This window comes from Lonchura striata, chromosome 2 (assembly GCF_050655825.1).
Source record: "Lonchura striata isolate lonStrDom1 chromosome 2, ASM5065582v1, whole genome shotgun sequence".
NCBI lineage: Eukaryota > Metazoa > Chordata > Aves > Passeriformes > Estrildidae > Lonchura > Lonchura striata.
In genome coordinates, this window is record NC_140704.1 from 6,195,002 (window position 1) to 6,317,053 (window position 122,052).

The 122,052-nt window shown below is 41.3% G+C and overlaps 1 protein-coding gene and 2 long non-coding RNA genes across 6 annotated transcripts; 1 reads left to right on the top strand and 2 right to left on the bottom strand.

Annotated features, from left to right (window-relative positions):
- Positions 1 to 7,529: 7,529 nt before the first annotated feature.
- On the bottom strand, positions 7,530 to 11,020 carry LOC146768102 (uncharacterized). The gene is made up of 2 exons (XR_014950483.1): positions 10,882 to 11,020; positions 7,530 to 10,253 (listed from the first exon to the last, which is right to left on the bottom strand). It is a non-coding gene; the product is annotated as an uncharacterized LOC146768102 (long non-coding RNA).
- A 16,696-nt stretch (positions 11,021 to 27,716) lies between these two features.
- LOC146768103 (uncharacterized) lies at positions 27,717 to 46,834 on the top strand. The gene is made up of 3 exons (XR_014953202.1): positions 27,717 to 30,031; positions 30,574 to 30,699; positions 45,580 to 46,834. It is a non-coding gene; the product is annotated as an uncharacterized LOC146768103 (long non-coding RNA).
- On the bottom strand, positions 35,310 to 117,533 carry XYLB (xylulokinase). Of its 4 annotated transcripts, none has more exons than XM_021555296.4 (19): positions 117,462 to 117,533; positions 114,803 to 114,885; positions 113,938 to 114,007; positions 112,057 to 112,137; positions 110,740 to 110,826; positions 109,486 to 109,614; positions 108,162 to 108,227; positions 105,243 to 105,315; positions 99,868 to 99,986; positions 98,650 to 98,731; positions 97,683 to 97,723; positions 97,161 to 97,276; positions 95,101 to 95,216; positions 92,747 to 92,820; positions 91,321 to 91,417; positions 49,498 to 49,556; positions 45,600 to 45,687; positions 43,340 to 43,434; positions 35,310 to 35,594 (listed from the first exon to the last, which is right to left on the bottom strand). In XM_021555296.4, the coding sequence occupies exons 1-19, from the start codon at positions 117,504 to 117,506 to the stop codon at positions 35,511 to 35,513; spliced, it is 1,605 nt and encodes a 534-aa protein (XP_021410971.2). In that variant the 5' UTR covers positions 117,507 to 117,533; the 3' UTR covers positions 35,310 to 35,510. The 4 variants fall into 4 exon arrangements, with proteins under 4 accessions (XP_021410971.2, XP_021410974.2, XP_021410973.2 ...); XM_021555299.3 differs by having other exon boundaries at positions 116,447 to 117,533; XM_021555298.4 differs by lacking the exon at positions 43,340 to 43,434.
- Between the last annotated feature and the right edge of the window lie 4,519 nt (positions 117,534 to 122,052).

Consider the following 122,052-nt stretch of genomic DNA (forward strand, 5'->3'; position numbering starts at 1 on the left):
GCCTTCTTTCTCCACTAACTGTCACTGCAAACAAAGGAATTAGCAGAAGGTCTTTAGGGAGCATTGAGATAATTTGGCTGGCTGAAGAAAAGAGAAAGAAAAGAGAAAGAAAAGCAAAACGAAATTACTGAGAAATTTACTTGCACTGACCTCTCCATAAATATTTAGATATAATCATCATTACCTTGGAGTAAATTAAGTTATAAACAGTCTCCACAATTGCACATGATGAATGCGTATCGGCATCAGAGAGCACTTTATTGCAAGTTAATGTGGAAACAGAACACCTCAATCAATCAGGATGCAGAAGAGCTGTCTGATCATATCAGCCCATCTCAACCTATTCATACAGGACACCGTACACTCGCTCACCCACACACGTCCACCCCCCGTTCTTATTATATTAACAAATACATATGGAGCCCCAGAAGATGGTAAGATGTATGTGTGTGGAGCTGGCTGGAATAACGAGGGATGCTCAGTACGTGCCCTCAGTCGTGGTGGTATTATTTATATCACAGTAACATCCACGGTGACTGAGGATACGGCCCCCCTGTGCTGAGCTCTGTGTACAAACACAGCCAAAAGCCATCTGGGTAGGATTCATCTGACTAGACACAGATATCCTCAACAGGGATGTTGAGCTAATCACCGTCAGCTCCTTTCACAGCCAGCCGGGGGAAATCGGCACTTCCCGAGCACAACTTTCCAGACCTATTTTAGACATCCAGTTTAAGAAGAGATGAATCATGCCCTGGACTCCTTCAGCTGCCTTGGCTCCATCCCTGCAGAGCCTTTGGGAGCCCCGGGTGGCTGCTGCTGAAGTCAGCACCGACACTGCGGATGCCAGTTTGATGAGACGAGTCCCATCCGCTCCGACCGAGACTTGAGGGTTTAGGAAAAGCAGACAAACACGTGGCAGGCGAAACGGAATCGCATCTGAGCTACATTTTTGGATGTGAAACCATGTAGCCTCCCAGGGCTGATGACTTCTCTGGCTTTAGAGATGGGCTGCTGAAGAGCAGAGCAGAAGGGGGAACGTGTTGCAGAGGCCTGTGCTGCTCACACCTCGCCTGCCCCTTCACTTCCAGTGTGAGAGCTGAGATTCAACAGTCCCTGAGCTTTGCCTTCCCTTCAAGCCACAGAGGCTCATTTCCCTGGCCCTGTCTGACCCCTTCTCTCCAGCTCCTGCACACACCAAGCTGGGGCAGTTGTGAGTGCAGAGAACATTATCCAGTGAGCACTGCCAAACAAGGACAGGCTTTAGGAATTGGCTTCTTCATGTCACCTTCCTGTCACACGTTCTATTGCCACCTCCCAGCACTCCAAAACCCAGATGTGCCACACACACAAGACTAACAAGGGGTTTTCATCCTGCAAAGAAGAAAGGGAGTTGGTCTAATGAGACAACTGATGATGAAAGCGTTTTTCAAGAGAGGAGAATGATTAGAGATTATTAAGGCTCACAGTTTCAGCTGGGTCTTTCAAGAGGACAAAGATTTTAACTGGAGGGTACATGTGCCTAAACCTCTTGAGAAAGTCACTGAAATAGGTCCTAACACTGTAAAGTGGTGGATTCAGGTCAATTCAAGATATCAGTGCATCATTCTGTGCCAGTGGACTTAGGAAAAACTGGCTTCATTCAGTTTTCACTTTAGGGTTTTCCCTTATGAGGAAAACTTTCATATGCATTTTCCAACATGAGATGGTATGTTCACAGTTCATGTCCAGTAACAGTGATGTCCAGTTCACAGTGATGCTCAGCTTTTATCTGCCTTTACAAAACATCAACAACAATAGACAGCTCAACAGGTAAAAAGTGCCAGACAGAGAAAATAATTAAAATGCAAACCAAGTGGGCTGAGAAGATCCTTCTCGTAGGAAGGTATTTATAGCAAGAGGTGAAAGTGAGACAACATAGCAGTGACTGTCTCTACATTGTTACAAGGTGAAATAAAAATAAATAAAAATATTTCTCTTCTTACCCTCCTTGTTTATAGCCTAAATAGAGTAAAGTAAATGTTGGTCTGTAGCTGCCTTGTTCCCCACGCTGTGTGACCTTTTAAGAAGAGGTACCACAGATGCCTTTGCTGCTTTTGCACTAGCCCTGCCAGCTCCTTCTTGGGACAAGACCCCTTGTTCTGTCAGTGCCTTCCCTCAGCGCTGCAGCACTGACCCTTAATCCGATAATTAGCTGGCCCAGTAAATTATTGCAATTAAGGCCAGTTCCCAGCTGCAGCCGAGGACAGCCTCCCGGCAGGGCTCCCAGCACAGCCCAGCAGAGAGGCCAAGCCCATTTTGCCAAACAGCATCTCATCCCTACTGAGACTTAGTCTGAAGGGAGAGAAGGAAATTGCTAAATCTTTCAGCACAAGGCCAAGATTTCTATAGATACCAAAATCTATTGACAGGCTGAGATCAAGGGCTTTTTAATTGGGTGAAGAACGTTAACTAGTAAATTTACTGACTTCTAAACACAGCAAGACCGAGGGCTTTAGATTGCCATTGTGCAAGGACAAAGCAGCTTTTAAGGTCTAGAGAGCTTTTTCCCTTTTTTTGCCTTACCCTCAACACCAAAAACTATCTCAGTAATTGTGGAGATACATGGATGGTGCAGTGGCAATCAGACACTTCTCTTTAGCTGAGGGAAGCATTCAAAGGAGTCATCAGGGATGATTATCTCTGAAAGGTGAAGAGGTCTGAAAAAATTACGAGTTGTTGCTAGAAAACAGAAAGATCAAAGTTAAAAGCATTTGGATGGATAAAGCGGTTGCAAAGATTATTACTTCTTAATATATAAATTACTCAAATCATTTCCATTTATCTGCCTTCATGACCATATGAAAGAGGAGACCAAAGGCTTAGGTCCCAAGACGTTAAATTCTAAAAAATCCACCCATGTTTTAAGTTGTAATACATGAAGCATTTTTCCTGGAAAAACTGTCTGCAGACCAGCAGCAAAGGCTTTAAAACATGTTTGTTGTGGAATCAGAAAGAGATCAAACTGCAGCAGCTCAGCAGAGAAGGATTGCTGGAAAAGCAGAAACTAAAAATGTAATAACAGGAAGATGAAGACAAGAGGAAACAGCTCACCAAAGGGAATGGCCTTGCCAGGGAAAGGCAGCAGAGTTTATGGCCCTGCTCTTTATTAGCTGAGGAAGTCAACGCGTGCTTCTGGAGGAGGAAAAAAAAAATAGGAAAGGAAATAAAAAGGAGTTTAAGATTATTTTGATGGCTTGAAGCCAGATTCATAGCAGACCTGAGCTGTGTCTGGGGATCTCTACTCTCCATCTAACATTCCCTGATGTTTTCCCATCAAATGATGGCTTGGAGGCTGGCGAGCACCATGTTTATGGTGTACCACTCTGCATCCTTTGCTGTGCACCTGCCATCCTGCCAGCCCACAAGGTCTATCCAGCAGCACTCACCAAATGTCCAAACCATCCTTCACTTTCACAGTTCCTAAACCCCTTTCCAGAGATGTGGGCAGGCCTTTCCCCAGCTGGTCACTGACACACCACGGCCACATTTGCCTACCCAGAGACAACACTTTGGCCAAACTGTGGTGTCTTTGTGGAGCACGGACAGTGCACCTTAGAAGCCAGCTGCAATTTTTGACCAGAAGTGCAAAACATGAGAAGGCTGGGAGTGCAAGGAGCCCAGGGAGGGAGAACAGGGGCTTTAGCCACAATGACACACATGCACACCACCCAGAGAGCTCTGTTCCTGGGAACAACAAGATGATATTTTGAAAGGTTTTAGAACACAGGAAAAGCTACAAATTATCCACTATCAATAGGCAGCTTTTGGACAAGTGCAGCAGCATCCTGCTTACCCAGTTTTCCCACATCTGATCAGGACAAGCCAGAATATCTTGACATGAAACTTGTGTGGGGATGTAGATAGGTGGGGGTTATGTTTCTAACTGTGTTAGGCTCTAACAGGATGGCAGCTTGAAAATCTTTAATGGCCTCAGACGGGGAGAAAAACTTTGCATTTCACTTTGTAGAGCAGTCACAGAGCAGGGAACTTAGAAAGATCTGCACGTTTGCACATTTTTGCCTGGCTACAACACATTATGCCCCTGGCCCCTGCAAGGTCAGCCTTTACAGAGAGCAGTGAACAAGGTGACAGTCCCACAGTGCTGCCTGTCCTACATGTAGTGCTTACAGCCATCCTTTTTTGCCTTGGCAAAGTAAAGCCCAAGGTGAGTCAAGATATCTCCTAAGTTAGGGACAATTTTCAGCCTCTTATTGGCAGGGTGGCACATCACTAAGACACACAGGCATTTTTTTTATTTAAATCTTTCTTAATGGGGTTTATTGTGCTGTCCAGAAGGACAGACCCTGGTGCAGCAAAAGGTTCTGCTGGCCTGTTTAGCATAACCTGGAGTTTAAATAGAGAGACAGCATTTCCTGCGTCAGCTCACTGCTTCAAATCTCACCTGAATTCTGCATCATGTATGAGACATCTGCGCTGCACGCTGCTGGAACAAATCTGTCAGCAGAACAAACGTGCAGGGACAGGTCTATCCCTGTTCCAACAGCAACAGTGTTAAGCCAAGGGACCCTTTTTGACCTGCCAGAGTCAAATGGGACTCAGAACAAGTGGGTCCCTATATGCATCTTGGAAGACAAATGAATGACTGAAATAGCATTGGAGGAAGCAGGAGTGCCTGTTCAGTGTGCTGAGATACACTGGCTTGGCCGTGGCAGTCACACTGCATTTGGATTCAAATTACCACCAATCAGTTATGCCCTATACAAATCCATCCCTTAGTTAAAAAAAAGAAAAAAAACCAGCAAAAACAAACCTTCTTAAAACCTATCTTGTGTTATGCCTTCAGGGCAAATTTGCTTTTATGAGCATGAATAATTCATGCATGTTCATTTATTATTAATTAATATTCCATGAACATGCATGGTTTATTCACCCAAACAAAGCGCTGTGCCCCAACACTCTCCCTGCAGCCTGGAATTAGCTATGCACCACAGCCCAGCTGACCAAGGCCTTCAAACAGTACCATTTATCACCTCTTTCTCCCTAGAATCCACCAAGAATATTTTGATCCTTCTTGTTAGTCACTTATTTTCTCCTTATCCAGGGCTGGAATAGGACAATTCAACTCTCCTGAGCTTAAATACTGGGAGAAATTGAAAACGCAAGCAAGAGAGAGGCAAGAAGAGGAGTTTGATTTTTGGGTGTGCTGTGCCAGACTGTAGCCATTTCCATTTTGGAGAAGCAATGCCATACTTGCCAGGTCATCACAGGGTCACTGGTCAGCTGGACTGTTTGGGGGGAATTATTCCTCATTCTGTGCTGTGTCACCAACAGCCACAGCAGCATTTCCCACATGGAATTGTCTTCTGTCAGAGATACCTCATTGCTGATATGGCAGAAATGCCATAAGCCATATGCCCATGCCAACCACATTTTCCTGCTGTGCTGAGAGCACACAGGGATCCCCAGCAAAGCCAAGAAACTAATGAAAGTCTCTTCCATTTCAATATAGATCCTCATGTGCATTGACTCTGGCATCAGTCTGCACCATGGAGGGGCAGCTGGATTTTTCTTCTCAGCATCCATCCTCTGAAGAGCCCAGAGTTACTGGATTTTCTCCCAGTGCTGGATCTGCACCCCAACACATGAGCAAGGCCTGCAGAGCCAGCACAAATCACAATCCATTGCTGTCCAGAGGAGCCCCAGCTGAGCCCCTTCAAGCCTGGTCAGACCTGACACTCACAGCTCTCTGCAACCATCACCATCTACAGACTAGCAATCCACATTTTTATGGGACAGGCAGAGCAGGATTACTAATTGCCTCATAAAAAATATCACCTGCAGATATCACCCACCATCATTGTCTCCACACCAGATCCAGGAGGACTTCAGGTGCAAGCAGACAATTGGGTCAAATCACACCTTGATCTTTCTTTCCCTCCCAGACAGTGCTCACAAGACACCCCATCAAGGGACGTTTAGCTCTTGAATCTTCACCTGATAAGAGCAGCCCTGTCACAAAACACTCCTGGAAGCTCTGTTCATGTTCCAGGTCTCAGAACCATCCCTACACCTGCATCCTCTGCGTTATAGCCATAAGAGTACAGGACCAGGAGCTGGATTTCCTTTATTTGGGCTAAACCATTGCAATTTCTTTATATGGTCCTATGTGAGTCTCTTCAAATCAAGAGTTAGCTGAAGCAAACAGGAGAGACACGATTTCAGCACTTATTAAAAGCAGAAGTGCAGCACAAAAAGAGGGAGAGGAGAAAGCTTTGCTTACAGGAGATGCTCACATGGTACTCAGCACCGTGGGGTACCAACCAGAAAAATTGACAGTCCCTTGGTATTTCTGGAGTGGCACATGGGAGAAGAGAGGAATTAAAAAAAACCAACCTAATCAGTTGTAAATAGTGCTGAGTCCAAACCACATGTCCAAAGCCAGATAAAGCCATTTTTGAGAGCCTGGAGCTGGGAATGGAGAACAGGCATGAAGCACCCCATTTCTCTTACTTCTCTGTAATGATTGGAAGGAAAGAACTGGGTCCAAATTCTCCTCCAATTGTGGTCATGTTTTAGACCTGGACATGAAGTGCTTGACTGTAGTGAATACCCCGGGCACTCTCCTATTGCCTCAGATTGTTTTACCAATATAGATAAGTTCAGAAACACTCTGACAGTTACAGACAATTTAACACGCAGGGGCTGCTCGGGGAAAACTTAAAACTGTCATAATTCATCCTCCCCTTCCCCCGGTCCAGAAATGAAAGATTAAACCTAGGAAGATTTATTAAACTGACATTTTAATAGAATTTTTAGACTTTCCTTGTTAATAGTTTAAATATAATTGAATTCCATGAAAGGGAGGAATACAGGATGGAGCCAGTGTCCCCCAACAATAAGAATGTTTTAAACACTGGGGCATATCACTAATGCATAATTTAGTCCTATTTGCATGGCCCTTAGAACTGGGAGTAGCGAAAACACAAATCTAATTAACAGAGTGAAAGAAATGCCTCCACCAGCAAACTTCATCACAAGCTCCACTACCACACACCCACCCTCTGCAAGTTACAAACATGAAACAGATGGCAAGGAGGAGGAAAAAAAATAAAAGACATCACACATCAGCTCTTGGAGAGGAAGAGGGGAGAAAAAAAGAGAGAAAGCAGAAGGAATAGGATGGATAACCATGCTACTTGACGATGCAGCAATTAACTTGCTGAGGGTGGAATAATTCTTGAATTCTTGCAGTGTCTCTTGGTTGAAGCACTCTCCCAACTTAGCTAAGTAGATGTACTGAGTGCAGTGGAGAGTAAACCAGTTTCCATAAATCCCAGCAGGAGTCTGTTTCACTTTATAAGGTTCATGTGAAAAATTGAAAATTCACGTTTTTCCTAATGCATCCGTAATCAGCAGGCTGAGCCCCCGTGGGTCCCCAGAGGGAACTGATCACAGCACAAAGTTGGGTTTCACAGTCATGCTGAGATTCTCCACTGCATTTTCAAAGGTTAGACATTAATTCCTGATCAATACAAGGAACAGCAGGCTGCCCCCTACCCCCACTCCCAGAATTGTCTTACATTATTACTGAGCCTTGGCTTTGTCCTGGAATTACTTAAAATCACAACTCAGAGCTGTAAGACACAGTCCCCCCAGATCCAGAGCAGAGGGGGGTGAGAAAGACCTTCCCCAGCACCTTCTTCCCCTATGCAGAGACAAATCCACCCTGTCCTAGGTCTGACAGCTGAAGGTAAACAAGAATCATCGTGCTTAGCACAACACATTCAAAAATAAACACCAGAATCTGAAGTTTCTCCAGGTCTAATTGAACTCTGTAGAAACAGGTCATTCCAAATTAATCTTCATGATAAAGTCTCCCTCCTTTAGCAATGTGTCACACTTATTTTTGCTGGGTTTCTCTGTGCCATCACCATTACAGATTTCACTGACATCAAGACATCTCCCTTTAGAGCTGAAAACAAACTCTGTGTCCCAAGCATCAAGTTTTCCAACAGAGTTAAAAATAAGGAAAAAAAAAAAAAGTAAAATCCAGGCTACTCAACAGCTTTTGGTCATCAAAAATATTCTGGTCTCCTCCAGAAATGCATGTTGATCTGCTATTTGCTCTCCATTCAGGTAATAGGTGGTGGCTGCTGGTTTTGGTGCTGCAGTTTGACATGGACTAGGTCAGGGGCAGGATGCAAGCTGGTCCATCAATGAGATCTAGAATCAGTTTTTGATTACTGGTCATGCTGGTTCTTACCCTGTTTCTCTTTCCCTCTTGGTAACACTCCTGCAGATTTGAAGGCTTCAGCTGCTAACTGTAAGAGGTTCTTGGACTTCAGGCAGCATTTTGGGGAGGTTTTGGATACCTTCACAGTTAGGTTCATTATCATGCGCTCATGGTCTCATATTTTTACTGCCTCTCTGCAGGGCTCATTTATTCCAGTGAAATCAAACACAAGAATTCCCCCAAGGCATCCTTGTCAGATATGAAGTGACTGGGCTGCACGACACACTCTTTCCAGGTACTGCAGCAGGTACAGGGAAGCTTACAATGGTTTTTGGTGTCGTATCCATTCATTATTAAAGGGGAAATTGATTAATATCCACTTTTGCTGAGTTAGACTCTCCTGATGGCTAATGAGCGTGAATAAAATGTTATGCAAATTAGTGGCTGAGAAGGGAATTCAGAACTGAACTTGAATATGAAATAGGTCATTAGTACAACACATCTTTAACATCTGTTGATTGTTTCTAATGTTACATTTGTGGCAAAACTGTCCATGTTGAGATTTAGTGAGAACTTAATATGACTCCATGCGTGTACCCTCTGAACTCTGTGCCACACATGATGTTGGGAAGCAGGAGTGATTCTGGGCAAACAAACAGGTCCTCATTCCTGAAAAAAAAAACAGTTTGTGGCCCAGATTGCTATCTGATCACCTGCTTGAGACACCTCTGTATTATGTGTGCCTAGGTGGCTGTGCAGAGTGTCTCATAAAATATGAATATTTCTTCCAGATAGGATGGTGCTTAATGTGCATTTACTGTATGAACACTTATAGGTTTCTATTATTATTTATAAGTCTACAGTGTGAGAAGCTTTTCTCTAATGCTCAAGAAGTGGCAGTTTCCCTCTTGCCAAGGACAGGCAGAGAAGAGGACACATCAAGAGAAAGGCAAACAGCAAACACCACGTATAGACAAGGAAAACCAGATTTTCTCTAAGCTATACAGGCTGTCTAGGTGTTTAAAAGGAATTAAAATTGGAATGGATTTGAGTTTTGTGGGCTTGGTAGTGTAAGGTACAGTTTGTGTCTTGTCCTTTTGGTACAATCCAGTTTTTCTGGGCTCCTGCACGTGGGCTTGTTTAGGGCTTGGGGGGTTTTTTCCCAGGTTGAAGGAGGAGTGATGAAAGTCCTCAAGTAAAACAGGAAAAACCGATAATCTTCGAAGATAAGCTGCCCCAAAGGGTCTCAAACACATCACAGGAGAGGAGTGGCAAGTTAATGTTGGTGTGTCAGCGGTCTTTAAAAATGAAAAACTAATAATGTGACCAAAAAAATTACCAAAAAAAAAAAAAGTGTCAAAATAAAGGAATGTTTCTTTGTGGGAAGCAGGCATTGGGATCCACAGATGTACTCATGTCCCTCATCTCCCTTGGGACAGGATAAAGATGTCCCAGGAGGGCTCAGTCTCATAGGAAACAGTCATTACAGGGTATTTTTAAATCTGGTTCTGCAAAGAAACCTTCCAGTCTTGTGACATTCAAGGGGGAGATAGACGGGCGGACAAAAAAGAAAATTCCTTTCCTACCTTCCTCCTGCTCAGTAGTTCATGAGCTATCCATATAAAGTGGGAAAGGTGCAAGAGGAGAAAAGCAACATGTGCATTAAGCAATAAACTGTGAGCAAGGCAAGAAGTGCAGGGTGCAGCAGAGTTTCAAGCCGTGGTATTGTTGTGAGCTTCAGTTTCTCGTCTCTGGGGTGACCACCAAACTTATCCCATCTTCAGGTACTCCAGATAAGGATATTCCTCTCTAACCAGAAATTCTGCCCTTCCAACATAAACTTCCAGCTTCCATGACCTACTTTTGACAATCCTGTCAGAAGTTTCTACACAAAGTCTGCATAGGACAGCAACAGGCACCCCCATTCAAAGGAGGTCCATCCTCAGGAGAGGAAGTGGTAAAAAAGGTGGTTTGTTTTCCCATTATTGCTTTAGATCCAGCACTTCATTTGCAGCCCCTGTTTATAAAAGAAAAAAACAAAGGCTTGTAGCAACAGATGATCAAAGCTGACACAAGTGGCCCACCCAAACCATTGTCTGGAATTTTAATCAGCAGTAGGAGAGCAAAATGCAAAGGTTACTTCTAGACGAGATGCATAACCAAGGAGAACACAGTCAGAGAAACTGTCCAAGCACAGAACAGACCATGCTGCTTCAGAGACAAGGCATGGAGTAGCAGGGAGACAGGGGTACTGTCTAAAATTTCAGTGAGCAGAAAGGATATAGCACAACACTTTCTGCTGAAGGGCTCTGCCCACCCCAGCCATTCTCTGGGTAGTGTCTGCACTTGCTTTTTAGGTATAAAAAGTCACTCAGTGCCTGATGTAGGAGCTTTGAAACAAGAGACTGGTGTCTCAGGACATGCCAAAGCCTGCTGTCTCACAAGACAGGGACCACAAAGCATGTCCTTTATCAGAGCAAGCCAAGGCAAAAAAGGAGCAATGCAAGTACACAGGGCTTGGAGTTCTCCAAGCAGAGGACTCAGGGTGTAGAGATCCTCATCAATGCCAGGGTGGTGATTTCAGACTTGCTCCAGATCAGAGCCACCTCTATAAACAAGGGGCAAGGAAAGACAGCAGGAGTTACCTGATCCAGTGTGCACTGCAACCTTCTGAACTGGAACTCAGAGCTGGTGTAAGGAAAGACAAACCACAGTGGGGTAAAGAAACCTGGAAGCCATGCAGCTTAACCTCAGCTCAGGGACTGGAGGTGCTTCAACATCAGGACATCAGATTTACTGAATGAGGACCCCCAGCCCTTTTCCAGACCCCTGCATCCCCCATTCATTGCCTGCTCATAAGTGCTAAAACTCACCCAAACATCTTCACCTCCCTTCTGCAAACCACACTGGTGGGCTGCTACATTTATTATCCCATCACAATTAACCACTTCTGATTAGTTCAACTAATTACTGGGTGCTAGCAATTACTCACTGACAGGCTCCTCAGAGCCTTTAACAGCTGTTCCCACAAGAGCAAACAGGTGAAGGCCAAAAGCAAAAAGCAAAACAACTAAACAAGGGGGAAATGAGGGAAAGAATTAAGAAATCCCTGGGCAGACCCAGGTCCTTTGAGATCCAGAGCAGCAAACAGCCCAGCTAATTAACATGCCTGTTGCATTGCCAGCATGCACTGAAATTTTCCCTCCAGCCCTTTTTCTTGCAGAAGCTCATGATTTGGGATTTGTCCACAATACAAGCTCTAGACAGGATATGTTTGCACATTGTCGTTTCAACACTGCAATGTCTATCAAAAACGCTAAATCATGTCTGGGTAATTTTGTTCAGAGGGTGAATTTTGGATCCTAAGCCACCAAATGGAGGCATTTTCATCACTGCTGACTGGAGACCTCTGACAACAGGAGGATTAGGGGAGAATGGAAAATATGACAAAAGGGTAGCCTTAACTGATTTGGAGCACACTTCTTTTATGGATGATAGAGGAAAAAATCCTTAGAAGGTTGCTTTACATGTTGCAATAGCAACTGTATGTTTTCTGTTTCAGACCCTGACAACAGAACTTAACAGAAAATAAGTTGTTAATGACACTCACAGAAACAATCTTTATATGTATCAAATTCTACAGTATGCAGGAAAAAAAAAAACAACATAGCTTTTTATCTGATGCTTAGAGAATGCTCTTGCTCCTATTGTCATTGAATTTTATGGGGTTTCCATAAACAGGAGAGCATCCAAATAGTGTCTTTTTTTCCAGGTGCTGCATGCTTCACCCCCATGGCTGCAGCAGCTGGAAGGTGTCTGCTTCCAGACATCCAAACTCTTTTGAATTTAACAATACTGACCTAACCAGCTTTAAGGGAGGATTTCAATGAGTCCAAAAAGCACTTGTGTTGACTTCCAGGTGGCTTTTTAACCAGAAGCCGGTCGGCCACAGACAACATGACCACAGATCCTGAAGTATCTCAGCATCTCAGAGACAGTCTCCAAGCACAGCTGAGACCTTATCAGGAGTCTGTAATCCTGGGGAAGCTGCTGGAGAGCAGACATTAAGCAGCCTGACAACAATAAGCCTGATTCAGTGGCTTATCCCTCCCTTGCTCAAAACATGATTTTCCAAAATGATGAATTATTGTTTTCCAAGTAATGGTTTTGCACTGGAAATGCTCACTATTTCCCAAATTGCCCTTTCAGTCTGGAATGACTGCAGTGAACACAGGGGAATGAATCCAACACTTTGAGCCTTGCTGTGCCACAAGTGATGATGGGGGGACTGGGCATGCTTGTGTGGAGACTGGTGGAAAACGATTCCCACGGTGGAAAAGTTTCCTGAGCACAACACCTTGTCCCTGGGGTGTTTGGTATCTGGGTGGGGTGGGGTGAATCTCCCTCAAAGCCCACAGATCCAGACAGGATCACCTGGACACCACAGATGGAAGGAACACCCATGCCACATGTGCATGAAATTATTACCCTAGTGCATTCCCTGCTTGAGCAGGAAAGGACAATGAGCATGGTCAGGAGACCTCTCCCACCCTGACAGACAGCATCATGCAGGTCCTTTCCCCTCCCAAAGAAAAACAGGGCAGGGAAGAGGGAGAGGGCACAGCTAAAGTTAAATTGTGCCATAAAACTTTTTTCTACAAAAAAGCAACTAACATCTGACTCTGCTATAGAACTCGAACAATGCTAAAAGCTGCAAAACGCTGTCTGAAAAGGCAATAAAAAAACAATGGTCACACAAAGAGCCCTCCCGAGGCAGGAAGGGCCCCCAGCCAGCCTCTGCCCAGTGTGGGGTGCTGTCATGCTCATGCTGAAAAGGTGCAGGGAAGGTGTTTTGTTGCAAAATGAAATCTTTCTGAACGAAGTGAGCACTGCAGAAAGGCAAGGCATGCCATGGCATCCCCTTGTACAGGAATTACAAGAGCCCTTTGCTCAGAAACCCACCCCAGGTTCTGCTTTCTGCCCTAAAGGTGCTCTCTGCTCTCAGCTCAGCCTGGGATTCCCTCCTGTTGTGCTGCTGTGGAGGTGGGAAGCTCATGAACATGTGTGCAGCCACCTCCTGAGCTCAGCCAAGCTCCTGGACCTCTGGTTCTGCTGCATTTCTGCAGCTACATTCAAGATATGCAACTTCCATTCTTCTATGGTTCTGGATGAGTTTTCCAGACCTCAGGAGATAATCCTGTGAACTGCATAGCAAAAGAGTAACTTTTAACTTATGCTTTTGCTAATACATTCACTGCTGTAAATCAGCTGAAGTTCAAGCAGCCATGAATATCTGTAAGGTTAGATTTGATACTTCTAGTCAGCAATAATTTTTCCTACAGACACACATGCACATAACACTGGTTTGTTTGGGTTTTTTTTCTTTAGAAGTCCTCATACATTTTCTTCACCTTTTTGTTCTTTTCTGCTTGCTTTCTATGATTGGAGCAGACAGAACATCTCACACAAAGCCTTTTGGAGATTTCAGGAGACATGGAGCTCCTGGAGCAGCTCCAGTAGAGAGCCACTAATTTTGTCAAGGGTCTGGAGAACCTCTCTTATGATTAAATGCTGAGGGAGCTGTTCAGTCTCAAGAAGAGGTGACTGAAAGGGCACCTCATAAATGTGTACAAATATCTAAAGGATGGGTGCCAAGAAGACAGACCAGGTTTGTCTTGGTGGTGCCAGCAATAGAAAAAGAGCCAACAGGCAGAAACTGATACTGAGAAAGCTCCACCTGAAGATGAGGAAGAATTTCTTTACTATGCAGTGACCAAGCACTGGAACAGATTAACCAGAGAGTGTGGAGGTTTCCTCACTGGGAGTATTCCAGAACCATCTGGACACAATCCTATGCCCTGTGCTTTGGGATGACCCTGCTTGAGCTGGGACATTGTACCAGGTGACCACCGTGGTCCTTCCAACCTGACCTTCTGTGTTCTTGCCCACTCTCCAAAGTACAAGAGGACCAAACCTCTTGTACTTCAGAGACACCAAAAGTCCCAGGCTCAAAGAGAATTGACAATTGGACTTGATGATCCTGAGGATCTTTTCCAACCTTAATGATTCTGATTGTATGAGCAGGGCTGGCATCCAGGAGTAGCAGGCCATGACCTGGAAAAGCTGGGTGCAGGAATATCCAGAGAGTCTGCTGTCAGAAAATCAACATCAGGAAGGAGCCTCTAGGAAGGGGAAATGTCAGACCAGCTTGTCAGTCAGTAGGGAATGGCTGACAAAGACAAGGATCCTGCCATGTCTTACAGGGGCTTTATTTTTTACCTGCAAGAAGAAATTCTGGCTCTCCTACACTCACAAGAAGGCACCTACAAAGCATCTTCCACACTCTACCAGGCAGCAAACCAGTGGTCAGGTGTAACCAGCCTTGCAAGAGCCACCAAAAACAACCTCCAGCCATTGTGGGCAGGTCAAGCAGTGCAGGACAGGGCCCGTGTTTGGGGCTGTGAGCCTGCAGAGGTGGGACTTTGTTTGGAAGGGATGTGCCCAAAGGAAGCCCCACTGCTCCTCTGCACCAGCCCTGAGGAGCAGGTGGCCATGGCATGAACATCCATGCTGGTCTGGGATGTTTAATATCAAATCAAGAGGGAATTCAGGTGGGTCTGTGACTGCTTTACACTAATTCTGGATGGTATGGAAATGTAATCCGCTGGTTTTGCCTTTATGAGCAATACTTGGCTTGTTCTGTTCCCGAGCTTGTTTCCTGTGCAGTGTATTTCTTGTGCTGATAAATATTTATGCTCCGTGATTTTGATTTATACAAGGGGTTTAAATATTGTAAAGCTGGATATAACCAGCATAAAACAACATAAAACAAAGCACCAGTACCTAGAATGGGGTGGACTAAAAAGGGATGGCTCCTGCAGCAACCAAATTTTACCCCAGAAATGACCTCTTCCCCTCCCAGGAGCAGCACAAATTGGCAGCATCCCCCTCTTTGCTTTACAATTGAGATTCCCAACCTGTGTGTATCAAACAGGAGAGCTGTTTGCAGTATTGCCAAGGTTACTAGAGTGAAAACATTGCAAATGGCATTTGCATGATTGTACTTTCAAATCCTAACTTGTAGCAACAGTGCATTTTAAATGAAGGGGATTTATAACTCAAACCAGAACACTAATCATATTCTGGAGTAATAGGATTTATTTGTTGGTTGTTTGGTGGTTGTGGGGTTTTTTTAAGCTCAGAGACAACAAGCTATATGTTCAGGAAAAGGGGGCTGGCTGGGTTTAAACCCTACTCCAACCACATTTTGAAAGGATTAGGAAAGAAACACGAATGTGCTCCATTTGCAATATGTGGTTCAGAGCCTATGTAATCTTTAATGCTTCCCTGCTATGAGAACATCCTAAATTGCTAAACAAGTTCAGACAATTACCATTTTAAATGTGAAACTCAGATCAGCACAAAAAAAAAGAAGGAGTCATCTGAGGATCTAGAATGGATGTTTAACAGCACCCAGATGTTCCCCAGCTATGAAATTCCTTACCCAAAGCACACTGGGCACATTCTGAAGCAATGCTCAGTCCTCCACCAAGGCTAGGATTTACAGCCCAATATCAAGACAAGCTAAAGCTGGAGGCAGCTGTCATGTTCCCCACAACACTGCATTTCTGGGACAGGCTGGAGCACCTGACTTAAAATCATGCAATATTTATGGGATAAAGCTCATTTAGGCTGTAATTTAGGAGGTGCACTAAATCTCATGGCCCATATCCTTACATGGAATAAGTGGATTAAGTCAATGCACACCACCCAAAGAGCTTGATTTTAATCTCCATGCCCTGCACACACCAGACTTACGGGAACAAAGGTGCTCCAAGAGGGTTTGGTGATTACCAGAAATAGCTCCAGAAAATTCCCTGGATTTTTGTCAAAAAGAAACTTTTCCAGACATTTCTGAAATATCTCTGTAAAACACATATTAAGGCCACCTTACAGGCTTATTTTAATATAAAAATTTTTAGTGGTGGGCTGTTAAGCTGTCCTGTCAGACATAGAAAACCAGGAGTGCTTTGTGGTCTGTTTCTGCAGCCATCTGAAGAGATAATAAACCTCATCTGGCCACTGAGAACTTCATATAACATGTCACTTAAATTGCATGATCATAGACTTGCTGGCAATTGATTTTAGACTAGTCAAAGAGTGTCAATTTAGGCAGCTAAAACCACCACCTAAAATCTCCAGTTGTGCTTGGAAATTCTGGCCTTCAGTATATTCAGGCACACACTGATTTTATACAGTGTGTGTATATATATATATACATGTATAATTTCACACACACACATACGTACATCTATAAATGAAAAAATTAATCTGAAATATGTCACCCCACAATCTGTCAAATAAAGCTGATATAATAAATATGTCACTTTATTTAACAACTGGTGCTGAAGAGAACTAGGCAGAATGAAAGAAATGAAGACAGGGCTTAGTAAAAACACTGAGAAAGGCAGAAATTAAAGCAATCAATCACATTCTCGTGGAATGTCTACACCACTCGAAATAATATTTTATTGTCTGCTATTGATTGGATGCCACTGAACAAAATTACAAACAATGAATCTGGTGTTATAAACAAGAATCACAATAAGAATAACTTATTTCAAAGCTTTGGCCATACACTTTGTAGACTGCAGGGTACTGGGCATCTGCTTCCTATACCACCACAACCTAAGAGACATCCCTGCTCACTCACAATGGGGAGGCCAGGCTGCAAGGGTGCTGAAATAAGGGAATACTCCTATTTTGCCCTCCTTTGCATTTTAAGCATGAATGTTTAAGGCTTGCAAAATTTGGTAGGATTAGAGGACCCCATTAATCAAGACATCATAGCAGTGACACTGTTTTTTTCAAACATTGAGGTCTCAGTTTAGGAAGGAGAATACCTTGAATTTTATTCTGATGCAATCATAAGAAAAATTAAAGAAATCATGCTGAATCAGAGACTAAAGTTGTGGTACTCAGCAGCCAGTCCCAGGCATCATTTTGGAAAATGAAAGAAAATTTCAATGGGCCCTCCACCAGCCAGCAACCCCAAGTCTCTTGGCAGGTTCTTTGCCCCTGCTCCAGTGGGATGCTGCCACTCTGATCCATGCAGGGACAAGGGACATGGGTCAGGACACAAGCTGAGCCTGATGGAGAGAGCACAGGCCATGGTGCATCCTCTTGCTGCTCACCAAGCCACAAGGTACTCATCAAACACCTTCACTGACAGCACCAGGACAACCTGGGGAGAAAGGTGTTTATGTCTGAAAGATTCACCTCCAGAGAGGATGAGCTGACACAGCAGTGAGAAGTAGGACCCACAGCTGCTTCAAAAACCCCTCTGAGCCAGGCTTGTTGTAAGGAACAATGAATATATGGCTGGGGTTTTTTAAGCAGCTGGGGGAAAATCCTTTCTCACCTCTCTGAAGCTCAGAGGATGATAAAACAGCATTACTAAAACCTCTAGGAACATCAAATGAGATGTTTAGGTAAGCCAGTCATTCCTGATACTATCCACACTCTAAAATAAAAGTGGGCAAATATAAAAGCAAAATGCTGGATGAAGGAGCAAGCAGAGAGGATGGAATAAAAAACACATCTCCCCTTCCTGCATTGTTCTGTGATGCCACTTGGTTTGTCAACATTAGCCATTTACAGACACATGCAAATGGCATGAAAACACTGGGCCAAATCCATCCCCAGTGAAATTCATTGAGTTCCAGCAGATCTATACTGGATTCTAATTAGGCTTATTATGTATAACCAAACATAATTCTAATTGGCAGCTTTGATTACACCCCACATCATTTCTGCTCTAATTTACCCACATGGGGCAAGAAAAAGGTAACAGACAGGTCTGGCTCCAATGGTGACAGCAACAGGAGGAAGAGGGAAAGCCATGCCTTGAACTGTGCACAATGGCTAGGAATGGAGCTGGAGGTATTCCCACTAAAGAAACATTTATCCTGCTGCTATGCAGGAATCAGGCTGTGTGTAATTTACCTTTATGCAGCTTTACCTACCCAATAGTTTGCCACTCACCCCTGCAATACCCAACCTCTATTACTAGAGATTTTATAGAGTGGAAGTCCTTACAGCCATTTGGGGAGTAAAAATTCTGCTTGGAATGTGAGGAAGAGTGTTTGTGCATGGGTGAGACTGCAGTTCAAGGGATTTGAAGTTAATTATTTCCTTCCATCTGCCTCATATACTTCCCCTTCTTTTATAAATTTTACAAGTGTCAAATTCGGAAACAATCTCAAGCCTACAGGGAATAGCAATTCCAACTCCACTTTTCTGGGAAGGAGATGGGTTTCCAATTAATGTGGATGAGAGTTGTGTACACTCAACACCCCCATCAACCAGTTTGGAAGGAAAAGCTGCTGTCGTCATGAATTATAGTCACTTCAGAAAGCTTGGCCTAGATCCCCACCAGGGTGAGGTTGTCCTTGCAGGGATGGGACTGCTCAATAGTCCATAGACAGATCCATGGGTCTTGGTTAATTGATCCTGTGGATGCTTTGGGCCCAGAAAGATGATGGCTCAAGGTTGCACAAAAGCTATGGAGGTAAAGGCACAAGTGGTTGAAAGACAAGATCCAAAATTATTAGTGATGGCTCACTCCCAAACCTCCAGAAGTTTGCCCCAGATTTGGGTCTGGTGAGCGTCTTGATTGATGCCTTTGATGAAGGGTGAAGAACTTGCTTGTAAAATGCCTGGTTGGATCAAGTCCTAAAAGGCTGCAAATGTTGAAAAGGACAGGAGCAGAATTCAGACAGGCCTCAGCCTGAAATGCATCTGAAACCAGCAAGAAGGAAATCAGAGGAATGAGTCCAACCTCCTGCCCTCAGGAGGGACATCCCCAGAGCACAGGAACAAGAGGTGCTTGTTTATGGTCTGGGGGACAGGGGAAAGGGCCACAAAGAGGCAGGAATGACAGCAGCTTCCCATCAGAGCTATGATCTACTGACTGCAGGGGATCCACAGGGAAGTACATGAGCCTGCCATGGCATAATGGGGGATAATCCCCAGCTGCCCTGTTGTGAATCACTATCCAAGACCAGGGCAGCCTCTGGGCCCCCTGGTGAAGACCAGGGATGCTTCCTGCTATCAGCTCAATCCCCTCCCCACAATCAGACCAATTTGCTCTTTGGCCGCTGCTGAGTTTCAAGATGCAGCTCTGGCTCTGTGACCAAGCGAGGCTGTACAGAGGAGGACACCACATGTCCACACAGTTTTCGGGGTGGCAAACAGTGCTCTGCACCTGTCTAGCAGCAGTGCTGTGTGCACACAATGAGCATTTAAGGGGTGGAAGGAGCCTTCAAGGTGCACAAAGCCAAATGTGTCCACACGAGAGTGAGGGAAGGCAGCAGGTGGAGGAAAGCCATCTGGCACCCTCTAGTGTGATGCTCTGAGAAAAGCTCCCAGCGCTGCTCCTCAGCAGCCTCTTTCCTCACCCCACACCGACCACCCGTGCCCGCAGGCTCTGTCTCATCACCCCCCTTTAATTACCATCCACTGTAGCAAGACAAAACTCATTAGTGCGAGCGGCACCTCCCCGTGATGAGCCTGTGGTGTCCCAAGGCATCCAGCGCGTGTGAGCCCGATCAGAAGGAGATGCACAGCCCAAAGAGGCTTTAGAGGAGATTTTCACAGCTCTGGGCACCAGGTGTAGCTGAGGGTGAAGAAGTGCCAATGCCAGGGCATCAGGGCCACCATCACTCACAGCACCACATGTGCAGGGCTGGGCATGAAAACAGATGTGTCCCAGGGCACATGCTGGGAAATCAGATACGTTGCTGTTGGACAGCATTAAGCTGGGAGAGAGCAGATTCAGCTGACTGTGTGACATCTGGGGTGGGACATTTGTATTAAGAGAGTCTAAATTACAAAAACAAAACTGCCAAGGACGGGCCAGGGTGTCCCAGTCCAGCCTGTACCCAGCAGTGTAGGCACAGCTACAGCCACCCAATCACATTTCACTTTTTATGATTTGGCTCTCAAGTCGCTGGAAGGAAAAACAGCTTTCTTCCGTTCCTAATCACCTTCACTGTCCTCCAGTGAATTTTTGGGTAATGTATGCTGTGTCATCGGAGCAGCACTGCTCCATGAATGGCAAACAGGCACCCTTGTATTTCTCAGGATGATGATTCCCAACCAAGGAACCAACACAGAGCACAGGCAAGAGGAGATCAAACAGCCCACCCCAGAGTGCACTGTCCCCTCCCGGGCACTGAGACCACCTCCACAAACACTTCTGAACAAAATGTCCTTCTCTCCCAGGGCTTTGAAAGCAAAAGGGTTTTGGGGTGAGGCCACATGACAATGGGACACTGGTTGGTGGCCTGACCTTCAGCACCTGTGATGGTATGGATGGGATGTAGGTCCTAGGAGCAACTGCAGCCGTCAGAGACAGGGCAGGGCCAGGTCCCAAAAGGCCATAGGAGTGGTACAGCAATGACATTATTGTAAATGTCCCTGTTGACCTTGAAGACCTGGAATCTAACCAACCTTTGTGCCAGTGAAGGTCACCCCTGCCTGACACATCGCTACGGGCATTTTGGGGTGTTGGAGGTTTCTATGGTCTTCATAGAGTTTTGTGTTTGGTTGAGGGCCAGCTTGTCACCTCAAAACAGCCCTGTGTCCTCATCCCTCATGGAATCATTTGGGTTGGAAAGTACCTCTAAGATCATCAAGCCTAAACCTCAACCCAGCACCACCAGTTCCACCACTAAACCATGTCTCTTAGTGCCACATCTACACATCTGTTAAACCCCTCCCAGGATGGTGACTCTACCACTGCCCTGGGCAGCCTTTTCCAATCCTTGACAGCCTTTTCAGGGAAGAAATTTTTACCAATATTCAATTAAAACCTTTCCTAGCAGAAATTCAGGACATTTCCTCTGGTCCCCTCAAAGACACCAACTGTCACCTCTCTACAAGCTCATGCTCTTCCTTGTCCTGTTAGTCCAACACCAAAGGACTCTACTTGGGTAGGGGAAAACCAGGGCCATGTGTCTCCTGCATCACCTCTTGCATCCTCACCGCCCTCCTCCGTGTCCTGTGCTCCTCTGAAGCAGGAGGATATTTCCCATGAAAACCAGCTGCCAGTAATGCAAGCCCTGGATCTGGCTCAGCGCTGGGTAAAGCTGGATCCAATATTACAAAACCCATCTCACAAGCGAGTTCATCTCCTATAAATAAACACAAAACCTGGAACATTTGCCTGGCCCCTGAAACAAAAGTAATTTTGCTACACAGCTTAAATTTTTATTGCTAGTTAGTGTAGGAGATGCAGAAACACAAAAACACAGCCTGAGCCAGGATCTGTGCAAGCTCTCACAGGCAGATCAGCCACTGTATCCCCTTAATAACCTTTAAAAAGGCTCTTGCCTGTCATGCTAAATTGCACTGCCATTTTATGATGTGGACACATGTTCACAGAACCCACCCATGGGACAGACTGATCTCAACTGATCAACATATTTTAAAAGGAGTGATTTTCCCCCTCCACCTCTTAGAGACATAAGATTTCTTCTTAAAATCAACGATAATTTTCAAACCAGAGACTCACCAGAAATGAGGATACTGAATTCAGCAAGCTAAAGGTATCAGAGGTGACTCAGGCCATGTTCAAGGCTTTTTGGGAGGCAGGGCAGGAGGATAAATATGAAAACAACTCCCTTATGTCAGCCCTTCCACTTGCAAACCACAGCTCCCTTGACATGTGTGATGCTTGAATCTTTCTGGGAACCCACAGAAAGAGAATCTTGACATAGAAACCTGACAGAAGCACTGCTTCAGAGGACATCACTTTGAAAACAGGTCTTGGTGACTCTCTATCTTGCCTGCCACAGGAAGAACCTAAAGAAGAGTAGCAAACAGGCAACTCAGTGTGTAAAATTGGATTGCATTTTCTTGTGTCCAAACCTGATACTTGATCTATGTTAGTGCAATGTCACAGTGATCCACACCCACAGCTGTTCAGTGCTGCTGCAATAGGAGAACTAATACAGTGATACCCAAATCAAATGGGGCATCTTTCATCTTCCCTCTGCCCTCCCCAGAAGTCTTGAATAAGAGCCATTAAAGGAAAACTGGAGGGTAAGCCATTGCTCAAGGTCAGTCAATGCATCTCCCTTGTGGAAATTGTTTCTGGCAAGCGTTTGGCCACAGGACCTCAGGAAGGCAACAAGGAAGGAGAGGAGAGGAGAGGAGAGGAGAGGAGAGGAGAGGAGAGGAGAGGAGAGGAGAGGAGAGGAGAGGAGAGGAGAGGAGAGGAGAGGAGAGGAGAGGAGAGGAGAGGAGAGGAGAGGAGAGGAGAGGAGAGGAGAGGAGAGGAGAGGAGAGGAGAGGAGAGGAGAGGAGAGGAGAGGAGAGGAGAGGAGAGGAGAGGAGAGGAGAGGAGAGGAGAGGAGAGGAGAGGAGAGGAGAGGAGAGGAGAGGAGAGGAGAGGAGAGGAGAGGAGAGGAGAGGAGAGGAGAGGAGAGGAGAGGAGAGGAGAGGAGAGGAGAGGAGAGGAGAGGAGAGGAGAGGAGAGGAGAGGAGAGGAGAGGAGAGGAGAGGAGAGGAGAGGAGAGGAGAGGAGAGGAGAGGAGAGGAGAGGAGAGCTTCTCACAGGACATTCCCTCCTCTGCTTTGTTGCTCTCCTCCAGACACATTCAAAGACCTTCATACCCTTCTTAAATTGCAGGGCCCAGAACTGCGTACAGTGCTCCAGATGAGGCCACACCAACACTGAGTAGAGCAGGACCATCACCTCTTCTGACCAGCTGGTCCTGATGTGTTTGAGGCACCACAGAATGGATTTCATCTTTTTGGCTGCCCAGGCTCACTGCTGACTCGTAGTCCACTCCCAAGCAGCATTTCACCATCCCCACATCTCAGCTGGGAAAAGAGAGGAGTGCTCAAGCAATGGCACTTAGCTGTGTTTGTCCCATTAGGGAAAAAAATTTAAACACACATTATTTATTGGTTTCAATAACTAAAACAGAGATAGCTTTTTTTTTTCCTCCTTTTCCCTATTATCTTATTCTTCTTGCTTTTTCTTTAGCCATTATTTAGTTCAACTCAAAGTTACTGTTAAGTGTACTCCCATCAATGCTGGTCAACAAAGCATTTAAGCACATGCTTAACTCAAAGCAGATAATTAAGGGACATTCAGCAAAACTTACCCGTTTACCTCACTTTTTTTTCTCTGAAAGGGGCCTTCCATCATTTTAAAAGCTGTATTTCTTTTCAGCATAAAGCACCACAGCCACAAAAATCAATCTACTCTGCTCCATCAGTGTGCATCTGTCACTCAGCTCCCAGCACAGGGAAAAGCAGAGACACACACAGAAAACACTCACCCAGTCCCTTTCCTTTAAGAACAGCCAAGAGTTAAAAGATGCATAATTTAGCAGAACAGTTTTATTTGTGAATCAGGTTGTTTTAAATGTCAGCTGAGGTTACATTCTTGTCTTCAGTTGCTGCTGGGTGTTGCTTTAAAGTCATTCTGAGTCAGTGCTCTCCATCTTCATCTGCTGATGGGCCCCCAGGTAGTGATGGAAACATAACTTCCCTTGACATGGATAACCTCCAATAAAGGAGCGACTTCCCTTTTGACACACTGATTAGAATGAACGAGGGGAGGCAGAAGGGAAGAGGAAGGTGACTGTAGCTCTTGAAAAGCAAAGACAATGGGCCACATCCTGCTCCCTGACTCTGTGCCATCAGATTCACTGCAAGTGATTTGCAAAACGGCAAGAAACTCATTAGGTTGCTGCTAGGACTATTGATGGAAATGCAAATCTTTACCTACAGGACCTTATTCCACAGCAAATTAACAGCAGGCTGGAGAAAACCAAAAGTCAGTAGTCTCAGGGCTGAGAATCTGTCAGAACAAGTATCTCTATTTTTCAGATAGCAGTCCAAAAAAAAAAAAAAGATAAGGTCTGACTTCCTCCAGATTTTCAATTATTTGCATCAACATTGACTTGAAAGAAATTCTTCCATGTTTCCATGAGCCTGAATAAGGTGAGGATCAGAGCCTGAGAGTTCCATAAATTGGCCTGGCACAATATGAAAGGACTGTGCTCACAGAGACACAGCCTGGCTGGCAATTTACAAGACCAAGGGAAGTCTCCTCCAGAGTCGAGTTTTGTTTTGGCTTGACACAAGATTCTACCTGAGCCATTAATTCTTTCCATTATCTTCCATGGGCTTAGGATTAGGCTCCTTATAGGGAATTCAGCTTTGGCTGCCCAACGTGGTACCTCAAGATATCATCTAGCTGAGAAACCAGGTAGAAGGTTTTCAGAAAAATCTTGCCCTGGTCTGCCAAGGGATCCTACTGGGATGGCAACTGAGCCTTTGCATGGTTCCCAGTAAGGCTACCTGCAACCAGATCACACAGCCAGAGGCTTCAGCTCTCTAAGAAAGAGCATCAACACCTCCACCCCTCCGTAGGGCCTGCACTCACTGTCACAAGCTCATTTTCCACAGAGAGCCAAACATTGTCATTTACACCAATAAAAAGCTGAATTCAGCACTCTTTCCATAAAATGGATCGTGAACCCTTAACACCACTTGCCTCTCCTTGGAATAATAAATTATGAGGACAAATGGCAGAATCATTATCAGTTTCAATATCCAGTCATAAATAGTCTTGTAAGAACACTCAAATGATGGTGTTTTATTGCATTAGATATCACTTGCCATTAATTACAGCATGAAACTTTTGTACTTTGATGAAAAGCATTTTAGCCAGCTCAGTTATAAATTTAAAACAGTCTTAAAACAAAAGTCACCCCAAGTTGTGGTGTGGAGATTTTTTTAATCTATAGATCTGAACACCAAATAGCATTTTTGTCTTGGAATGACACAAAAGACAGGTCTTATAAAAGCTATTTTATTGCCCACTCATTCAGCCTCAGTGCTTTCAGCAAACTAACAGTACCCATGACTGTGTTTTACAATAACATTGTTGGCAGCCAGATTTCACTGCTACAGATACTTCATAGTTCATTTGGTTTAGTGGGGATTTTCTTCCTAATGATCAAGTGGTGTCATGAATCAACGTGATCTAGTTTACATTTCTGCCCTGTTTCTTTTGTTTGGATCATTTCTCCCTCCTGTTGCCATAACTTACCACGCAGGACAGAATCACAGCTGGCTGTAGAGCAAGCCTGGCACCACCAGCAGCTGCTGGATCAGTCCCCATAAAATCTGGGATACACACAAAACCTCACAGAGAGAGAAAAACCTCACAACTTCAGCCTGAGAGCTAAATTTTCAAGCAATTGTGGGATCTGTCTTCAGGTTTCCATTCCAGAGGGATTCAGGCTGAAGCAATTTACATTGCTGCTCCACGGCATCGATCACAATTTGCATTCGTTTGCAAAAGGGATTAAAGGGATTATCCCAACCCCAATCTGAGCATAGCAACCTTGCAGCCACCACAGCCAAATTCCCCAGAGACCAGGATTCAGAGCCTTTGCTCAGGTGAAGAACAGTTTATGTGTTATAGCAACACCTCTGCATTCAAACAACCATTCATGAATGCACAGTCCCAAACCCAGGTGCACTGCAGTAGTTGCACTGGATCCCATACATTCATCAGTAGATATGGAGAACACACATTGTTTTCCTTTCCCAAACCTCTAGGAGGAATTATGGGTTGACCAGTATTTAAATTATTCTCATGAGACCTGGGAGACCAAGGTTTGACTCTTGTCCTATCAAAGGTTCCCGTTTTGGCCAGGAACACGGGAAAAACACCCAGTTTCTCAGAGGTATGGTGGGAATCTGCTCAAGCTTCAGAGAGCTAAACTAAAGAGTCAAAATCCTGTGACAGTCAATGGAGATCAGGTCCCTGCATTCCACAGTGACTTCTTGGCCTTCCCATGCCTAGAAATGGTCCCCAAGGAGATTTTTCTCTGTGACCTTCATGGAGAAAATGGTGAAGCTGACCAGTCTGCAGTTTCTTAGGCCCACCTTGCTTGAGGATGACCTTCAACATCAGCCTCTTCCGCAGTCTTTGGGGACCTTCCATAATCACACCCACCTTTCACAGATCATACTGACCAGTCTTGCAATGCCATCAACTATGAACACATCCCACCTGGTCCCATGCACCCATGTATGCCCCTTTTGCTTCACCAGTGCCTAAACTGATCCTCCCCTGTGACAGGTGGCACCTGCCTCTCCTAAATCCTAGGCACAAAAATGAAGAGGTTTGGTTGCAGACCTTGCCAGTAATGACAAAGGCAAAGAGCACCTCAGCTTTCCCCACGCCCTTTGTCACTAGGTTCCAACACATTCAGCAGCAAATCAATATGTTCCTATTTTTTTCCTGGTGATTTACATATAGAAATCCTTATTCCTGCCCTTCACACCCTCACCAGTTTCATTTCACTTTTGGCTTTTTGAATTTCATCCATGTTAGATCTCATATCTGAGATCTGAGGACAAGTGACATTGGCCAAGACTCATCAGCACCTGTAAAAACAGATGTCATGGTTGCAACTTGACTGTTTCTTGAAAGGGAAAGAAACATTTGCTTTTTGACACAAAAGTGAGAAATTGAAGAAAAACAGCCTAACTGCTCATTTAAGGCAGCCTGTTCTTCCCCTTCTGCTTAGCCAGTTAAAACCTCATTTGACAATCTGAGAGTTTAGCTCCCAGTGCTCTTGCTTAAAATATAACAGATGGCCTCTAATAAGTAAATTGAAAAGTGCAAATAAGGTTAAAACAATTTTTCTTTATTGAATATCATTAACTTCAAGGCTGTCCACTTTAAATTGCTAATTAAACCTCACTTCCTTTTGCAGGGTTCTAGTGAAGAAAGATTGCCGTGAGGTAAATTCCTCTTGTTTGTAGAGGACCAGCCCAACAAATTGATATCAAACTGGGCTATTACATGTCCCAATATTAAGAAGTAGAGTTGGAAGTTTTCCATTACTTGTCCCTTCCTTACTTTTTCCTTCCCACAAACCAAACACAGTCAAGAAGGAAGAGGTCAAGTGTGAAGCCCTGTTCTGTCCACACAGCAAACACTTCCTCTAAAGGTCACTATTGGTCCAAACCAGTTTTCACACAGGATTTCTAGCACCTTTTTACACCCTACAGCATGTTGTGCTGCAGGTGTGGGGCTCTGTATTCCTGGCACTACACAGAGTACAAGAGGTCACCCCCACCTCACTCCTAATTTCCAGGGCAAATTAATTTCCAATCAGTGTGTGTCACTTGCTCATGTGCCAACACTGTTCTTTGGCTTGAAGAGCTTTCTCCACCCCCAATCTGAAGGACTTTTACTGAGTAACGCAGCAAATAAGTTTTACTGAATAACCTAACTTCTTCATGCTTCTGGCAAAGCAAGTTAAACTTTCAGCCTCCTCTCCTAGGACAGCCCTTCCCTTCCCTTCCCTTCCCTTCCCTTCCCTTCCCTTCCCTTCCCTTCCCTTCCCTTCCCTTCCCTTCCCTTCCCTTCCCTTCCCCTGATCAAGGTACCAGCCCCTCCTTCACCTATTCCAGTTTTAATTCTTCTTTCTTCAGCACAAGAGAGTAAATCTGGCTGGGTCTTACCAAAGTTCTGCATGAGGCAATGCTCCATCTCAACTGGAAAGACACACAGGTGAAGTCCAGGATAACATTCACCTTCTTCATGGCCAGGTCATATTCACAGCTCTTAGTCATCATGTGAAAATAATAGCATTTTTTTACCTTTCACCTCCTTTACTCCTGCTGAAGGTTGAACTCTAGTATAAGGCAGATCCAAGAGGGACCATGACTCAGCCCCCAAAGAGAGCCTTGTGTCTAACTGATGCAAAGCAGGCAACATTTTGGACAACAGCCTGAGGATGACAGTCTATCACTGTGAGCAGGGAGCTCTGGGTTCTCCCCCTGCCTGGTGGATTTGACTCCAGGTACTAGTTTGCAGAACACCTTTGGAAGGCTGAAGAAAGCTCAGGGAGGGAGAAAATTCCATGTCTGCTGTGAACCTGATCTGCTGTAGAGGAAAAAGTCAGGATACATCAGGCCAGAAAAAAGAGAGCTTCTGAGTGCCAGGGTCTCCTCACCAAGAATCCTGAGTACAGCCGAATTCTCCCTACCCATGTAAACATGGTTCTCAGTCATCTGAGCAAGTTAATTTACTTTGTCATTTAAAGATTCAGAGTATAAATTACAAAATGCAGAACCTGATACAAATTGCCTGTCCAGTCTCAGCTCAGTGATTTCTCATCCAGACAATCTGGCTGAACATTAGCATCCTTCACTTCAAACCACTCATACCATAGATAATCCAGCACTGCCTGATAACCCAACTCAGCAAACCTGAGTTACAAAAAAGTTTCTGGGCCAAGAGGGAAGGGAAAAGAGCCTTCTAACATTTACTCTAGTCTTCATGGGAAGCCTTTTGTCCCACAGAGGCTCATCTTTCTTTCTGTGGAAGGCCATGAACAAGGAGGGTTTACAACAGGCAGGGGCAGTTGTAGCAACACTGGTTTAACCGGTCCATTAATAAATCATGCCAAAACCCCACACAACACAGACCAACACAAAAAAAATCTGTATTCACTGGACAAACAGCAAAACGAATCTGTGCTGAAAGGTTTTTGGGAGAGCCTGCCAAACACAGAATCACAGAATGATTTGGGTAAGAAGGGACCTTAAGATCATCTAGTTCCAGTCCCCATGCCATGAGCAGGGACACCTTCCACAAATGAAAAACAGCTGTGAGCCAAGAATCACTCTAAGGAAAATAAAATACTTTCACAGCAAGGCAGGGATTGAAATGCAGGTTATTTGCTTATTCATTCAGTTGAAGTCTCTGGCTAAATCACATATTGGATTAGCTGCATTCAATGTCTTCTCTTTCCTCTGCTTGGGTAGGTGTTTCTTCTAAGGGACAGCAATTGCAGGGACCCAAATAATTTAACTTGAGAAATGAAAATTGGGAAAACATATTGTTGCCTTTCAAAAACATCTTTCTTGATCAAAAGGGTGTTTCTGCTATATGCAACTGTCCTCAAGCAGAGCAGCAACCCAGCAAAGAAATTATTCCAGGAATGACAGGAGAATGTCCCATACTAACCTAACAAGCTGTGACAGCCACGTGAAGAAATGCTCCCAGGTGGTATAAGCTGTGATAGCAAAGTCGTTACACAGCATGGCTTGGATGACTTTTTAAGGAGAATTCCATCTTCCAAAACACCAGAATTTATCAGACCTGGAAGAGAGCTGAGGTTTCAGGAGGGTAGTGCATACATGTCAATCAGAGAGTAAATAGTGTCCTCAAACAGCAAGTGGAGCAGACTTTTGTTTTCCTTTGTTTTCCTGTGCAAAGTTTGTCTCAGTCTTGAGGGAGCTGTCTTTCACTGAACCAGGGTTCTGAGCTTGTAGGCATAACACAAATGCCTGGGAGAGTCCAGCCTGAAGGAAAAAACACAAGCAAGGGCATGCAAATAAAGGAAAAAAGCAAAAATGTGAGTACCAAAGCTCTCAAACTGTGTCTGCTGGATACCTCCATGAAGTCTGAGAGGAATTGGAGAGGTCAGTCTCACGGATTTGACAGTAAAGACAGGGCAGTCCTGGAACAAGAAAGCTTTCCAGCTGTAGAGTGGTAAATTGGGACAAATCCTGTCTCCAAAGCTCAGAGAAGTTTTCAATCAAGTCTTCAGGAGTTTTGGCACAAGATAAACCAGGTTTTTTTCTGTCATATTCTCCACACCACTGCCTTTCTACTCAGTAGGGAGAAACTGCTCACTCGGGAGACGAATCACCTGATCTGTTGTAGACATCTGCCACAAGGTAAGATGAACGACAGCCAGAAACTCCTCTCCCTCGTGATCCTCTCCTTTGATTGCTAAAGGAGCCCATATGACAGCAATCAGAGATGTCTACACTGGTCAGATGAATCCCACACCTCAATGACCAGACTCCTGTTTGGCTGATGAGGTGCTAAAAGTGGAATGACAACCAGATGGATGCACTACAGAGTACTCTGCCAACATATACTAAATAAAAGCATCTCAAGAATGTGTCACAAATACCTGTCATCTAAAGATATTAGAGCAAAAAACATCTCACACAATTAATAATATCCCCAGAGTAGTCAGGCTGGTGACTGAACATCATGTCTAATGGGCAAGCTCATCAGTGGATGAGGTAGCTCAGGGAAAGACTGGAGTCAGAGATTGTAGCACTGTCCATAGGCAGCGATAGCTGCTTCTTCACCCTTCCCTCAGAGTCTGTCCTTCCAGAACACTGAACCAAGTCACTGAGTTCCCACATGGGTAGAGACGTTCTCAGAAGCCTGGGATCACCACAGAAACATTGTTCTTTTTGTCAAGGCCGACTTTTAGAAGCAGCAGAGAAGAAGAACAAGAAAAGCAAAATAACTCTTGGGGCTGGAATTCAGCAAAGCGTCACATAAGAGAAGTTCTCAGCATCCCCCAGAAGTGGAAACAGCCAACAAGGTAAATCATCTACAAGAAAAGGTAATTATCTGCTGTGAAAGAGGGAAAAAAATGGTTCTAGGGGGGAAAAATAATCTAAAACTACTACATTCTAGCAATGTAAGCTGTGATGGCTGAAAGCTAAACCACTGAATGGACCAAGCAAAGAGGTTTGATCCAGACCGCAAAGTATGGAAGGTGAGAAGGGGTTACCCAAAGAATTCATTCAGACTTCTTTCACCTTGCACATCACATAGTGCTTTTGACCTGCACAAAATGCACTGAAGGTAATGAAGAGGTAAGATTCTTTGGTGCAGACATGATTTTGTACCCAATTTGCCCAGGAGTATAAAATTTCAAGCCACATGGAATTCAGGACTACAGTCACCTTCAGAGAAGCTTCTGAGGGAAATGCTCCTCACAGAACAGTGATGCCCTGGTACCAGATGAGTGAATGTTCTGCCTATTTTCCTTTGCCATTTGTTTGGCAATTTCAATTTGCATTGAAATGCAAATTTAACATGAGGGTCAAGATTTCACCAAAACCAAAATCAGAGAAGTTACATGGAAAATCCAAATTAGAAGAAAAATCCAAATTAGTCCCTTTCTCTTAAAGAGGAGATTCTAAAGTGGTCTGGCACTGATGACAACACCAAGACCAGACAGTTTAGATCTCAAAAATTTTGGTCGTTTTTTCCCCTCAGCCCCTAACCTGCATGCAGTGGTCTGGGGACAAAGGTAATAGAAATGAGGATAAAACAAAGTATTTGTTCAAAGTCCTGCTTTGGCTTTTTGTGGCTTTAGATACACATCCCTCACTGCACTGTTCTGTGATCTGTAGTGGTAGCTCGACTCCAAAGGAAAAGCAAGCTGAAAAACAAAAAGGTCCCCCTGGGATCACACACGGCAGCATTCAGCTCAATTACTTATTAAAGCACCGACACAGCATAGATTTTTTTTTTTCAGTACATCACTTATTCAATCAGAGCTCCAACTCTCAGACTAATCCCTTAAGAAAAAGCAAACATCTTGTTTCCAGCTGCATCACAGACTTTTAAGACTTCAGGCTGCAAAGAAAACTGTCTTTGGGTTGTTGTACAGCAAGAGCTTGTGGGTGAATCCAGTGAAGCTCTGATTGACTGGCAAGAGCACAGGGCCATTAGCTGGGAAAGGTGCTTGGATTTCTCCATGTAATTCCATGACCCACATCCAATCTAGAGTAGCTTTGCCTGTGTGGGACAGGAGCTGCAGACAAGACAGCAGTGAACAATCTCTTTGTGGCAGTCAAGGGTTTGCTTTTTTCTACAGGAGGTGAGATCATTTTTCCATCAAGTTATTCTAGACTGGGAATAGTTCATCAGATATTTAGACACAGAAGCTGAACTTTCATCTAGGCAAGATGGGCATGCCATGTTGCTCACCTTGAAGAACAGTAAGGTGCCCAGTGGAGGAGGAAGGGAATCAACCTCTATCAAATATTTAGAGGTAGAAGCTGTTGCCTTGCCTTTAGATTTCTCTTGGCTAAGCTGTTAAGTCATGGAATCACTGACGTTGAAAAAGAGCTCCAAGATAATTGAATTCAAGCTGATACCGTAACACCACCTCTGCTCTAGACAACCAGAGTACCATAAGGTAGAGAAGCTGGCAAAAAGCCCACATGGTTTTGGAAACCAAAGGGCACCAAATCCTTCCATCACTTTTTTAAAGGGATGTGAGAGCATGATCCTGTGTTTCCTTGGTGAGCTACTGTACTTCCCTAGAAGGACAAAAATAAAAGAGTAGTAGAAGTCTTACAGCAGAATTTCTTCAAAGGACCTTCCAAGCAGATTTATTGAGTCTTATTCTATCAGACACTAGTCAGTGAACATGTGCAACTTGGGTGAGCTAGAAAAAAAAAGAGCTTGTCTACAAATTCTTGTACTCCAGACTCTGTTCCTCAGAGGCCAGCCCTAATAAACCCAACACCACAGCAATACTATAATTCAGTGGTGGCTCACTCTTCAGAGCCCTGCATCTGAGTCTTTTCTCAGGGGCTCCTACAGCCAACACACCATGCATCAGCTGCCCTGAGGACACAGTGCTTTAGTGCTAGTGTGGGACATGTCAGAGAGCCCCAGCCCAGCAGACAAGGAAGCTTCTCCTCTCCTTATCCAGAGAAGAGCTCAGGCCCAGAAAGTAGTTAAATCATCCAGACAATATCCTACCAGCACCACATAATACTTTGCTAGGAGCCAAGATATTAAGTAGAAATGTTCTATAATGTGCTATGAGCTGGGAAATGTGGGCTTTAATCTTCCTCAGCTGAGTAAGAAACTGATCTTGAGCCTCCCATTTCACAAGCAAATAAAGCCAGAAAGCTACAGGAGACAATAATCACCTCACCCTGACAAAACTAATGCACTACTCGAGAAATTGTCACCAAAACTGCACAAAGCTGAGAGATGTAGAGAAGGCAGAGTTACTGAATGCCTTCCTTTCATCTGTCTTCACCAACAAGACCAGAGCTCAGGAATCTCTGGCCCAGGAGACCAGGGTAAACGAATGTCAAGAGGAAGACCTTCCTTTGGTCATCAAGGGTCTGGAGAATCTCATATGAGGACAGGGTGAGGAGCTGGGGCTGTTCAGCCTTGACATGGCCCAGGCTCTCCTCAGTGGCACCCGGCAATGGGACAAGAGGAATGGGCAGAAACTGATGCTCAGAAAGTTCCACCTGAACATGAGGAAGAAACTCTACTGGGCAGTGACCAAGCACTGGAACAGATCACTCAGAGAGGGTGTAGAGTCTCCCTCACTGGGGATATTCCAGAGCCTCTGGACACAATCCTGAGCTGTGTGCTCTGGGTTAACCTTCTTGGAGCAGGGAGGTGGGACCAGATGAGCCCTGTGGTCCCTTCCAACCTGACCCATTCTTTGATTGTGACCTCCCCAAACCCTTTTCCCATGTGGTTAGCTTTGACATCAAAGCAACCAGGAACCTGGCAGAACTTCAGGCTAATGATGATGGCAATGCAGCTCAAACTAGCGGGCATTGTTTAACTTGCATTAATTAATCCTTCTGCATTTCTCTATAGCCTTGCTCAATGACAAAGCAACTGCTGACAGTGGAGGCCTGCAAGAAATATTATATGTTTTAGCATTGCACCTTTGGACCCAGAATAATAAGCACATAAAAGAGATAGATGTGTATTTCTAATGCCACCTTTTAAAGCAATTGCTTAAAAGAAGCCTGCTTTAGCAACTCAGAAATGTAATTCTTGACCTTCCTGAGTAATCATGCTAATATCAGGAGAAGTTGTGATTATTCAGTCATAAAAAAAAAAAAGTACTGTTTGTACTCAAAAGTGGAGCAATTAAATATAAAAGAGAGACCAAAGGAGGATTGTGAGTATTCCCTGGCCACTCCAGAGGTGAGTCATGGCAAGGGGTTCCCACTCTCAACAGGATGTGGCAGGGACAGAGAGAGTGCTCCTATGCCTCCACAATGTGAAGAATATGAATTTGAGTCATCCAGCTCCAGCAGAGGCACAATCCAGCTCCCAGTCAATAAAGAGATCCTCTACTCTCTACAATTCCCTGGCTTATTCCCAAGACACATTACAGCTTCTACAGAATGGGAAGAAAGGCTTCAGCCACTTTCATTAAACAATCTCCTTTATTCCCAGGAGAAATTTTATCCTAAGAGAAAGATACCAGCTCCACAGAATGCAGTAAAGTGTTCCCACTTGCACAGGGATGTCATTCAAATTCTGCAACTTGCACACATCTTTGCAGAAAGATCTCCTGGCTCACATTTTCTAAGATTTTCTCAGCTAGAAGCTACTTAATCTGGACTAAAACATTTGAAGTGAAACAATAGCAACAGAGCAAGACCATCAAGCTATTCTATTCAAGATCTCCAAGAAAGAAATGGGATATTGGCATTGTAAGAAAAAAAAAATTATCTCCCTGCCCTGTCGAGAGCAGAGCATGACACAGAATTTCACAGCCATGAGGAGGAAGAAGGAGCCAAAGAGGAGGAAGAAAGAGAATAACCCCAAGCTGGTGTGCAGATGGACTAACTCTGCTTTCTGAAGCAGAAAGGAGGTGTATGAAACTTCCCATGTTTGGTCTCTTATTTTCTTTTTTACAAAACTGATGTCAAGTCAAACATTGCACAGTGGTGTCTGTATCACACAAGATCTCTGTGCTTTCCACAATCTATAAACCCCTGCCATATCATGTGTTATCACAAAACAGGCTTTCCATAGTATCATGTGACAAGAATTTCCCTTCTCAGAGGATCCCAGGGAGTCTTTAAAGACTTTAATCAGCCTCCTCCACATATTAAAGAAAGATGAGATTAAGTCGATGTGCTTATGCTTTTTGTGTAGGCAAAGATATAAACATCTCCAAGTTACAGATGAACAGAAAGATAGTCTCAAAACATTTAAGCAAGAGAAATTGAGGAATTAAGATACTTTGCTAGACAGGTATGCAGAGGTTGGCATGCCAAACACATGGAATCAAAGCTGACAGAGATGGGTAGAGTGACTCACATACACAAGGAACTTGACTTTGTCACCCAGCTCTTCTGAAACAGCAAGCACAGTCTGAAAAGTACCTAAGATAAATTGAGGCCACAACCACACAGAGCAATATGATGCTTTTTTAATCAGGTTTTCAATCACAATGTAATTTTTTCCCCACCAACACACTCAAACACAGACGTTTAAAAATTATTTGTCTACAAAGAGGAACAAAATGATTTAAACAGCTCCAGTAAATTCTGAGCAAATCTCTTCTGATCTTCTCCTTGGGAGTCCGCTCAGACAACAAATAAATTTTATTTGCTTCTATTTCACAAGACAAGAAGAGGCTGAGTTGTAGATAACCTTCTGTTCAAGCTCAGCATATCTTTTCAAAAGTGGACGATAGAGCTAAAAAGGAAAAAGAAATAAATACGTCTCATTGAAAAATTAGATTTTTAAATTACACTGCAGTTAAAAAGCATCTTCAGACATGAAAAATGCAGCATCTTCACAGGTACCTGAAGGTTTGGGCTGGTTTTTCCCTAATTTGCTCATGAAAGTGCTGCAGAGTTTTCCCTCTTTAAATGTCACAGTCCTTTTTACCATCACCTTTACAGCTTAATTTTATGACACGCACAGCTTGTTCTTATTGTGACTGGATTCTTGCTATAAGAAGTCATTACTTCCAGCAGAAGCAGCTCAGCTAAAGTCACCTCTCCCAGTGTGACATGCCCCCTCAGTAATAGCTGTGCTAATCACCCAGGCAGAACTCCTGTCCTTGCCTCCCTCCACTGCCCCAGGATGGATCACTGCCTGTCCCCTCCTCCTCTGCCTCACTAATCACCCCACTGCACCCTCCAGCTCAGTCAGGTCCTCCTTGGCCAATGTGCTGACCAGCCCTTCCAAAATGCACTTCCCACTCCCTCTCAGACTCCTGTACCTGTCTGAGCTGCTCCTCTAATACACATCTTTACAGCCACAACCTTGCCCATCCACAGTCTGCTCCATGGCCATGTTCCTTGCTCCCCAGGCCCACAGGGACAAATGCAGACCCAGCTTCTATCCACAGCAAAACCAACTATCTGAGTAGCTTGTTTGTGTTTTCCTAGCTAGAATTTTCCAGGAGTTTTTAGGTACAGTATTGTTGCAACCATAAAAAGAAGAATCAAGACTCAAATGTGTTCAAAACCCCAGGCTCAGACACATCCTGCACATTCAGATATGGGTGAGATCCATGAGATGAGAAACCCTGAATAAATCCCTGCTCTGGCTCCAACCAAAAACTGTACTTCACCTAGATCTTGGAGATGAACCTTTCTCCTTATCTCCTCCCTCTGGTGTTAATAAAATCAGTGCTGTGACAAGCCATAGCAGCACAGCTTTGCACATTTGCTGGCTCCAGCACAAAGAAGGGAATGCCAGGAGCCAGTGCAGGGTCTGCTACAGGCTTGAGCAGTCCCTAGGAGGATTCCACAAGGTCATATCCCTGCCACAGTGAATCCTAGAGGCTGCCAGTCTGGTCCACAAGCCCCCTGCACTGACTCATAATCAGGGCAGCCTCGCTCCTGGCTCCAGGTTCAGAGAGGTTATAGAGCCATAATGAATCATACCCAGCAAACTGAATTACTGCTCTCATCAGTAAGACAGATCTAGCATTTCAATGCACTATATCCTTTTCAGGAGAGCCAACAACAGTGTGTGCACATGTATGAAAAATTCAGGAGGAAAATGTTTCAGGTGTAAACTATGGGGATGTAGTAGGAGACCAGCTTCTTCTTGGGCAGATCTCTGTACAGTCCTGCAGTAGCCTCAGTGTCTGTAACAGCCACACTTTCCCAGATTAAAAGAAAAAATAGAAATCACAAAGTTTTCTCTTCTAGGAAATAAAAAATGGTGGGGTTTTGTTTTCTCTTTCAAATGATGGCAAAATACCCAGTTTTTATGTTTCCCTTCTGCTAAATAATAGTTTAAGATAAACTAGTGAAAATTGGATTTCTCCCTTCATTCCCATTTCCACCTTCCACAATAGCAGGTGGAAGTGATTTAATGGACACATTCTGCAGATGGATCTAGTTTTGACCAACTCCTTCCTTTTTGCAAACCAGATGTTATAGAAATTAAAGTTTCGTTTCTACATTTCTATAACAGATTAAGTATATGAAGGGGTAGAAGAAAAGAAGCATCCACAGCAAGTGGAAAAAGACACTGTTTGTTAGCCAAGACATCAGAAAATGGTTTTTAAAGCCAACTCACAGTGACTGAGTCTTACAGTGTCTTTCTCTGATTAAAGCAGAGTCCTACTCACTCCTGCCTCTGCAACAGACTCACTCAGTGACCCCAGGTCAGGCATTTAACACGTGTGGGCCCCAGCTCCTCTTCTCCACAGGACAGTGATACTGAGATTACTGAGATCCTGGAGGTTTATGCAGATTTATGGGGTTAGGAAATAAAATGCACCACTATTATGAAATGTCACATTACTCAGCATGGTATTTTTAAGTAACTACATGACGGCCTGGAGGGCTCAGAGAAGTATATGTATATATATATATATATATATATATATATATATATATATATATATATATATTCTTTTCATGTTTCCAAAGAACATGAAAATATTGCTCCCATTTCTGGTAAATATGCACATCAGAGTAAACAAAACATTGAGCAGGCAACCATGGATATAGTGGGAGTATCAGCATTTCAAACAAAACCAGCTCCTCTATTCACTGAAGCAACTGTAATGAAGACTGGCTATTTCTTACTTCACTATTTTGTAAATTTGGTAAGTGCTAAGTGCTTCTCAGCAAAGATTCAGCACAGCAAAGCTGCATTGGTAAGTGAGCTCAGGCACTGAGAAAGCAGGCTCCATATCACTTGCCCATCAGTATTTTTACAAAATACACACAATGCATTTACCAGAAGGCTGGGAAGTATTATTGTTAATACATCACTCTAAAGTAAAATGTGTCAAAACAAATGAACAACTACATTTACTGACACAGTTTCTTTCCCTGTTTATTGGACTTGAGCACTTTGTTTGCTAATTGAGAAAATTCAGGCATTTGCAATAAGCTTCTCAGCCATTAGTGTAAATGAATCCTGCATTATGGACCACATGAAAAAAAAAATGCAAACAAATAGTTAAGAATATTTCCTGTACTCTATTCCTATTCTTTGGGGTAAAAAGCTGCACAGCTCAGAGGGATAAGCAAAGCCTTAAATTCCTCCTCCTCAGGGAATTTGGCTGTAATACCACCAGTACATCATAGCTGATAAGTGCAGCAGTACCACAGGCTTTTCACAAGCAGTATTTTTCATGCCAGCTGAGGTTTGGGGCTGGGGCAGTGCAGCTCCCATGAAACACAGAGAAGAAAACCAAAGAGCACCAACCCAGAGCATGGCCTGGTGTGCAGCCAGGTGTGTCTGTGGAAGGTGATTCTCCACATCTGTCATGACTGAAGTGCTTCCACAGAACCTTGGGCAACTCCTCCTGTGCAATTCTGGGAGTCTCTTTCCTGAGGCAATTATATAGATGTATTTTTATAATTGAGGTCCAAAGGGAATAAAGGACTCTCAATAATGCATAAAAACCCAAGGACATAAATTCCCTCTCTGCCGTAGCCTCAAACCTAATCTATCAAACCATGATATTTAATAAAAGTAATTACATGTATCACAACACAAACCTTATTATTGACCATAATTTAATTGTCCTTGCTTAATTATGGTCCTTTCTCCAGCTTATCTTTATAGCCTACTCTACAACACTGACAGTACTCTGACTGTTTCATTTACAAACCCTAAACTTCTCTCCTGGGACAATTTGGTCACATTCTGACAGTCCCACAACTAAAGAAAATGCTAATGATTAATAATACATTATAACAGGGAATAATTTAACTTGCCCTGTCTGAAAAATGCAATTGTACAATGCTGTCTTGTTCTCCAGAACAAATCAAATGTGTCATCCTGTTACTACACCTCATCACATTACCAGCCTATGTACTCAACTGGGCTTTTACTGTTTAGATTGTCCCTGCCACCTTCTAAGAGCAAAAGCAGCTACAAATTATTACCACAAGTGAAAATCCACATGGATCCTCCTATCTCCTACAATGCTCTGTTAGCCAATCACTGGAGCAATTCAAAATTTACAAATCACAAAGATGATGCTGATGATTATCTAATTTTAATCTACCCAAGTACATTTAATCTACCCTGAATAGATTAAAATTAATCAGTCTCTCACAAACACTTGCTACTTTTGATAGATTCCTTTTTTTTTAAAGCAAAGTCCAATTACCCAGAGATTTGCTTAAGAAATCAAGGGTTGTTTTTATTTTTCAAATCATAGCAGTTCACTGTTCTTAACAGAGAAAGAATACTCATAAAGCATAAACAATAAAAGTGTTCAAAAAATACTCTCAAGGCTTCTCCAAGGAACCACACCTGAAACAGTTACATTCTTTACTTCAGATATCCATTCTGCAAGCCTATCTTAATCAGTTAAAAAAAACTATTGGCTACACAAATCACCTTAATCAAACTTCTATCAATACCTATTATATTTTTGTGGTTGTATTATTATTACCTACTTTGCACTAAATAACCAACCTAAACCAATTCTAGAAAACAACCTTCCCCTCCAAAATCTAACTCAACAAAATATAATTATTTTAAATCAATAAATAAGTCATTATAACCTTCCTGGGTAATAGGGTCATTTCTATAAATCCACCCACTTACAAGGCAATTCACCAAAGTCAAGAAAACCTGTTAGGTTTACATTTTCCCTTCCTGAATTTTTGCAAGATTAATACATCTCAGCAGAGTCAATAATGCAATCAAAAATCACACATCCAGAGGTAGTGAGCTGCTCTATGTCTTCTCCCTACAAAACCTCACAGGACAATATCACAACCAATCTTGCACTCTGTCACACAGCTTGTATAAACACAAGTGACCAGCTCCCAGACAATCATGTTCTCTCTCATGTTTTATGTTTGCTTAATTAACCAACTAGCCAACCATCCCTGTTTTAATAGATTACTAAAATAGATCTGAATTCTAATGCTAAAATAACAGATTATTTCTGTCTGTTAACATCTATTTATTTCTCAAGAATCTCCTGGTTATTTTTGTCATGCTCAGCGGTTCTGATTAATCATTTTCCTCAGGGAAGAGAAGAGGCCCCATAGAGGTGAAATGACTCTTTATTTTTTTGCTATTTTGAAATAAAAGGAAGAAGGATTCATCAGATTAACCCACAGATGACTGACTTGAGCTAGTGTGGTTGTGTGAGTGACCAAGGACTATCACCACAGTGGTTCCCACCAGAACACCTCATGACCTGTTCAGGCATTGACAGAATTAGAAACAAGCTCAGATTAATACCCCAGTCCTACAAAAATACTGGAAATCAGGTTCAGCTAAGAGACCTGGGGTCATGCCCACAGAGAGGGATTCATCCTCTTTGAAATGGTCTCTTCAAGGCACCATGGTCTGCTGCAGGACAAAGTCACATTGTTGCCAGGCAAGTTGGAACTTTTGAGACTTCAGTTTCCACTAACTACTGATTCATCGCCCACCACAAGCTCTGTGTTCCCCATCTTGTGACTTTATTCCATTTTACCTGCCCATCAGTTTAATTGAACCAGAAGAGCTGCTTTGTGTGCCCTGCCCTTGCTTTTTAAAATCACATTCATTATCACAAATGATCCCTCAGAAATCAAAGAAACGCTTTTTGCATTTTTGGTTCCTGGAAACCCCTGCTGTGGGCACAGGCCTTGGCAAGGAAGGAGAAGCTACATCAAACTGTCCCATCTGACCTCTGTCTATAGGAGGTTTTCCTCTCTCCAATGATCTAACACATTGTCTCCAACCTATACCAGGAAGAAAGGATGAAACCAGAGCAGATTGCTGTGTTATGACCTGTTTTTTCTCCACCCTGCCAAGATTTAGCTGTAGCTGTCCAAAAAATGTAAAGAAGCGGTTGGGGGAATTTCACATTGGTGAGCCAGACTCTTTCAGAAGAGCTCCTCAGCAAGACAGGACTTAACCTCGGGATGACTTTGAAGTTTATAAAAAGAACTATCATTTAAGTGAAAGGCTCTAACCTCAACAGAATGAAATTGGATGGACAGGGAGATGCAGCTCTGTATGAAACAGAATCAAACTGACTCGTTGCATTATGAATTTTTACTGCACTGTTCATGCTAGCACACTGTATTACTGACAGCCCCTCTGGCTTTCTGCAGTTTCACAGCTATGAAACTAGCCAGGGAATCCACCATCAACTGCAAAATTATAAGGCAGGAAGAAAAAAGAAATGGTGTGGAATATGTAATTGCAAGAAGCTGATTTTAATGGAATGAAGCTGGAAAGCTAAGCTAAAGAGCAGGAATGGTTATTCCTTCCCATGCTGTTTGGCCACTGCCTTTCTGTCATTCATTCCTATCTACTGGGGCAACAATGCACTACTGTACATCATTTAAAACCAATAAAAAAAGATGTGTAAGGAGAGCCAGGTCTAACCATGTGGAAAAGGGAAGTATTGAGAAGGAGATAATTAACTCTTTTAGCTTCCAGGCCATTTTATGCAGAGAGCAAAATAGAAAGAGGTGGCTGCATTCCCCAGTGATCTCTCCAGTCAGGTTTGCTTGGCCCCTGCAGGGGTACAAGGTGCTTGCAAGGCCCCTGTGAGTGACAGCTGTATTCTGTGCCCTTGAGTTTTATAGCTGAAGCAGCACCCAGGGGTCAAAAGCAGGTCTCTGAGCACTCCCCACCTCCACCCCAGCCAGGCTGGCAGCTTTTCAGCACACAGCATTTTTTGGGGGGAACAGGGCAGCCACGTGAGGTTGAATCAGACACCAGGGAGCTGCTCCTGCAGTGTGTTCCCTGCAGAGAGCTTTAGCTGCAACACACGTGGCACAGGCCACTGCTGTTAATTATTTTATCTTTTAAAATGAGGGGGAAAGGTTGGGTAAATGAGATCAGATCAATCAAGTTTAAATTATTCAATGTCTTAATATTTCTGAAGGGGACTTCTATTCGATTACTGAACTCCTCCATCTCAGTTAATAATTAAATAATACGCTGGCAGGCACAATGCAGCATGATCATTTCTATTATTACTCATCATGATATCTGGTGCTCCTCTACACATGTAGCTGGGAGTTAGTAGTTTTGGCAGATCATTAATTTCCCAGTTTAAATAAAAGCTTTAAAACCTTGTTGCCTGTAGTTAGGCCCCTTCCAAATCTCATAAATGGTGCAGTGTGTAAGGCTGTGCTGATGTAAAAAAGCTTTTGCACAGCTGAAGACCTTGGTGAGATTCACCTTTGTTATTTAAACATGTGTTCTCCAGGAATCTTGCAATATAGTATTGTTTATTTCTTACTGCACATTATATTTCAAAAGCTGTCATAAACTAAAGCCTTTGGCTGGGAGTGAGACGTGTAGGGCTGCACTGGAGAGCCTGGGACAATGATTCCTTCCTTGGTTTTACAAGGGCTGGAATCACATAGTTACCAACAATGACCATCTCTTCTGCTTTGTCTACGTGGGCCATAAAGCACAAGCCTCACTTTCAGACATGCCAAAATTCACAGGATGGGCACAGAACCAAAGACCTGTGCCCACTGAATCCTCCCAGCTGCCATGGTTTCCAGGTAGGAGCTACCAGTGATTATATACAATTGCTGACCACTCTTTACAGACAGGAAGGATTTTTGGAGACGTTTTCCAAGAAGCCAAAAGGCACAATCACCACCCTTTTTTCCATGCTGCTTGCTGCAAACAAGTCCAGATTATTTTGTCAAGATTCTCAGTTACAACCTGACTGACCTGTATCCAAATTCAATCTATTTTATAACTTCTTCTGTCCCTTAAGGAAGACATTTTGCTGTCTGATCACACCTTGTTAGGAAAATTTATTCCTCACAGACCTGGATGGTGGGATCAGATTATTGTATCATTACAACACCAAATAACCTCTCAAAATCAAATCTGTCTTTACAACAAGGAATAAGAATCATGGAAAAAAGTGTTTCCTAAATTAATCTATTTTACCAGAAGAATTAGCAAACCACTACATATTGAGGCAGACAGGAAATGAAAAGGGAAATGATATGGCCAAACTTGCTCACCTCCTCAGCCCCTGGGGTGGGTGTGACAGCCAATCTAGGCTCGGGTGCTAATTTCACAACATCAGCCAAGGACACATTCCTCTCTGCTACGAGCCCTGCAATGAGAATCACAATCCTGATCAATGCAAAAAAACACCATGAGGGATGTGCCTTGACTCCCTGGCAAATTAATACATTATATTGATCTTCCCTGGTCAGGTCAGCATTCAGGATTGAAGGATAAATGGCAGAAGATTTTACATTCCTATGAGCTAGCCTGGGAAGTGGGGACTCTGTGATTGAGTTTTTGCCAATCACTCAATTTGTACCCTGGGGAACAGGTAAGCAGCAGAAATGCTGCTCAACAATATCAGTAATTATTTATGGTTACAACAGTAAACAGCAATGAAAATACATGGAAGCTAGGAATTCAAGGACATAATGTGACTAAACATAAAAAAGAAGAGAAATGAAAACACTTTCAAGAAAATATGCTACAAATTATTAAATATATTTATATGTAAGAAAGCAGAATAATTGGGGAGTTCTGCTACCAGAGCATTTTGCTTTGTGAGCAAGTCACAGCATTTCATGAGCTCCCTGCACACCTGCTAAGAACCCCAGGCTAACTGGGAAACACCCCAGATGCACATTGTAATATTATTCAAGAGCTCTTGCTATCAGTATTTCATTTATATTAGCAAGTCCTCAGTTTTCCTCAATTCCTTTGCCTGGCCAAGAGTGAGGCAGCTGAAAGCATCAATCAAAAATGCCATTTGGGAACACACACAGCAAACCCCCTGGGGCTTGGCTGGCAGAGGACGTGAGCCCAGGAGTCCCTCCATCAGCACAGCATCCGAAATCCTCAAACACTCTGTCAGCCAAGCCTCCACATCTCATCTGCCAAACTGGCAGAGGGAATCCACCTCTCCCTCTACACACAGAATATCTGCATGATCTTTAGTGGCTCCACATTTCACGTGCATTCAAGGATAAGGAGCTTGCCTGCAGCATTAGGTGCTGGGAGGCTTCTGAAGCAGAAGGCAAAGTTTGAGTATAAAGAAAAACAGTTGGAAACTTGATCCACAAGGTGCAAAAATGGCTTCCAATATAAAGATAATCCAAGTGTTTCCACTGTCCTGCAAAAGCCTACTTGGCCTGACAGAACCCTTGTGCCTTTTCTGGAAATAAAGAGGAGAGAATGCTGGGTGCATTAAACACATCAGTTCAGGTTTTGGTTGTGCAATTTTCTCTGCTGTTTTCAAATGCAAGAGATTGTGTAGTCTTTAGATGCTATAATGTGACAGCAGAATTTGCTTCTAAAATTACAACTTGGCTGATTTCTTCTAATGGTTGGTGCTATCTTTTCAATGCTTGTTGCAATCCCATGGTGTTACATGAACTTGTAGAAAAGTTACATATGTCTTAAGGCCCAAATCCTAAAGATTCAAATTAAAAATACTGAGGCTAACTGAAGCTGACCTAAACAAGGACTTCCACACTCCTTGAATTGTCTAGTTGTAAGTTATTAAAAACCATTTTAAAATACTTGTATAAAAATTAATCGTTGGGATTCAAGTCTTAAATAGCTGATGGCCCACCCTTAACACACACCCACGTGTATTAATTATAAGTTAATAAACATGTAAATCCTGGGGCTTGGACTGTTATATTACAGTGAGTGATGTAGTACAGCAAGCAAAATGACTGGTGAACCCAAGATTCATGCTTTTACAAGAAAAAGTGCATGGAGCTCAGGACACCTTGCATATCTTTCAACCTGATATTTAAAAGTTGGAAGATAATTATAGGTTTTATATTGGCCAGCAGTATTCTAGGTCTTGTTGTCCCTGCCCTCATTGATCTTCTTTGCTGGGATCAACCTTTTGTTTGGTTTGGCCATTTCAGCAATCCAGTTTACAGCCCAGCCCACAGACTGGGGCAGCAGGCTGCACCAGCACCTTCAGCTGGCTGTATTCTTCCATGGATGCAACAACTCAGCACGTGAAGGTACTAGACCTTCCCCAGACAGCACCACCACTCCCCACACCCCATCCCTTGGCTGAGAAGCAGCCACCAGGTTTGGAATTACAATGTAAATTATATTCTCTGGCCTAATCTGAGCGTACTAAGAGCAAAAATCCCTCTTTGACCTGTGCGACCTTCCAGTCAGATGTGCACAGCTTTACTCCCCCCTCATGCCCAGTAACATTAATCCCAAGTATTAACCAAGTGAAATTAAATTCTCTGACTGCTCACAGGCATCTCCTGGCAGCCTTACCATGGATTGCTCTGTAAGCACTTCCCAGACAGGCAGAGTTGGCCGTGTCGATGGTGAACACGGGCGCGTTGAACACGTCAGACAGGACCTGGGAGGCATCAAAACATCCATGAAACACAAAGGGGAAAGAAATCCTTCATCACTGCTCAGGAAAACAAGCAGCTGTCCCAAGCCCCAACCAAGACTCAGGAACCCATGGAATGAAGCACTGCAGGCAGCAGTGAGACCTGAACTTGTCACACCACAGGATATGGATAATTCTGAGCTACAAATGTAAGTAGCCAGGAAATAAAGTCCTATTTCTCTCCAGATCTCTTGGTTACAGTTCAGAGGAGCCCTGGTTGAAGCATCATTCCTCAAAATCTGACACAATCAGCCCATGCTAAAAGCTTTTGTCAGGGCAAGGAGACCTGCTCAGGAACCCATGACTGGAGCCTGTTTGCCTCCATCATGGTAAGGCTGATTCCAGAGAAGGAAAGATAGAAGAACCAGCCATGGCTCCTCAGCTCTAAACGTGGGTAAAAATAAACCTTCAGCAGTATGAAGGCCTGCTGAGCCCTTCTTCTTCATCTCCACCATTCCCATCCTATTAGGATCAGCAGGGAGAATGACACAGGAGCTGATTACATAGTCTTTAAATTTACCAGTTTTCCTGTTTTTAAGGGAACCTTAGCTACGAAGATATATCAAGACATTTGGCTTGAGTAATACAAATAAAACTTTACAGGCAAAGAAATTACTATGGTATCCAACAGATACTTAAAGTTATTCGACCACACATCATTCTGCATTGAAATCAACACCAACAGCACCTCATATCCACTGAATACATCTGCTCTTCCCCACAGTTTAGGTTTAGAAAAACAACACAGAATGCAAAAAATTAAGACATATTTGGATAGGGGCATAGGAGGTTTAATAACTCCTTTCCAAAAACATTGTCAACAAATGCTTTCCATTTTGGTTTCATTACTTCTAGGACTGCAAGTGCCCCTCAGGCTGAGCAATGCAAGAACCAGGAAACAATTCAGATATAACCTGTGCTGGTTTTATTACTTTTGCCAAAGGGAAGAGTGTCTCACCTGACTTAAATCCATGGAATTGAGTCTAAAATAAAGCCAGAGTGTCCAGCATTCCAAACCATTTGGATTAGTGCAAGGCAACTCTGATCCTGGAATTTATAACCCTGCTGTAGTTATAATTTCTTAGTCATCTTTTATGAAGCCCCAGGGCTTCAGAAAGATGACTAAGAAATTCAATCCATATCACCTATAGAAACATACAGTACATGGAATTTCATAAAGGATTTTTCTTTCTCTGAAATTTTCTGGAGGATCCTCAAACAAAAACCTTTAAAAAATTACCAATTTTCACTATTTAAATGAAAGTGGCTGTTTGCTAACTAGAACCCAGTGGGAGCCTGAGCTTATACATTTAAAACTGTCTTCTGGTAAGATAAAAAAGTCAGGATTGGATAATTTCATTTGCAAGCAAGCATTGAGCAGCACATAAGCTTCAGTGCTAGAGAACAAATTAAAAATAAATCATGGTCATCTATTAAACAGTACTCTGGAAATTGTAAGGTCACAGAGTCCTAGTCCCACTGCCCATCCTACCAGCAAATGCTACCACTTTGTTTCAACACATTCCCCATCTACATCTTCACCTCATCTCCAGCAGGCATTTCTTAAGTTTAAATTGTACAATCTTTTGGGCAACAATATTTTTTTTTTGCATCTCTTAGGAGCCTCACACAATGCAGCTCTACTCTTTACTGATTGCTAAGAAGTGTTGTAACATTAAAAATAAATTTTAACAATTTAGCAAATAACATTTTTTACTACAATTATAAAATAAAAATTATTCAAAGTGCATATATTTGGTAAGTCATTTGGAACTGTGGTATCTCTCCCAAATAATTTAAAAAGCAACCATTAGAGGTTCTACTGCTTAAGAAAATTCACTGTGTTCCATGTGGTCATTAATCAAGCACCACATATGTTATAAAAAGCTTCCTGGAACTGTGAAGAAAGCTGCCCTACTAAATTTTTTTTAACAGATTTTCCTAAGTTGTCTCCTTTGTGGTATAAAATATAGGAGTTCCTGAACGTTGATTAATTAAATGATAGTCTTTTGTAGCCCTGGAACAAATTATCCAAAATTGACCATGATAAGGGTGGAAGCTGTTATTCTTTATGCAACTGATATGGTTTCTGAGGTTTAGATTAAATTAAAAAGAAAGATCCAATTAACCAGTGATTGAATTAAGTGAATGACACTGTATTGATCATATTATTTTAAGGCACTTGTAATGAGTTTTAAAACCAGCTGAATTGTTATACGTGAAGAGCAAGCACCCCAGCCACCACTCTCCCAGTCCCATGATTTTTCAGCTGTGTATGTTACAAATTATGCATTTTAAGAACATTTGTTTCTCTGCCATCATTGCACAGCAAGGAGACCCTCCTGGCACCCAAACTGGAAATACAGCTTTAAAAACAAACTCATCTGTGAATCCAATCTTTCCTGATGTACCCTTAGCAGAATTCCTCCTGTAAGGACCAATGTTTTAGGCAATTAACCAATCAGTTAATTTTCCAATGTCACATTCTTAGGCAAAGTAACCAAAGCAGATGAAGAGAAGTGACATCTGCAGGCAAAACATGCCAAATTTGCTGCTCCCCAATCAGCTGTACAAGCAGCAGTTACACACACACGTGGTTTAGCTGCCTTAGGAGAAAACAGCTTTTTGCTTTTTTGCTTTTCGACCTCCATTTAATCCAGCTCAGGTTTTGTGAAGCAGACAATTGACTGCAATTGTCAAAGAGAATGGTGTGCAGCTGAGGCTGGCCTTGACTTTCTGCAGCTTATGGGAAGGGATTGGAATCTCCAGAAAACATTTCTGGATGAAGTGATGAGACCTGGAAATCACCTGTGTTCACTCTGAGATAGATGAGCAATGTCATGGTTGACTCTCACCATTAAAAGGCAAATATTATGTGTAAGTTTTATACATTTACAGTTATGTTTTACCCCTCCTTGCATTGTTATCACAGGGTGACCTGGGTGGTCAGGGCATTTGGGAGGGTCAGCTTGATATTTTGGCAACAGCTGACCTGCAGTCAAGATGTAAGAAAATTATTTCCACCACTCAGCAGCGAAGAAGGATTGACAAGATTTTGGGAGGGGCTAAAGGGTTAAAAGGTGGAAGATCCATTGTGTGGACAAGCACATGGTGAGAAAAAATCCTTTGCTCCCAGCACGGTATGATTTTCTCTATTCAGTCTTCTGTTGTATTTTTTTATCAAGTTTTAATAAACCTTTTAAATTTTTGGAAGTATCATTTCGCACAGTTATCGCCAGTGATAAGACCTGGCCCAAGATTAGGACTTCTGGTGTACATGTCTACCTCCAGGTCAGTGTTGGAGCCTGTGGTTAAAGGGGAGCTTGTCAAGGCAGCCCCTGGAGCCCAGTAAGCTCCTGGGATTGCCCAGAAGGAGACATTACATTTGTTAAATTCAAGCACCATCCGCTTTCCTCTGTGCTGAAACAGACCAAAAAAAAAAAAAAAAAAAAAACCTCAGATATTACGTAAGAAGTTTCTTTATTATTTCTTTGCTGATTGATTTAAGTGATGAGACCTGGAAATCACCAGTGCTTCAGATACTCATTCATAAAACCAGTCAAATGTGAAAAAAACTCTTAAGTTCAATGTAAAATTAGAACTGGTCTTAAAGGTTTTCACACTAAACATGAAGAAAACTCCAAAGACCTGCAGCAGATTCACAATTCCATATCCACACCTTCCTGTGCAGCTGCAGTGATTTGGATTCAGTACAGCAAAATAAAAATGGAGATTTAATTGCAAGCTCAGTTCAGGACTTAATTTTCTACTTACCTGTAAGATCTTCTTATTGTGGGATGCACCACCAGTAGCCAAAATCCTTGTTCTAGGCACTGCAATGGAATAAAAAGTGCAAATCAGACTGACAGTGCATATGGTCAAGATCTGTGCTACTGAACCAAGTACATTGAGAACAAGGAGGTGGGAATAAGGGTTCTCTAATTTACCTTCTGTAAAAAAGGAGGTAGCACTAATTACCCACTTTTCCAAGGCACATTAGAGCACTTCCTTAGAAGAGGCAACATAAATATTGCAGATCAATTATTATTGTAGTGCTATCAATGTCAGGGAGATTTTCAAAGGAGATACAGAGTAAGAAAGGCAGTGTTATTATATTACAGCTCTGGTTTGAGGTCAGGTTGGTTTGGCTCATAGCTGTATATATACAAACTGACAGATAACCTTTAAAATCAGCAGTATTTTCCAAACTTATCTCCTCATGACGTTCACAGCCAGAGTTCACTGAAACCTGGGCAATCCCTATGTGCTTGAATGACAAGGAGGTGTGTCAAAAGGCAATTAGAGATGGTCTAAATCACTCCACTAAAATTAAAAAAAAAAAATCTGAATCTTCACCCAGTGCAAATCCACAGCTTTGGGGGAGTTAAAAATATATCCTGTGTTCTTTAGGCTTAAAGAAACCCATCCTTTCTTCTACATTCCTGAATGTCTGCCTCACCATTTATTTGTGTGCGTGCTCCTCAGGAGCATGGCATGCAACAAGACACACAGTTATCCATAAGCACAATGCAGCTAGGCATTGCAAACATAAATAGTCCAAACATTCTCACTGAAGTTCTTCAAAGGCTTAAAACAAAATAAATGCATAAACACTTTGATGTAATACATTTTTTAAAAAAGCTAAACACTTAATTACCTTGATTTATGACAATAATGAGTGATACCATCATGTGTACCCTCCCAAAAGGGAAATTTCACTGTGGTTATTGTTTTGTTACCTTAACTTCCTTTTTAATAAAAGCTAAAGATAATTTATTTCTCGCAAGGCAAAGTTGGGCAACTTACACTGATGCCCTAAATAACTTATTGTAATTTATCCTTTCAAGTATCTTAATGACAAAAGCCCCAAAGACAGAATCAGAAATAATCAGAAGATGCAGCTCACCACACCATTTTCAGAACCCCATCTGGGTGCTCAGGTGGAGCCCAAGACCGACACAAAGCATTGCATGGGGGACCCTATTTTACTGATAAATTTAATTTTATTTTCCTCTTTGGAGGATATTCAGTGATGCACAAATTGGGTTTTAAAAGCCATTAAGATCTCTGTCAATGTCAGTAAACAAATAAAACAAACAACAGAGTGATTCCTCAGGGAAAACGAGTTTCAATTATACCAATACAGAGTGACAGATTCCTGCCAAGATTATCACAACAACATAATAGCACAGAAACCAGCAAAAAATAACTAGTAAGCCTCTGTTCCTAGAAACCAAACCACACTCTAAATTATTTGCCTGGTAGTCACAATTCTGTCTTGCTAAACCTTGTTGAGAATATAAGTTCTTCCAGAGCTACCACATCCAAGATGAAAACACCACATTTCAGAGACAGGCAGCAGGACAGGATGAGAAACAAACACACTGGCCACACTTCCCAGCAGCTCAAACCACAGAATAAGTCAGGCTTGCTCTCCAGTGCCTCTGGAAAGGGGCAGAACTCACTGCTGGGCTCCCACCATCAGGAAAGAGCAGTGGGCATCATCCAAGTGCCAAAGCCAAACAGCAACCACCCCTGTGAGCAGCAAACACAGCTCAGCTGCTTCCTGCACTGCCATCTGCACACCAGCTCTGTCCCAGGGCTTCTGTCCACAACCCCCCAGATGTTTCCATTTGAAATCCAGGAATGGATGAGAGACTTATTCTTTGCTAGGTCACAGAATCACAGAATAATGAGGTTGGAAGAGACCTCTAAGATCATCAAGTCCAACCTATGCCCTAACACCACAACTAGACTATAGCACCAAGTGCCAAGTCCAGTCTTTTTGTAAACATATCCAGAGATGGTGATTCCACCACCTCCCTAGGAAGACAATTCCAGTATTTTATTATTCTTTCAGTGAAAATTTTTTACTAATATCCAACCTAAACCTTCCCTGATGTAGCTTGAGACTGTGACCTCCTGTTCTGCCAGTTGCTGCCCAGAACAAGAGGAGAAGGTCAGAACCTTCAGGTTTTGGCTACATTATAAATTAATGCCATCACCAAAATTCAACCCACTCCTATATCAATAAGTTATCAGAAACTTAGGGGCAAATTTACAGTGCATTTGCTACTTAATACAGACCACACCCAAGTAAGCATTTACCCCACTATCAGTTGCATTAGGTGCCTTCCAAGAGGCCAAGCCAGATATCAATCATCTAAAATTATTTAACATGCTGCTATCTGCACACCCACATTAATCCAGACTAATTCTTTTGTAGCAAAATACTAAGAATTATTTCAGAATATACCTAAACTACTAGATAAAAGAAACCAGCTTAATTTACACTGTGAAGTTTCTAACATTGGTTAGACAGCTCATGTTCTAAATTGGATCCACTCATGAGTACAAACACCCAGAGACACACAGTAAAAGCACCCAAAAACCTATGATGCAGCTACATGGAGGGAAAACCATTCATTCTCCTCCTCTTTGAGTCAAATAAGATGGCTCACTGCACTGAAACACATCCCAGCAGGTTACAGCCAAGCCAGCCTTAGCCATGACTGTGGGATGACAAACTCTGAGCAGCTCTACAGGTGGGACTGACCCATCCAAACCCCATGGAAGCAAAATCTCAGGTGAATGTGGTGCTCTGCAAGTGGCCAGAGCAGAGACAAGATCATTCCTCGTTGAGTTTCAGTCACTTCTTCCAGGCAATGATTAGATCCCTAAAGAACTACTGGAATTTGCTGAATTTTAGGCTTACTTCTTATTTCAGTCTCTCTCCACCACAGAACAAGGAAAATACATTGATCACTGATTTCAGGGATTGTCTTTTTAATGCCAATATTGTGTGCTTTTCTGAAGAGTGGACATTTGCTCTGAGATGTGTAATTGGATACATCTTATAAATAAATAAAGCAAGCCCATCATTTATGTATAAAAGGCATTAACAGAGACATCGTTCATCCATCACCAGCAGTGTTCTCAGCCAGCTGTGTTTGAATCTGTCAGGAGCTACCATCCATCCCCTACAGCACTGCACAAAGAGAACTTCACAGTGTTTCTAAAAATCCCCAACAACAACTGTAGCAAACATAATTCAAGAATTAAATTCTTTAACAGTTGAGAGAATCAGATTTAAACATCTTTTAATTAAAAACTCACTGCATAGCACCTAACCAACCAGTTTATTTCCTTCTTATTGAAAAACTAATTATTTTTTAGAGAGCTGATGCTGAATTTTAACCCTATCTAGAAAGTGCTTGCAGCTGCACATGGCACAGTGTTGTTCTGCCATATGCACATCTTCTGGAGACCTGTTCTCTTCTGTGGAACGTGGTGATTGACCTAACAATATAAAATTAAAATAATGGCTCCCACTGGACAGGAGGAGGGAGGAAGACCCAAGTAAGGAAGTTTGTTTATGTGGGAAGTCTGAGCAAAAGGCACTTTCCCACAAGGCTGAGAAGGCACCACACTCTGTGCATGTTACTATGCACACAAAAATTCTCATTGTGCCTTCCACAGAGATCCAGCAAGAACTGAGTGATGTTAAAGTTCATCCCCTGTCTCTTGCTTTCAGCCAAAATATTGCTTTTATTAAAAGGTACATAGGGAAAAGATAAAAATCTGTCACTGAGAATAGAATAGAAATTGCAATGATATGTATTCAGCATTGTCAGTGGTCCCAAAAATACTGCAGTCCTGCATCACTGTATATTTACAACCACAGAGGAGGGGCAGGCACTGATCTCTGCTCTGTGGTGACAGTGACAGGACCTGAGGGAATGGCCTGGAGTTGTGTCAGGGGAGGTTTAAGTTGGATATTAAAGAAGGTTCTTCACCCACGGGGTGGTTGGGCACTGAACAGGCTCCCCAGGGCAGTGGTCAGAGCACCAAACCTGATGGAGTTTAAGAAATGTTTGGACAATGCTCTCAGGCACAGGGTGAGACTCTTGGGGATGTCCTGTGCAGAACCAGGAGTTGGACTGTGATCCTTGTGGATCCCTTCCAACTGAGGGCATTCTGTGATGAAAGATGTAGATATTAAGAAAAATAATTATATTGGCAAAAGCACGCCGGTCAGAAGGGTGACACTAAAAATTATCACCAAAATCTTCTGCCACATTATTCATACAAGGAGACTGGAGGTGGAAATTCAGCCTCCTGTCCCACCAGGAGTGGGTGAGATCAGACTGATAACAGATCCAGATGCTGGAATTGGTGGGATGACTCCTGACCTCAGGGCTTTTGGATCTCGCTGTATTTCAGCTGGACAAGAACGGTGTGTCTGTGTCACTACAGAATTTTGCTGGTTCATGCACCTCAAAGTCCAAAACCAGAATTTGACTCTATATTTTGAGGCTGAAAACCCTTCAACTTTTTAATCGAAATTTTAAGTGCTATCCAGAATCCTGGTTTGTACCCCAAACACACTGACTTTCAAAACACTTAAAAGACAATTCCAAGAATTCATCCAAACAGCTTCATAACATCTTTCTCATCACAACTGAATCCATAAATAAAACAGAACAATAGAACATGTATTCAAAAAGCAGCTGATTATGCACATGAATCCATGCCAGTTATAAGCATGATTGCAAATAACTGCAATTTACAATTTGCAAGCAACAAGAAAAGCCCCTCCTTTATTTCTCTGATTAACTTCAAATACTATAATTTTTTTTAAAAAAGTATTTGCTAGCTTTTCATTCAAGAAAAATAAAACAAAACAAAAATATATGGGTTTTTTGTCCCATTTATCAAACAAATATTCCAAAATCATCCTCCTTGCTTATTAACGCTTCCAAAATTCATGCTAATTTTCTTTATTCCTATAAAGATGCTGAAATTTAACTCTCACTATGGTAAAAGATTTCTCTTATCTAAACCCTTTTAAATATGGCCTTTTATGTCTCTGAGACTTCTAGGACTGGATCTTAAACATCTACATGAATGAGGCAAAAGTAATGGAAAATGGAATACACCCTTTTTCTCCTTTTCCTTTTTTTTTTATTTAGACAAATAAAACTGCCCAAGTAAAAGCCATTCAAAAACCATTTCTTAGAAGTGTTTCTGGCTTTCACTTTGAAGCATCAGCAAATTTATTACTGACAAAAGAAAGCCAGGTTTGCCATAGAGGATGGTTTCTTTCTAACTGGCAAGTGAAGAAGTTTTCATATATTTTGTAACATGCTTCAATTTCACTGAGGGTGGCTCAAATGCTTGTCAGGAATTTTCCAGACATGATATTTAGTCTTATTTTTTAAATGCAGTGCCCAGGGAAGAAAAACAACTTTTACAGATAGAATTTATCATCAGCCTCTAAGGCCACTGTTGTAGAGCTACCATTAAATCAGCTGTAATTCAACAGAGGGGGAAAAAAAAAACGTGGATTTTCTCACCAGCAATGACAAATATGCCTAATATTCTCAACATTTATGCTACTTACATAGATAAAGTCTCTACAATGATGTGGGGGAGACCAGGCATGATTCTTCTTGCTCACACTGCTGCAAGGCAAGAATAACACCACTAAAATGAGCAGAGGAGCAACAACAAAGTTGAATCAGAGTAGGAACAGTTTGGTAACCAAGGCTCATGTACCAATGATAGTCACAGGCCACCTTATGTTCTCAAGAAATTGTTCTTCATGAAGATGTCAAATTTGGCTTTCCTAAGACCTTATTTCAATCAAGACAAACCTGAGGATTTCAGAACCTGAATCTTGAAGACACCAAAACATTTATTGAAAATCCTCCTAGTCTAGCTCAGCTCAGAGACTAATTTAAAATTTAATGTTGACCCAAAGCCTTCTCCTTCTTGATGGATTTCACAAAGAAATAAACAAAGAAAAACATGCACATAAATTATCTCTTAAGAGCAGTTTAAATTACTGCAGATCACCCCCAAAAAAAACCACACAGCCCAAGAGATACTACTCCAGAGGAAACAAAATCTACTCAAGGTACAATTCAACTTCATTGACTGCAGCAGAATTATACTGCAGGGAAAAATTTGGTACATGAGTGGTAAAGACTTCTTTGGGAACAAGCAGATCAATAGTCATAACATTGTTATAACATATACATTGACACGCTCGCAACAAGGTTTCTGAAATATTTGCAATTCTTGTAGAAATACTGCAGAGCTGCAATTGCTTATCAATTCACAGTGATTTTTAATTTTTTTTTTTTTTTTTTTTTTAGACACAGATCTCTATTTGGCAGAATCTTATGATGAAGCCTGGGACAAATTCCAAAGGTAAGGCATTAAAAAAAATTCCACAACTCAGCACTAGAGTTTACAGCAAAGGGGAAAAAAGAGCAGCAGAATCAGACAAAATTTGTAGATAAAGGTAGGATACTTTGGAAAAATATTTCTCTGAAGCTTTTAAGGAAAGGGATGTAAGAAATGATAGAGGGGTTGGAACTAGAAGATCTTTAAGGTCACTTCCACCCAAGTCTTTCTGTGATTCTATGAACACTTAAAATCTATTTGGACAACAATGACAAGGTATTGGGGGAAGTCCTCTCCTGAAATCATTATTACTAGAACAATTTAATGAACTTTGCTCTCTCTTGCTTGTCCAATTTCTAGGTCCTGAATCAATTAATTTAAAAAAATAAGTAACATATTTCATGAAGTAGTAAGGTAAAAAGGATTCATGTACCAATGTAACTGCTTACATCAATTTAGTTTTTTTCGTTTTTGGCCACTCAGTTTTTCCCTTTTGTTATCCAAAGTCTGGATATGATAAGAATTGTGTGTTGGGGAAAAATACTGATAACCACAAAAACTATTCAGCAGTTGTTCAAACATCTATAAAGTAGCCAAGGCTCCAGTTAAAGGCTTAACCTAACAAAGAATAACCTGCTTTGATTTACCCTGTGTTGCCAGAGTTTTTCATAAGACTTGGCAGCACCTCCACCTTCCACTTCAGAATTCCTGTCATTCAGCAAATAAACAAGAGATCTGGAGCCAATGTGACAAATTAACGATTCTCAAGAAATGTTCTGAGGCAGGTGGTACTAGTCTGTAAACAAAACCTAGAGGAGATGCAAACCAGGCATTTTAAATCTGGCCATCACATCCAGTTTTTTAATAACATACCTGCAGACAGCTCCAAAATAGTAAAAGATCAGAGTGGACTATTTGCCTAAATGAGATCACACAACTTCCACAGAGTGATCCCAGAGTCCAGATCTGTACTCACTGAACTACAGGGACCTTAAAAAGACACAGAACCTCACCTAAAAGTGACTGAAAATTTGCTGTGTCTACTGACTGTTTTCATGTTGAATACCTTTAAATAGTTGCACTCTTCCCATAATTTATGTTTTTATTCTTTAAACTTCTAGTCAATATTTGTGGCTTCAGCCTTCCAGTTAAAATGTTATTATTAAAATTAGGTTTCCCCTTCACATGTTGGCACTTTACAGACCACAATTAAATTACATCTTGTATTTTTTTTTTAGTAAGCTAAGGATATTACGTTCTGCCACTCATTAAAAGGCTTAATTTCAAGACCACAAACCACTGGTGCTTAGTGCTGCTAGTCCAATACCTTGGTCTTCACCTCTGAAACCACTATCAAAGAGAAGAGCAGAGTTGGTCAGAGCACTGAAAACGTCTGTCCCAGAAGTGTGACTGCATGTTGTCAGACTGCCTGATATTCACCAGCTTATAAAAACTCCTGATAAATCACAGAGGACCTTGCACTGGAAAACCTCCTGGGAGAAGTTTTTGGAGGGAATGTTCTGGCTCTGAATGTCTGTGGCTCCAACAGTGCCATGTGAGAGGAGTGTCCTGTGCTCCCCATCACAGTGAGCTCTGCACTGAGCTACATCCCAGTGCCTCTGGCAACCCTGACCATTCCTGCTGCTCACCTCCCAGGCTAAGGAGAGACATTCACCCAGGGACAGGCACATGCAAAATATGCTCATAAATTAGTTTTAATAAAAACTGCTGCTACCTTAGGCATTCTCCACTGATTAAAACCAACTTTTCAATACAGTCTGTAGGCAGCATTGCAGCACAGTTCAGTATCTCCTCAAAGTATTCTGACACATGAGAAACTTGTGCTTGAAACTCAGCAAAATGCACACCCACCCACGCCTATGGCAGTTCTGATGTGTGTAATGCCACATGTGGCTTTACAGATCACACTTCAGTAAATAATGCTTGTTACTGAGTTATTTTGGAAGACAAAGAACACTGTTTTTAATAAAGATTTGTCCTCATACACCAATATTCAGCCTTGAAAATCTTCTAAGGGAAATAGAAAATTACATTGGCAAATCAGCATATGACACCATCCATCGAAGGTTAAAATGAGAACAGCAAGCAAGGAGATAAATGAGCCACCCAAGGTCACCCAAAATCAGAAGAACAAGCAAGAATAGAACAAAGGCCTCCTCATTACTTAGATTACAAATGCATTCAATTCTGCATTAGTTAATCTGCAGAGTATGAACATCAGTAGCAAGACATGTCCACAGGAGAAAATATAATAATAATGAGCTGCAAGTTCAGCATTACCTAAAGCCACAGGATATAATTAAAAGGCACAGGGTGCAATGACCTGACCTTGAATGCCACTCAAGTGATGAGAAAAAAGAATGTGCTATGAAGTATTTTGATTCTAGAGAAACCCAAAGCACAACAACCCTGGGGGAAAAATCAGTTTGGGATCTAGATTTGCAAAGCAGATCTCAGATCTGCTCTGCTTCCTTCCACACCAGCCTTTGTGTCTTACCAACAACAACAACAAAAACCTCTGGAAATGCAGCAGAAAAGAGACAAGCCCAAGCAATATTTTATTTTTGCAAAGAATAAGCCTGATAAAAACCAGAAAAGGACTCCCAAAACAAGGCAATTTGGGTGCTTTCTTTAAACATTTTTTCAAAAGAATTATTACAACTCTTTTGGCATCCACAAATATTGCCTGTAGCTTTTCATCTTCTAGTCCAGGAAGGCTGGTTTGTGTTCATTCAGTGCCTGCTGAAGAATTTTTCTTCTTAATTTTTGTCTTTCATACCTCCTACTCCTCTCAATAGAAACAACCTACAGGTTGAAAAGTACTTCACAAAAATAAAATTAATTGATAGAGTGTAACCGCTCGCCAAACACAAGCTGAGGTAGCAGAAAATCTGTTTACTTTGTTTGTTCAGTTAAGTTCCATACATCAAGAAGAGAAGAAAATAAATTGAGGCAGTAACATTTTTCTCCCTAAAAACGACACCAGACCTACTCACAGAAAAAAAAAAAAATCACACTGACCTGCTCTATGTGACTGTGCTGAGTTACTTCACTCCTCTGAACTCATTCTTCCTGTACCTAAAGAACACAGCACTGGGGACCACTTGTACCAGTTGGGTCTCTGAGCAGCACTAAAGCCTTCTGTTATTAATAAATCTCCCCCTTTCCAAGTGGATTATTTATAAATGAATTCTGTGACCTCTGGCAGGCCAGAACTAAACAGAGAATACAGTTTGTTCCCATTTAACTGAAAAACAAAGGCTATGGAAAGATGAATAGAGAGAAGCAATTAATATTTCCTAATAATTGTCAGGGTGAATGGGAGAGCTGCTACGTTTCTCAGGGTTTCTGCTCAGGAAGGTTCCAGGTAACTATTCATTCACGGGACTGGGTTCATGTAAATCAGATGTTGTTGCCAAGCAACTATAGGTGCTAAGGAATGAAATACAGTCTGCAGAAACCTAATAGCCTGGAGAGAAAAAGGACTACAATCAGAGATTTATGGCATATATAAAAGGGAAAGAGTCATTCTCCCACACACAAAGAACACAGATACTTTATTATAAATGTCCTTAGCATGTTTTTCTAAGGCATAATTAAGCAATAAAATTCCCACTACACCCCAAATCAAACAGGTAAATTCTTTCTTTTTTTTAATGTTTTGCTCATTAAACTTCCTAGAAATAGATCTTGAGAAATTAGCTACCAAGACAAAAGGTAAAATTTAACCCAAAGATCTTTCTTTTGCCCAAGAAAAGTGTTAGGCATACAGATAGCACTGCAACTGCCAATCAGCTTTTCACTTTACCTTCTTATGTTTTTATACCATGCTCATTAACATTGCATCTGATCATCAGAAACTCTCTTTAAGCTTATTAAGATTTTAAAATATTTTTAGCAAGTTAATTAGAATACATTAACAGAGCTCATCTGTGTTCACCCATCATGCATATTTTATTTCATTCAGGCAAATTGCTTTTAAATGAAATATTAGATCTAGGAAGGGTACACTGTTGAGTACTGAACAATACAACCCCTCAGTACAAACATACTCCAACACACACCCTAATAGCTTCATGCCACTGAAAAGTGGGGACTTTCTGATGACAAAGGGCTATTTAAATTCCTATTCCTATTACAAACCCCTGCAGCTGTGCATCCATGGACCTGGTGCATCATCCTTGTACCTGAACCACCTTCTGCTGCCCTCACATTCCTGTACAATCAATAAAAGTTAAAGCTGAGTCCATTGCAATGGGAACCAAAGGTCCAGCTATGGAGAAGGAAAGAACATTTTCAGCCCTTCACACTGTAATTTTTACAAATTCATGTTTGATGGGTTTGTTTTTCTCCTGCTGATGGTGTCTGAGGATCTCACTTGATGTAGAGTCAGAGGCTCAAGCACAGGTTTTTGGCAGGCAGGGGTCCACATGGGCTTGGCATCACAAAGGATGAACCTGAAATACCTGAACCCTTTGCTTTAGCAATCATTGGAAATGCCTCCCTCTAATGTGCACTCAATGTCACCAAGTATAATTAAATAATCATTTCTGAGGAAAAAGGAGACAACAAAAATGCCTTGGCATGTTTTTGGCATGCAGAATTTTATTCAAGTCAGATGAAGTCCATCACTGGCCACTGAAACTTAACTACAACTCTACTAATAATAAGATGTTCCTCAAGCTCCTGATATATAGCTTCACGCAATCCAGCCAAATCAGACATCTTTGAAATTATTCCTTTGTGGCCCAAATACTTCCTATCTGAGGAAGGATGTAAAAATCACACTAATTTCACCAACAGTTCTCAAGTTAAGCAGTTACTTTTAGAGATCTGCAAAAATAAAAGGATAAACAAAGTTTGCCAACCTCATGCTTGATTCAGATTTTGCACTCTCACTGCATTTCAATTAACCTGCCACAGATTGCAGAGCTGACATATTTGATTCAGATAGTAAAGAAAACACTCTTGAAAAAACCCAGGTCTGAATCCTTTGATGAGTGATCATACAATCCATATCAAAATACACATTTAAGTCTCAGTCACCGCACATTTCATGATCTGCATCATTAACACTGTCTGGTTTGAGGGATTTTGATAATCTCTTTGACAATCCATAGCAGTTCTTTATCTCCAAGGCACTGATGCCTTTTAACCAATGATCATTATTTAGGTATGCTTTGTGCCTGTAGCCTTCCCTGAGATGCTAATCTCTGTAATTCAAGAGGCTGCTCTTTTATAAGCTGCTGCCACGTTCCCCATGTTTCCTTCCACTGACGAACCCCAAAATCAGGCATGTTTCATTTAGCATTTGGCTGAACACATCAGCCATGCTGACATGGGGATATTTTAAGCACAGCTGAGCAATTCTATGGAAAGTTCTTCCAAAGGCCAGGAGAAGAGAACTGTCTCAATGGATGGAGTCCCTTTTCTCTGGATAAATCACTATTGATTGCACTGAACCCAAACCCACCCTGCCACAATCTCTTCCTCCTATTCCTGCCTTTATTAATCAACTCACACATCAAAAGCATAAAACACACTCTGCACCTTTTTCTCAAGCTTGACCAAGCAGTTTTATGTTTTAAAGGAATTCTCAGCCTTTCACAGCTGGAGAAGAGATTTCACCTCCCTGCCATGGAGCTGGAGTCCAGCAGCTGCCTTGGCCACAGGGATCAGCTGGGATCTCTCCCCAGATCTCTCTGCATGCTGAGTAATGAGCCACACAATGCCAAAAACCTATTTGTTGGCATTTAAAAGCAAAAACCGCCTTGGTTTATTTTGTAGCATTTAAGCAGAGATATGTCCTATCCTAAGAAAAGAAAAAACGCACACAGAAATCAATATAAATTTCTAGTAGCGCCCTAATTGCAAAGAGTAGAGCTTGAATGAGCAATGAAGGCAAACCAACATTTAAATGTCATTTAGAGTTACCAAAGACACTGAAATATGTATACAATTAAGAGTATTCTCTAGATAAAGGAGGGGATATAGTAAAGTATGACTACCAGACAATAGTAAAAAAATGCAATTTAGCAAACCATGTTTTGTCATTGGCCTACCCTGGCACACACTCCGGGTTCCTACAACAGAAAAAGCGACTCATCTATCCAAGCCAGCACAATTTAAAAAAAAAAAACCTACAAAATCACTGCTAGAGCTGCATCTGGAGCACACCTATGCTCCACCTCACCTGGCTCAGGATTTTAATTTTAATGATTGGAACTCTCCACTGCTTTCAGAAACTTCTGTTAGCCCAGCCTTCCCCAGAGCAGCTCAGAGTGTGGTATCCACCCCAATCCCCACCTGCCTCTGCATCCTCCAGAGAAGTCTCAGCTATCTTCATTAAAAAGCTGAATAATTCCTCCTGTCCATTCCCTCTCTCCTCCCCTTCTCCCAAAAACACAACACAGAGGACTCATGACCAATTTTTTTCTTTGAATTTTCTTCTGCAAAGTCCAAAATCTTGCACTACCTAAAACCCAGCCTCAGCTAAGCATGAGACACCACTGAATAGCCACTATAAAATTTCATTTTTAATTTTTTTTATTATTATCATTATTGTTGTTAAAGTAAGAGGGTGCTCACATTTTCTTTTCAAATGCAAAAGGATTAGATTTTCCACTCTGAGTACATGAGATGTGGTTCACCAAAATGCAGGATACTCTGAGTCCCTTTCAACTACACCACTTCCAGCCCTCATATAAAACAGCAGTCAACAAAAATGTACAACATCTTTTCCCAGTTCCTTACAGTTAACACATTAAGTGGCAATAAAGGGTGCAATGACTTTCCAAGGGCATGTACCTGTTTAATTATTCAAAAGAAAATTGACTCAGGCACCATGGTATGAAACACTGCAATATGCAAATGAAGTAAATTATGGGGGAAAGCAACAAAAGAGGGGAAAAAAGGGATTATGGTGAGAGGAACATATGGGGGCAGATTCTGATCATCTTGTGTCTATGAGTTTCTCTGTATGCATATGTATAAGAAAGAAAGCTTGGGAAATGACAGAGAAATTATTATTTACTCATCTCAGTACTCTGACCAGGTCTTGAAACAATCTAACCATGCCTAGAATTTCCTAAGAGAGTGTTATTTTCACCTATATACATGAAGCAATTTCAGAAAAAGGAATGTTTACACCTTTCTAGACAATCAAATCTTACTGCTGGGAAAACACTTGTTTCAACACAGGCTGTAGAGAACAGAAGAAAAGATTCAGGACCTGATCCATGAGTAGGTCTCATTTATTCTAAATTAAGGGTCTGAAAAACTCACTAAAGTAATAAGACCAGGTTAACAGAAAGGTATCATAACACCAATTCTAGCTATTTGTCCATAAAATATGAATATCCCATTAAAACGGAGATCATTTGATTTTACTTTGGACCAGAGCAAATGTCTTTCCAATCAAGACATCCAGTGAATTGAATGTCTCTTGTAAGCAGGTGCTACTGTGTTATATTTTCATCCAAACTGCTGAGAATAAGCCAGAAGAAAATAACAAAGTAAATTGAACAAGAAAGTGTCTGATCTTGATGAATAATTCAATGATGCAATGCAACAAATACTGATATTTTTTTTCCTTGTAAAGGCAGTTTACAACTGTCCTTTGCTTAGAAAAATGACCTTCTGATGGTAATTATACTTTTGTCTTTAGGCACTGGATGACAGTAATGTTCATGATTCCAGTTCACAGTTCTGCTGTGGAACTCAAAGCCCTCCCTTCCTGCTGTATCATCAAATCCTTTTTTAATAACATAATCCAACTGCTGAAGAACTTCAACTATAATATCAGGCACACTGGTCACTGACCATTCTGTAACTAATCTGGTTACTTTTCTGAAGTCCTAAAAGGCAGCAGAGAGCCCCAGAGCCACAACCACAATTCCCAGAATGACCAGGTTGGAAGAGACCTTCAAGATCATTGAGTCCAACCCAGCCCCAACACCTCAACTCAACCCTGGCACCCAGTGCCACATCCAGGCTTTGTTAAACACACCCAGGGATGGGGACTCCACCACCTCCCCGGGCAGCCACTCCAGAACTTTTTCACTCTTTCCATGAAAGCTTTTTCCTTATGTCCAACCTAAACTTTCCTTGGTGGAGCTTGAGGCTGTGTGCTCTGGTTCTGTCAGTTCCTGGAGAAAGAGCCCAGCCCCAGCTGAGCACAGCCACCTTTCAGGAGCTGTGGGGAGTGCTAAGGTCACCCCTGAGTCTCCTTTTCTCCAGGCTGAGCACCCCCAGCTCCCTCAGGAGCTCCTCAAAGGATTTGTGTTCCCAGCCCCTCTCCAGCCTCGTTGCCTCCTCTAAGATGCTCTTGAGCATCTCAACATCCTTCCCAAACTGAGGGGCCAGAACTGGACACTCCCATTCCCTGAGGAACTGTTTGACTGCATGGATAAAAACAGACAGAAAAAGCCATCACTGCCACTCCACAGCCAGCACAGACAGGAGGAAGCCTGGCAGTATTAGGCTGTGACACACCAAAGTTGGACTTGTTGCAAGAAAAGGTTTTGATAGCCAGGATAGCAAGACATAGGAACACGTTAACCACCATTCCCATTCCCTGAGGAACTCCTTGACTGTGTGGATGACAATGGTGCAGACACAGAAAACCTTCCCTCTGCCACAACAGAAAAGTCACTCTGCAGCCAGGACTGCCAGAGCCACAGGTCCAGAACAACCATGGACATACAGTCTCATGAAAACAGAATTCACCAGGAAAGGGCTGAGCTGGATGCCGGTCTCTGTTCCCAGAAGTATGGATTTTTATTACCAACAATTTAAAATGGCAAGTAAGAATTCACCTGTAGCATCCAGTGATGCCTTGTGAAGGGTGACCTAGAACAGAGACTAGACAGAGCTAAAGAATAAATTTGGGATTTATTAAAAGGCCTCAATGGATCCACCTTGGGCAGCACAAGAGCCCAGCCAGGGCTGCACCCAAGATGAACCAAAATGGTCACAAAATGCTCAGCCAGTCATGAGGTCTCTCACTTTTATAAGTTCTGCTCCATTTGCATATTGGAGTTTATAGTCCCATTCCAGCTTTAGCCTAGGCAGTCCCATCCTTCTTGTTTTTCTCTCTTCAGCTGTGTGTGCTCCTGGGCCTGAGGTTTGGATCATTTGTCCTTGGTCCCCAGCTAGGGAAGGAATTGTTTTGTCTCCCTGCTCTGTGAAGAGAGCTCAACATCCCCTAATATGAAGCCTAGACTTACACACTAAAGCAGCACAGAATCTGAAAATATAAAAGCTAAAACCTGAGGCATTACCAGAATAAAGACTATGTTGGAAGATTCCCATCACTGGGGAGATGAGCTCAGCCTGGTGATAAACCAGAGAAATTTTGCCTAGGGCTGTGGCACAGCAAAGTGTACTCAGGTCTTTCTGTAAGCCATTCATGTATCAATATTAAAACAGGGACTTGTTCACTAGAAGATTGTGACTGAGAAGGGCTCATTTTACCTTTTCACATTTATTCTTCACTCACTGGGCTGTACATCTCTTCCTTGGTGCACAATCTTATGACAAAAACATACAGCAAATAATACAATCTGCAGTAGGTTATCAATACAGGCAGAAAAACAACAAAATTAAGAAAAAATTAACCCTACTAAAATCTGTCACACTTGACAAAACCCGGACTGTCTTAAACACCAGTAAGGACACAGGCACTCAGGTGCCTCTTTTCTGTCCCCTGCAATATTTCAGAATTTCTTGCTCATGAATACTCAGATTACATTGGCAAGTTGGCAGCACTTCTTAGCACCTAACGATCTAATAAAAGTGTTTTTTTTCTCTGTGCTAGACAAATCTGCCCACCTTCAACCTCTGCTACCCATAAAACAATTTATTCAAGTACCTTTACTCTGAGCACAGTTAACCTTTGCAATGTACAGAAGCTTCTGTGCCTCATAAATGAGCAAAGAGCTCCTAATGAACAAAAAATACTTTCCTGACTAAAAGTTTAATACTAATTCTGGGAATACAAAGTATAATGTTACTACCCATATATTGTACATAATACAGAATATATAGCTCATGCATCTTCTTTTAAAAGGTTTCTGTTTTCAAATTACCATTGTATAAAATTTCTATATACCACAAGGATACTTTCGGTTGCTGTGGATTTACATTGGGAAACAGAAAAAGAATGAGCATGAAAAAGAAAACTCACACTCACACTAGTTAAAAAGCCAAGGGATGAATGTCAGAGGAACACAAGATTAATTTTGTTTTCTTCGTTTCAAGGTTAAACCTCGAAGAACCTTAACATCTCACACATGGGTGTAAGATTTCAGTGCATGGTCCATGAACTCCTGGCAGCCCATAATGCAAGAGAAACACATTGGTTGCCAAGGAGACCATGCAAGAAGTCCAGTCCCACACTGAAAAATTTAGGGACCCTAGAAATTTTAAGCCTTAAAATCAATGATCAAGAGGAAAGAAAGTGGCATGTGAGTGGTTTTCATCCTCCTTTTCCCAGTTTCTTACAGGGATGAGGGATCAGTACTGGACTGGAAGGCTTGAATTCACCAGTGTCACACTTCTCTGTGAAGACATTTTACATTAAAGCAAATGCTGTCTTTAGTTCTGTATTTTAAATGAAAAACTGCACTGAATTCTACAGTAACACAACTGTTGATCACACTCTATTTTGTAACAGAAGTCCTGTCAGATATTTAGCCTTAGTTACTAAAAACTATCTTCAGGGAGTACAAACATTTCCCCTCTGGCATCCTGTCAGTCACAGCAAATCTGTAAATAAACTGTCAAACTCCATTCCAATCATTCCTGAATCTGCAAGGGAAAAAAAATAGTAAAATTGGTGCAGCTGGTTGTAGTCCCTGTAGAGAAGGGCTGATTTCACAGCTTTAATATGGTTCACTACTTCACAGCCAGTCCGATCTGATATACAGCATGCAGAAATGAGTGACACCTTTGCTAATCATTTTCTTAAACTTATCACATGTGGAGGTAATAACAGATGCAATGACTTTTCAAGGGCATGGACTGGTTAATTTTTCAACAGCAAATCGACTCAAGTTCTGCAAAATTAAAAATCCACTAAGACACACTGTCAAGCTATCTAAATTATGGAAAAATCACACAAAAAGGGAAAAACAAAGGTCTGGTCATGAGAAATACAGTGTTAGACCCTCTCCTTACACGGTCTCATGCAAAGTAGGGATATAACAGCAGCAAACAAGCCAAAAATATAAAGAGTTATTTAGTCAGTCTTCAGCAAAGACTGACTAAATAAAATGGAAAACCCTATGTACAATTACCTGGAACATATTAGCACCTTTATTCTGTAATTCATAATTTATCAAGTAATCCTGAAGGAGTTCCTCAAGATTTTTCTGCCAGATATGTTTTGTTGGACCAGAACAGCTGAGGAATTTTTCAAGGCCACATTGGAAATGTGCTACTAAGGAAAGATCATAAAGACAGTAAATAAACACTATCACCTTGTTACTTATGAACTCAGGACATAAACTCCTGATTTAGAGCAGGCATAGAACCTGAATCTGGATCTGCTTTACCCTGCAGATCTTCCTTCACTATCAAGTTAAACCAAGTCACACTGTCCCTCTGGATTGGTGAATATTTCATAAGTGGCAGAATAGCCTCCAGCTGAAGACAGACAGACTCAAAACCCAATAGCAAAGACACTGGCTTGATTTATGTTAAATTTAGGTTCAAGAATCATTTCTGTTATCACTCAAAAAAGGGATCTCAGCCTCCTAAAGGAGATGCATCCTTCACGTTTCCTCACAAAAGGCACCTAAAATGTGACTTTAACTATGAGACAGTTTGAACAGAGATCTTGAAAGCAGATAATTTCTTATGGAACAAGACCACACATGTTTGATTGCAAATTCTCCCTCAGTCTCCCTGCTCAGGAAAGCAAACTTTTCATGCTGAAATGCACCATAGGAAAGCAAAGAGCACTGAGGTCACCCTGACTGCATTAAGTTTGAAGGCAGAAAAAACTAACATCACCCCCTTAATTAGGGTTGCCATATGTTCAGATTTCTGCTTTCATGTTTCCTTTCTTAAGCTCAAATTTTGACTGGCTGGCAAGGGAGGAATACAAAATGCATCGAGGTTTACCATATGGGCCTTGGTCTCCTGTGCATCACATGTGTCAGAGATGTGACATATCAAAGACACCATGCCCACCATGCAAAGGCTACATGGCCTATCAGCTACTATTTCCTTCCACAAATTCCCAGAAGAAACCATGGGAACCCTACCAAGCATCTTCCATTTTCCTACCACATAGAAATGCAAACCATATGCTTCAAAGTTTGCAGAAGCAACAACTGCTGCTCTCCAGAACTGAGTGTCAACCTGGTTGACTCTCCTCTGCTTGTACACAAACATCTCAGCCAAGCTGCAAATAACCCTCTTTGAACCTGAAAACTTCAGTGATCCAGGCCTGGACCCTTGCACATGTTGGTGTTCAGGGTCCTTAGCAGATCTTTCATCTGAGAATTAAGCACCAAAAAAAGAAGTTGCCGGGTCTGAATCTCATTTCCCATTTAACAACTGAGGGAGTTGATAATCCCAGTCTAAAAATAGGCAATTTGTGCTCAGAACACCCTTGACAGATAGGAATTATCAGCATCCTGATTTCAAATGTGAGAAAAATAGAAGATACTCATCTAGATGAACTAGGACTGCAGGCCAAGTCTCCTGAGGGTCAAAGCAGCACTGAAATCCCCTCATGTTTTCACTGTGAGCTGCAGCCATGGCTCAGCTTGACAATCAATGAGACATAAAAATCCAGCCTCTACACTTCTTTCCATCCAAAAAAAGCAACATTATTTCAATTTCCAATAAGAAAGAAAATTGGTTTATTGGATTGTCCTTCCAGTATTCAAAAAAATATTATTTTGCATATAGAAGTTTCAGCCCTAGAGACATCCACAGTGAAATGCATCCCCCTCTGGCAGGCAGCACAAGACAGCAACTCTTGACATGAAATGAACTCTAAGATAACACCTGACAAAAAGTGGACTTTAAGTAAAAATAATGCAATTATCCCAATGGGAGTTGCTCCAGGGCACCTGTGTTAACACCCCTGCCAAAAGTATTTTGAACTCTTTAATGGTTACAGATGATAAGAAAAGTTATAATGAGAGAAAGTCTGTGAGGCAACACCTGCAAAGTGAAATATTTTTAAGCAAAATGCTTCAGATACAGAGACGGAAGTAATTAAAAACCCAAACAAAAACGTGCACCACTGTCTTTGTTTTCACCCAAGCTGAACTTCCCCTGCAATTGAATCACTGGCTCACTGGGGCAGCTGGCTGACATCCTGAGCCACGAACAGGAAAAGCTTGTCTGGGAAATCTGCACAAAACTCAGGCTTGTTTGTTTGGAAAGGAGCCACAAGTAAACAGACACACGGAGACACAGACCAAGGTCTGCAGCACAGACAGCTAGGGAATAGGACTGGGTGAAAAAGGTCCAAAATCCTCCTGCTGATTTTGCCTCAGTCAGGAATGGCAGGTCCATGAGGCCAGGAGGGAAATCCAGAGCAGAGAAAATTCTCAATGGGACAGACCAGGTTAGGGAACATTTTTATAAACAGAATGCACAGAAGTCCCTGGATGCTGAGGCAGTTGGCTTACATAATTGTGAGACCACTCTTGTATCTTTGAAAGGTCATGGCAATTCAGGGAGGCTCCTCAGGACTGGAGGAAAGCAAATGTGGCTTCTGTCTCCAATAATGGCAAAGAAGAGGACACCAGGAATTACAGGTCACTCTGCCTCACCTTGATCTTTGGGAAGATGCAGCAAAATCTCCTGGAAACCATTTCCAAACATACAAAGGATAGAAATGTGACTGGCATGAGTCAGCACATCCTTCTAAGTGAGATGACTGGTTTGATGGATGAGGGGAAAGCAGGGGATCTGTTTATCTTTTTTTTAGCAAGCCTTTTGACACTGTCTCCCACAAGATCTTCGCTGACAAGCTGATGAAGTACAGACTAGATACATGGGCAGCAAGGTGGACTGAAAATTGTCTGAACTGCTGGACTTAAAGGTTGTGAACAGTGGTACGAAGTCCAGCTGGAGGCAACTCACTCGGGGTGTATCCCAAGGGTCAGCACTGGTCTGATTCTGTTCAATATTAACAACCTAGAAGATGGGACAAAGTGAATCCTCAGCAAGTTTGCAGATGACACAAAGCTGAGGGGAGCTCTGATACACAAGAGGGCTGTGCTGCCATCAGCAGGTTGAAGGAATGGACCAGGAACCTCAACAGGAGCTTCATCCAGTTTAATAAATGGAAAAGTCCTTCAGCCAGGGAGGAAACACCCCATGCACCAACTGGCTGAAGATCAGCTGGAAAGCAGCTTAGCAGAAAAAGATCTGAGGATCCTGGAGAACAGCAAGGCAAACAAGACCCAGCTATGTGTCCTTGCAGCTCCTGGAAAGAACAACAGGATAAGGAGCTGCCCAGCACATGGGACACACATCAGCAGTACTGGGTCCAGGCTGGGCAGGAGAGTGCAAGGACATGGACACAGAGTGAGCCCAGTGGAGGAATGTGCAGATGATTCAGGGACTTGAACATCTGGCATCCGAGGAAAGGCTGAGAGAGCTGGGACTGCTCAGCCTGGAGAAGACTCACAGGGAATCTTATCAGTGAACATAAATATTTGATGAGAGACAGTAAGACAAGAGATTCTTCTCTGTACTGTCCAGTGATAGAACAAGAGGCAAAGGGCACAAAATGAAATAGAAAAAAAATCCTTTCAAACAAACTTTTTTTTTCAATTGTACAGGTGGTCAAATACTGCAGCAGGTTTCCCAGAGAGGCTCTGGAACCTCCACCCTTTGAGACTAAGGGTAGGTTTAGATTATCTATGAAGAAAAAAAATGCTTTACTGTGAGGGAGTGAAGACACCCTCTGGTTGCCCAGAAGACTTGTGAGTACCACATCCCTGGAAGTGCTCAAGGCCAGGTTGGCTGGGGTTTGGAGCAACCTGGGATAGTAGAAGGTGTCCCTGCCCATGGCAGAGAGGTGGAATGAAATTATCTTTAAGATCCCTTCCAACCCAAACCATTCTGTGATTCAAACCCAAACTGGACACAGTCCTGGGCCATCTCCTCCAACTGGCCCTGCTCTGACTAGGTAAGCTCCTAAGGTAATTTCCATCCTCTTCTACACAGCAGATTTGAATTACTCTTAGTATAACACAACACGTAACTGCAAACAGTGCAAAATATCCTAAAAGACTACTTTGCAAAATCAGTCTGGGTGGAATGTTAATGTACAAAGATACATTTTTCATCATCATATGTATCAGTCTGTACAGAAAAAAATACTAAGCTGCATGTAAGGCTCTACTTTGAAATATACAGAAACTAAATATCTGGGGAGCAAGGAGTTAGAGCAAAACAGAAATGTGATCATTTACCTCTAATTTAAAGTGCATCTTCAGTAGACTTAATGATATCAGGACAGAACAAGCTCAAGATGACAAAATTACTTAAGAAAGCACCATTATGAAGGTAATGTTTTTGACTAGTAAGTAATGACACTCTTGAGAACATCATAGCTATTTTGGAGAGTGAAAGTTTGTGAAAGTAGCCATCTCTGCTCTGCAGGAGCCTTTGACTCCAACCAAGTCACTTGATTTCAGTAAGAATTGGATGGGACCACAGCAACACAGTGCAACTTTGCAAGCTGTGATGATCTAGTCCTAAAGACTTCAACAAGAGCCAAATACTTTTAGAACTGAAGACCTTGAAGACAGCTAATTTACATTTTGAGATTGTACAATTGAGATAACTTTCTATCCCCTGTTATAAGCAGGGAACTCTTCATCATTTTCAAGGTCCTCGTGCATTTCATCAGAAAAACAAGTGGCGCATCCCAGCATGCATAATACTATGGTTTTTAAGTGAGTAAGAAGGACAGAATATGCATAAAGGACATGACTAAATTAATTTTCAGAATCTCCTGACTTCCACGTGCCTGGTATTTAACACTGTGGTAACTCCAGGGGTGGGGGAGTGGTCTGTAACTTTGTGAGGAGGAAACAAAAGGGAGCGCTTGGATGCGGCACGGAAAGAGACGGACGGACACATTTACTTGACACGCTCCCTAGAAACCCTGCAGGCTTCATCAGCTCTACTTGTAAGGCCTTTGAAGTGTGGCTGTTGCACAGCTTGTAAGTCCCTTCCTCTGGAGCTCAGGAGCTTGTGGTGTTATAAGCTACTTAAGCTCCTTAGTCCAGATCTAAGCAAACAGCTTGACGCACTTACAAGCTTCACTCCCTCTTATTCTGAAGATGTTAAGCTGCTTAGCTTACTGTCTTCAACTTTCAAATTCCTACAACCAAATCCTACCCATATACCATGAATCTGCCTTTTTTAGCCTGATTCTCCTCTCTGCTCAGGATTCTCTATGTTTTTTGCCAAGTCACTGGCAGAACAAAGTGTTCTTTTATAGCTTAGTTCTTCCAAAGTCATAGCCAATACCTGAATGCCCATTGCTTGGGTAACTACCACTCTGCATTTTCAGTATCCACAGATTACTGTATATCAACCATATTCACCTGTTCTAACAAATCTCTTTCTATTAATAAGGTCTGTCAAATATTGGTATTTTTTTTAAAACCCTCCATTCTGGTGTAACTCTCTCTTAATTTTCACTACAAACTTCTGTTTCAGTAGGAGCTGCAGAAACTCTTGGAAGAAACTCTACTTCTACATAAAAGATGTTTTCAATCCATATCAAACTGGTACCAAGCTACCAGGATTTACAATTAATAATCTTACTAGAGAATCCTTAAACTTAGAAGTAAAGTAAGGCTGGCACAAATGGACATGACACATTTTCTAGGTCTGAAATCATTAAAACTTTGTGTCTATAAATAAAAGATAGGACAGACATTAATAAATCTTAACAAGTAACCACAAAGAAGATACAATTCCATTTTAATCATAGCACGAAAATAAGCTACTGAGCCAAGTGTGGAAGTGCTGTTATATTGACACTAGAAATGTAAAAAAATAGGATAGAAAGGCTTAAAATGCCTAGTTTCCACTGAGGATATTGATAGAAGCAACACACTGGTGAAAGGCAGGCAATCATTACATGCTGTAAAATAAAAGAACAAATTATATTGCAAAGATATAGGAAAACCACAGCAGTGAGTGTTGCTATACACTAATGAAAACCTGCAGCCAGAGCAGACAAAGCAGTTATTTGTACTGACTTGTAACATAATCCATATGGTCAGAATATCACACCAATACCAGGATCATACAACAGGCTCCTTGCCCAGGATGATGGCAATCATCAAAACTCACACAAAGAGATCTCACTGACTGCCTGGACAGGCAACACAGGAACCACAGCACACTACAGTTATCCCTATATTAGGATAAACTAAGAAACTAATAAATGTTAGGCTAAACATCATGCTCACATCTGCTTTATGCCACAACTTCTCAAGAACCCTAGGGAAAAAAAAAAACCCAAGCAACTCAACTTAAGCACAAAATCCATGGGTTCAGGAGGTCAACAAGGGATGTTTAAAACAAATCATGTTACCCAAGCAAAAGTTGTGTGCAAATTGATTGCCCAATTTGTATAATGTTACCTGTGGAAAATATAAATGCTTTACACAAGCATAAATTTCCAACAGGTATTTAGATGAGGTCCTTCACCAAAGTTTCTTGTAGAAAGAAGGCTGCCACAGGACAAGAATGGAAGTGGTCTCACAAATTAATGATTGTTTTTTTAAAAGACATGACACAAAAGGTAGAAGTAAGTGATCAGTTTTCACAGCAGCTAGTGAAAAGTAACTTGGGAAAAAGCAGAGAATTAGACAACAAACCCAACACTGAAGAGACCTAAATTTGCACACCCAACAAGCTCTGAAGTATTATCTTTGAATAAAGCATGGTAAGTTTTTAAAATTTCATGCAAATACCAAATCAATACTCAAAAATGGAAAAAGCAAGTACATTAAAAACTTTTATAAAAGGAATAAAGCTAGAAACAGCAGTTTGCCACCAGTTAACTAAAAGTTGAGTCTCTGAATACTCAGTGCAGCACCACTCTTACATCTCAAAAAGAATGTAGGAGAAATGGAAACAATATAGAGAGACACAAAAAGGCTGATCAAAGGTGGGACACAGCTTCCAACCAGACTTAAGTCCTGATGACAATTATTCAGCCAAGAAAAGAATGGCTGGGGGGATACCAGGAGGCAGCCAGCAGAGCACAGGAAGTCAGAGAGGATAAATACAGAATAACTATTCTCTGTTTCTCACAGTACAAATCCTACCAAGGTGCAAATCAAGTTATCAGGTGACATGCTTAACACAAAAAAAACCAGGGACATCTCACACAAAGCACAGCTCAGGTGAAGCTCTCAATGCTGTAGGATACCATGGGTGCCAAAAACCTACATGCTTTTAAAAAGTAATTAAAGAAATCATGGGGGGAAGGTCCATCAACAAAGGTTACATAAAAAAACTGAGCTTTAGGAAGTTGTTAAGCTTCAGACCAGGAGGATGTTCAAACCTTGCATGTGTGGTAGAGACTGACCACCGTCAAAGGAAGACTTTGGCTTAGCTGTGCCTTCAGTCTGACTCAGAATAACTATTTTTGTCAGAAACAGCAGCAAAACGATTTCATCTCCAAGCACTCTTGAAAGAGCCTCTCCTTAATTATCTTTGAACAAAAGCCTGCAAATCAGGTCAAGCCAGAGGTGATCCAAAAGACTTTTCAGCTGGGAAGACACAGCTTGCACAATTTTCCTTTCCCTGTCACAAAATACATTGCAGTATTTTACATTGGATGTTTAACAAATTCACTATCAAACCAACAAATAAGGCACCTTCAAATCTTGCAAAGAAATATTTGAATCTACCAGCCCCAAAAGTCCAAGTGCAGCCATTCCCCTCCTCAATAATTTTGTTTTAAAAGCTATAAAAAGACAAAAGTCTTACAACCTTAATTATATTTATCATAATTCTGGAGATTGCAACAATCTTGACCTTTTTACCCACGTGCTAATGCAACTTCACATTAATCTTCTCTGTTTAGCAGGAGTTATCAAATGCCATATAGCATGTAAACTACATCTTGATTGCTGAGAAAACATCTCTTTGCCAAACATTATTTAGGCAGGCACTGAAGTTTCATTGACTTGACAAGTGCCTAAGCACCTTCTTGCATCAGAAATATCTGATCCTGACAGCACTGAGCCAGCTGGAGTCAAAACTCTGGACTTCAACCCCAAAACTTCAGTCCATAATAACCCACCCAAAGGGTGGCTGGTCAAGATGCTGCTTTGCCTTCTTCCACTATCATGAAGAGTAGAACACAGTGCAGATAGAAGAGAAAGCATTCTCTGCTTGTCAGAAACAATTAAACTTGTCACTGGCTTTCTGTAAAACTCAAAAGCCATCTGGGAAAAGAGCAGCATGTCTCCACATCTTGTGAGTGACAAGGTCAGAGCACCCCTCACTCCCTTGGTTGCATCTCCATCACTGACTCTGTTCATCATGCTGTAAATTAATCCATAAAAATTTGGAAGGAGTACCTACTGTAATTAGCTCTATCTGTCCAAAGAAGGCAAAATGAGGTGGGGTGGCAGCTGAGGGATCCAATTGGCTCACAGCTGCAGAGTGACAGAACTAGGTCAATACACCAACTTTATTCAGGAGGAGGACAACATAAAATTAGCCTTGTCGTGTTACATTTCCCAGACAAGGTTTCAAGACCTTCAGTTAACAAGAGCTCACTAATAAAATGTTTTATAGTTATACTCCTCCCTGTGATTTTTTTTTTTTTATATGTCCCATCAGAAACTCTCCTCTATCAGTTTATGGACATTGTTTCACCTTTTTCTGCTGTGTACTTCAGACAAGAACACATCAACAAGCTGCCATTAGCCCCCTGCTCTTCAGGCTGAGCAAGCCCAGCTCCTCCAGCCACAAGGCATTTTGGTGGCTTCCCACTGCACTTGATCCAATTTGACGATAAATTTCTTACATTAAGGGGCCCCAAACAAGGCACAGCTCTCCAGATGTCATCTGCTGGGCTGCTGAATAAAGGACAATAATTCTTCTCCCTCACAACTGCCTGGCTGTGCTTCTGTTGGTACAGCCTGCATGTTCTCAGCCTTCCTTGCTGCAAGAACACACTGCTGGCTCATTTTTAGCTAGAACTCCCACATCCTTTTCAACTGAGCTTCCCCCCAGATTCTTATCAAGGCAGGGAGTCTATGTGCCCCAGGTGCAAGACTTGACATTTTTCCTTGTTGAATTTGATGAGGCTCCCAACAGACCATTCCTCTGTTTAACATGCAACTTGCATGATTTATTCAAGTCACAAGCATGAGCTTCTCATCACCACAGCAGAGGATAAGCCTGGAGCTAGAGCTGAATGTGTAAGACAGGATTAGGTGTACACTGGATAGAGAAGTGTGTTGCACAGTTCACCTCTTTGGCCTTTTCTCATTATACCACAAGACCTCTCTCAGTGTTTGTACTCACAGTGACTGACACACTGGAGGTCTCACTGCTGAAACTTCTCTGTTCTGAGAGATTCACCTCCCTGTTTGAGGGATTTCAGCCAGGAATTGCTAAGCACACACTGGCTCACAAATGACACAACTCCGTTTTCTCAGTGGCTTTCAGGAGGAGGTGAAAATTTCAAGTTAGGAACTTAGGAAACTGCTTTAGAACATGCTTAAACCCAAGTAGCATCTTTAGTATCAACAAGTCGATGAGATGACAATGTCTTTATTTAAGTCTAGGTTCACAATAAATATTTTTTTTAATTGGACAGAATAGAGGTAAAGTCCATTTTTATAGAGATATGTACATTTCTTCTAAAGGTGCTTTCTTAAGTCACAGCTGCAATTGAAGTGTAGGGAAGCTTACACAGCTATTGACTGCACAGAACCTATTCTGCAACTAAAAAAGCAGCTGAATTTCCACCAGCAATCCTGCAGGAAGCGTGTTCCCTCTTGGTTTTGTTTGCCTTCTAGATTTTCTGTGAACTTTGAAAACATCTCAGGACTGGCTGTCTGAACTTGTAATGGCAAATGAAAGAATACAGGAGACCCATACAAGTGTGAGAGAGAAGCTGCCACTACACGGACAAGTCAAGAACTGCATTTGTTTGTATTCATGTAAACCCATGGATATTTATGGGTACCAACCAAATGTGTCTCAAGGTAAAGTAATTTCTGCTGCCAAGATCAGAATAGCAGGGATACATGTATAATTTTAAAAGCAGTTTCAGAATATTTGAAGACTGCCTTTCCACCAAAATAGACATCCCCAAATAACTTCCAGTGACTGTTTACTAAAATTATTGGTAACATTCATACACCTGGGGCATTTCCTTTGCAACATTGTCAAGACTAACACATCAGATAACTGCTGTGCTTGCAACCTAGAAGCACTTGGGCATTTCATGCATGAGCAGCACTAGGTCAGGAAGAGGTTAATGTGTGGAAACACAAAATGGATTTGGCAAGAAGGAAGAGGAAGAAACAGTGCACTTCAGCAGAAGAATGTGACATTTCAGCACATGAGGATGTGAAAACATCAGCTATTTTCTTTCTGGGCAACAAGGGATGTGCACCGCTATATGCTCCATATCTTGGCAAACTGAGCATTACAATTTCAGAGAACATGAAAGGGAACAACAGAATAATTTCTCAATACAGTGTGAGATTTGGATGAGCTGGTATCCACTAAGGATCTGGAAATGTCCTTTTTATCTCAGTCACAAAATAATATGAAACATTGCAGGGAGGAAACAGTTATTCCATTCCAGCTCTGTAGCTGAACCTAAATCAAGACCTGAAGTGTCAATTTACCCTCTAGAATCTTTTGTTGCAGTTTAATTTACTTTTCCTCCAATGTAATCCTGGTGTCACCTTACTGTTTAATATTGAAAGCTATTGACAAAGGAAATGCTGATTCATGAAAGTGAGATTTTGCTTTAATGTATTCATGTGAAAACAAATGAGCCTCTACTGCTACATGGTTCTTCCTCTTGCTCACATTTCATTTCAGCCCTGATAGAATTTCAGATGGGGTGAGTGAATCCTTCACAAATGTTGCAGTAAGTTTTTCTCAGCTGTGGGCCAACAGAGCAGAGCACTGGAACAGCTGCCCAGGGAGGTCATGGAGTCTCTCTCCCTGGAGACACTCCAAACCCACCTGGACACATTCCTGTGTCACCTGCTCCAGGTGACCCTGTCTTGGCAGGGGAGTCAGACTGGGTGATCTCCAGAGGTCCCTTCCAACCCAAACAGTTGTGCAATTTTGTGAACAAATTTTATTTCAAAGAAAAGCCTCACATCTAGTGCAATACGAATACTCCTTGTAGTATAAAAGGGCACAACCATTTACAGACTAAAGCAGAGCTGTCTCTGAACCTACAGAAGCTGTTTATCTTGCTTCTTCCTTATTCATACAGCACGTTCTGCTTCATAGATACATATTTGCTGAGGCTTAATCCTGATTAAGATTTATATTCTAATCCAGCACTACTTATCCTCACTATTCATAGCAGCTGCACTATTCATAACCCAGTGCTTTCATTGATACTGATTTGCAGGAGAAAGCAGCACAAGCTCCTGTTGTGCACCATGGTCAAACCTTAAAGGTCAACACCAACCACATTTCCTCTCTGCCAATGCTTCCAGGGTTTCTCCATAACTGATTCCCATTTAACAGTTTGCATTGAAAATAACCACTTCTTGCTCTGCCTGGGTGCTGAGATTCTCATTTTTTGCAGGTCACTGCTACCACACCATTCAATTCAATTCAAGTACAAGATGATGCCATGGAAACATGGTCCTAGAAGGCCAGAGGATCATTCTGGAAGTCTAGTTATCCTCTGACAGCAGTGTGGCAAAAAGACTCCTGAGCCTGGGAGAAGAACCTAAAAATATCTATGTGAGAGCATATTCAAAAATTTTCAAGATGAATAAGCTAAGCAATGTCAACCTCAAAACCAGAAGAGATCTCCTGGAAGACAAAGATCTTTCTCCAACCCAGAAACTCCCCTCTACACACCACCACTGTGAGGAGACACTCACTCTCCAGCTGCCACCACCCTCAGCAGCAATGCCAGCATAACATCCAGGAGGTTTTCCAGCCAGAATGGTCACATTTCTATTCCCAAGACAGATCAGGGATGACCATGGGAATCGAGTGGGATGAACATGCTACACTGAAAGATAAAAGCATTTCAGAGACTCATTCTGCAGCCACACTCCATGGATTTGTGCAATGAGGAGCATTGGAGGAAACCAAGAAAGGGAAGCATATTGCTAATTGTATGGTAGCAGTTATTGAGCATTCAAATGCACAAAACAAAGCAACATGGCAAAATATCCTTAGGGTCCTCACCATGATAGAGAAAACAGGGGATTTTAATTCTTTCCAGTAGTAAAACATTATGGTGTCTTTTAGTGACTTCACAGAACCCTTTGAATGGCTCTGGATGCAGGATGATTCAGAATTCTGAGAAATTGAAACAAGAGGAGGACAGAGACAATATGGGAAAAGGACTGAGTTTCAGTATTTGGAGTACAGTGGGCAACAATTTCTCTGGTAACTGGGAAGAAGGCTCACAAAACATCCTCAGTTCTCAATGTCTTGTCCTACTCTGCCACACGCTCCTGGTGTAGACATGAACATAACAAACAACCAAATTCCAGCACTGGAATCCCATCTCCCCAAGCCATTTAGAACTTTGAACACTCTAGCTATACCCACCACATTAGGCTAAAATACAGCAGCAACCACCTCACAAGCCTCTATCACTTCAATTCCAACAGTTATTCTGCCAGAAAAAGATTAACCATGGACTGAAAGTGAATCAGTTGTACCTGCATGGTTGTGGAGCTATTTGCACTGCTTACCTCATACACTGAGAGAAGGAAAAGATCTATGTACAGAGAAACCAGAGCAACTGCTGCAAACATCAGCTGTCATCACTGCTCTGCCAGCATCCTGCCTGCATGCATTCCCAAATGCAACAGTGCTTTCCAGAAGGTTGAAAAGCAGTCATGAGGTCTCATGGTTTTTGTCTCCACACCCTGCTGCCAATGCAGAGCAGAGGCAGTGTGGCAAGCACATTTCTCTCTCTCTCATGATTTTTCATAGCGGTGCACAGAGAGACAAAGAGAAAACAATTTCTATTTCTGCTCCTTGTTTTTCTCATGTGGAATGTGCTTGGAGAATTGTTTACCTGGGGCAATTGCTTGATTAGATTCTGGTGAGGATTGTTTGAGCCTGATGGCCAATCCAATCCACCTGTGGCTGGATTCTTGAGAGAGGGTCACAAATTGTGTTAGAGATACAGTTAGAACAAGTAGGTTTGTAGTTTTTAGTATCTTCCTTTATCTAGTATATTAATGTATTTTAGCATAATTATAATAAATAAATCATTCAGCCTTCTGAATTGACTCAGACATCCTCATCTCTTCCCATTGGATTTGCCTGCATTTACACAAAGCAGCTCCTCCACTTGGGCTGGACACGTGCCTTGACACCACCAGAATAAATTGAACTGAGCAGCACACTGAGCTGAAAGGATTTTTTTATCACTAATACTGACAAAGCTAAAGAGCACTTCTGCATGGGGGCTCAACAGGACAGGCAAGTTCTTTCACAGTGTATAATAATGATTCTTCTCTCAGCTCTGGAGAGCACCTGAGAAGCCCCAGCACCTGATGCAGAGGCACAAACCTGGCACAGCTCAGGAATGTGGGTCCCACCACACGTGCCCTGCTTGCCCAGTCATGCAGCCAGACCTGCCCCTGGCTATGCTGTCCTCTCCCCACGTGGGACTGTCACAGGGTAGCCACGGGAAGGTCTGGCAGCTGGTGTGCTCCATTTCATCTTCCTGAACAGCTTCTGAGGAAAACAGCAGCTTAAAAATGAAAAATGAGCTTTTGCACAGGCAAGTGCCTTGGCTGTGCACAAAGCAGGCAAGCCCAAAATGGCACACACACTTTCCTCTTTCCTCTCTGGATTTCTACTGATTCCTGTCAGTGTTTTATAAATACAAAAATTATTTAAGAAGTATAAACCAAAGGATAAAGGACAACTTGGATCAATCCAGTTCTGATATGTGGAGGCATGCTTCATTTATTTTGGATGTTTTAATCACAGAGAGAGATATATCATGTGAAACAAGCATTTTCCTCGCTAGCTACCAGTATTTAAAGTTAGCAAAACAGAAGCCACTGAACATTTATTCAGGTGAACTCATGTATGTAATGGAGTTGCCTTCAGCAGCTCTCCCTCGCTCCTGGGCCTCCTGTGACTGTGCTACCTACATTTATCTTCCTCTGATGATCACAGCTGGGCAGGATTTTCCAACTTTAAACCAGAAAGCCTTGAAGCCTGTATTGTACACAGTGCTAACAGCCCAAACAAAGAGGCAAGAACAGCAAGAGGTTTATTGTAATAGTGGTATTTTCCAAGCTCTTATCGAAAAAAGCATTTAATCTAATGTATTACACTTAATGAAGAGTCAGGAACTTGTACTGCAAATAACAGATCAGATATAATTGGAATTTGCTCCGCACCACTAGCCTACATATATCAATAAAAACAATAACCACATTGGATTTTGGGCTCACTTCATTTGCATTTCTTAATTTAGTGTTTAACTAATTTAACAATAGTAATGATTTAATTCAAATTACAATCTAAGGAAAATAATTTTAAAAACCCATTAAAGATTTCATTAAGTTCCATCTAAATTAATATTAGGTTTCTTCATATTTTCAGTAAATGATTTTTTTCTCTCACCACTGAAACAAACATGAAGTTTCCTTTGTGCAGTGAAGCTTTAGACAAACCTTGTTAGATTTATTGGTATTATTTCAAGCAATTAATTAATATACATTAGAGTTATTTAGAGGAAAAGCACAAAAAAAGGCAGGAAAATGGATGAAGCTGTTTTTAAAACACTGCACTCAACTTAGGTAATTGTTCTTTGAGCCTTTTATGTGAAGCTCTTAAGTGCATGCCATCCCTTAGATCACTTTTTTCATCATTTTTTGGCATTGCTCCAAAGCATCAGATGCACGTGATTATTAAAGGAGTTACTATATGCAGTTTACTTATAAACAGTTCCACGTTTTCTAATAGCTATGCCAGCAATTTCTTATTCTAATTTATCATACTTAAAAACAATGGTTTCAGATGTTCACCTACATTTCAGTGGGTACCAAGCCTTTGTGTTCACAAAATTAAGTACCCCATATGAGCTTTGTATCACTTTCTCTGCAGTAAAACTGTTCATTTTGCAGGTAACCTTAAGTCATTTAACTAGAAGTGCACTTAATTTGAAGAGATTAGTCAAGCAGCTCTTCACTTCTACATTTCTATTGCTATTATAATTAGAACTACTTCAAAATAACAAAAAGTTCATTTTTGACCAGGATAAACACAGGGAAAAAAATATCAAGAGTACCTTAAATGAAGTGAATGGATGTTTTTGAAAATAGCCTTCAAAATTCCTCAAGCTCCTTGACCAGTGACCACCTTCATTCCAATACTACTCAAAGGGCTCCTGCCACACAGGATAAAATATATAGCATTTCTGTATGTTTTAAGCTTCCCACCAAGAAAATGGCTATGTGCAGATAAATTCTGACATCTACCCTGCTCAGTAACAGATGTTGGCAAGGGAGAGGGAAGGAGCTGAGTGACCACTCCTGGAAACACAAAGAAGGCAGCCAGGGATGTGCTGAAATGGAGTCCCCAGCACGTGGATACCTCCAGGGTACAAAGCCCTCTACCAACAAAGCCCATAGTTAAAACGCAACAAAAGTGATAGTAAGCTGCTGAAAATAAGATAAGAACAACCTGAGAGAAGATGCTAAACAATGGAGTACTTTGGCAAGACAGACAAACACACTGAAACTTTGTCCAACAAACTTAGAAACTGAATGTGTTCACAAGTCAGTTCATTTGTTAGTGTTACTGCAAAAGTGGAAATAGAAAAAGTTTACATTTGAGAAAGATGCAGCTGATTTTTACAAACAGGAGCTAATTGAGCTTTCTTACACCAGAACTTCTGAAAATGTCTAACGAGTATGCGTTTCAGAAGAATCCACGGAAATAGGCACAACCAGAGGTGAAGCATGAGGTGCTAAGACACAGTTTAGGAACATTTCAGATAAATACCGACAAGTGAAATTATCTGCAGTAGAGGTATCCTCTAAAGAACTAATTCACTTTGAGACACTATGAAAAATAAAACCATTACAAACCTACCCTCTGCTCGTATGTATATTCATACTTTTTTCATTTCAAATTTCCAGCTTTCAGAGATTTCTTGGCTTTTCTTATTAATCTTCAGACATTATCAAATGGAACACAAATACTTAAAAACCAACAGAAGTGGTAGAGAAGTGGCTGTTTTTAAACTCACTTTCTACTTGTGTAGTAATTGATGTACAATGCTCAGCAGGTACTCCTGAGTTTAGTTTTACTTTGTCAGATGCTGTACAATCACTAACTGCAGTCAGAAAAAGAATTTCAGATTCAAACAAACTTGCTTTGTGTTCTTTTATCCATTCTTTGGGTTTTCCAGATAGGAAAGTTATAGCACTGACAAGCTGGAGGCCACTGCAAGACACTGTCAAGTCCAGTCTTTTGAACATCAAAGAGAAAAGTTATATCACTGTCCAGAAGCTGGGATCTTAATTCTGTGACTGCTCTAATCTCTTCCACACACCCAATTTTCTTCCTTGGGTTGGTCCTGTCACTGATCCCAAATTCCAGCCTCCAAGTGCAAAGGTAACACATTTCTGTTCTTACCTCAGAACTGGAGAAAAATACACTGCACTTGAAGGTTATTTTCCATTAACTTTCCACCTTTTATACTTGGACTAAACTGAGGTTTTACACTTGGACTAAACTGAAGTTGTGAAAGCCTTGAGGCTGAGACCTGTCATGTTACATGCCCCACACACATCTGTGCTAGTGCATAAGTTAGACACACCACATGCAGGTTAAATAACATTATAGTTTAAATAATACCCTTCATGTGTGTTCTGGAAAGCCACAGGCCAGAAATAAGAAAAATAAAAAAGTTGCCCAAATTAATTTCTCATGTTTGAAGAGAATTGAAGTTATGCAAGTAGAAAGCAAAATAACCCTTGTCCACAATTGTGTGAACTTTACTTGGCTCTTACTTAAGCAAGAAATGTGGGAGGTGGTTGGCTATTTTTTTCTTGAGATAAACTGGGTAAGCACTGAGTAGCTGTCCTCTGGAAATCAAAGTCTGGATGGAAACAAAGCTATAGATATGCAAAATTGTTTTTGAATTTTAGGCAGTAATCTCCTTTTAAGTAAGGGAAAATTACCTTGCCTAATTTCATACAGCAATCACAGCTAAAAATCACTATGTGCAGGCAAGTAGAGGAAGCAGGGAAAGAATGGCTTGTCTAGTAGGAACCTCTGCTAACACTGAAAACTTCAAGTGTGGGTCAATGCAGCTGAAAGCATTGAGACACTCAATGCTCAGGAGTGATACATAACCTGAGATGTGTAAAAGAAGCTGAATAACCTTAAACCAGGAAAAAAAAGGAAAAACAGCTGGAAAGACTAAGAAAGTCTTGGAACAGCTGATTAGAGTTCACTAACAGGACTGTCACATTTGAACAACAAAAATGAAAATACAGGAGCACCAGGAGAAAGATTTTAAAGTAATAAATATGTAGCATTTCACTAAGTGTCAACTAAGGTAAATGTAGTATTTTACAATATGAATGATTGTGAAAACAGAGCTTCATTTATAGTGATACCAGAAGCTGCTATGGGTATAAATTATTACTACACAGCAATGTTATATAGCTGTGAATCAGATTAACTTCTTTTTCTTACAGATACCCATGTGTCTGAGGTGGAATGGACAACTCTCATCTTTTAAACTCACTCTTCTGTAACATAAATGATCTCTTTAGACCAATACACCTGGTTTTAGGGGGGAAAAAAAATCCTGTTCTTAAAACTGCCAGTGCTAAAGAATTCACTACACCACTGTCAATTGCTGCAGTTTGATTTCAGTTTCTGTTAAAAATCTGCACCTTCCTTGTCATTTGAGGTTTGCCTGCTTTCAGCTTCCAGTTATTGAACCATAATGTTTCTGTCTGTAAGGCCCAAGAGTCCCATACTATCAAGTTTCCTTTCCCCAAGAAGGCAGTTATAGACTGCAGTCATGTCATTCCCTTGCTAATCTAATTGGATTTAAAACTGTAGATCAGTCTCAAAAAACAAGCAATAAAAGGAGATTTAGTAGATAACCCAAGTGATCTCCAGGCCCCCAGCTTCCAGAGATCCACAAAGCTCTAACAAACCCAGCAAACTGACAGCTTGACTATTTTTCTGAGTACTGCCTGAACAGTACAGCCACTGACAGAGCCATAAACAATCTCTCCTAACATCAGGGCACAGGAATTGAACCATTTACATACTTGGTCTTTTGCTGACCAAACATTAAAAGCAATTGTTCAAAGAATGACAACATTTCATCATTCTGTCAGAAAAGAAAGACAGATAGTACCCTTCCCAATCTTTTTATTAACTCTTCAGATTTTCTGCCTTCATTGTGTTTCCTGTATATGTATGACAACAATAAAGCAAAATAAAAGCAAGACAATAGCCACTGCATGAAAGATTCTAGAGCACGTAAGCAGCTTCCTTATAGCACATGAGGCAATTTCCTTGAGAGACATTTTATCTAACCCTTTAAAAAATTAGTTAAACTAATATTTTACTCTCCTGAGCCAAGTAATAATAAAAAGTCATTTTTTTTGTGAAATACTTGGTCAGGGAATTGGTAATGAGCTAACCAACCTTTGCAGATCACTGGCTTAAAACCAAGCCTTGCTTGATCATGCCTTGAAGGCTTAGCTACATGATAAAAGTCTGATGCTCTGTGAAAAATAAAAGTGGATAGAGTCAAGTTCTTGGCAAGCTATTTCCCATCTCACATTGGCACCCTTATCAGGCAGAAGTTTCGTCAGAAAATACAAATATCCTCTGTAGCAGAATGACTGGCTTATCTGGGAAGATCCTGCCTCTGATGAATTTCAAAGTACTTTTTGAGCCAACACTCCTCCCTCAAAAATATAGGTTTAAGATGTAATGGCAAGGCATTTCTGTTTGTACTGCATGCCAAGCAGCACACTCTGCCCCATCTCTGTTCCACATTTCAATCTGGCTGTTACTGCTATTCTCTATTGTTTCTAAAAGAAAACTTCAACCTGTCACTGTCCTTTAATAATTTTTAAAGTGTTTTCACAAGCTTGCTGAAGCAAAAGGTCCCTAACAAAGCCAGCACCCTCATGCTGCTGCTGAAACACCATCGGCACTCTCAGCAGCAAACAGCAAGAGACAAGCACGAAGCCAACACAACATTTTAGTATTGATTTCTCTAAGAAATTTAAATCCCACAGGGCATAAACATCAATTTAATCTGTATGCAACTACAAAATGGCCTCGCTCCCAGTGTTCCTTATTTCAGCCAAAACACTGCTACAACTGGAGTAAACACACACTCAGCAGTGCAGGCAAAGGCTGACAGAACGAATATCCCCACACTCCCAATAATTCACAAGAGTTTTAGAGAGCAAATCACAAAGGCCAGACAGTCAAGGACAACCACAAGAAGGAAAATCTCTCATAGCTAGACACAAAGGCATCCCTGAAGCATCCCAAGAACCTGTGGCATCCTGCCTTGCTAAGCAGGAGAGCCAATTCATCCTCCAATCCAACATTTGTTGTGGAGTAGCAGCCTCAGGTCTCACCTTTGGGTTTCTGTGTCTCCATGTGACAACAGGAACAATGAAACACAACTGGTCCATGTTGTACTGACTGATAGTTTGGAACAAGGGAAGTGGTGGAGTCACTGTCCCTGGAAGTGGACAGGCATTTCATGAGATGTCTTAGTGGGCATAGTGGCGTTAGGTCAAATGTTGGATGTGATGATCTTGGAGGTCTTTTCCAACCTCAATGATTCCTTGATTCTATTTTCTGAGCATCCCTGACTCCATCAGACTGCCTTCCCTGCAGGAAAAAAGCCACACATTACTGCTACCTCCAGCCTGCTGAGAGGAGCATCAGAAGAAAACACCACCTGAAGAAAAAGAAAATTTGTCACCTTGGAGTTTACCCTCGTATAATCTTAAACTGAGTTCTTCAGAAATGTAAATCCCACCTCTAATCCCTGAGAAATCAGGCCCAGCATGCTCTGACATTCCTCTTTTTCTTCTTAGCACCTCAGGACTGCTATTTTATTTCAAGAATGCACCCCACTGAAAGAGATCATACTTGCAGCAGTGCAAGGCCCCAGGTCTGGCAGTGTCACCCCAGCCAGCACTTAAGGACCAATACAGTCTCTAGAATTCAAGGCACCAACATTATTTGTGAGTGATAGATTTATGTATGTAAGAAAATATAAATTACACAATCACAGACACAGGGTTTTATGGACAAAGCCTGCACTCATAAAATCTGCCACCTTCTATCCACCTGCCCCTGCTGAGGACAGTTAGGTGGCACAGTCAGATTCCTAAAGGTATGAAGGTGACAGAGCAGCACATTGGGCAATTGGAGTATTTTGGACTTGCTGATAGGCACAAAAACAACACAAAGCCCTGTCTAAATTTAACAGCTTCAACACAGACCCCACCCCAGATAATCAGCCTTCATACAAGGCAGGATTTATTAATTGCTGCTGCAGTCCCACAAAAGTTTACTTTACACAACTCTAGCACACACCTGATCCAACCTGTATTGACTCAGGGTTCAGATTGCCATTGTCATGAAGGTTCCTACACTCTAAAGCAGAATGTAATTTAAATATCTATTGACTACATGGGTGATCAACACAGAGCCCTTACCTGTGGGCTATTTTCCTTCAGCATATGTAACATACATCATGGCATATTTACTTCACCTATCAGTAAGGTGGGGATGGACTTTGCTCCCAAAATTAGTCTTTTTTGGGTCTTCACCAGGACAGCTTCACTAGGTCCAAGCAAGGACCATGGCAACATTCTCCAGTCAGTATCAACTTTAGGATGAACTTTAGGATTGCTTGGTCAGGAACAGAAGCAACTCTCAAGTGATCATCAAGATTATTGAAGTATATACTGGCAGATCAGTCTGTACCACTGACAGCTTTATAGCTGCTGTGGTCACCTCTGTCACTGAGCTGTAGGCACTGGCATTTCTCCACTAAGTTACCATGGTTTTGACTTCAGAGAGTCCCCTAACCCAGCAGCAAGAACAGCTGTGAGTCCAGCCTCTGAACTGCAGTTGTGAGCTTGGCTTTCCAAGGGTGGGTGGCTGCAAGCAGTAAAAGGAAGTGAAAAAATAGGTGTTTATGATACAATCAAAATTCAGGAAAATAAAGGCAGAACAGTAAGCCCTCTCCTTATCTTCAGGAATCTCTGAATGGGAGGATGTAAACAACAGGCACAGACCAAACTTCACTTGTTTGTTTCTAGATTCAACACTCAGTCCACCCCTTAAGCACATAAGCAAAACAGGATACAGGGTGTTACTGAATGATTTCCTCTGAAACCTGATTGAGAAAGATTAGAGCAATTAGAACAGAGTGACACACACTTTGAAAGCCCTTAAAACACAATTAATATAAGGTTTAACCTTTCTCCTAAGGATCAGTTGGTGACTGTGTGCCATTTTCAGAACAAGGCTGATATGTCCCAGCCTCAGAGACAAAAATTCATGAGACAGAATCCCCTGCCCTCTACTGGCATCAAAGCCACACTGAAATCTGAGCTCACGTCACAGGCAGCACACACAGCACCTGAGAAGCTGCTTTAAGGGGTATTTTAAACTATTATTTGTCATTTATATCAGATCCATAATGTGCTGGACACATCCAACTGGAAACAAAAGCCCACATATAAAAAAACTCTTTCAGCATCGTTGCACTCCTTCCCACAGCACCAGCTAGACTGAGGACTCAAAACACTGCTCCTTGCAAGATAATATATTCATTAACTGGAAGCTAATTCTAAGGGATTATCTAATGTTTGTCATGTTCACAGTGCATAACCAAGAACTGTATATGGCAGGTTTTTATTTGTTTGTTTTTTACAAAATTCTCTCACGTACGCTGTTGCTTTTCTGATTGCAGCCATCCAAACTGCATTTGGCCCAAGAACAGAAAGGCAGGTTCATAGCTGCCAAAATCATTTTCCACCACCTTGGTGCCAGAGCTAGGGAAATTCTTAGCCAGGTTTCTGACTCATATGCACCACTGTGACAGCACCACACAAACCTCAGGGCAGCCCAGCAAGGCATTTGATGTGACTGACCATGTCATGTTTATTTTTCACACATTGATTTAATGGGTGTCATCATAGAACCTTCCAGATCTTGTGAGCACTTCTTACTGTATTCTCCCATCAGTGCAAACAACAGCAACAACAACAAAAAGCCAAGATTTATCCTGCTGTGATTATATTTCTGAATGTAAATCAGCTTGATTCCTGGAAATATCAAAGTAAATCCCCCATGTAGGCAAGGCCTAAGAGGAATTGAATAAACACAAGGGTCCCAATTGCATATTTAATCAAAAAAATAAATAAGCTTTTAAATCACATTAAAAGGAAGCAGAAAAAAAAAAAAAAAGGAAAAAAAAAAAGCAGCCTGAAAACCAGCAGCTATTAAACCAGAGAAATCCTGGCAATGCTGGAGTAATTCCCACAATACTCATCCATGCCCTGAAACACATTGTGAACACACCCTGTTTTCAGAGCTGTCACACAACAAATGCAGATGTGAGCCTGCCATCACCACACAAACAACAGAGTATGACATTCAAATAATACCACTAAGGAGAAGTGGGAGATGCACACAGCCCACATTATGTACAGCAGCTCTTTTTTGAAGCAACTCATCTGCTAAGTTACCAAATAGCTAAAAGGCCCTAGGGATGCAACAAAACAAAAGGATCTAATATTCCAAAGAATCCACAGGAATATAATACAATCACACCTGTCTCCTCTTCATTGTAGGCATCTACAGCATTTAAAAAAATACTAATGAAGAATTCTTAAAACTTATTAAGCCACATCCTAAAACTATTTGGATTTTTGGCTGTCCCACTCAGCCTAAATATATTTACAGATAATTTATCCCCATTTGTTCCTGTGTCAGGGTTGTCTGATATCTCAAATAGTTCTTCTCACACTCCGGTGCTTGTCTAACCCCTGACATTTACAGACTGCAAAAGTGTCCTCAGCCATGAGGTTCCTAGGCTATATTAGCCAAGATTTTGGTGCAGCAGAATCTAAGAATGAAGGATAAACAGGCATTTTAAACACAGTCTATTTGAAACTCCACCTATCTCCATAAATAACCTCCTCAAATAAATACAGTTTCAACTATATAAGAAAATATATAACACAGAAACCTTTACAGTGTAAATTTATGAGGTGGTGTTGACAAGCCTTATGATTTGTTCCAGTATTTCTGCATTTTCTCAGCTTTCAGCTCCTGGAGTTCTCTTAAAAATAAAAATATTCTGTCCTTCATGATTATTGATAAAAGCCTGGGGGCAGGAGTTAAGCAATGACTTGTAAAGGAGGAGGTCAGGATGTAAATAAAAATATTATGATTAAAAAAAATAAAATATTTATTAAAAGTCCTCCAGATGAGTTAATTCAGCATGTTTAAGATACCACTGGCTGATACACTGACAGAAAACATCAATAAAAATCTTACAGGCTTGCCTGTATTATTTTGTAGAATTATACACGTAGTAATGATCTGAACCCACTTCACTAGGAAAAATACTGGCTGACTTTGCTGTTCCAATGTGCTAAAAACTATTCATACCATAAATTCTAGGAAGCCAGAACTCTGGCTTTCTAAATCACAAGACAGAGTAAGGGCTTCTGCCTTATTAACAGAAAACAGAGGTAAAGAAGTGTGTGACCAGCTTATGGCAGATGCAAGAACAGAACATAGATTTCAGATTTTTGAGTTACAGTCTTGTGCTTCAGGCAGAAGTCTGGTTTTCTTTCCACTTCACAAGCTAAGGCCAAACTCTTACTGGACAATGCAGTTCAAACAATGAAACAACAAGAATACATGAAAAATAAGTCTTTTAAAGATAAACCTCCTTGGTCCTTCTAATGCTAAAATCTACAAAAACTTGCACCCAACACACCATCAATAATTTTTCCAAGAGACCAAATTCAGAATTCACACCAGTTTCTGTATCCATCAGGCAGGACAGAGATCACAGCAGTGCCATTACTGCCTTTGGCCTCCAGTGCCATCAGCTCTCATACTTACAGACTTTATATCCCAGCTTTTCAGCATGAATCCTCTTGGCCATGAACTGCCCTTCAATCAATGCTCTTATTTCTACCTCCTTTGGAAACCTTGAAACCTGTACCAAAGAGGGAATGAATTAACAACAAGCTGCAGAGTGGCTAAAAACACAAGACAGATTTATAGTTGATTATCTTTGCCTTCACCCTGAATTCTGCTCTCCTCTAGGCCCAGTTCTTCACTCATACACACAAGATGGACCTAAAGACTCATTACAGAGATAATAGCCCATACCCTCAATGCTGTTGGCAAATACATCAAACTTGAAGTTGATGCACAATGGGAAGAAGTTTGGGGCAAGCTGCAAACTTTTCCCTAAGCATTTCCCATCACCAAGAGCTGCTTAGGAATCAATATCTGAAAAATATAAAATTAAAGCTACTATATAAAATTCATATGAATTAAGCAATGTCACAGAAGTCTATTTCTGTCTGCACAAAATTTAACCCATGTAATCTTTTCATTAATTTATTTAGTTTCTATCTATAACATTTTCCTGTCCTTTCATCAAGTGAGGCAAGAGAAGAAGAATATTGAACTGCAAACAAATAGGGGGAATCCTTCACATGAAGCTGAGTTTCTCCATGAGCTGCAGTAAGTGCCTACATTTGTGAAACAGCTAGAAGTGATTAAGCATTCACTTAACAGCCAACACTTGAGAGTAGAGCTGCACTGCAAACACCAGATAGCATCAATCTCTGTTCACCTACGTGAGGTCTAATTGACTGGGAGTCATGATTGATCAAAGACATCTCCTGAGTTTCAGTAATACCCAGAAAGCCAGGCATTTAAACAAGATACATTCCTCAAAAAAAAAAAAAAAAAAAAGGAAAAATATACAAGAACTTCCCACTTCCCATAAGTTAATATCTATTTCATTCCACCTGGATTTGAGCCTGTGCTTACTTAAACACCACTATGTGGCTTGTAGGTTACTCCAAGTCATGCAGGACAGCAAAATTAGGTCTTTCAGTCCACACATATATAGACAAAATATAACAGCCCAAAGTTTCAACACACCCTTATCTATGTGTCTAAAATTAAAAAAATAAGGACTAAGTCATGTACATTTACTAAGTTCTCAGTAAGCTTAAAGTTAATCCTGTCTCAAAGATGGTGTTGGTTTCAGTAAATCCACATTTTCCCGTAAAGAAAGTATATAATAAAAAAAATACCATATAAGTCCTAGTTCAGATATTGCTCTGTAGATGCTGTCAAGCTACAGACCAAATACTTCCTTATGAAAATCATCCCAGGGACTTGCATCGATAAATAAAACTGGAAAGCAAATATTTCAGACAGAAAGAAAAAAAATATATAATGGCAAAGATTTGAAGTCTTGACAGCACTCCTTCAAAGTTTGAGACATTAATCATATTATTACTACCTTTTGGTTGTCTCTGTTGAATCTGTGAATCCCAACTGCTTCAGGAGTAATTTCCATCACATCAAAATAGAAACCTGCATCAAGGAACATTAGAGAGTGTCATGTTTGCTCCCAGGCCCAAAGTTGTAATCTTATTTTTGCACACAGCTAAAATGATAATAGATGTTTATCAGGTATTTGGACATACAAGTCACCACACAGCCTGTTTCTTTACTAATTTCAATCCATTTATCCACTTCTTAACAATATTCTGAGCCATGTGGTGAGATTCTTTGGGTTCTCCTGTGCAGAACCAGGATTTGGATTTTAATGATCCCAGTAGGTCCCTTCCAACTCAGTATATATATTCCATGATTCTCTCAGTTTACAAAATGTGGATCTTTAACATGCCAAACAATGTAAAAAACACCAAGCCTACAAGAGAGGATACATCCACCATAATACACACATTTGTAAGTAACACAGCTAATAAATGACACATACTAGAAATAGTCTGAGTATGGTCACATGCAAGGGTCAAAGAAGAAAAAAAAACACACAGAAAAAATGGCAATTTGGTAAGAAGAGTACAGGAATATTGGAACATTTCATACCCTGGATTAGATTTCATGAGCCTATTAGAGAACATCAGATATTTTAAGTCACGAAGCAGAGCTGGTCTCCGAGTAGTTTTGATGAGATCTGAGGAAATGCTGTAATGCTTTGTAGACAGCTAGACAAAGATTTCTTTGGGTTGGTCAGAAGAGATATTCAAGAAAGAGACCAGTAAAAATGAGGACAGAAAAACTGAACAGAATAGCTAAGAAACTAAGGAGAGTTTCTGAGGTTGTAACCTTGGAACAAAACTGTGCTGCCCTAGCAGACCTGTGATTACTGGCAAAATAAAACACAAAATACTGTGCTTTAGCACACATAACCTTTCTGGTTAAACATTCTGCAAAGCTGCCAGTAAACAGCTCTGTGTGCCACAGATCTGCAGGCCCTGGCAGGGGAAGCACATCCCAACATTCCAATCCTGACCTCCAAACCTCTGCAGAGACACCTCCCCACACAACAGGGAATGAGGAATAAAAGGGGGTTTTTTTAACCAGCTATGCCTTTGCTTTGCTTCCCCCAGGCACTCAAGTTATGGAGATTACTGCATTTTTTACAGATATACCCAGAGGTTATTCTAGTACATAGATTATTGAGGATTACTTCCATGAAACACCCATTTTATAGAGGAGCGAGATATTCAAGTGAATATACTATAACACAAACTTTAAAACTTTAAGGCACTGTCCTGATTTAGTAACAATATTTTCATCAACTTCCAATTTTTTTAATATTGTCTAAACTGGCTGACTTTGGGGTTTTAGAATAATTTCTTCCCATTTTCTAAAACACTAGAATTGACTTGTCTTCTAATAAAAAGAGATTCCTGGTCATTTTAATACCCCACAGAGACTGGATTTGACAGACAACATAACAGAGCTTCTAAAAATGAAAAATCTAATCTCACAGTGTCAAGAGGCTCCATCTTAAATTCACTTTGCTAAGGAGTAAAGCCTTTTATAGCTTAAATATCTACATTTTAAAACTTTGCTGCCTATAATTTTTACATTAATTTTACTTATATCAGTTCACACCTGAGATGATGCTGATGATTTCATACCCTGCTCTGTAATGGGTCCTTTTTAATCTTGATTAGACATGTGCTCACTTTTCAACAGCTTATTTCAGAGCTATATATTAGAATTGTAAAATGTTAAACTGTGGGAGAGAAAATAATGAAAAACTTCAAATCCATGAGTTTAATAGTATTTTTAAAATATTTCCATCATCAGAATTTTGTTACATTTCATTCACTAACCATAACATGGGGGAAGAAAAACAGAGATGAAGTGATTCTGTGTCACACACCAGGGAAAATGCAGGAAATCCAGGCATCCCTTGACATCATTGCTTCATACACATGCATGAATAAGATTCTAAAGTAATGACTGAGAAAGAAATAATATGGAGGTACTTAATTCACTTGGTTTGAGTCTTCAGAAAAAGAAATAAACTTTAATGAAAGCCTACTTCAGAAATTACTAGTTTCAAACACTCTACCGCTAAGATGTTACTAACACCCAATGACCAGAGGAGATCCATAAATATAATTTTCTTAGTCAGTGAATACTGAAGGAAAACACTGTGATGACACTTAGGCTGTCAACAGAGCTTTTCCAAGTACACATCAGGAATTTCTCTTGCTCTAGTTAACTTAATTCTTGACCCTTATGATGACCCAAGTAGAAAGGAGATACAACACCTACTGCAGTAGGCGTCTAAGCAAACCCTCAAAGTCCCAGCCCTGCTAAGGTTCATACCCAAATTTCCACTGTTTCCAGCAACAGTTGATGATAAGGCTTTGGAGAACTCATCCCAGGAGCCTGAAGCACAGTCATCTCTGATCCTCTCCCTCATCAGAGAGCCATTCTTAAAACTGAAACACACAAACACACCATATGCATTTTCTAAAATGTTTAATTCTAGATTTTTTAAGCATTTTGTTCCTTTATATTGTTACTTAGTTTATCAGCTGAATTAAAGCTGGGCAAGTTAAAAGATGTAAACACTTCATTATGGAAAGAGATAGAGAAGGAAGAGCAAGACAAGAGAAAGCAAGTTTTACAGGAGGTGCTGGGGAGCACAGTGCAGAGTACACATTTCTCCAGTCAGTCAGGTTAGATCCATGGCAGGCCATGCCAAACCCAGGTTAGCTCTGCACAGCTGGGACATCTCCTCAGAGAAGTGCCCTGCCACCACTCACTGTGAGAGGACTCTGCAAGGAGCAGCAGGAGTGTCCCCACGTTGCATTTATGGCTTCAGGAGCATGGTACCTGTATGGAACCAGCCTGGGTCCAACAAGAATTATGATGAGGTCTAGCTCTGTGCCAGGATCTGGCAAAGGAAAGCACCACAGCCAGTTAAGAAGTCATGCAGTAAAATATGCACCTCTTCATTTTTTATGGCCTTTGCACGCTTCATGCTGTCACCTTCTCTGTGAATATCACACTCCTGCAAAATACTGCAGCACTGGCCTTGCATCCAGGGGAAAGCAGTTTGAACTCTCCAGCACAGTTATCAAAGCAGCTCAGCAGAAGAGGCACAGAAATATCAAAAATGAGGGCAAGGAATCACTGAACTTGCTCAGTAGCACCAGCTGAAGCTATTTGAGTTTTCTATACAAATACCCTGTCTGGTAGCTCAGGCATTCATTTTTTACTGAGAGTCTCCTGTTAACTCTAATATTCTAGAAATAAAGAGGCCTTGGTGCCAAAGGGGCAGGGTCAGCTCAGAAATTACAACACAGAAGGAGCAGGAAGGATTAACTCAGCACTGCCAAGGCCACCACCAAACTGCATGTTAAGCTGCAGTGAAAGAACAGCAGTGTAACATCTATTCAGAAAAATGCCTCAGTGTCTGCTTTCCTATTATGAACAGGTTGTTTATATAGCTCTTTTACACAGCAAAAATAAAGAAAACATTGGGTAGAAGGAAAACTCAAATGTAAATTAAAAACAAAGCAAGCAAACAAAACCTGCTGGGAAATCACAAATCAAAATTCAGTAACTTTCAATTGACATCGTGTTTTTGAACTCAGCTTCATGAACACTGTTCCCACTGTCATCTACTACTGTGCAGGTGGGATTCAACATGACAGCTTCAGGGCAGTCTTGAGTTTTGCTGAAGTTCTGAGTTTCAAGCATCTACAATCCAGGGCATTTAGACACAAAATTTATCTGCATATTACTTGCAAAACACTATGCCCTGGATTGGAAATTTTAATCCAAAATACAGCGATTCAATGAGGGCAAACACAGCTCCAGTCCATCTCCTTGGCTGGCAAGGGGCCAAACAGCTCCCAAATCACAACAGCCAAAAGCTACCAGGAGGCAGGATCTTGAGATCTCAGTATTTTCCTCAAGCACAGCCCTAATACATCCCTGAACAGCACTGATTATGTTCCTCTCTGGAAAGGGAATCTTCACCTACTCCATTATGACCCCACTGAGGAGCACAGAAGTTACACAGCCTGGTCAGGCTTCAGACATTTCACATTCTATCTCAGCAGCTTTGTTATTCCTGCACATTAAATGAATTACCTGAGATACACAGAACTGGCTCTATCCATACACTGAAATAATTTCAGCTTTTTATTGCCATGAGAATTTATCCTCCACAACTCTGCAGTTTCAGTTCCTCAGATTAAACAATAGGAATGCTATAACGTTGATGGAAATGTTTCAGCAGTAGATTGCCATATACCGTAGAGAATGCTGAATGTTCTATTCATTATCATTTCACAAAAGAAATAAAAAGCGCTAACACAGAGAAAGAAATATATGTTATCGATCCCAGATGTAAAAAAAATAAATGCTATTACCATAAAAGTGCCATATATGTTTGAGAATCAACAGGATTGCACAGAATATGACCTTCTAAGGCAGGAGTTGGCTCTTGGATCCACAGGAACAATGTGTCACTTGTGCCAAGGCTAATCTGGAGGGGAAAAAGATAATTGAAGCCTTATCACAATGTGCATGGAAAGCACTACAGAAATTAAATTAAAACCATTTGTTATTGCCACTAATTGTTTTTAAATTACACATTAAGTCAATTGGATTCGTGTTGAAGCTAGCTCTGACTTAGGCTGTCATGCCAGTGAAATACATACTAGATGGAAACTTAGATTTTAATGTCTGAAGTGTTAGTTAAAAATAGTCGCAAGAGTTTACTTAAAATCTTTCAGGCAGCTTATAGATTGATAGAAATAGAACAAGTATAAATCCAATAAGCAGCAAATCAACACTAACAGGTATATTTAACTGGCAACCTGCAGCTATTTACATTTCAAGTATTTCAAGCATCCAAGGACACAGATTTTCAGGAGAGTGTTTTGACTTACTGCAATGTCTCCTTCTTGAAGTCTCATCCCTGCCAGTGATGCTGAAAGCAAAAAGAATTCCAGGTGCTTTAGAGAGAGTTCTTTGACTCAATTACAGCCTGTTACCCGAGACATAACACATCGCAAACACCAACTCAAAGTACAAAATAAATGGCAAATAGCTCCTGGTGGCCTTGGGCTATCCACCACAAAAAATGGGCAAAACTTTTGGGTGAGGATGTGATTTTTGTTTTAATAAACTCAAAATGCTCAAGACAAAAAACTACAGAACAGCATGATTTTTCTAATGGCTTATGCAGCCAGGTTTTACATACAGTGGACCCTTAGTTAACAACACACTTTAGAGGAGGAACATTCCTACTTCCATCACATTATTCACATATTTATTGGACTAAATTGAATTTGGGTCTGTAGAAGAAAAATTGGATTTTTGGGAAATGCAGAGATTTAAACCTGCGTAAGCTACTGTAATATATGTAATTTTCTTTACACTGAAAAAGCCTCCAGGATTCAAAAAACTGACCCTGAATTAATGCCTTCCCTTGTACTGAGATTATCAGTCTGACAAAAAGACAGCTCTAATTCTTAAAGAAAGCCAACAAGATCTATCTCCACCTTTTTGCTTGAAAAGATATAAGAGCATTTTTAAAATTCATGTTCTCTAAGCTAATATGTTAGCAGCTCATAGTACAGATAGTTTCTCATAACAAAAACTGAAGTTATCAAGAGGCAAATGAATTCACCTCTGATTACTTGGCAAAAGAGAATAATTCTTCATACACAGCCTATCTGAGATATCTCTATCAAAAGAATCAGTGATGGAAGGGTGTTGGAAAGAGGAATTAATGCTGATAAAAACAATATTCTTTCATTTTGTAGGCAGCATCTGAGAACCAGCAAGATAGATTTAGAATTTCAGTACATACATAATCATATCCACTGAATCTTGCACAGTTAATCATCTCACCTGGATTGTCTCCTGTAAATGCTACTATTTTACAGTCTGGACTAAACCCATAACGTTGACTATAATATGGAGAAATGGGCCCCTAAGGAAAGAAAGAGAAGAAAAAAAAAGCTCAAAAAAATGGAATGCAATCCAGCAATATATGACAATGTATTGTAACATGGAACTAAAAAACCCTAGAGCAGCTACAAGAATAATTTCTGAACATTTAAGGTATAAATGAATATTTTAAAATTTTTAATGCACTTTTTTCATTGTAGTTGTTGAGACCCTCACAAGAATACCCTCAGATTAGATTTGAAAGCAGGCTATTAAATAGGAGCATTTTAGCTTTGGGTCTTTCTTCAGTTATTCACATCAAGTACCACAAACACATCTATCTGTTTTGCACATATACATGAATATTAATAGCTAGAAATTAGAAATTCAATGCAAACATAAGAGGAAACAGAACATTAATATACATCACAGCATCAAATGCTGGAGTATGACCCCTATTATTTTAGAGGTCAAGAACCATATTTTTTTAAGCCACATTTGATAGCCATTGAGAAAAAAACAGAAGAAAACTATCAATAAAAAAAAACACAAGGACATCTATAAGGATTTTTTTATATGTTCCATTACAGATCAGCAGTGAATTCAGAGTGCTCAGGTGATGGGGATCTCCACTGCCTCACATGTGCACAACTAAAGAATAGCTGGTTTTGTGCTGGGTAGTAAGACTAAACTCATTTACTCAGGAGATGTGAGGCTTGATTTGATTTCACCATTATGCTACATGATCTGAGGAGCTTTAAATATCCCAAATTATTCACAAAGATTACCTCATTAAGTCTACAAACAGCTTAAAACAAGATCTCTGTCTAGAAATGCAAATGTTGGGTTCTGTTTCTGCAGCAATAAACACCCATGCACAGCTCTGCAGTGACCAGGTGCTCTGGGGCATGGGAAAGGACCCCAAAAATTCTTATAATTGGAACACCTACTAAAAAGTCTCTCACACAGCCCAGGGCATGCAAGAACCCAAGGAGACCAAAGGTATGATGGGTGCCAGTTTCCAAAGATGTCTGTATTTGCTTCATAAAACACCTTCACAACACAGCTGGAACTATAAAACCAGCAGCACTGCATACACAAATACACTCCAAGTGCCTTTAGCACAACTCCCAGCAAAGCTCCACTTGTTTCTTACAACTCTTCTGGCCAGGGACATACCAGGACTGAGTGGGATGGTACAGGGCATCCTAGTCTCTCCTCTAATCCAGGGGCACAAGCATCAAGGCAGGGCTTTGACCATGCCTTTTCCCAAATCTGCAGCAAGTTCATACCAGAACCTACAAGACAGATCAAAAGAGGAAGTGCACAGGATTAAGCAAAGACCAAAAAATTCCAACAACAAAAAATTTAAAGATTTAAGTTTTTCATTTAAAGGTAACTGTTCCAGCTCCTCTAAGAATAAAGGATATTGATAATTTAGCCTCTGGAGAGCTTTCACCTGCAAAAGTAGCAGAAAATGCTTCTCTGATGTACAATGCACCACACAATTCAGTCATTCACAAATTATGAGCAAAGACAAGAATATCAATGCCTCCCCATCAGCTCCCCCCCAGATCTTCCACCTTGGCCAAGGACTTCATATGAGTAAAAGTGATGGAGCAATGTCCCTTGAAGATGTGTTGTGCTCTGCAGAGACCTGAAAATAAAGAAACTCCCCCTCAGTAGGATGGCTTTACATTATTCCTACCTTTGAGCAGAGTATCCTATAAGCACCTAAATCCATGCTGGCTAATCTTCCTCCATATCAATGTTTCCCTTTTAAATTTTTCAAATAAAGCCTCTAATTTTGAGGATAATTTGGTATCCAGATTTGAATACCAAAGCCATGATTTTCAGGAGAGCTGAGCAGCCCAACTGAAATCTGTGACACCTGCAAGTGTGCAAACCTCTTGAGGCCAGATTCTGTGAAATTATTTTAGGGCTGCTACAAACCTAAATAACTGATTTGGTCACCTGTTTTCTCACCAGAACTATCACTAGCTCTGAGAAAGGCCTTTGAAGTTTTGGTTTGGTTTCTCATTGCTCTTTCCTCACTGTTTTATTGCTGGTTTAAAAGTTAATTGAAGTTGGTTAGTGGCCAGATCTATATAACATACTCCACACCCCTGGCTTATGATTCTAAGATGCCTTTAATTGCACATTTCATTAGACTTGAAAATCTGCATTTCTGGTTACTGCTGCTCCAGGACATAGTCTTTATCTAGATTAATGCCAATTTTATTCCAAAGACTGTTTAGCCCACAATTTATCTCAGAAACACAGCCACATCCTCAGTTGAGCACAGTGGAAAAACCTGGTATTTCCTTCTGTTCAATACATTTTTAAGCTCTTTATATCAAATGTGGTGAGGTTGATGCCCCATGCAGTGCCTGTAGAACAAGACTTTGCTTGCAGTGTTGGGATGCAGAGGAAAAAAAGGATTCAAAACCCATCTCTGGCAGCACATCACAAGGCTCCAGCAGTGCTTCTACTCTGAAAAAGGGCCTTCAACACACCCCACACACACTCTGCTGCTGGTTACACAACACAAGTGAGCCCACCCTATCAACTCCCAGCAGACTTTTTCATACAGGCTTAAAAATGGGTTTAATAGCACTCGTAAACAAACTTTCTATTTATCAGTACAATCCTAAGCACCCCCAGTGTTGTCTGGACTTAGTGCTCCGCACGGTGTTGTAAATAAAGCGCTGCACACTGGAATAACCCAAGCCCAACAGCAGCATGTTTGGATTATACTTATCATAAAAATAGAATTAATTTTATCCAAATCAATCAATGCCAGCTCAGGCAAATTAAACAGATTTAAAAGATTTGGCCTATGATGAAACAGCAGGAATTTGACAAAGCACAAAATGCAACAACCCTCCCACGGGCAAAGGATTCCTTTTATGCCATCAAAATCACTACTTCACACCCAGAAAAGCAAAGATGGCAAGATTTACTGCATCATTTCACAGGTGTCTCTGAGAGATCACTCTTCAATCCAGCCATCTCCTCCTTCCCAGGGTAAAATATGTCCTGACAAGGAAAACTCAGCCCAGAGTCACCACCTGTACTTTTCAGAGGTGCAGGGTATGAGCAGCCACAGGTTCCATGCTTTCAGGCATAACACACCTTTCTACACAAATCTATAAACTTTCCAGGAAAACTCCATGATTTAAAAGGCCAAGAATCTCTTCACTAAACTAAAGCAGTGAGGAACAGAATCTTTAAATAAATAGGATTTTTCTACAGAAAGATTAGCTGTTTTCTGCAGTTTTTTGGGGTTTTTTAAACCATCTTGTCGACACCCCACAAGCCTAGAGAAACATTTCACCAGAATCCTCCAATGAAATTTTACAAGACATTAGGGCAGCCTTCAATTTTTCTGCATAAAAGAGAGAAGCCTCTAATCTTTAAAACTGAGTGTTTACATTATACAATATACATATGACATTATACTTCAGTTTATTGACTGGTAGATGCAGTGACATAAACATTCACATGCCCTGAGAAAAGAAAGGTGAGGCAATTTGCCCCAAATTTAGAACCTCATTTTAAAAATGTGAAACTGTTTTAGAAGAACTATTAATTTGATGGGCTGGATTCATCCTGTCCAGCTGTGGGCATGGGAGTCTCAGTGGAAAATAAAAAACAGAGCTGAATGCTCCTGATTATGCAAGGAGTGATTCACACCAAGTTCCTGACTCTAGCACCTCTGCTCGTGATCTACATCACTAAGTTTAACATACAAAATCAGTCATAATCTGAGGAGTAAGGGGAGAAAAAAAGCAAAAATCAAAGGCAGCCCAGTGAAGGTCAACAGCCAAGGCCATGGCACAGTAAGAACTGAGGAAAGGGTCAAAACATGGATTAATAGATTTCTATATTTCACTGCACACATCACTGACTTTTAGCACAGAATGACCAGGAGCACAAGCAGGACTTGCTAATATTTACTACAAATACAGAAGTGCTTGAACACTTGGGGGGAAAGGAGAGAATACAAACACTTTCATTACAATGACCCAGCAATGCAGACTAACTGGTTTTATTAATCAACGAAGTAAAGATCAATATTTGCATACATTTATAAGCAGTTAAGTGCATCTGTTTCTGCATCACAGCCCTCTGCATTGCCTTTTCAGGAGCTAAAGCCATGGGAAGTGTAACTGCTGACACCACACAAGCTACAGGAGGACCAAATTCAGCCCACCACACCCCTTTTGAAAAGGCTTCAGTCCAACACATCCTTTTTTTTTTGGTAGAACAGCAAAAAACAAGTATGCTAAGCTACAATTTGCCTAAGGCTCTTAGAAAAGCATTTCAAAAGATAAAGCTTCACTAGGTCAAGAGCTGAATTGCTGTTCTTTAAGATATCTTCTGAAAGAAATAATGCCCCAAGTCTTCAATTTCTTTAGGTCCCAGATGTATCTTTACTTTTAACATCTGCACAATATAAATAAAAATAATTCTTCATTCCACTAGAAGGTGATTTCATTTTTTTTTTAAATCAATCACTCAGGGTGCTCAGCCATTCATAAGTGATTTGAACCTTAAAAGATTGGGCCTTTAAGAAGAAAAAGAAAAAATCCTGGAACTGAATAGCACATTTCCCACAATAACCTGCCAATTTGGAGATAAGTTATTGTGTAGAGCTAAACAATTTGACAGGGTCTTTTAAAGATATGACCTGAAGTTAAACCTACAGAAATGAAGAATAGGTCTATTATCTGAATATTATTTTGAGAGATGCATTTTAAACTACAATACATAGGTGCTAAGTAAAAGATCAAGTGAATTGCAAGAATTTGTAAATGACAAGAAAACAATTTTTCAGCTGCATCCAAATAACTACTGCATCCACTATACTTATATTTTATTACTGGAATTAGAATTCTTGCATTGTATTAACAGAAGAAAGGAATGAATGAAGCAAAATACAGCTTACAATGCCAAAAAAACTTTTGTCTTGTAAAGAGAACTGTAACATCCTGTTTAGTTCTCTTATCTTTTTTCACACAAAGATTTAATAATCCTACATGCTCTGAATAGCACATAACATGGACTCAGGGTCTCTAAATACCCACAGGTGTAACAGGCTCTCCTGGAGCTGTTTGAAAAATGTGATTGCCTAAGAAAATTTTCCAATTAAGGAAATTATATTTTTTTTTTTAACTTTAAGATATTTTGTTTTCCAATTTTTCATGTTCTGGAATTGGAGAAGCATGGCTTTCCTCCACTTGCTTCCAAGCAGAAAAGGTAAAGCAATATTACCAAAAAATAAAAATACCCAAACATGAAATATTTTTAGTGCTTATAGTTTTAAACATTAGAATTAAAATTAACACTCCACTCTCATTGAAAAATAAAAACCAATATGTTTCTTTATCAGAAAAAGCACCTAAATATCTCGCTATCTTTCTTTGAAATACAGTAAGTGGCTGAACAGCCCAAATGCTCAGTATTTGGACCTGCTGAGGAACAAAGTGCAGACCTCCAAGAAGTTATTGTTGCAAATAATACACAAAAACGTAACTCAACTGTAAATTTTGGCTAAAAGGACAGAACCAGAAAACAGATATTATAATCTCACAAGTGATATGAAATAAGCATGGATTGCTTTGCCATTTCTGAGGTCTCAAGTATAACTGGAAGCTCTGATAGCAAGTAAGTTGTCCATTATCTAAAATTGAGGTGTCTTGTCTTTTCCTGTAAGATTTGATGGAATAACAAAGGAGAAAAAAATGAATTGGTCTTAACACATGGGTGTCAACCATGTCTCTATAATGCAAAAATTCTGTAGAGAGCCTTGTTATATAACCCTTCAGCTCTGAAATATATCCTCTTAGTTTCAGAGCAGAAATCAGAAATGCTTTTTAGAAATAACAGCAGAGCTCCCAGGAAAATGCTTTCCTTTGTGATTGCCATTTTAAATTGCCATTTAAAAGCTGGATAACTGAGATAACACACATCAAAAAAGAGAGACAGTATTCTTGTCACTTTTTTGTCTTTGTTATGATGAATGAAGAGATATGGAAGATTTCCTTTTTTAACTGGGTTTAGTACATTTAGCTTTATTTATGCTTTTTTCCCTGGTTCATTTTGAAAATATACTTCTCTTCTAGAGCCATACTCCAGTTAGGTGGGGAAGAAATCATCAGAATATACATCATGTTCACATCCTGTGCACCTCTGAGCTAAACCAAAGAGCAAATACCAGAACTCTGAAGTTTAGTTTAAGATTCCACAACTTTCTGATGCCTCTAGAGGATCTTTCACCACTCCTTTATGCATCACAAAATAATGAAAAAAATTACATTTAAGAATCTTTTCTGTGGATCAATTTGATAGAAGTGAGAATCAGTACAATGAGGAGAGATAAGCATAACAAACTGAAAGGCATAACGTAGCTTCAAAATCTAATATACTTGTCATTAAAATTTAAAGATTGAAAACAAATATCAGACACCTTGTCCTCCATCTATGTAATGTGGAGATGGGAAGGAAAATTTCCTTGTTAAACTGTTACTATGAATAAAGCCCACACTTACCATCACTGTAATCAATGGGTGCATAAGCTCCTAGGAAAAGGGAAGCTGCAAAGCTACTGACCAAAGAGATTCTCTGAAAAAAAGAAGTGAGAAATAGTGAGTCACATCAGTATTCACTTCAAAGAAAGTAATTGGAAAGCAAATAAAATAATTGGAAGAAGCAAATGTTAATAGATGCCTAAGGTTAGGCCCAGAAAGCACACAAAAATACATCTAGAAGGATTATTCAGTTCTGACCATCACAGTAATACAGCACATATCAATCTGAAAGTAACCCCATGATAAAAGTTGTTAATAGCTCTGCCTTCTGAAACATGCAAAACACACCTTGTATGTTATCATACTGTGTTAGCATGAATCCACAACTTCAGTCTATTACAGAACCTCGTTTTCGAAGAAAAACAAAGATAAAAACCACAAAAAAAAAAAAAAAAACACCAAAAAAACCCCCAAAAAAAAACACAAAAACAGCTGCTTGTTATGACAGGGGAAATGCTCAGGACCCTGCTCTGCCCTACCTACAGCACAGGTCTGTAAAGTTTTAGAAGCTCTGGCAATGTTCTATGAGCACCTTTAGCACCCGTGCACGACCCTCTGCCTTCCTTCCAGCTGAGACCCCAGACCTCCCAGGAGTTACTCCCAGGAGCTGGTAAAAATCAGCTTTGAACTGAGCCCCTGCCTGCAGCTCTGCCTCAGGGCATGCTCCAGCTGCACGAAATCCAGCTGTAGGGCTGGCCAAAAAATGCCCTATATGACACAGGACACTGATCCACCAGGAACCTTCCTCCTCTGTGAGCTAGCAGGTTAACCAGCCACCAGCAGGCTTTCTGCATGATCAAGTATTGCCTGATCCCAAGAAGCTGGCACAAAAGCAGACAAATTCCTCATTCTGTGCTGTGATTCACTCAGAAGAAATGTGGCTGTCACCCAATAACTAAACAGAATCAAACCTCTACTGGTGGAGTGAGGCAGAAATGGCAGGTTTTTATTAATGATCACAAAACCACTGCTTCACAGCATTCAAGAGCAGCCTATAGCCAGAGATCTAAGAGGTGGTTGTAATGGCCAGGAAATTTAATGATGCACTTGCTCTTTGTGCATCTCTCCCCAAGAATACATCACATTGTGCTCGGATAACAAAGGCCTACCTTCTGTGCTGCCCCAGTGGGCACTAGCTGCCTGAAATGGAAGGAAAAAAAGGATGAAGTTAAACTGTGAATCAGCCAGCCAGTTTAGCAAGCTGACCTACAGAAGCAAAAACATCCACCTTCCACGTGTCATTGAGACTGCCAAGCTGTTAAGTGCTCCTTGAGGGTCCCCAGGAGCAGCTCTGGCAGAGATGTTTTGTGCTTGAATGCATCTTGCATAAGCTTTATTGCTAAAAGTTGCCATCAGTTCAAACAGCCCTCAAAGTCTGAAATTGGTTTAACCAGTTCTCAGCCCCACTTCCCCCCAGTAACATATCCTTCTCTAAATTTAGTCTCAAGCTTATGACCAGACCATATCAGTGTTCTGTTTCAACTCATACCTCACTAGTTACAATGAGAATAAAATAAATAAAAAAAAAGAAACTAAAACAAGGGAGAATAATTAAAAATTAAGCATTCTTCAACAAAACACAGAGTCAACACTGCAATTCACTTTCTCATTAAATTAACTGCTTCATACAAGGGTGAGATTTAAAAAAAAACAAAACATTTAGTGTTACCAAGAACTGAAGTAATGGAAAGCCTGGTCTTCCTTACTCCCCTTTATAAAAATGGGGTCTATGTTTCTCCTTTTCCAGCCAATAGGAACTTCACCAGACTGTCACAACTTCTCAAATATGATAAATGGTGGCTTAGCCACTTCATCCACCAGTTCCCTCAGGACCTATGAAAGTATTTCATCAGGTCCTTGTGCAGCTTCCTGTTCCTTGGATGGTCTTGAACTCAATCTTCTCCTACACTGGGTGGTTCTTCATCACCCCAGTCCCTGCCTTTGCCTGCTGTGACTCAGTTGATGTGGCTGGAACTCTTGCCATTGAAAGTCAAGGCAGAAAAGTCCTTGAGTACCCGGCCTTCTTCACAGCCTGGGTAACCAGGTCTCCCACTTCCTTTGGAGAGAGCCTACAGTTTTCAAAATCTTCCTTTTATCACCAACATAGCTATAAACACTTTTCTTGTTGCCCTTGATGTCCCTGGCCAGATTTAATTTTGTCAGGATTTTACCTTTACCTGATCCCTAACTGCTCAGAGAGCCTCTCTGCATTCCTGCCAGGCTACTGCCTTTACTTCCACCTTCTGGAGGTTTCCTTCTTGTGTTTGAGTTTGTCCAGGAGCAATTTGTTCATCCACACAGGCCTCCCAATGTTTTTACCTGACTTAATCATAGTTGGGGTGCATCTCTTCAGAGCTTGGAGGAAGTGATCCTTGAATAAGAACCAGTTTAGGAGAACCTGTATCCTTCCATTCCAACACTCCAGCAGGCATCCCACCATGTCTCCATGATGCCAAGAGGATCATAACCCTCTAAAGTCCTGTTTATTCTCTGTGCCACTAATGAAAGTGACTTTACTGGCTGCTGCTGTCCTTCAGGTGCTCCTCTGCCATCCCTCTCCAGACTCTGGGTATCTCCTGGCACCAGCCTGATAGGAGTGGGATGGATTGGGGTTCTCCTCCCCCAACAACTTCAGTTTAAAGCTCTATTCAACAGCTTGAGAAATAACACTTAAAGTAGAACTGATGTCTGATTTTTATCTGCCTAACCACTAATAATTTAACAAAACTAAAAAAAAAAAATTTCAATTTTCATCTTAAATTCAAACACAAGAATCAGAATAATCTTTAGCAAAAAGGTCTGTAAAAACATCTGCACAAAATAAATCTTAAAAGATTTTCAACCATGTTTTCCAATAAGGGAAATTGAAGTTAAGCCAACCTCAGTTTGCTTGTAGACCTCAGGATTCTGGCTGTAAATCTTTGCTATCTGGTTTCCTGTAAAACGCTGAGAAAGAAATGCAAATGCTTAGAAACACAAACCCTAAATGGAGTCAATAATCATTAACTCTGTGTAATGAGTTCAGAACATTGCACTTTGGATATTTAATTTGCCTGATGCATGATGAAAGTCAGTGCACAGCAGGCAATCTGCACTAAACAGGGATAACACATAGTCTCATTATGAGAATTTTGTTCACCTTTTGAAAAAAAGGCATGTGGAAAAGAATTACTATCCATAATTTACATTTCAGAAATGACAGTTCAATGGAATGAATCACACTTATTCTGTGCACAGGAACCAGCACATTTCAAATGGTGCCTTCAAATCCTTGAAAAGGTTTAAGCTACACAATCTATGTACCTGCCTGTGAGGCAGGTGAATTGAAATTAAAGCAGGAAGTTCCACACTCAAAGCAGAATCTCCAGCACAGGCTAAAAACAGCTGTGAGAATATTTATTTTTCATCCTTGTATTATGTCAGATAAAAAAACCTAACACTGAAACCTTAACATTTAGCAAGTGAAAAATAAACTGTTAGTGGTATGCAGAGTCTGATTTCAACACTGACCATAAAGCTTGCATGATGATTCAGAAACAGAATCAGTTTGGGAGGTTGAAGCCTTATTCTGTTGAACCAAGAGTGTGAGTAGCCAGGTGCTGAGGTGCCTGGAGGGCAGATCTGCTCCCACTCCATAACTCACTGTCACACTTACAAGGAGGGAAGAGTCAGGAAGAGGAGACAAGTGACAGCATATCTCTGACAGAGTCCCAAGCCTCTGAAACACTTCTCTTAGGTCAACAGCTGCTTGTCAGCCTCCAGGGAATATTAAAAGGCCAATCTTTTAATTGCAGAAAAAACCTAGAGCATGATTCACAAATAGCTAGATGGATTTACCCTAAACAAGCCTGTAACACAAATTGGGTTTCCATCCCAATAGAAATGTGGCCACACAGGATGATCCCAGGGACAACCAGGCTCTGAGACTTTAAGCATGGCCACCCAACACTGTATTTGGGAACCACTGGCCAAATGCTCCAACTGCCTCCTGCAGCAAAATTCCCAGTGTTTGATTCATTTCACTGTAAAATTTCCATATCTTCCTTTGTGACACTAATGCAAAGCACAGTATGGTTGGAGTTTCTTCAAAAGCTCTGTCTGTCCTAGTTAATGGCTGGTGGTTACCTGCTGCAGCTCCCTGGGATGACAGAATTGTTTCCAGCACAGGATTCTGCTGGGAACTTCCTCCCCTTCCATTCCTTACCTCATATGCCCGGGAGCCAGTGACACTGGCCAGGTGCTGGGCTCCCCCCAGGGCTTTCTCCAATGCTCTGCACTGGGAGGCTGTGCTGGAATCCATCCAGATGGGACTGTTACTGACTGCAAAGCAGCCCTGTAATGAAGAACACCCTTTATTAGCAAGTCTGATCTCTGACAAGTAAGTCCCTGCTGGAGTAATAAAAATACAGCAGCTGTATGTATCAGCTCACAGCTCAGTTCTCTGACATGCCTTCTGCCCTTCTCTCAGCAATTACAGAAAGCAGATATTGGGTAGAAGGTTGGCCAGTGATGAAAAGTTCAACCCAAACTTTGCATCAGAGGGAAGCAACATTCTTTTTTCTGCTGTCACTTCACAGACCCTGCAGCACATCCTCTGGTAGCCAAAACCTCAGCCCCTTTTAGAACCCCTCAGCAAACCATCAGATTATCTTCCCACAGCTCTGCTAACACATTTCTCCTTAATATATGCCATAACCACCTGGAACTACAACTGTGGTTTTACACCATTTAGTCCAGCATTTTAATGCCATTTCCATGAGTTTTGCACAGATGAGACAGTTACAAAACTAATGATGTAGCACATTTAACACAAAAGTCCCTCCTTTCAACATATATCTGTCCTGTCTGAGACTGAAGTAAGGGAAAAAGGATCTTTCAGAGGAAAGCTGAGTCCTCCCGATTTTTATTTCTAAATAAAAGCTTGTCAAGTCTGTGTTCAAAGCTCACCAATCACACACATACAAAATGTTGTACCAACAAGGTACTTGTTTAGGATTTTAAGTCCACACATTATACTTACATCCTTTTGGAGAAAAGTATAAACTGGTCTTTTTAAATAGATATATTTTCTTATGAAATCACTTGCCCATCCTGCAAGAAAACTCAGGTACAGCAGTCCTTTTCACCACAGTTTTTTGTTACTATAAATATATTAAAACCAAAATATTTACAGATTGCTTACAAAAATATTACATTTTCTAGAAGAACAAAGAGGCTGTTACTCTGACACAGAAAGATTCTGGGACACCTGCTGGCACCTGTAAGCTTTTAAAGCAGAACACACTATCACTCAGGAGAAAATGAAATGTCAAAAGTCCTGCAACAGAAGGAATAACTACTACATTTCATTTATGCTGCAGGAGCCTGCAACCCAGCCAAAAAAGAGGATGAAGAACAATGTGTAAGGACCAGAAAAAGGATAGCGTGGCCCTCCCTTCAGAGCTTTTGTACACCTTACCTTTAGTAATTGATGTAAAGGAAGTTCAGATGATGCATCCTTTAAAATCTGGATGCTTCCTTTTTTCCAGTACACACTCCCATGTTGCTGTAAGAAATATAGAAACAGGAGTTGGAGATGCCCTCCCAAACTTCAAATTTCATATCCTGATCTTACATTCTAAGGAACAAAAGAACTCACTCCAAACTAGGACCAAAAATGGTCCATTTTAAATCAAGGGTCTCATAAAAAATTTCTTATTCAAGACAGAGCAAATCAGAGCATTATTTTGAATTCAAGAATTTCCTAGTGGGGACAATTATTGTATTGCTAATAGCATTAAATACTTATTTGAGAGCTCTTTGAGCTGTAGCCAGGGCTCCACAATCAAGATATAGTTCTGTGCTATTTCAGCACAGCCCCCTGATCCATCAGTTACAAGTCTGTCCCCCTTGCTGGAGGGGGCAAAATAAGAGGCATATGGGCAGTCTGGAATTCACTCCCTTTTTTTAACTTGAGTGAGGTGGAGTTACTTGGCAGTCCCCCAACTTGTGCTCCACTGAAGAATTCATAAGAGAGCCTTGATACCAGCTCTGATTTTCAGACACTTTGCTCAGACTTTCAACTGCAATCAATGAAAGATGGAGATGAAAGCAAGGGTTTTGATTAATTAGTCCCAGATACATCAAGATGAATAACCTAAACCTTGCATGTCAGAATTAGCTATTGCTTTGGTGCTGTCCTCACCCTGAATATCATCTGTGAAAGTTATAAAAGCCTCTGCTGATTCATTAGAATACTAGGAGGAGACTGGCTAACTGACTAACTGTGAGGGTGGGTTTTATAAATTTAAACAAAAAAGGCATTATGCACTACAGGCTAAACCACAGCAGCATTTTTGTCATTTTTGCATTATTTGGGTTTTGTTGTTTCTGTGCAGATCCCTGTCCAAACCAACAAAAAACTGCTCAGTGGGATGTTACTGTGCTTTTAGCAAACTGTGCTCATTGCTGTTTATCCTATGCCATTTTCCACAAGTACCTGGATCTGCTGAAATTCAAAATGAACAGAATTAAAACACTGTAAAGCCAAACAGTTCTGCACTATGCTATCTAAACAACTGCACTGCAAACCTCATCCTCCACTCCCACCATCTCCTGGTGATTGCTCTGCATGCTTCAGGTGTCCACTCCCTCCAAAGAATGTCTGTGGATGCTTATGCAGATCTTATTTTATGCCATTACAATCTTCTGCCATTCAATTGTTTAAATTTATCACTCCACCTTCAACTCCATCAAAGAAACACAGTAAAGCTGAACTTTTTTTGTATAAACTAACCTGGCCAGCACCAGACATAGCTCTGACTTGAGAGAAGTTAAAGCCCGAAGACTTCATCTTTTCCAAGATCACATCCAGAGCCTACAACAAACAGAATCAGGAATGACAGTAACGAGCTATGAAATTATGCATACTCACAATCTGGAATTAAACAGTAAATTTATGTCATCACTGATAAGAGTTCATTGGCAGATAATGAAAAATTAGTTAATGACTATGGACTTTTCAAAAATCTGTATAAATTAATTTATTAAGTGAGAGTCCATAAAAGAAAAGTTGAGTCACACAGGGGAAAAATAAGATCTTTAAAGCAGCTGAATCACAAAGATCTGTTCTTTGAATTCTAAGTAAGAGGCAAAAATTAAAGAATTCCTGTTCATTAAAAAGCACTTTAAGAGTGCTAGACACAAAGCAACATTATCTTGTCTGGTCTTACTTTTGAAAATCTATGAAATCTTAATAGTGCATACCCTACAGCCCATCCTACAAGACATTTAGGTAACCACAATACCATTGTCCCCAATGTCAATAAAATCACAGATTCTTTAACAAAGGATAATTCAAGTGATTTTAGCATTTCAAGCATCTAGGTAAATTTTGTTCTTGACATATTTTCCTGAAGTTTAAAACCAAAAATTAATCTAGCCATAAGTAGTTTAATTTAGATCAGCATTTCCCAAACTCTCTTGATAAATTGGACCACTGCAAGGCTTCCAAAGGAACATCATATATACCTACATAGTCATTTTATCAATTTAATAATTACAACAGTGCCTCTTCATTATGGTTCAAAAACCAACTGCAAGCAAATTTACCAAACCTTTGTCAGCTACTAGGGATCATCAGGGGGGTTTTGTGACCTTTCTAATATTTTAACTAGCCAAGTATCTCTAATAAGAAAAATTTACAGAGTACCACATAAGTGTCACAGCTTATGCCACAGCTGAGATGGCCACGACACACAGAGAGCATCACCACAGAATTTCAGAAGGCTTTAAGCATTTGTCCATACACAACAACACCTTACTCAACAAAAGGCTTCAGATGTCTGCCTATACAGCATAACATCCTCCCACTTCAGAAGGCTGCAAGCATCTACCCTTCTTGTTCTTTAGCCCAACCTTTTATCCCCTCATGTTGATGCAGTGCCCCTGAGTGCTCTCTGTTCCCTTTGGTGCTTGCTCAGTGCTCCTGGGCACTCCCTGGCTCATTGCTGTCAGTGCTGCTCACCTGCTGCTCACAGCTGAGCCCACTGGGGATGAGGCTCAGCTACAGCCCCACCCCAATCACCACAAACTGTGTGCCTACATCTAAGTATTGCAGAATCTGCACAGAAGTAAGAAAGGCCTTATTTTAAAAAAGGAAAAAAAAAATATGCTGTACTTCAAAATAAACATCAGTCAAAGTTACTGGGAACCAGTGAATAAATTGCCCTTTCACCACTTACCAGTTGCAACATCAATTGGTAAGCAGAGCTTATTGTAAATGAAATAGTTTAAGTCACTTGGGTGCTACAAAAACAGATTTAAACAAGGCAAAGTGACAGCTGCCCCATTTGTGTATGAGAGGGGGAAAAAAAGAGTCATTTTTTCAAATGAAGGAAAGTCAGGAAGGAATTTCTCACACCCAGAATGCTGTAATAGTAGAATGTGAAGAAACAAACAAAAAAAAAAAACCATCAAAATGATAGCAATGTTCTACTATGTTTGTTGATAGCATTACTATTTGCATACCAAAGACACAGAACAACACTTCAAAGAAACAGAATGTAAGAAAAAGGACTATGTTGATTTGAGTGATGGGTTCCACTATTGCTCACAATAAATTTTCATTTCTGTAACAGCAAGGAAAAAGTTGATCCATAAAAAAGTTTGTTCATACCTTGACCCACATAAGCACTGGTGAAGTGACTGTCAGTCTGTCACTGTGAATGTAGACTCCACCTTGAGTCCTAGAGAAAAACAGGATTTTCTCTTGGTAAATTCAGTAATTTTTTTTTTTTCTCTGCCAAGAAGAGTTCTTCAAGTTTATTAATGACTAAAGAGAATTTACAATGCTTTTATCTTAAGAGCTAGGATTGGAGTTTGAGACATGAAAAAGTAAAAGCCAACTCCTAGGAAATGACATATTTGACACAACTGTAAAAGAAGTGCTTTTCAAGGAAAGGCCCTGATCCTGAAGTAAGATCTGTGATAGAATCCATTGCTGATATTGCTCATTGGCTGCATGTGATTCATAATTATTTCTGTAACAATTAGTGATTTAAACCTCAAATATGAAGTTCAATTCTGCTATTAAACCATCAAGTAAATAAATGTGTTTTACTGAAACTTGTGACTGGAGGATGACACTTGTCAATTCTAGTCTATTGTTTAAGCAAATACTGTCATCCTACATCTTAACAACTGAATTTATCTCCAAATGCCTTTTAGATGTTCTCCTCATGTAATTTACATGCTGTTCTGAGAGCATCCCACCCCATCATGTCCACAAGTCTAAAGTTCCAAAAGAAAAAGTATGTTTTATTTATAGGTTACCTATTACCTATTTATAGGTAATATTTTGGGGTATATTTCTTAATTTCTTTATACTACCCTTGCAGAGTGGAAAACATGAACATGGCATGATTTTTTCTATGCCTCCATAAATATCAGTGAGACCAAATAGGGCAACAGCTCCCTCACCCCAATCTCCAAAGCTTTAAATTACATTATCCAAATAAAATATAAAATAGAAAAAGCCTTACTTAAATTCCGGAAGGTCCTTATCAAAATGAACATTATCCTCATAAATGACCCTCAGCTGTTCATCAATAGCAATGACTTTCAACTAGAAGATATAAAACAGGAAGTTAACAAAATCTAGCAATAATTGAATAGCACTGACAACTCATTTATAATAATTTCATTCCCACAGATAAAATGAAAAAAAAAAATCACCCCAATCCATACAACTCACTGAATGTAGGGCATAATTTTACTTTAGACAAGTTATTATGTGAATTTCTAAACTGTTACCTATTCAGCAACATGTGGGTTTGTTTGTTTGTATTTTCTTTCTCCTGTAATGCACAAGATGGGGCTACAGGCATGTGCTAAAGAACAGTAAACATGTTACCAGGTTCATAGCTTGCATCACAGTAGCCAGTTTTGCCAATTCCTCCAAAGAATACAGTATCTTAAAGATGTCATATCCCTTCTTTTTATGTCACCTACTTTTTTTTGCCTCATCTTACCAAGGAACCTCACAGACCCTCTAGGGTACCTTGAACACCTTTCCTGCTCTCCAGATGATGAGCAAATTTAACTCTGCCCATTACATAAGTGTATTTTGAGCTACTGTAACAGAAAGCAACATCCCCAACTCCATAAAGCTGAGCCTTCTTGTAAGCACAAATTAGAAGGGTACCACAACCTTTCCTCATCTATCTTCACTCAAGTTCACCTAGTTCTGAAGAAAGACAGTAAGAGCTGAGAAGAAAAGCAAGAAGGAAGCTCACATTCTGTGCCTATTTCAATCAGGGGGAGAGTGCAAACTGCTGCTAAAGGAACTGATTTTTTAAAAAACCTGCAAAGATTGTCATCTCAAGGAGCTGCATTCAAATAACAAGGCCATCCCCATTTTTACCATAGTAGTGTAGAGCCATTATCTATGCCCTGGCACAACTCATTACCAACCTGCACTAGCTTAAAAATGGCTCTGACCCACTGCAGCTTAATTGGCTCTCTGCTTGCAGCTTGTCCCTTAAAAACACTTGATCAACCTAACCTGGATGTGTCTTTTCAAGCTCCCAAACTTCAGCACAACCATAATGGTGATTTATGCTCGAACACCTATTTTTAACATGTTCAGGCCTCTGCACAACTTGGGCAGAGTTTCTATTTGCAGTGGAGCAATACCCGGCCGTGCCGACAAAGTAGAATTTCAAGCATAAACCTGAACATCCAGGTTCAGAGTTTTGATTCACACAAAGACACAGGGAAGCCAGGTTTGGGTGCAAATCCCAGCTCCTACAGGAGCAGGTAGGGGGGTCTATATGCAGCCTGCATATAAAGAAGGACCACAGCACTCCTCCAGGATTTAACCCATCCCTAGCAGGATGGGGAAACAGGACACATTTGGACATACAGCCTACTGCTCCAGATGGGGCAAACAGAAAGGGATGAAGGTGAAGGGGATATGAGAACAACCAGGTACATGCACTGTGTGCAGGCCATAGACATCTTAAAACACAAAAGTCACTCAGAATTATTACAGCCATAAGCTAAAACACAGGAAGTTCTGCTTCAAAATGAGGAAGAACTTTGTTACATTGACTGTGGCTGAGACTGGAACAGGATGCTCAGGGAGGACATGGATTCTCCCTTCTCTGGAAACATTTCAAACCCACCTGGATACATTCCTGTGTCCAGGTGACCCTATCTTGGCAGGAGGTTTGAACTGGATGATCTCCAGAGGTCCCTTCCACACACTCACAGAATCGGTCAGGTTAGAGGGACCGTAGCGGATCATCCGGTCCAACCTCCCTGCTTTAGGAAATTCGTCCTTAAGCACATGATTCTGTGTAGACATCTGTGTGACTGCCTCCAGTGACGGAGACTCCACAACCTCTCCGGGCAATCCAGCCCTAAGGATTGTGTGATTCCGTGAATAATTTGGCGTCAGCCGTGTCGGGCTGCAGCGGGTGCGAGCCCCGGGCAGGGAGCCCCGGCGGGCCCGGGGACCGCGAGCAGCCCCGCACGGCAAACCAAACCCGCCGGGGGAAGGCGGAGAGCGGGGACGGAAGGCGCGGGGAGGGGACGGAAGCGGCGAGACAGGGAAGGCCTGGCCCCGAGCTTGCTCGGCAGCCGCGGTGGCGGCGGGGAGCGCCGAGTTCATCCCCCGCATCCCTCCGGGGCAGCCCCCGCTGCCCGCAGCCCGGGCCCGCCTTCGGAGCCGTGCCGGGCAGCGCAGCCCCGCAGCGGGCAGCACCCACAGCGGCCAGGGCAGCACCCACAGCGGCCAGGGCAGCCCCACAGCGGCCAGGGCAGCACCCACAGCGGCCAGGGCAGCCCCACAGCGGCCAGGGCAGCCCCACAGCGGCCAGGGCAGCCCCACAGCGGCCAGGGCAGCCCCACAGCGGCTAGGGCAGCGCCACAGCGGCCAGGGCAGCACCCACAGCGGCCAGGGCAGCCCCACAGCGGCCAGGGAAGCCCCACAGCGGCCAGGGCAGCCCCACAGCGGCCAGGGCAGCCCCACAGCGGCTAGGGCAGCGCCACAGCGGCCAGGGCAGCACCCACAGCGGCCAGGGCAGCCCCACAGCAGCCAGGGCAGCCCCACAGCGGCCAGGGCAGCACCCACAGCGGCCAGGGCAGCGCCCGCAGGAAGGGGAGGGCAGGGCAGGGGCGGGGGAGGCGGCGCGGTACCTGCTGCGTGCTGAAATCCCAGCCCAGGTAGCAGGGAGCGGCCATGGCACGGCACGGCCCTGGTCCTCAGCCGGGAGCCGGGGCAGGGACCGGGAAGGGGGCGGCTCTGCTGGCCCGGCCTCCCCGGGCAGCACCGCGGTTAATGAGTGCTCGGGGACAGGCAGCGGGACGAGCGCTCCATCCCTCGCACGGAGCGGCCGGGCAGAGCTCGGGGGGTGATGCGTGGTGGATCCAGGCCGTGGTGGGGTGATGCCGTGGTGGGATTGTCCCGAACACAGACTCGTTCCCCTCTGTGCAGCCCCAATTCACACACCGGGGCGAGGTGATGCTGCTCCTTCATTCCAGATTGCGCAAAGCAGGGAGCTGGGGGGTAACCCACAAAAGGCTGGCGCGCAGGTCATCAAAACTTTACACTGTTTATACATTATAACAAAGGCGCCAGCTTTTATTGGTTACAAATTACATGATTTATACCCGCATTTGAGTCCGTTTTGAGTAGGCGGTCCATGAGTTGGTCGAGATTACCTACTGCTGCAATCACATTGCCCTCAGTTCTGCTGAATTCACTCTTGGTGGCTTTTGTCCAGCACATTCATCTGGGGACCGTCTTCCCTTTTCCTTAAAACAAGAGATTAACCAAGCATATGGAATTCACAATGCAGTTGCTTAATCCTAACTATCCAGCTACAGCTACTGGTTAGAAACCAAAAAAAAAACACCTGCAAAGTTTGGCACAGACCCTTGTTCAAATCTTATGGGGTTTGGGATCAGGATGATGGGATGGTGGGATGATGTGATGGTGGGTGTGAAAAATGCATATTTTATGATTGGCTTTTCGCAAATGTTACAATGAATATTATATGGGTAATGTTAGAAAGTTATGCTGTATTAATTCTCTTATGTAGTGTGTTTAATAAAGTTTTAGGTTACAACATAATCTTGTAATAGAAACCTGTGATGTAGGATTATTTTCTAGCTCAAGCAAGAGATGAGATAACCAAAAAGCTCTTCACACAGAGATGACAGTGACTTGGGGCCCATGAAGAGCTACTGCCTCCATATTAGAAAAGACAAACATTCTTCCACCTTCGTTCCGTCTTTATGGAACCACCAGGATTAAGGGGAGGAAGTTGACAAAAACCAGAAAAGTTCTTAATTTGCAAGGAATTTATGCATAATGTATGAGATATATGAATTTGCAACAGGCTATTGCTTTTAAGATTATTCCTTTGTTCACAAGGTATGTTTTTTGTGACTTGGTGTCTGAGAGCATCCGGATGTCCGTAATTCTTTGCTTTTTATTGTCTTGTAATTGCCCTAACTCTAAATTTTATTACTCTAATTGTATTATTATTATTATAATCATTTTATTATTGTTAAAATTTTAAAATTTTTAAAACTGAGTGATTGGTATTTTTCACAGTGGGTCACACTGTGCCAGGGTGGTACATGGGACAGCTGAGCACTGATAACCAGACCCATACACAGGGATCCCCAGGGGCAGCACCCAGGCCAGTGAGAGAACACCAGAGTTGCCATGCAGGAGCCACCCAGGGTCCACAATCAAATCAAAATGAGGCAACCTCAAGCCACAGACCCAAATATTTACATAAATTTTAATAACCTGTTGCTGCAATTATTATCCCAGAACCCTGTTATGGTATCACACTCTAAACAACACAAACACACAGCATTCCATTTTAAAACCCACTATTGTTAGTTTGGCTGAATTATTGTTTTCTAGTTTCCCTTTTTTCACTTGGGAGGGCTGGGAAGGTTTTAGGGTTTTGCATTATCTGCCTGTGACAAGAAAAGTGGTATTCCTTAATCAAAAGAAGACTCATTTAAAATACTTCCATTCTGCAATCAAGGCAGTATCTCAGCAGAGCTTTAATGAAGTCAAATAGGTTTTGCATGCCCAGGATCTTAAAATATTTTTACAGTACAAACACTTAATTTGAGATAGTTCAGCTGGTCAGAGCATGGTGCTAATAATGCCAAGGTTGTGGCTTTGATCCCTGTATGGGCCATTCACTTAAATCTGGACTTGATGATGTATGTGGGTTTCTTCCAGCTCAGAACAGTCTGTGATTCTAACTCTAAAATATTATGAAATTCTGTCACAGATTGAGCATTTAAAAATATATCCAGTGATTTCTCAAAGCCTTAACACCCATAGGTTTATACTTTCAGTATTTCTAGTTTTTGTTATAAAGAACAACCTTTAGAACAATGGCCACCAGGAAGTGATGGAATTTGCCTGCCCCTGAAGAGTTTATGCTGGATTAACCTGTCCTGAAGAAAGGTCTCACTTAACCAGAGGCTGTGAAGGAAATAATGTTTTTGAAATGTTACCAAGAACTGTTTCCTCAGTGTAATTTACACCAGAAAACAAAGGATCAAATAACACACAGAGGCTGGGTTTTTTATTAATGCAGAATGTGGCTAGTGAGCTACAGAGGACAGGTTTGTTCAGCCCTTTCTTTGGCTGCATAGTCCCTGTAAACCATGACAAAGGCTGGGGCTTGAAGCACTGCAATTTTCAAAAGATTTGATAAACATGAGAAGAAACTGAAGTCTGTAAGTCTGACTGTAAGAAGGATGAATGACTTCTGAAAAGGAGAAATTAGTAGATTTTAATTTTTTAAAGGAGGTATTGGCTAATAGAAAGGGAACCAGAGTTTATAAATAAAAAAATTTAAAAAAAGAAATTAAAAAAAACATCTAGTGAGGATGTAAGAATCAGTTATATTCTTCAGCAATCAGGTCAGAATAATCTCAAAAAAAAAAAAAAACCCAAGAAATTACTTGACTTAAACAGTACAGAAAAGCTGGGACTGGAATAACCTCCCTTGTATTATCAATCTCCTTAATTAGGAATAAGGAGCCAAGACAAGTCAGGAGGAGACTCCATCAAAGGACAAAGTGGGAATGTTATTGTTGCTACTTACACTGTTCATGTTTCTCAAAGGAAAGGAAGGATGTTTGTAGCATCAATGCCTCACCCAGTTACTCTGTTGCCCATCTTTTCATCAAGTGTTGTCTCAAATTTATTGTTTAAGGATGGAAAATGTGTATTGCTGCTGTTCTTTCTGGACTCAAATTCATGTTTAGAGATACTGCCACAGCCTCCAAAAATGTTTCCTGAAAGCAAAGAAGGTTTAGCTGTGCATTTATCAGTGAAGTTGCATTCATGTACTGGTGAGGTTTTAGCACTGACAAATCCAGAATTTCCAGAGGGAATGGACAAAATGCCGTTTATAATTGAAATGTCACCACTGCAGATTAACAGCTTGAGGCAAAACACAGATTAATCACTCAAGACATGTGGAGCAGAGTAAAGGGAAAAGCAAGTTTATTCCCCTTTTCCTATTAACTAGTTTCTGACCTGATGGAGAAGCAATACTTCCATGCTTTCCTAGGCCCCTGGCTGTTTAGATAAGTTACAACTAGGATGCCAATTAAAGCTATATTTTCTTACCCCACTGTCAGTTAACTGCAACTGCACATTTGTATCAATTCATTGCAAAATGTAAATTAACTGTATTCCACATTCCTACATACTGAGATTTTTCACTTTTTATTCTCACTTCCAGTACCAAAACCTGCCTCTGATCTCAGCTGTGCCCTGATGCGAACTTAGATTTAACAGCCCTCTTCAGCTTTGCACAGAGGAACTCCTTCGAAAACAGTGATAGCCTAAATTCCAGGCTTCATTATCACCACATCATCTGAGACATGCCAAGCTAGAGAGCAGATAGACCAGACCTTTGCTCTAAATTAGGGTGACTGTATTGACAGCAGTCCAGCTAACCTGATTTATACCAGCTACATAATTTAATGGGATGTGGAAGGACTCACACCTCTACAGGAAACCCATGGGGAACTACAAAGCTAACAATCCTCCTGCTCCCAGAAGCAGATTTTGGGCACCTAACTAGTTATTTTAAGTAGCAGGCAGCCAAGAGTTTCTAAGCCCCAAGCAGGTATTCTACATTGCATAGGTGGGCCCAGCAGAAGCAATGGGACAGCAAAAAAAGACTTAAGTTACAAACAGGCAATAAACTGCAGCAGCCCCTGTTAGTACAGGCATTGTTAAGTCTGCTGGCACAATTATCCCAGTAAGAAATCTTGTGGCTCTTTAATTAGCCTCAGAAACATTAAACATAGTAAGCTGGGTCAGATGCAAGCCAACCTTTCTGCCAAGGAACCTTGGTCAGGCGCGCTGCTGCTAATGAGGTAGGAGATGTTTACAATGTTAAGCTCCAAGTAACACAACAGTAACACATTAACACATCACCTTAAAATAAGAAATAGTCTCAGCCTGAGCACTGACCTACCTGCTAGAACAATATCTGAACCATGGCAATGCCCTAAAGGTCATTCCCTTTCTACTCGGCATGGTAAGTACTCTTATCACAAAATCTCCAGCAATGTTTAACTCAGTACTGAAAATATAAAATACCACAGTACCATAAATTAAAAGATGAAGTTTCTGTTCTTTTTCTTGAGATGGCATTATAATACCAAAAGTGTTTTTCTTTCCCTAAATATGTGCTTATCTGTTGAAGTTATTTTTCCAAATGATCTT

Coding starts and splice junctions, on each gene's coding strand:
- XYLB (XM_021555296.4), bottom strand. CDS start 117,506: ATGGCCGCTCCCTGCTACCTGGGCTGGGATTTCAGCACGCAGCAG. Junction 114,008..114,802: donor AAGGACCTTCCGGAATTTAA/GTAAGGCTTTTT, acceptor GTTTTTCTCTAG/GACTCAAGGTGGAGTCTACA. Junction 92,821..95,100: donor TGGAAACAGTGGAAATTTGG/GTATGAACCTTA, acceptor TCCTTGATGCAG/GTTTCTATTTTGATGTGATG.